Below are 142,510 nucleotides of genomic sequence, written 5' to 3'. Positions count from 1 at the left end.
GACTGGATAGGATTCCTCTATAATAGCTTTTACTCCTAGGGGAATTCTGTGCCAAAAATTAAAAATTCTGAGCACAATATTTTAGAATTCTGCAAAATTCTGCATATTATTTGTCAAAAAAATGCAATATAATCTAGCTAGTTTCAATTATTTTGGTAATTTATTTAAATTACAATACAATGGATGGAGAATGGGAGTCGGGAGCACTGGAGGAAATCACCGAACCCCCTCTGTCTAATAGTAATGTAGCTAGTTTTGACATAAGAACGGCCCTACTAGGTCAGACCAAAGGTCCATCTAGCCCAGTATCCTGTCTTCCAACAGTGGCCAGTGCCAGGTGCCCTTGAGGGAATGAACAGAACAGGTAATGATCAAGTGATCCATCCCCATAGCTCATTCCCAGCTCCTGACAAACAGAGGCTAGGGACACCGTTCCTGCTCATTCTGGCCAATAGCCATTGATGGACCTATCCTCCATGAATTTATCTAGTTCTTTTTGTAACCCTGTTATGGTCTTGGCGTTCACAACATCCTTCCACAGATTGACTATGCGTTGTGTGAAGAAATACTTCCTTTTATTTGTTTTAAACTTGCTGCCTATTAATTTCATTTGGAGACCCCTAGTTCTTGTGTTATGAGAAGTAGTAAACAACACTTCCTTATCTACTTTCTCTACACCAGTCATGATTTTATAGACCTCTATCATATCTCCCCTTAGCTGTCTCTTTTCCAAGCTGAAAAGTCCCAGTCTTATTAATCTCTCCTCATACGGAAGCCATTAGATACCCCTAATCATTTTTGTTGCCCTTTTCTGAACCTTTTCCAATTCCAATATATCTTTTTTGAGATACATCAATATTCAAGATGTGGGTGTACCATGGATTTTTATAAAGGCAACATGATATCTTCTGTCCTATTATCTCTCCCTTTCTTAATTATTCCCAGCATTCTGTTTGCTTTTTTGACTGCCGCTGCACATTGAGTGGATGTTTTCAGAGAATTATCCACAATGACTCCAAGATCTCTTTCTTGAGTGGTAACAGCTAATTTAGACCCCATCATTTTATATATATAGTTGGGATTATGCTTTCCAATGTGCAGTACTTTGCATTTATCAACATTAAACTTCATCTGCCATTTTGTTGCCCAGTCACCCTTTACTTCTAATTATTAGTCAACAAATATATGTAGCCATATGCTCACTGTTACATCATAGGCAACTGAAGAGCTAGTGAGGGCTGGGGACTCAAACTCACAATTTACGCTGGCTACTGAGCATCTCCAAAAAGGTCAGTATCAAACAGTTCATGGAGCACATATTGATAGGAAATTTTTTCAGTCCAAAAATTTAGACCAGATCTAATCACTAAAACATCATAAGCATTTATAAGGCCATACTGTCCTTTACAATAAGGCTCCCTTAAACCACTCTGACAATGTAAAGGAGCCTTAAAATTTTTACACCTGTTTTATATGCTGGAGGAAATTCACTAAGAACAATGGGAACAATTCACTAAGCAGGAAGGCTGCTACATTCTCCTCTGCCTGAGGGAACAGAACCTGCCCCACGCCTACCTCTTCAGAAATACCCCAAAGCCCTGCCCCTCCACACCGAGCATGCTGCAATAGTGAGCGAGAGGGACAGGGTCTCTCTCTCTCTCTCGCTCTCTCGCTCTCTCTCATACACATGACTACCCAGGCCCCACCCCCAGGAAGTTATTTATGTCTCTACCAGCTGCTTTGAGTGTCCAAACTGACTTGTCTGCACTGCCGGGGAGTGGGTGCATGACTGCTCTTGTGGCTTCCCTTTGCTTCCCAGTCAGAAGTCACTTTTCTGTGGGTAAGCAAAGAAATCTGCGAGGGCCATGAATTCTGTATGATGCAGAATTCCCACAGGAGCAAGATTTGCAACTCACACAAACTTTATCCAGGCACCAGGTTTAATGCCCACTTGGCACTAACTTCACAGAGGGGCAACTGTCTACAAATAGGCCAATACGGTGGAGAGTCAGGACATCTCTCTGCAAACATGCCTTAACCTGCATTCACTGTGTAATATCAGCAAACATACCACAACCTGCAGTATGTGTATTGAAATGCATGTGAGCCTTGAACACTAGAATGGAATCGTACTTATCTCCTACTTGGCAGGGGTTTAGGATCAGGAAGGCTCCCTATCCCCTCTTTCCACATCAGCAAATCAGCATAGCAGAGGGCAGGAACTGGCCCTCTCTACCCTGTCCTAGGACTGATCAGTGCTCTTCAACTTAAGGGCAGATTTGCAACGCTACATAGACCTTCCCCATTTGTGCCTTTGCAATTTCACAGAGTCATCATCATAATGTTCCTATTATGCCTCTGGAGGTTAGGGCAATGATGAAGCTCCTCCACTCCTGTCTGTTTCTGGAAAAGTTCACAGAGTAGTGTTTCCATAATTTATGCAGACAATTAACCCTTATATTATTAGAATTCATGAACACTAATTCACGTACAGCAGGCTAGCTTTCCTGCAGGTATAAAGTGGGTAGCTCTGTTTACAGCATGCAATAGGCATGGATCTCAGTATGTTGGCAAAGCAGGGCCTTCTCAGGAAGATGCTCTCCTTGATGGAAGTAGGAGGATGGGGTGAATTAAGGGCATAATGGGCAGTTCTGATTTGCCCCTGCCACAACCCTAAAATTTGTGTTCTGAGAAGGGTTGTGTTGGGGGGGAGTTCCTAACGTTAAAGGGCAGACCCACAACTGAGTGGTGGAGTGGGACATAGTTGACAAGGCTAAATGAAATGGTAGCACACATCCACAAATCCAGCATGGTTTACACTTCCCTGTCAATTGTTTTTCTCCCATGAGCTTAATCTGTGTTTGTAGGTACAGATGGCAGAGGACCTGTGACAAAACTTGGGGAGACACCACTCCCATTCCAGTCTTTGTGTATTAAACCCTTGGAAAGATGTGGGGGACGGATTGTCTCTGTCATGCGGCTTTCCGTGAGCCAGAGTGACAACTTTTTGTGGAAATTCCCATCTGGTACTGCTCACCACTGACCCCTTCCCTCATTCACTGTCCACAACCCTTGCACCAGGGGCAGGGCTGGCTGCTGCACTCAATGACACAGTGTAGTTTTGGAAATTTCCTTGTCTCCTGTCTGAGAGATAACAGGTTTCAGAGTAGCAGCTGTGTTAGTCTATATCTGCAAAAAGAAAAGGAGTACTTGTGGCACCTTAGAGACTAACAAATGTATTTGAGCATAAGCTTTCGTGAGCTACAGCTCACTTCATCGGATGCATTCAGTGGAAAATACAGCGGGGAGATTTATATACATAGAGAACATGAAACAATGGGTGTTACCATACACACTGTAATGAGAGTGATCACTTAAGGTGAGCTATTACCAGCAGGAGAGCAAGGGGTGGGGGGGTAGGCAGAAACCTTTTGTAGTGATAATCAAGGTGGGCCATTTCCAGCAGTTGACAAGAACATCTGAGGAACAGTGGGGGGTGGAAGGGGGGAATAAACATGGGGAAATAGTTTTACTTTATGTAATGACCCATCCACTCCCAGTCTCTATTCAAGCCTAAATTAATTGTATCCAGTTTGCAAATTAATTCCAATTCAGCTGAATTGGAATTAATTTGCAAACTGGATACAATTAATAGCTCACCTTAAGTGATCACTCTTGTTACAGTGTGTATGGTAACACCCATTGTTTCATGTTCTCTATGTATATAAATCTCCCCACTGTATTTTCCACTGAATGCATCCGATGAAGTGAGCTGTAGCTCATGAAAGCTTATGCTCAAATAAATTTGCTAGTCTCTAAGGTGCCACAAGTCCTCCCTTTCTTTTTGAGAGATAATAAACACTCAGCACAAACAGAAAGAGCCTGTGGGGGAGGAGGTGACATTGATTTCTGGAGATCGCTACTTGGTGTCATTGCTAACAAGGCAAGCCACCCACCCCACCCCCACAATTAATATTAATGGAGAGACACCCCCCCCTTCCTCTGCCAAGGAGATTGCAGAATACAAACAGAGACAAGCAGGGTGCAGTGGGGAGTAGAGAAACACACCTCTCCTTCCCTCTCCCGTTACATAAGTACAATATTATATCGGTTTAGTGCAGTTGTATTGAAGTGGTTGTTTCAATAGCAGCCTCTGGGGCTCCTAGCACATTAATGACAGGTTTCAGAGTAGCAGCCATGTTAGTCTGTATTTGCAAAAAGAAAAGGAGCACATTAACTGTCATAATGGACTACTGACTGCAGCAGAAAAGCCATGTGTGACCTCACACCTTAGCTCTGTATAGCGGTGATAAATACTCAGCCTCCCAGGCTCAGGTGGTTTAGTTGGAATACTGAAACCTCTTAAGGACTTCTTAAAACATAAAGGACAGTTTGCAGAGGGTATTAAATGAGCATGCAACAAACCTGTAGATAGGAACACAGGCATGGTTGTTCCCCTCCCCTGCCTTCCGCCCAGCCACTCCTCCACTCCCAATCACGCGATCTCACACACACCATACCTGGCTAAACTCACATAAGTTTACATCCTTCCAGTTTAAAATTGGGGAAAGCATTCTAAATATGATTGTCGGGCTCAATGGGTAGTGATCAATGGTTCAATGTCTAGTTGGCAGCTGGTATCAAGCGGAGTGCCCCAGAGGTCGGTCCTGGGGCCGGTTTTGTTCAACATCTTTATTAATGATCTGGATGATGGGATGAATTGCACCCTCAGCAAGTTTGCAGATGACTCTAAGCTGGGGGGAGAGGTAGATATGCTGGAGGATAGGGATAGGATCCAGACTGACCTAGACAAATTGGAGGATTGGGCCAAAAGAAATCTGATGAGGTTCAACAAGGACAAGTGCAGAGTCCTGCACTTAGGAAGGAAGAATCCCATGCACCGCTACAGGCTGGGGACCGACTGGCTAAGCAGCAGTTCTGCAGGAAAGGACCTGGGGAGTTCAGTGGATGAGAAGCTGGATATGAGTTAGCAGTGTGCCCTTGTTGCCGAGAAGGCCAATGGCATATTGAGCTGTATTAGTAGGAGCATTGCCAGCAGATCGAGGGACGTGATTATTCCCCTCTATTCAGGACTGGTGAGTCCATACCTGGAGTATTGTGTCCAGTTTTGGTCCCCCCACTCCAGAAGGGATGCGGACAAATTGGAGAGAGTCCAGCAGAGGGCAACAAAAATGACTAGGGGGCTGGGGCACAAGACTTACAAGGAGAGGCTGAGGGAACTGGGGTTATTTAGTCTACAGAAGAGAAGAGTGAGGGGGGATTTGATAGCAGCCTTCAACTACCTGAAGGGGGGCTCCAAAGAGGATGGAGCTAGGATGTTCTCAGTGGTGGCAGATGACAGAACAAGAAGCAATGGTCTCAAGTTGCAGTGCGGGAGGTCTAGGTTGGCTATTAGGAAATGCTATTTCACTAGGAGAGTGGTGAAGCACTGGAATGGGTTACCTAGGAAGGTGGTGGAATCTCCATCCTTAGAGGTTTTTAAGGCCTGGCTTGACAAAGCCCTGGCTGGGATGATTTAGTTGGTGTTGGTCCTGCTTTGAACAGGGGACTGGACTAGATGACCTCCTGAGGTCTCTTCCAACCCTAATCTTCTATGATTCTATGATATGAGCTCCTCAAGGGTCTCTGCAGTTATGCAGGGCAGTGTCTACAGTTAATACGCAAAGCCACTGAGATACACAGAGAGGCACAATTCACACAAACACAGAAAAACCTTAAGCAACAGACAAACAGGTTCTTTTCATAACACACAGGGATATAAGGATCCACCCATATGGACACACCTGCTTGCTCTCTCTCTCACACACACACACGTACTGATCCACTAAAATACAGTAACTGATACTCTTACAAAAGCAACACACAAACCTAGTCTCCTCGGATTCTATATGCACACACACATACAGCTGAAGCTGGAAACATACTGTACAAGTATCCACAAACATTTGTGTACATAAAACTGGTGAGTTTGATTCAACAGTATTTGCAAGCCCTTCTTATTTGCTATCTGTGAACACTAAATTGAGCAAGGTTTTGTTCAGCAAATGTTCATGTATTCATACTGGAAAATATAAAAGTTATAGGCATCCAATCGGGGAGATGAAAAATGCTACGGGCCTCATTTTTAGGAAGGCTTAGCACTTAAAATTCTGTTGAACCCAAAGGGAGATATGTGTGTTCACAAGTTATGAAAATCAGGCCCTATGTAATTTCGGTGACCAATCACTCAGCTCAGAGAATGAGCAAGGAACAGTCACAGGATACTTGTAACTAACAGTCTGAAATGTGTTTGCCCAATCTGCTTCTCAAACAATTGTGAATAGTGAACAAACTTCTAAAAATCAGTCTGTCTATGGACAATTCATATGTAGAAAAATTGACTTTGTGAACATTTTCACCATCTCTTTACACAACCATGTGATCCCCACTTTCCCAAAACACATTCACATTTAGACATCAGAATGCAACCACTAATATACTCAGGGATACCCCAAGATGTACATACAGAGAGTTAGACTAGATCAGCAGTTCTCAAACTGTTGGTCGGTACCCCAAAATGGGTCATGCCCCTGTTTTAATGGGGTTACCAGGGCTGGCTTAGACTTGCTGGGGCCTGAAGCCGAAGCCCGAGCCCCACCGCCTGGGGCCAAAGACCAAGCCCCACCACCTGGGGTCGAAGCCAAAGCCTGAGGGCTTCAGCCATGGGTGGTGGGACTCAGGTTACAGGCTCCCTGCCTGGGGCTGAAGCCCTTGGGCTTTGGCTTCAGCCCCCCAGCTCAGGGTGGTGGGGCTTGGGCTTTGTATCCCCCTCCTGGGGTCGTGTAGTAATTTTTTATGTCAGAAGAGGGTTATGGTGCAATGAAGTGTGAGAACCCCTGGACTAGATGACCCTGGCAGTCCTTTCTAACCCTATGGTTCTATGATTCAGCGCGACACAGATTCCCTCCTACAATTACGCATGCACACATGTGCATACAAACTAATGTATCCATCATGCATGCACAGACATAGCTACTAGCATAAACATATGGATGCACACACACACACGGAGAACTCATCACAGCAAAGCAAGCATTAACGTACTCTGAGAAGCAGCCCGTGCCCCAAGCACACGTGCAGACACATAACCAGTACTCCCAGGAGAGTCTGAGACAGCTCATGTGCCTTGAAGCAGCACTGTGGCTGCAGCAGCAGTTCCTCCTAGAAGAAGCAAGCTGGTGGATGTTTTCTCATTGTGTGTCTGAGCAGAAGAATGGAGAGGAAATGGAGAGGAACATGCAGATTACTGAGGAGAACAAACATTACAGGCTGAGGGCAGGTAGTCTTTTTTAAGCTTGTCTTCTTATTGTTGTTTGATCAGTATGGTACGCAATAAAAAGGGAATATGAAGAAGCATGCAGCCAGATCCCCATAATTTCCAACACATATCCAGGCAAATGTAGTGTTGCATCCATCACATATTCACTCCTCCATTTCCTTTGTACTCCTTGAAACCCAAGGAGAAATCCATATACAAGGGGAAACACATAGGAAACCACAGCTCAAATCCCAGTTTTAAAACACAGGAAATACATTAACATACACCCCCCCCTAGCACTGAACATATATCTCTACAACTAAAGTACAAACAAACAAAAATCCTTAAACTAGTTTATTAAAGAGAGCCATGGAGGAGAGAGGTTGGTCTTCTCATTGAAGCACTGGACTGGGGCTCAGAAGAGCTGCACTCAGTTCTTGGCTCTGTTGCAACTTTTCTGTGTGACCCTGCGCAAGTCTCTTCACCTTGGATTTCCAAAGGTGCCTAAGTACTTAGATGCCCAATTCCCATGACATTTCAACTCCCTTAGGCCAGGGTGACCAGATATACTGATATTAGGGGCTTTGTCTTATATATGCAACTATTTCCACCCCCACCCACCCCAAAAAGTGTCCTGATTTTTCACACTTGCTATCTGGTCACCCCACAGGCACCTACTTTCCAAAGTGCCGGGGGATGCTCAACCACTGGCTCTGCCCCAGGACCCATCCCCACTCGACCCCTTCCCCCAAGGCCCCACCCCACCTCTTCCTGCCCCTGCTCCACCTCCACCCTGCCTCTTCCCGCCCACTTCTACCCCCTCCCCTGAGCATGCCCTGTCCTTGCTCCTCCCCCCTTCCCCCCAAAGCTTCCTGTGCGCCGCAAAACAGCTGATTGCAGCAGGTGGGGGGGCGGGGGGAGGGAGGCGCTGATCCACGGGGACCACTGGCAGGCGGGAGGCACTGTGGGGGAGGGAGGGAACGGATGGGGGGCTGCTGATGGGTGCTGAGCACTCCCTATTTTTTCCCCGTGGGTTCTCCAGCTGCAGGGCACCCAGGCGCCTATGGGTCACCCTACCTTAGGCTCTTTCGAAAATCCCAGCATTAAACTCTCTGTGGCTCAGTTCCCCGTCTGTAACATGAGAGTAGCACTACTTCCCTACCTCATCAAGACGCTGCAAGGATAAATTCACTGGTGTTTGTGAGGCACTCGGATACTACAGAGATGGCCATATAAGTACCTAGAAAGCGCTAACCCTATCAAGTTTGCTACACACCTATCCCATTTCAGAATATCTCCAGTGCTTTTAGGAATTAAGGGAGGAGAAAGATCTGAACTTTCCTGTGTGCTCCTATGCTCCAGGGACCCTTTAGTGCCAGCTGACAGAAGGCACAAGGGATGGCATGTGAGGTCTCTACTGAGAGCCAGAAGCCCACTGGTTGTCATAATCATTGTGAAATGTATGCACAGGTAATATTTAGGGAGTTATGAATCAATACTGAAAATTAGGTTCTTAAGGTCTTGGGCTTAAGGCAGGTCACCATGAGTTACCTCAGAGATGTTCTTTGCAGGCAGGAGATAACTGATACTTATCTCCCTGTCTGGCCATTTGTGTATTGTATGCCCAGTTGCATACTGAGCCAGGTGCGAATTGAGAGACTGCAAAATTTAGAGAAGAAATCTACAGGAAGAAACAGACAGCAGAGGACATCCCATTTATGAATGAAGACAAAGGATTGGTCTGGTATATCATAGAATGCGAGAGGAGGCACACTGATTCCTTCACCAAGGAGGGAAATTGATAGCGTGCTTGTCCCACACAAGGAGGGTCATATCCAGCTTGGTTGTAAAGCGCTGCAAGGATTTGGGGTGAGTATTACTTTACAAGACATAAGGGTTTCTTGTTGATTAAATTCTAGGTTCTAGAATGTGTGTTATGATTTTATTTTATATGTAAGCATTTGCGCCCAATACTTCTATTTGCTTCTACTTGAATCTGTGTGTGTTGTTAAATAAACATATGCTTGATTTCACCATAAACATGCCCGAGTGCTGTGTGTTAATCCAAAGTGGAGTTCTAAGGAGTGACTACTAAGCTAGGGTGTTCTTTCTTTGGAAACAGGGGCTCTGAACAGTGAGAATGTCCAGTGGACCAGGGGCTGGATACTCCAGGGAGATGCTCAGAGGGCTTGAGGGGTGGAGTGTGCCTATCGCTAACCTGCAGAGTGACAGTAGGGCCTGCAAGGCCAAGAGGGGGCACTGCTTGTGTAGCCCCTGGCCGGTGGAGTTAGGGAGCTCACCCACAGCAGGCACAAAGTTACCTCATGTTAAGGGCAGGTGGTAGCAAGGTCCTCATAGCCCTGGGTATTCCCAAGAAACATCACGGCCACCGCCCTATCCTGCAATAGACTGAATGCAGTGTTTAGTAAGTGACCGATCTTTACCAGATTCCTGTGCCCCTGTGCAATGGAGTCTAAGATAGTACAAGGTCTATGACAAATATCAAGGGCAAGAGTCACTGGTATGCTCTGGATATTTTCAGCTGTTCCAGTGATCCAAAGCAGCTATAAATCCAGTATAATAGACCAGTTAAGCAACCCATTACTACCAATGAATCTGGCCCCTTATCATTATTTCATTGTATTTATTGTTTCCTGTATACTACTTCAGTTCTACGATTCCATTGCTGGATGGACAGACATAGCTAGGAAGATGAAAACGTGCTTCACAGGTGCTGCTGAAGCAGCTTAAATGAGACGTCCTGAGTTTATTGCAGCAGACAGACTGAAATCTCCATCACGCTGCATTGCCGCCACCACAGATGGTGCAGCTTAGGCAGTCTAACGTGAGCGGCTGTCATGGAAGATGCAGCCCATGGACAGACGCAGAGGAGAGTAGTTAGAGTTTGTGAAAAATGTCCAACCCAGTGGATGGGCTCACAGTGGCCATGGGGCTGGTTGAGAGGCAGGAAGGAAGGAGCAGATGGTTTTAGAATCACGGCTCACAGATTTGTATTTGAAAGATGAGGAACATAAGAGCCGTGATATTATGAACCCTGATGCCCAGAGAATGCAACGAAAACAGGGAACCATAAAGAATTAATGTCCAAAAGCCGTCACGGTGATTGTAGTAATAGAGGGAGCAGGTGTTACTCAGAGAGAGAACTGCATTTCCACAGCAGAGAGCTTTAGACTCTGCTTGTCTGTCTGTCATGTTTGTCCACCACAAGGGTTTTACACCTTCCTCTAGCATCTGATACTAGTCACTGCTTGAAACAGAATGTTGGTATGGCAGTTGCATCCTATCCATCCATCTATCCTCTGCTATATCCCTGTTTCCCATTTATCTCTATCTGCAGGTCTCTCTTGCTTCCCTTTCTCTCTCCGGCACTGCAGCACAATATGACAGAAGCTGTTTTATTACGCATTTGGCTGGTTCAGTGGAGCCCTTGGCGTGGCCTTAGAGGGAGTGACGTTCTGCTTGTTATAACATTGTAGGAATGTGGAGGCAATATCAGGCTTCAGTACAGTCCCCTACCATGATAAATATTCAGAAAATTGACCTTCTTTCTCTACCTCTTTGCCCCATTCTCTTCAGCTCCTCTGCCTTTATCTCGGGCTCCATTCTCTCGTTCCTCTGTTTTATTATCTCTGTTCTTCTGTTCTCTCCTATTCAGGTTCTTACATTGTGCCTATTACCTTGGTGTCTTTTCTCCTCTCCCTTCACCACATGCAGAGCAGAATGAAACTGAGTCTGCAACTATGATCCAGTGTACACTACACATTGAACCACATCAGGGGATCTGGTTACGATAACTAAGGTTGTCCTTCTGCATGGTTTCAAAATATAGGTGACGCCAAACCCTGTTTTAACTAGTGTCTCTGAGTTGTGCCACAATTGGACGTATAGCATGATTTGGAGGCCTGGTTAAAACACCATTTTGCCCTATTGAGTATGTAAGGCAGACACTAGGCCAGTTTCACCTGCATGCTCCGGCTGCTTTGCACTGATCTGGAGATTGTAAACCATTTAAACTGGGTTTATAGTTACTTATGCCAGAATGGTGCAAAATTGCCGGAATGTACCAGTGAATCTGGCCCATTGTTTAAATCCCAGTGAGGACAAGCACATTGTACCTGGTGTTTTCCCAACATGCTCATATCTGTAGTGCAGACAGGACTAAGTGGTCTCCAGCCAGTGGTACTTAGCTGATAACTGCTTTTCATATACTGTATATTAAACAGATTATTTTATTTTAAGAAGAAGAAAAGCTTCCCCTTCTCCAGACACCTGTAACAGCATATCCTCCTTATTTCATGGCAGACAGTCTAGGGGCAGTAATGGCTTCTGATGTTTACATAGCAGATATAGTTTATAGGTGGAAATTAATCTGTTTTTCCTGTTATCTGGGAACAGGTTAGGACTGTGATGTTCAAGGACAGCTCTGATTCTCCCCGCACTTCCTTCTCTTAACACACAAAAGAAACCCACCTAAACCATTATCATCTTTTCTTACTACTGTCAGAGCTTTTGGTTGGCTAGAGGCTGGGCTGTGTGTGGTTAACCCCTCCCACTTCCCATGTGATATAAAGCACAGCTCCCAGGCCCCGCTTCCAGGCTACAGCACAGGACTACTGCAGCTGCTTTCCATTCCAGTGACAAGGACGAAACCTGTTGTCAGCTACCTACCCTCCTGCCTGCCCAGTTCTCAGCATGTGCCGGGGTTTAGCTGCACTTTCCACCTGCTTGGAAAGGTAAGAGGTTTTGAAATACGGGGACTCTGGGAAATAAAGGACTTGTCGATACAGAAATATTAAATTCCGTACCAGCCTTACGGCCCCTTTTGCATGGGCAATGATGCTGTGTTTGTAAAACTGGGACAAAAACTGTGTTTAAATCCTAGCTAACAATGGTTTAAGCAATATAGTTTAGCAATATAGTACCAGGGAGGAGGGGAATGTAGGGGTAAGCAGTATGAAGGGGTAGTGCTGCTTTTATATTTTTTTAATGCTTGAGGTTTGTCTTGCTATCCCCTTCAACTGCAGAACTGCTTTGCCCTGACAGCAGCAAACATATTTAAAATAAACAATGATGTGGATGCAGAGTCTTGTGCTACCTGTTTGGCACTGAATTGATTATTTTTATAACCGTCCTCTGAGACAACTTGTGTAAGCAGCAGTATATGAATAACATTTGATCTGTACCCTTTCTTAGGGATGGTACTCTAGGGAGCAGGGGATATAGCAGGTAGCTGTGTCTGTATTGTTGCAAAGATGCACTGGCAGGGAGGTGGCTTGATACTGTCACAGAGATGCTGTGGCACGGAGCTGTCTCTGTGCGGCATAGAGACGCCACTGCAGGCAGCTGCAACCAGTACTGCAGCAGAGACCAGGTGGCACAGATAGTTCAGTCGTGTTGCAGAGACACTGTGGCATGGGGCTGTCTGCATAGTGTGGCAGAGACAGCAGGACGGGGAGCTGTCTCAATACTGCTGTTGAGAAGAGAGCGGTTTCACTATTTTCCCTGAGACTCCAGAGCAGAAGGGAAAAGTACTGAGGACAAGAGGATCAGGAGATCAGAGCAGAGATTGACCAATGGACAGGGTGAAGAGGAAGCCAGAGGGATAACGAAAGGACCATACAGGGCAGGCAGCTGCCTCTATGCTATACACTAACCAGGCAAACACCTCCACACATGCTCTGTATGTGCATACAGGAGAAGCGTATAGAAGAAACCATCTCCCAAGGAGCTACTGAGAGTTTTCTAGTGGGTTCTGGTGGCAAGGGGTGGGATTGGAGAAGAAAGGTTTTAATTCATAAATAGGAACACAATAACTAATACTAAAGATAACAGTGGGCTAAGCCAATTAGAGGAATAAGGGGCTGAAACTTCACTAGAGTCAGTGGAGCTGTGCCTGCTTCTAGCCGTGTTTAATTTGGTCCTGTGTATCCATGCTGGATTCAGAGAGAGTGCCAGCTAATTGCATCCTGTGGCATTTTTCTGTAAGGATGTAATGTAAAAAGCCTGTCCTGACAACAGGCCTTCCCTTAGTTTGATGAGAATGCACCTCCGCCCCCTAGTGGCCATTCCTTGCCTCTTAGTATCTATTCCATACCCATCTGCTCCTCTTCTGTCTCTCAGAGCCAAACAACTCAAGGCTCGTTTAGGGATCCTGCTTCATAAACCGGAGTTGGGACATGAGGCTGAGAGCTTCAGCACATCTGAGCAGGGCACCAAACTGAGGTAAGCCAAGCCTGCCTTCTCCCCCAACTCAGCACAGGCCCCCTGCTGCTGTACATGGGTGGACATAGGAAAGAGAACACAGCAGTAGAGCACTGTATCATGAGTAGGGTGACCGGACAGCAAATGTGAAAAATCGGGATGGGGGTGGGGGTAATAGGAGCCTATATAAGAAAAAGACCCAAAAATCAGGACTGTCCCTATAAAATCAGGACATCTGGTCACCCTATGAGAGAGTTATACTGGTCCCCAAAGACTGCACTGGGATTGGATCATGTTCGTGCCCCTCTCCATATGAGGAAGAAAGCACAATACATCAGGAGAACTCACAGCTCTCCCCCCATTAAGCCCCACCCCGAAATTTTCAGAGGGGAATGATTATTACCCCGCTTTACCAGTCATAAAACCAGACTGGACAAGAGGAGCCCTAGTGCGTGGCATCTGGAACAGTGTGGTGTTCCAGCTTCAGGCTAGACACCAGAGTGGACTTAACTGATTACTGGAGTCCCCCAACCAGCTGCTGGACTCTGTCTGGGGAATGTAGTCAACCTTAGAACCAGGACCCTCACTATTTGAAGGCAAACTCTTTGCCAGAGCTTGTACCAGCTGGAATTTGCTCTTTTGAATATCTACATAGGAAAAACAACTGGCCATAGCTACACTGTGGAGCTAAGATCTAGCCAGTCATCTGGGAGAGTAAGAGAGGGAGAAAGAAAGAGAGAAAGAAAGGAGGAGAAGACCCCAGAGGTAATGAGATTGCTGGGTCTCTTACTTTAGTTTTCTATGGAGTGATGCAATCCTCTCCTCTTCCCCTAAACGCAGTTGCCTCTGTCACAGAGCTTTTCTATCCCTGAGACTTTGGCCAGATTGAATACTTGTTAGTTTGTTTCCATAAAACAAGGTTAATACTTCACTTTACTTTTCCTCTCCAGAAACTCCTCAGAGGAAGCACTAGAATGGAAGAAGTCCTTTGATCACTTGCTGAAGAGTAAAAGTGAGTATGAGTCTCTTGTATGACAGCCTGAGGGGGAAGTACACAAGACCGAGTGGGAGGGGAGACTAAGGACTAACCATGTGCGTAAGCTCAGCATAATAGGTAATGTTTGCCCATTCTCAGACTAGAATAAAAGAAAGGTCAGTCTTTAAGAACTGCTTCCTTCTCCCTCCTGAGAGTATTGCTTTGATGAAAAGAGGACAGTGGAGCAGATAACTGTCTGAATAAGCTGGGCAAAAACCAAACAGAATTGCTGCATGACCAAGTAGGATTGCCATTTGCCATTTTTCAGGCTTGGTCCTCTTTCTGGCAGAGACGTTGTGTCACAATGCAATGCCATGTTGTTGGGGCATAAACGTTACCATGTTGATGTTGTGTCAGTGGGATGTATCACTTTGTCAAAACCTGGACTGTAAATTGTCCTGCAGGCTAAGGTTATTACCCATCCCAGTTTCAATGCACATTCAGTAGAGACCCGTGAAAATTGATATTGTTCAACAACTTTGGGGTTGAGAGGCAATGCTACCGCTTGTACCATTCAGAATTTTTGTAGAGAGGGAGAATTCAACAGCTTTCCTCCAGAACGGTAGAAAACTAAAGTAAGAGACCCAGCCCAGAGGTACTGATTCGGTGTGGTTTTAGTATATCCATCCTGCCGTCCAGACTGTCTGTACTTGCAATCCGCTGTGCTATGCACTAGTGTCCCAGTAAGAAAATCTCTCTCTCACACAAACACACACACACACATAATTCTTTTCAGGGATACACTTTGGAATCAGGTGAGGGTTATTTCCTTCCTACATGGCCGCAGTGCCCAGGAGTTAGACTATTAAATAAGTGACATTAGAAATAACAAATCTTAAAACTAAAGTGGACTGAAAATGTTACTGACATGATAGAAATGACTCCACGGAGGAGAGGCCCTTCTCTACTGATAGGCTGAAACAAGGAGCACAATCCAAACTTTGTCACCTGCTTGGTTAACAAGTACATTCAGAGGTGTGACTTCATACTCTCTTGAACATGAAGCATGTGTGCTTCTGCACTACTTGTGACTTGTTCCTTGTACAACAGAGCCAAGAAGGAGAGAGTCACCACTCAGATCTGTTCAGATACTCGTGGAGGGCATATATATACCTAGATAGATCTCTGTAGATCTATCTGTCTGTTCCAAAGCCACAGGGATTACACTCTGGAGAACCATTACAGAAGATCAGACATGCAGAATGTGATGGAGACACTGGGTGTGCTCCATTCCATTCTTGTCTGTGGGAAGGTGGTTTATTGGAACCCAGTGGCCAACAAACAATCTGAGAAGAGTGGAATCTGTCCAGGGTGAAGTAGAATCTTATTATGTCATGGTCTTAACTCCCAAAGAAAGACTTTTCAATAATGCTACATTACTCAATAAGCAAAATGTATTTTAAAACCTGGCAGCATTCTTTATCTCCCAAAGCTGTATGAAGCTCCTTCCTTTTCCCCTTCTTCCACCCCTAAATCTAATTTTCCTTGTTCTTCACAGATGGGGTGGCTACATTCCATGCCTTCCTGAAAACAGAGTTCAGTGAGGAGAACCTAGAGTTTTGGTTGGCTTGTGAGGAGTTCAAAAAGTCCCGGTCAAAAACTAAACTGTCATCCAAGGCCCACAGGATCTTTAAGGAGTTTGTTCAAAATGAAGCACCTAAAGAGGTCAGAATTATTTCTAGCTTTGTATTTTATGGTATGGGTGTGGAATTGAGAACTGTTTCACTTATTTAATATAACTTTGTGACAGTAATGTGCTTCCCCCACTCATACCATGGGAAAATTAGTTCCCACACACCAAACGCTGTCTTACTATAGAAGGCACATCATGTGATTTCCCAGAAGACCATAAATAATATTTATAGTCATGCCCCCATTTTATTCATGGAGGGAAATCATTTCCCTTTCCATATGGTAATGTTCCCCCACAAAAAGAATATTGTGTGTCCTGTCCTTCCTCACAGGTGAATATTGACCATGAAACCAGACAAATAACCCAGAAGAACCTGACAGCTGCCACTTCTTCTTGTTTCGATGCTGCACAGGCAAAAACCCGCACTTTGATGGAGAAGGATTCCTATCCCAGGTTCCTGAAATCTACCTCCTACCAGGACTTAACAGAGCAAGCCACCAGCCATAGCACCAGCAAGCGGTTGCATACCTGATCCAAGTCACCTGTACTGCCAGAAACTGGGGGGTGAGGGGAAGAGCCACATAGTGAAGCAAAGGTAGAGGCAGGAGCCTGAGAAACAGTGACTGAGGCGGAAAGAGCTCTGAGCAGTGGGGTTTTGGCTAAAGTCCTGGGATTCTATCCTTATCAGGATCCCCAGGACCTCCAACGCTTCCATGTACCTCCGAGATGTAGTGAAGAGCACCTGTCCTGCACTATGGGGATGGGAGATGGTGAAATGGGAACTGTTGGGAGAGAGATATGGGTGGACAGTTGCTTACATGCAAGCAAGCACTCCAGTGACGGGCAGTAGGGGAAAAGTATGCAAGAAGAGACTTGCACTAAAAGCAGAGAGAGAGAGGGGAGCTGGATGAGAGGCTCCATCGAGTGGAAGTTTCCATTGAAAACAGGGCAGATTTAATTCCCCCCCAAACTGTCCACCATCTGATGCTGAACTTTATGCATGTCTGTCTGCACGAGAGAAAGCCTCAGTCTGCTCTCAAGACCCTGCCTCTATACTGACAAAAATTACAAACTATACATAGAGCTCAGAAGTTTGCAGTTTCTGTAGTGCTGTGGCCGATGAACCCACACTAGTCTGCATGTTCTTGCACCAGCTGGAATTTCCAGCATCTCAGATCATAAAGATGCAAGCACAACTTTGGGTTTTCAGCCACAGGAATCCTGCATCTGCTTTGTTTTGATTGAGAGAGATTTCAGGTTCTATTCTGCCCTCTTCCATGCATGCTCTGGGAGATCCTTTACACCTCCTTCCAATAAGACATCAGCATAGCATGGACATTTCCCCACCCCTCACATAAACTACATGAGCTCATGTTTTGGTCCTGTAGATTGTTGTGTGCAATCTTGGATTGCATGTCCCACTTTTTATTATTATTGTTATTGATAAAATTTCATAGATGAGCACAGAACTTTACAAAGTACATACTTTGGGTACGCCCTTGCCCTGAGGAGCTTACAACTGAAATTGGATTTATTGTAGATACCACAGTCCTTAGATACCATGGTGACAGGCACTACATAAAAACCCAAGAGAGGTAGGTAGAGAGAACGCCAATACAGTCAAAGGATGAGGCACAAGTGTGGCAACAGCTGGAGTCCTAAGTGGTCAGGGCTGGCATTGTTTTTTTTAGAAGACATGGGAAAGGGGAGATTGAGGAGGGTTGACAGATTTATTGTCTGTGTGGAATTGGAGAATGGTGTTTAAAAAGGCCCAAAGAGCCAGACTTTTAAAGGTATTTAGGCTACTAACTCCCAATTTTTTTTTATCATTTGTGTTTTCACCTGCAAAATGTGCCCTTCTGTGATTGACTGTGCAGGGGCTCCTCTTTTTACATGCCTTCTTCAAATAAAGAAGTTCGCTAAGACCATGCCTTCTCCCCTGTGCTTCTGCCTCAGCTGCCATGAAAGGAACCCTGCAAAATATAGATTAGGAGATAGACCCCTTCTCCCCCCAGTAGGTTAATGGAATTTGTGTTTCTCATGCATGTTCCTCCAGAGAAAGGAAAATAGGTCCTTGAAGGAAATGTGGTAAAGGAAATACAGAGATTTCCCTTGGTTTTAAATCTGGGCTTAAGTCCCCTACCTGGTGAAATCAATAGGCAGAATACTGAGCAGGTTACTTGCATTTAGTGATCCACACAAAATAGAGTTCTGTGAGCGTAAAGCTCTGAGACCGTGAAAGAACGAGGAGTACTTGTGGCACCTTAGAGACTAACACATTTATTTGAGCATAAGCTTTTTTTCCCCACTGCATGCATCTGATGAAGTGAGCTTTAGCCCACGAAAACTTATGCTCAAATAAATGTTAGTCTCTAAGGTGCCACAAGTACTCCTCATTCTTTCTGCTGATACAGAGTAACACGGCTACCACTCTGAAACCTGAGACAGTGAAAGAACACATTTAACCAGAAGCTGCTGTCCAGTGCTTTCCTGAGAGGCTTGTAGCACATTTCATTTGCTGAGACTTTTGGCACAAAACTTGATTTTCAGAACCACCCTGATTAGGTATTTACAGATGCGTTAGTTAGATTAGATAATTATTCAGTCACGGAGGGTGCAGCTACACTGGTGCTAGTAACAGTATAAACACTAGTGTAGCTCAGGCTCAGGTGTTTTCAGCACTGTCTCATTGAAAACCTGCCTTGAGCAAACTTTCCTGGTAAGACAGAAGCATAGTGCAATCTTACCTGCAGCAATTTATTCACAAAGGCCAAAGCCTGAGATCCTTACTCAGTTGACACTCATTCTTTGCCCAAACAACCTCCTTGTCACTTCCATGAGCATTTGCCTGAGTAAGTACAGAGAATTTGCCCTGGATCACTAGTGGTGTCCTCCTATTGCAATTTGTCTGGCCAGTGGCTTCAAGAATCTCAAGAACTAGTGGCTGGACTCCCTTCTGCATCCTCCTCTCCTCTTCCTTCCAATTCTACCTCTGAGTCTTCATGGGTTCTAGCTGGGTTCTCAAGAGATTCTAGCTGCTTTAATATTTATTATTTATTTTCACAACTGGAACTAGCTTCATAATGCTATTGAGATACACATTGTTCTGATTGCATGGTTAACACAATATCATTATTTATTATTATTAGGAAATAAAACAAAAAATATTGCGACAGCTTCCCTTATTGTCTTTGTTTTTAAATTACACTCTTTTTGCATTGGTGATCGTGGGACATAAACTGTAGTTTAGGACAACAGCGCACATTGGTTGCATGTCACTCACAATGTTGTTTTAAAACAATTACACTACCAGAAGCAGAGACACTAAAGGAATGGAAGGTGGAGGGGGACAACATTTTTTACAAGATAGCAGTCTTATTTAAGAGAAATTAACCAGTTCCAAAGATGATGAAAGTAATTATTAAGCTTAAGAACATGTTCATTAATAATATTTAGCCCTCTTATAGCAATTTTCATCTTCAAAGTTATTTTACAGTAACTTCTCGCTTAATGTTGTAGTTGTGTTCCTGAAAAATGCAACTTTAAGCAAAACGATGTTAAGCGAATCCAATTTCCCCATAAGAATTAATATAAATGTGGGGGTTGGGTTCCAGGGAAATTTTTTTCACCAGACAAAAGAAAATATTATATACATATATATATACACACAGTATACGTTTTAAACAAACAATTTAATACTGTACACAGCAGTGATGACTGTGAAGCCTTGTTGAGAGGGTGGGATATTTCCCAGGGAATGCCTTACTGCTAAATGATGAACTAGCACTCGGCTGAGCCCTCAAGGGTTAACACATTGTTAATGTAGCCTCACACTGTACAAGGCAGCACGAATGGAGGGAGGGGAGACAGCACGGCAGACAGAGACACACACCCTGTGTGTGAGAGAGAGACACGCATTGCCCCTTTACATATGCTGACCCCACTCTAAGGACACTGCCTTTTTAGATCAGGAAGTTGAGACAGCAGCTGCTACCTGCAAGCTCCCTCCATCCTGAGCCCTGCCGTGTCCCACCCCTGCTCTATGGAGATAGGGTAAGCAGGTGGCAGGAGAGGGGACACCCTGATATTAGCCCCCCTCTTCCTCCTCCCCACCCAGCAAGCAGGAGGCTCCCGGGAGCAGCTCCAAGGCAGAGGGCAGGAGCAGCACATGGCAGTGCAGGGAGGGACAGCTGAACTGCCAGCAATTGATAGCCTGCTGGGCGGCTGCCACACAGGGAACTTAGGGGAGCTGCGGGTCCATGCTAGTTCCAAGCCCCCACCAGCTAGCTGTAAAGGGCTGCTCTTTCTGCAAGCAGTGGACAAAGCAGGCGGCTGCCAAACAATGTTATAAGGGAGCATTGTGCAACTTTAAACGAGCATGTTCACCGAATTGATCAGCAATGGAACAACGTTAACCGGGATGACTTTAAGTGAGTTACTGTACAAACATTTACAATTCACAACTCCTGTATGAGATTGATGAAGAGTACTACTATTCCCATTTAACACAGGGGAAAATAAGTAAACTAGGTTTGCCAGGTGTCCGGTTTTCAACTGGAACACCTGATCGAAAAGGGACCATCTCCAGCCTGGTGAAAATGAATGGAGTGTGGGGGAGAGCAAGCAATGGAGGGACGGAGGATGTAGTGAGCAGGGCAGAGCCTCAAACTCCTCAAGTTCAGAGGGAGTTGGTGTCAGACAGAATTGTAACTCTGGAGTCCCAGCTGCTAATCCTGTGCTAACACCACGAGACCAGACTGCTCCTTCTCATTAAAAATGTCCTTTACCAGCAGCTGTTTCTTTAAATCTTCTATTGCTTTTACCAAAACAAAACACAACTTCTCCCCACAAAAAACCCCCAACCCTTGAAATATTAGTGTACAGAATCCAAAATTCAACTCAGCGATACATTATGAAGTATGACCATTCCTTTCCTATTCTAACTCTCTGCTGCTGCCACCGCCAAGTGCCCATTTGAGGTATAGATTTTTTTTTGATTTCCCATTTTCTATTTCCTTTTTTATTAAATGTAGTTTCCCTTAATGAGTCAGATAAATTAGATTCACTGTACTTGGATACTGGCTTATTTTTGCATAGGAGAGGAAAGACGTTTGAGAGATGTCCAGAACGCTCTTGTTAGGTTACACAGCAAGGAAAGGGTCAGAGAGGATTTTCAATAAAATAGTGTTAAAGGAGAAAAAAAATACTTTGATTTCTTTTTAAACTAAAGCTCCTAACTGAAAAGTAACTGTTTCTTAATACTCATTAAAGGTTAATCTGAAACTGAATTATTGTAGAAAATCTTTAAATAGAGCAAAATATTTAAATTACCATAGAAGAAAAAATATTTAAGAGGCAACTGAAATCTTTTCAAGAGCCTGAAGAATAGTCTCTAAAAATTAAGAGAGTGATATAGGGCCAAATTCTGTTCAATTACTGTCAGTGGAGTTCTTCCAAATTTACACTGGTACAACAGAGGGCAAAATTTAATGCTATATGAGCGATACTCAAGCAAAAACAAAAGGTTGTCAGGTAGCTCTTTTTACATATTAGGTAGTTAGAGACAAATTCGCTACTGGTAAATAGAGTCAATGGAGTTACAGCCCACTCATGCCGGCAGTGAATTTGACTCTCCATTTTTCTTTTTAAAATATGGGGTCTAATCCATCCCTGGTATAATTTCAGTGAAATCACTGGACTGGGCTTAATTTGGTCCTTGGTGAACAATGCTCTGTCCACTATGGCTGAAATCGCATTGTGATGGGTTGGGTCACAGAAACTTCCTCAAGACTCCTGAATTTAACCCTGTAGGTTTCAGGTGTAATCTGAAACTGTTTCAAAACCAGTTCCTTAAATTTACCATAGTTTGAAGCATCATCAAGAGGCATCTTCTTGAATATGTCCAGAGCTTTCCCAGTCAATTTTGCAACCAAAGTGGTCATTTTTTGATCTTCAGGAATCGCATGGAAAGTGCACAGTCTCTCAAAGGTGATGAAATATTCAGCAATATCACTGGATTCATCATACTGCAGACATAACCGCTCCCATTTATGGATTTTTGGGGAAGTGTAGCCAGCAGCTGAAGGGTTTTGTCTTTTCCACTCCATTACACTCAGTTCATGCTTCTGGATCTCAATCTGGGTCTGTATTTCTCTGTCTTTTAACTCCAGCGCTAGCTGCCTCTCTCTCTCCTTCTCCTGCCTTTTTTCGTCAGTTTCCAGCTGTCTGAGTTCCAGGGCTTTCTGCCTCTCTTCTTGAGCAGCTTGTTGGACTAACCTCTGGGCTTCCACGGCTCTTTTGTGAGCAGCTTCCTCTCTGGCTGCCTCTGCCTCCATAGCCCTTCTCTGTGCAGTCTCCCCCCTGGTTGCCTCTGCTTCTTTGAGTCTCATTTGAAACTCACGGTCCTTTGCCTTCTCTTCTGCTTCCAGTCTGGCCAGCTCTAGTTTTGTAGCTGCCTTACTGACAGTCATTTTCCTGATTTCTTGTGCTTATTTCCCCTCACCCAAAATAAACAAACAGAAAATAAACCAGTAACCATTTTGTCTGTTCTCCAGCCACCACACTCAAAACCACCACCAGTATCTCAAAGCAATTGGCTGTGCACAGATCCTGCTCGAATACGTCACTGTGACGGGTTTGGTCACAGACACTCCCTCAAGACTGTCATTAGATGTGCTGGGATACCACTGAGAACAACCCTCCTGCCGGAACAGGCGCCCCTACACTCCTGTCTTGCTGAGTTAGACGCTCCAGTCAGCTTCAGCACAGACTGAGAGGTTGGGCCGCACCTCTCTGCAGTTCACTGAAACTAAGATCCACTCAGCTCAGGGGCTTCTTAGTTAACAGGGACTTTCCCAGCACCCAGTATTCAGTCTTTCTGGGCGCCTAAGCCACAAATGAATTCGTTTTACTCTGTATAAAGCTTATACAGGGTAAACTCATAAATTGTCCACCCTCTATAAGACAGAGATATGCACAGCTGTTTGCTATCCCAGTATTACTTACTTACTCTGGGTTAATTAATAAGCAAAAGTGATTTTGTATAAAGTATAAAAAGTAGGATTTAAGTGGTTCCAAGTAATAACAGACAGAACAAAGTAAGTTACCAAGCAAAATAAAACAAAACATGCAAGTCTAAGCCTAATACAGTAGGAAACTGAATACAGGTAAATCTCACCCTCAGAGAGGTCCCAATAAGCTTATTTCACAGACTAGACTCCTTCCTAGTCTGGGCTCAATCCTTTTCAGACCAATGTTGTAGTTTATGGCCTGGATCCAGCAATCACTCACACCCTCGTAATTACTGTCCTTCGTTCCAGTTTCTTTCAGGCATCTCTTGGGGGTGGAGAGGCCATCTCTTGAGCCAGCTGAAGAAAAAATGGAGAGGACTCCAGGGCCTTTTATATTCTTTTCTTGTAGGCAGAAAACCCTTTGTTCTTCTGTGCAAAATCACAACAACAAGATGGAGTTTGTAGCCACCTGGGCAAGTCACATGTCCATGAATGATTCAGCTTTTTGCAGGCTGATACCATTCATAGAATCATAGACGTTAAGGTCAGAAGGGACCATTATGATAGTCTAGTCTGACTCCTGCACAACGCAGACCACAGAATCTCACCCACACACTCCTGTAACAAAGCCCTAACCTAGGTCTGAGCTATTGAAGTCCTCAAATCGTGGTTTAAAGACTTCAAGGGGCAGAGAATCTTCCAGCAAGTGACCCCTGCCCCACGCTGCAGAGGAAGGCGAAAAATCCCTAGGGCCTCTGCCAATCTGCCCTAGAGGAAAATTCCTTCCCAACCCCAAATTCCCAACCTCAGCTAAACCCTGAGCATGTGGGCAAGACTCACCAGCCAGACACCCAGGAAAGAATTCTCTGTAATAACTCAGATCCCACCCCATCTAACATCCCATTACAGGCCATTGGGCATACATACTGCTAATAGTCAAAGATCAATTAATTGCCAGAATGAGGCTATCCCATCATACCATCTCCTCCATAAACTTATCAAGTTTAGTCTTGAAGCCAGATATGTCTTGGGGGGAGGGATAGCTCAGTGGTTTGAGCATTGGCCTGCTAAACCCGGGGTTGTGAGTTCAATCCTTGAGGGGGCCATTGAGGGATCTGGGGCAAAAATTGGGGATTGGTCCTGCTTTGAGCAGGGGGTTGGACTAGATGACCTCCTGAGGTCCCTTCCAACCCAAATATTCTATGATTCTTTTGCTACCACTGCTCCCCTTGGAAGGCTGTTCCAAAACTTCACTCCTCTGATGGTTAGAAACCTTCGTCTAATTTCAAGTCTAAACTTCCTGGTGGCCAGTTTACATGTTATTACATTATTTACATGTTAGTTTGAACGTTCCCAGGAAAGCTCAGATGTAGATTGGCGTCTCCCAAAGTCCATTGTCAGTTAAGTGTTTCTTGATTGGGAACTTACTAAGAATAGTCCTTTCTCAAGAAGCTGACCAAATGCTTCACTGATGCTACTGAGAATCAAACACATTGAGATACAAGTACATAACCAATATTCATAACTTCAAATACAAAAATGATACACCCCTACAGACAGCATAAACATAACCAGCAAATTACAACCTTTCCATAGACACCTTACTTGACCTCCCTTTTACAAGATTAGGTGCAACCATAGGACTCTGGTTGCAACAATGATCTATACGGTTACAGTTCATGTCAATAACGTCACACACATCATCAAGTTTGCAGTCTGATTTCATATCACAGTTCTAGCAAGATTCTCTGGAATAAAAGCTGACCAGTATATTCATGGAAATCATGCTGGCACTCTGCAAGTGATAATCATGGGCACAGCCTTTGCTAGCAAACTCCAATCTTAATTTGTTTACAGACTTAAAGCTGTGAAAACACTAAAAAGACTTGAGTAATGTAATCAAAACCCTTATATCAGTATTTCATTTGGACATGGTGATTATGTTTGGTTCCAATAAAGTCTGACAGTTTCCCAGGGAAAGGGCTCTGTGAATTTGGAATCAGAAAACAAGATTTGGTTCTGGGTTTTGAAAACTCAGAAACAAACTCAAATCTCAGAATCAGTACCCAGCGGAAAAAAACTCAGCCTTCTGTGCTTGAGATTCCCATAGGAACCTTTACTTGGTGCTTTTCAAAATCACAATTGGGCATGACTGGTCCTGGGAACTGTATTATTATATTGACCTTCTCTAAGACCTGAGAAGAACATTGTGTAATTTTTGCCTTCAGAAAAAAGTCCCTGTAATTCACCCTTTGCTCAAAGTTCTGAATACATCATATTCTTCTGAGCTGACCCATGCACTCTCCGTCCCCTTTGAGAGATGGCTTCTGTGAGTCACACCCATTCCTGTTTCTATTCACCCCTCCCCCTCCTCACTCCCTTTCCCAGAGCTAGCCAATTCACCTCCTCCCATCTCTAGTTCAGAACTTTCTTGACTGGAGAGTACAATTAAATATCTGGGACGGGGAGGGGGGGGGAATCTTGAAAACAGGAGAGCATGGAACCCCGCCCCCAGTCAACATTGCAAAAAACACATATCAAATCAGTGAGGGGAGATCCCCAAAAGTTTAGGATCTGAGAGTGGTTTGGATACACCACCTCAAGTTCAGAAGGTTTTGCAAAACTGCAGAGACCCCCACCAGGCTCTTTGAGCTTTCCAAAACAATCATTCCTCCCAAAAGACCTTGGCTTCTCATACTTTTTGTAGTTTTCTTGAGGGGAGCCAAGTGGCTTGCCACTCCCAGCTGGTGTGATTGAGGGGGTACCATCAGCCCACTCTCCCTTACAGCATTTGGTGAGACATTGTTTGTTGTTCCTCCATCTTCTTTGTGAAGCATGTGTCCCTCTTTCTCTTTCACTCCCCTTCCGAGGGTCCATTCCCCTCTTTCCTTCCATCTGCCCTGTCGGTGACACAACTGGAACCCTCTCTCCTACCTGCCGTGCCCTCTTGTTACTGCCCTGGGAGGCATGTCTGCCTTTCATTATTTCTATTCCAGTAGCGTCCAAACCATGCTAGGCTCCGCACTGACTTATAGGAGGACAAAGTCCATGCCCTATAGTCTGAAAAGACACGGAGCGGGATGAGGGGTAGGGGAAGGGGCACAGCGTACAAGCAGATTGATGGGGCAGTGACAGGTACACTTGCCCTGCTCTCCCAGCGCTCTTGCTGTGGAGTGGGAGAAGCCCCTACACCCCAACCCCGCTCCCCAGCAGGAATGCTGGGAGGGGAGAAGGGCAGGGCAAGCCCCTACACCCCAACCCCATTTCCCCAGCAGGAGCAGGAGTCCCAAGAGGAGGGTGGTCAGGGGACAAGGAGCAGGGGGGTTGGATGGGTCGAGGGTTCTGAGGGGGGCAGTCAGGGAGGCAGTCAGGGGGTGAGAAGTGGGAGGGGATGGATAGGGGACAGGAGCCAGGCTGTTTAGGGAAGCACAGCCTTCCCTACCTGGCCCTCCACACAGTTTTGCAACCCCAATGTGGCCGTCGGGCCAAAACGTTTGCCAACCCCTGATTTAGTTGGAGTATGGGGCCCAAAGTGTAAAAGGTGTTAACATGACCTAGCCATTGTCCTACATAAAATAATTTTCAACAGAGTTCAGTATGCAGAGACCTCAGCCTGCTTAGTACTATGGCAAACAGATCATTAAATATCTCTTTAACCTTTTATTAAAAAGATAGAAAAGAAGAAAAACAGTTAGTGTTTGAATTGTAAAGTATTAAGTAGGCCTTTCATTTTCACAATATCCCGTGTTCCCTTTCCCTGGAGAGAGTTTTGGAGCAATACCTGACGCACACAGCCCCATTTGACAGCCTCTCGATGGTATTAAAGATGGCAATAACTGTCCTTTTTTGGCAAAAAAGAAAATCTTAGTTGAGATGGGCTGGAGTTGTTGTTGCTAGGGAGGCCACTAGTTTGGTTTTGAACCAGCCAGTCCTCTTTTTGGTTCGTGTGTCCCACATCCAGGACTGAGACAAAACCAGATGTGGTTTTGTCCAGTACCGAACAGAGGACGCCATTTTGAAGAGCATGCCATTCCACATGCACCCCGCCCCTGTCCCGCAGCATGACCCTATTTAGCATGCCCCTATTCAGTCATGCCAGCAAGGGCAGGGTGGCGCACACTGCAAAATGGCATCCCCATGCGGCATGACTTTACACACACCGTGTGTGCAAGGTCTCACAAGTGGGTGCAATGCCACACTGATGGGAGCAGCCCCACACCATTTCTGGAAGGACTAGAATGTCCAATATTCCGGGAATGCATAGGTGGTCTCCTTTCACAGGGTTCACTCACCACAGGTGGCACTTCTTCCTGGTCACCCCAGGGATTAGCTCTGGCCAAGCATTGGGCCCTCCTCTGGTAGCAGTTCTCCTGTCATCTTCTCACCCTAGGACCAATCTCACTCCAGGAACCGCAGCCTCCTCTACATGACTCCGCCTTCCAGCAGAGACAGTATGTGGTTCTCCCTTCCAGGGGGTATCAAAATCTTTCCAGAACAAGTTATCCCTGGCAGTCCATTGTTCTTTCCCTCATTTGTGCCATGTCTCCAGTGGCTGGTAGGGGAACCCAGGCCCATTCTCTACTCCAGGTTCCAGTTCAGGGGCCCTCTAGTCAGCAGATAAGGCCTGCATTCCTATTCTTCGCCGCTTTCCCCCGACCCTTCTCCTACCTTCCCCTCTCTTTGGGTTTGCCAGCCTCCCAATTCCATCCTTCCAGGAAGTAACTGTTGTCTACCCTCTATAGTCCCAACCCACCTCCCTTCACCCAGGGAGCGACTGCAAACTACTCTACCTTCTGATGCCAATTCCCAGCCTTTATAGCCCCAACCTAGCTATTCCTCCTCAGCTGGACTCCCTCACTCAGCCAGAGGATTACTTGGCTACCTAATTCCCCTCAGCTGTGGCTTGTTGGGTTAATTAGCCCCCCCCCATCTTTCTGGGCAAGTGTGGGCTGAACACCCCATCACATCATCCTAATCGTCATCGTTATTGTTCCTAAATCCAATCCCATTTCACAGAAGACAAAACCACACACTCAATAGGGGAGAGAAAAGAACAGCAAAGATAGAAAATGCAGCTTCTGACTAAGCATTCTATCTGTACATGTTCCCATTTTGATTCTGATAATTCTCTCTGCATTAAATTCACGCCAGGATAATAGGAAAATATTTTCTAGAACAGTGGTATCCAAAGTTTTCCTGTCATGCCCCCCCCCCCCCCGACTTACCAGTAATGGAACCTGTCCAGGCCCCCTCTATTACTGCGCTACTATATTACTCAGCAGAAGAGTTCAGGCTGAACGTGGAGCTGGGGGGCAGAACTGGGGATGGGGGAGGAGCTGGATCCAGAGGTGGAGCTGACCTGGTGGCAGAGGGGGAATGAGGGCAGAGCTGGGGTGGGGCCAGAGCAGGGGTTGGAGTGGAGGTGGGGCTGGAGGCAGAGCAGAGCTGTGGCTGGAGCTGGGCTGGGGGCAGAGTGGAGCTGCAGCCGGGACAAAGCGGGGCTGGGTGGTGCTCTCTTCCCATCCCTGGGCTGGGGGCTAAGCCAGTCCCCACTGTGCACCCCTCCGAACATTCCTCCATGCCCCGCTAGTGGGCCGTGCCCCACAGTTCAGGGACTATTGTCCTAGAGCAGTGGTTCTCAACCCTTCCAGACTACTATATCCCTTTCTGGAGTCTGATTTGTCTTGCGTATCCTAGGTTTCACCTCACTTAAAAACCTTTGCTGAATCTATGTTGGAGCTAGTGTGGCTGTCTGTCATGTCATCTCTAGATTAGGGAAGGGCTTCAGACATGGCAGAATTGTGTGCAGTTCCACTTGGGTGGTGGAAGGAGAAGTTTCAGAATTCACCCCCCTCCCCGTTGTAACCTTTGATTTATATTGTCCCAATTAGTACTTTAAAGTTAAGGAATAAAACCAATTTGAATCTTTTATGGTTCAAGCCTACAGGGCAACTACAGATCATTTAATTTAGTGGAGGACTGCGAATGACACAATGAGAGAGAAAATCAAAGACTTAATTTAAAATAAAATAATGAATATAAGTATACACTGCATATCATACTTACATTTTAAAATGAAATGATGCATGCAGGGCTGATTAATGACCTGAGGGGGAGAATGGGAATAATTTTTTTTCTAACAGGACCTTGATGGTGGATGGTGCACCAATCTAAAATCGGCATGCTACTTTTTTTCTAATTATAATAACACCTCGTAATTAATTAACATTACCTTATACCATATTTATATTTCCACTAGCATATTGAAATATTTTGTACTTTTTTATTGTCTATTTAACATTAAGTATGGTCTTAATTAGCATCTGCATAAATGCTAAGCTAATAACTATCAGTATAGTGTTTTTCAAAACATTAACATTTTATTTAAAACGCTTGTAAAAACCAGTTAGGACCAAAACATGTTTACAACACGACATAGGCTTATGCCCTAACTTGTTTTACTTTACTTTACTAGGCCTCACTTGACTATTGTCAAGCCTATTTTTAGGAAATAAATTTTTGGGGCTATTTACATTTCAATACATTTCTTTAAGCAATCACCATCTTTATAGATGACACAATCCCTCCTTTGGTGCAGCTGATCCTCTCTTCTTGCACCTGTGAGGCCCAGCTCCTGAGCCCCAGCTTGCAGAGGGATAGGAGCAGATCCACAGGCCATTCCCTGCCAGGGAAAAGGGTGCAAAGTGTCGCAGATACTACTAGAGACCTGAGGCTGCAGTAACTAGTATGGAGAGGCCCCATTGCAGCTCCTTGTCCTCAGGAAGAAATCCATGCCTTTCTATCCACACAAAACCATCCGACACAACGACTTGAAATCTGGATTTAGTGTGTATCTGGTGCTGGAAGAAAATTGCCTCTAGGTGTAGAAACATGTAAATAGTCCATTAGAATTATCTGTTACGTGTCGTAGGAAAAATATCACAGAAAAGTCCTTATGTTCACATTTACCTTCTCCCATCGACCTCCCCCTGCAGTTGTGGTCCTCCCCCAAACCCATTCCTGTTCATGCTGTTTCTCATTCCCCTCATTTACACTTTCATTTTATCCACTTCTTACTGTCTCTCTTCCTCTCTCCCATGCCCAGCCCTCTATTCCTCACCCCTTCTTTGCCCAGTTGAGCTGAGCTGTTTGTCTGGAACTATGGTTGCTAATTGCAGATCTCTGATGTAGTAACAAGGTGAGTGCTTGGCATATGGGTTCAGCGTGCAGGGACACAGCAGACAGGGAGGCAGGTCGGGGCTGTGGAGATGCTGGGCAGCAAGTACCTCCATCCTCAGGAGAAAGGGTGCTGGGGTGGGTTACTAGTTTTGCTTCCTTGCTGCTAATGACAGCAGCTGCTTGTGACGGTGTTGTGCCCATTGTGTTTTGCTCACGGAAATACAAAGGGAAAGGACCTAAGGGGGACTGAGAGCAACTGTGTGAAGTGCGGTAGGATGTCAGAGCTGGCAGCAGGGCTTGTAGCCTTCACAACTTCAACAGCTTAGTCTTACTCGTGATATCGCTTTGTACACCAGCCCCGCTCACAGCTTTTGGCATAGACGGTGTGCTGGGAGAATGCTGTGCCCAAGTGATATGCAGCGGTCTACAGGAGGCAGCTGCGAGTCAGAGTACCACTGAGGCTGCTCTGACTTATGTCAGGCACATTCCTACGGATCAGGGGATCAGAGAAGTGAGGTAAGACGTTTGTACCTCTCCCCTGTGGCTCTGCTCTAAGCACATCTTGGTTGGACAGAGACCATGTCTTCTCCATGTTCTGATCTAAAGGGCCTTGTACACTGCAGGTGGTACTGGAATTAACACAGAGAATCCTCATCATCAGCGTCAGCATCAAGAAGGATAAATAGGGACCAAGGTAGAGCCCTGCAGTGAGAATGGGATCCCACGGGTCTTGCAGAGCCTGCTGCCATAACGTGGGAGTGAGTAAAATGTACTTTGTTGTGGGTGGGATTGTGTGGGCAAAAAAAACAGACTATGGTAATTTGCAGGGAACCAAAATCCAAATTTAGCTACACCTACTGTTTAAGTTGACCTTATTATCGATCACTTAGTTTGAGCCTCTTTTTACAATTTATGTCAAAAACCTAATGCTGTGAGCAATTTTTCCACTAGCTGTCACCTTCAGCCCCCAACTAAAACCTCGCCAGCACATCATCAAAGATTTACAACCTATCCTGAGAAATGATCCCTCACTCTCACAGATCTTGGGAGACAGACCAGTCCTTGCTTACAGACAGTCCCCCAACCTGAAGCAAATACTCACCAGCAACCACACACCACACAACACAAACACTAACCCAGGAAACCTATCCTTGCAACAAAGGCCGATGCGGACTCTGTCCACATATTTATTCAAGTGACACCATCATAGGACCTAATCACATTAGCCACGCCATCAGGGGCTCGTTCACCTGCACATCTACCAATGTGATATATGCCATCATGTGCCAGCAATGCCCCTCTGCCATGCACATTGGCCAAACCGGACAGTCTCTATGCAAAAGAATAAATGGACACAAATCTGACGTCAGGAATCATAACATTCAAAAACTGGTAGGAGAACACTTCAACCTCTCTGGCCACTCCGTAAAAGATTTAAGGGTGGCAATTTTGCAACTGAAAATCTTCAGAAACAGACTCCAACGAGAAACTGCTGAGCTTGAATTAATATGCAAACTAGATACCATTAACTTGGGTTTGAATAGAGACTGGGAGTGGCTGGGTCATTACACATATTGAATCTATTTCCTTAAGTTAAGTATCCTCACACCTTCTTGTCAACTGTCTAAATGGGCCATCTTGATGATCACTACAAAAGTTTTTTTTCTCCTGCTGATAATAGCTCATCTTAACTAATTAGCCTCTCACATTTTGTATGGTAACTTCCAACTTATCTGTATGTGTATATATGTGTGTGTTCCATTCTAAGCATCCGATGAAGTGGGCTGTAACCCATGAAAGCTTATGCTCTAATAAATTTGTTAGTCTCTAAAAGTGCTATGCAAATGCCTGTTCTCACTTTCTGGTGACATTATAAATAAGAAGAGAGCAGGATTGTCTCCTGTAAATGTAAACAAACTTGTTTCTCTTAGCCATTGGCTCACCAAGAAGTAAGACTGTGTGGATGTGCACGCTCTAAAATTTTACATTGTTTTATTTCTGAATGCAGGTTTATTTGTACATAATTCTACATTTGTAAGTTCAACTTCCATGATAAAGAGATTGCACTACAGTACTTGTATTAGGTGAATTGAAAAATATTATTTCTTTTGTTTTTTTACAGTGCAAATATTTGTAATCAAAAATAAAAATAAAGTGAGCACTGTACACTTTGTATTCTGTTGTCACTAAAATCAATATATTTGAAAATGTAGAAAACATTCAAAATATTAAATAAATTTCAATTGGTATTCTATGGTTTAACAGTGTGATTAAAACTGTGATTAATCGCTATTAATTTTTTAATCGCGATTAATTTTTTTTGAATTAATCACATGAGTTAACTGCAATTAATCGACAGCCCTAATTAATATGATCCTGAGAAACACCTTAGGATTACAGTTTCTCTATCACTTGAAAAAGATACAGAAGTGTGTATGCTAACAAATGACTAGTGACTGATGTGTAAATAGAAACATTTTCTGTGATGGGGATGTGGTGTTGGATTATGAACTAAATTCTCTGCCTGCTCTCTTCTGGGTGAGTATTTTATTGTCTTAAAGGTTAAAACAAAATTCAGAACATATTATCTTAATACAGTTGCCTTAATATATCAACATGTCAGTGCCTTGTTTTGTTAATCTTGAGGTAACTGGTATCAAATGTAAATTATACTGTTATAGTTTTCACATCATTTTGTCATGGATTAATAATACTCTACTAAACATGAAAAATGGTGAAAGATGACATCATGTTAAGGTCCTGCAGGGCGGGAACATAGCACCATGGGGGTTTTGGGCTACTAACACCTCCACATCACTCCAGGAGGATTAGGCTAAGCTTCTACAGGAGGACCCTGTGAGGCTGGTGCTGGCAGAACATACTACCAGCAAGACCTGAGTGGCAGCCCCTCACAGCCCCCTGATTTGCCCATACCAGTACTTAAACCAGGAAGCCATGAAGGGGAGCTGTCTGAACAACAACACAGAGTGCCTGTCTGTCTCTGTTCCAGGCCCTGCTTGTGCTAGACTCTGGGTTCCAATCCTGGTTTGTCCTTGACTTTGTACTTCAATTGCTGTCGGTCACTAGTGCCTGACCCAGGCATCACAAAGCCAGATCCTATAAACAAGAGTCAGGGTCAGTCAGGCTGGAGTTAGAGACTGGAGATCAGAGCAGCACTGGGCTAGAATTTAGTGGCAGGAATCAGGGCTGAAGTCAGGCTGGAGTCAAAGGCTGGTGATCAGGAGACAAGGCAAAGTCTGGCACTGTAGCAGACCAAGGTCCGTATGGTTGCCTGAACAATTCCTGGGGTTAAGAAGGGGCACTTGGCCAATCAGAGGGCTGCAGGTTCTGTCACTCCTTGTCTTGTGGGTGGTACATCCTGTGATGCATTCTCTCCACAGTGCTCCCTGGGTGGAGCTTAGCATAGCCTCCTGGTGCCACTGTGGGACTATCAGCTACCCCAGGCTCTGAAGATCTGAGTTCTAGTCCCAGGTCCTTACAGTTAATAGCATACACAGGCCCTTTATGTGTAAGTGACTGAATGCTGGTTTACCAACAGCTAGGAAAAAAACAAATGTCTGTTCACATTTTTAATGACAACATTTCAGCAGCTTCTAAAAACCAAAGAGTAGAGATTAACTATAGAAAGAACCTGACTGTATGGAAACGTAAGGCGCCAGAGCTCTGCCATGACCAGCTCCCACTGGATGTAGTAGGGAGGGGATGATCCGTGTGCTAGCTATGATGCCCTGATTCTCCAGTGAGCCCAGGGTGTAAAATAGAGCAGCCTGTGGGCTACTCTAATGTGTGAGCTGCCAATGGTTCCTAAAGGATGCCTTACCAGCAGATGGCAACCTCATTATTCAGTGAGACCAAACACCAGTTGGAAGTTGCTGGAGCATATTGTGCTTAGTCCATATCCCCTGCATTGGGGGCTGTGAGAAGGGGAGTGTAGCCAGCTCTATGCTCACTGAGGACAGCGAGGGGTTTGTGGCCAGTCTCTTCTCCACGTATGCTCCTGATGTATGAAAAGGGAGCAGAACCAGGTAGAAAATCTGCTCTGATTTTTTTCCATTTTTAATAATAGCTCCAATACTTCTGTTTATAATTACTTAGTGTTTACAGATTACACACTTTTTGGGGGTTATTTTCCTGAGTCTGTTTTGCATGAGTCAGTGAGCAGAGTAGTGACTGAGCATTCTCCCTTTGGGAGCTGACAACTTATATCTGAAAACTATATTGTATTAAATTCACCTCTGAAAATACACAGGACACACACTGGATAAGAGGCAAGCATTTCCTAGAGGACCTTGCCACTTGCCAAGACACCCACAGTTTTTTGGATGGATTTGTCTTTGGTAGGCAATTGGTGCTGTCTCTTGTACTGATAGGCTATACATGTACCAACAGCTAGGAACCCTGATGAAAGTTTTACACTGCAAACATATCCATTCGTTAGAATGATCCATGATGTGTCATAAAGGAAAAGACCATAAGGAAGTCTTTGACTTCCTTCCGAAGACACTGCAGGAGAAATGAAACTAAAATGCCTAGCTGAGCCCTCGGCGCGTCTCTCTCCTCCATTACTCTGTTTGCGCTGTTTTTTCTCTCCTCCTCTCTCTGCTTTTTTCTTCTCCATCCCTTGCAGTCCAACCCTCTGCTCTCCCTTCTCTTTGCTGAGCTGTGCAGCTAGAACTCTGAACAAACAACTAGGCAAACGCTCCTGTGTGGGACCGCAGGTGTCTGAGGAAGAAGGGAGGTGAGTGACTGGTCTGTGGTGCCTTACTAAAGGAAACAAAAGGAGAGAAGGGCTACGGGCAGACATGTCAACCCTGCGGGGGGGGGGGGGATACAGAAACTGGGCTTATTTTTGGCTTAGTTGGCTTGTTGCTTCTTTTTTTGATCGGCTCCGGACACGCAGGGGCAAGAGGGGGAGAGAGTCCGGGGCGCACAGCGGGCCCACCACAGTCCCAGACTGCATGCCGGGGGGATCTAGTCACCGGCGGCAGGGAGTTATATGGGCCCAGGCTCCAGGAATAGTCAGGGCCGGGGGCCCAGCTCCACCAATGTTTGGATCCGGGTCTCCCCTCACCCCAGGTCCTGCCTGCAGCATCAACCGGGCCCCAGCTGCCGCTCCCCGCGCGCCTCCCCCACACCCTGGAGTGTCCCCGCCTGAGCCACAGAGGGCGGCGGCGGCGGCCCTGCTGCCCCGCCCTGTCCGCGCTTCCGCGGGCCGCGCCTGCTGCCTAAGGCGAGAGCAGCAGCGGCAGCCGCCCCTTGCGAAAGGCACTTCCGGCTGGGCGGGGCTCGACCTCACTCGCCTGCACAGCGGCTGGGCTTCGGCCAGTCTCTGACCCTGTGATCCGCGCCCCCAGCTGCCGCTGGGCAAGGGGCAGCCCCATCCCCCACTCCCAATGAGGCTACGGTGAGGGAAGGAGGCCACACGTGATGGCAGCCCCCCTGGCACCCACCACAGGGGAGGCAAGGGGGCTTCCTGGACCGGAGAGGGGCCCAAGGAGCAAGTGCAGTGACAGCGGTGGGTGCAGGGTGAGTGTGGGAAGAGGTGGGGTCCCTCCTCCAGAGCTTGCCGATGGGGAGTCCTCCTCTCTGGCCCTATCCCTGGGGCAGCCTGTCTGCGCCCTAAGCGCCTCATCCCTGGCTCTGCCCTACCCCACCCCAGAGCCTGTCAGACAGAGCCTTCACCCCCTGACCCCCAGCCCTGACCCTGCACCCCCTCCTGCACCCCCACCCCTTCCCCAGACCCTGCACCCCAACTCCCTCCCAGAGCCTGTCCTCTGCACCCCAGCTGCCTGCCCCAGCCCAGATCTCATACCCCAACTCCCTCCCAGAGCCCGCCCCTTCACCTCCTCCTGTGTCCCAGCCCAGACCCTGCACCCAAACTCCCTCCCAGAGCCTGCCCCCTGCATTCCCAACTGCCTGCCCCAGCCCAGATCCCACACCCCAACTCCCTCCCAGAGCCCACCCCCTGCCCCAGCCTGCACCCCAACCCTCAGCCCAGAGCCCACCCCAGCTCCCTGCCCCAGCCTAGAGCCTGCACCCAAATGCCTTCCCCCTCCCACACCAAACTTCCTCCCAGACCCTTAGGGACATGTGTGTGTATGTGTGGGGGGGGGGGGGGCATGACTTGACCCCGTTCTGGGGACCACCAAAAATTATACAAACCTGCTGCCCCTGCTAGTCACATAGAGTGTTGGGGTTCTTGGGGATTGCCTTGTTTTGAAATGGGATTAGCTTGATTTTTGGCTTATTGTGAAAGGCAGGGTGCTTATTTACCATGTGGAAGTTGGCAACTGTGGTTACAGGTGGTTGAAGGGATGGTTCAGTTTTAGTCTGGCTGTATTACAAAGGCAAGGAGTGCAAGATGAGCCATGAGCAGAGGGATGATTAAATCCAGGAAGATAGTGATTCCTCTTTCCAAGGCAGTTAGTTGGGCCACAGTGACAGTATTTCCAGAGAAGATGCACACTGCTTAGGTCAGCCATTGTGCTCCCTCCCTCATCCTCCTGCAGCGGCTTTCGCTGTCCCTTTCTCACTGAAGACCAGTGACATCTGAAAGTGGAGAGGCAAGACTGACACCATCCCACTCAATAAATCAGCATGATGAGTGTTGCCAAAGTGTTAAAAGTAGCCAGCACCTCAGGGATGTCAGAGCTGGGAGCCATCTGCCTGGGACTGGGCTTCCTGATGTGTTTGAGGTCTGATCCCCTATATCCATTAGTCATTACTGCCCATACCTGAGGAGTTGAGAGGGTTCTCTGTCGCATGATGTTGTCTGTACTTTCTCCCCTCTTTCTCCTAGGGTTCAAGGACAGGTTTTTTCCTCATTACTCTTTAGTGATGAGTGCTCTATTGTTGCTGATAGTTGAAGGAGTTCTTCTCACACTCCCTCCTCTTTTGGATACTGTGGAAGCAGGTGTCTCTCTGTTTCAGGATATCCTCTGTCATGCTGGTTGCTCCGTCATTCATCTCTGAGTTTGCACTCTGCTTTAGACCTTCTACCTCCAGGTTACTGCCCATGGATATACGACCTGGGAGCTTGTAGGGTCTTTAGCCCTTCCAAAATGTTAGGGATTGCAGTAATAAATAAAGGAAACACAGGGTTTGGAACAGAAGCTCATCTGTCTCTATTAAAAGTGGACAAATTTAGCTATGGTACAAAACTACTCATTAAAGCAATAGTAAATTTTTTTTTTAACTCTAGCTTCCTCCCCCAATAAAAAACATCGGCTATGCCCCTGCTGCTTCTCTATTTCATAGAATCATAGGACTGGAAAGGACCTCGAGGTCATCTAGTCCAATCCCCTGGACTCATGGCAGGACTAAGTATTATCTAGTCCTGACAGGTGTTTGGAGATTTTTAAGAGCAGGTTAGACAATGACAGAGATTCCACAACCTCCCTAGACAATTTAGTCCAGTGCTTAACTTCCCTGACAGAAAGTTTTTCCTAATGTGCAACCTAAACTGCCCTTGCTGCAATTTAAGCCCATTGCGTCTTGTCCTATCTTTAGAGGTTAACAAGAACAATTTACCTCCCTCCTCCTTGTAACAACCTTTTATGTACTTGGAAAGTGTTATCATGTTCCCCTCTCAGCCTTCTCTTTTCCAGACTAAACAAACCCAATTCTTTCAATCTTCCCTCATGGATCATGTTTTCTAGACTTTTAATAATTTTTGTTGCTCCTATTTGCAATTAAGTCCCAGGTAATTTCAGTTTCTTCCACGGTTCCAGGCCTGTGAGCTGCTGCAATTCCCAGAGATGGCCACAGGGTGTAGGACAGGGGTGGCCAACCTGTGGCTCCGGAGCCACATGCGGCTCTTCAGAAGTTAATATGCGGCTCCTTGTATAGGCACCGACTCCGAGGCTGGAGCTACAGCTGCCAGCTTTCCAATGTGCCGGGGGGTGCTCACTGCTCAACCCGCTGGCTCTGCCACAAGCCCTATCCCCACTCCACCCCTTCCCACCCCCTCCCCTGAGCCTGCCATGCCCTCGATCCTCCCTCTCCCCCCCAGAGCCTCCTGCATATCACAAAACAGCTGATTAGCAGGTGTGGGGAGGCGTTGATTGGCTAGGCTGCTGGTGGGTGAGAGGTGCTGGGAGTGGAGTGGGGGAGCTGCTGACGTATTACTGTGGCTCTTTGGCAATGTACTTTGGTAAATTCTGGCTTCTTCTCAGGCTCAGGTTGGCTACCCCTGGTGTAAGGCAAGTGGCTTGGTGAAGAATCGTTCTAGCAGCTGAGGAGGTGTGATGAGCTCTGAGAATCACCACATGGTCCTGAAGACCTGGGTGCCTCTCAGCTGTGCTCAGCAGGAGCTTGGGGGAAGGGGAGATGATGCCTGTACCTGGTGTGACCATTTAGGCCTCTCTAAGTACAGGCGTCACCTCCTAAGCTCCTGCTGAGCACATCTACACTCAACGCAGGCAAAATAGAGGCCAGTCCAGGCCCTGCCTGGGGGAGATCCTGAACAAGGTGTTTTACCTTGTACTTACACAGTAGGATACTCCTCCAGCATGAGAAGAAGCAGTGAATGGAGATGAGGAGGGAGAGTAGGAGGAAGAGAGAACTGTAAGGTTGGGGAGAGGAACGATTTGCCATAGTCAAGTGACACTTTTTCCAGTCATGCACGTGCTGGGCCCAGGCACTAGACAGTTCGAAGCCTATTTTGCTGAATTTCAGGCACTTTTCTCTGCCTCTTCCTCAAAAAGAAAAAATCACCTCACACTCAGCAGAATATGCACACAACCCTCCAGAGCTTGGGATCTCATCAGCTAGATCTCAGCTTAGTTAGAAAATGTCCATTGAAACCATTTTCAAATGTTGACAACTCTGGCTAGTGTGTATAAAGTGCTTTGATGGTTAAAGGTGTTAGATAGTGTAAGTGCCACATGCTGCCACTAGTGGGCATATCTAAACTAGATGGTAGGACTTCTTGGGCTAGAGTTAGGGTTCCCAAGGTATGGCTTACGGGGTTATGGTTAGGGATAGGGACAGGGTTCCAGATCGTGGGGCTCTTGGGCCTAGGGTTTTGGTTCCAAAACATAACACTCCAGGCGCTAAGTGTATGGTTTCAAAGGGTAGGGCTCCCCAGGCTAGAGTTAAGGTTCCAAAGGTTATGGCTCCACGTGCTAGGGTTAGGCTTCCAGAGGGTAGGGCTCCCTGGGCCAGGGTTAGGGTTCGGAAGGGGAGGGCTCCCCGGGCCAGGGTTAGGGTTTCTGAGACTAGGATGCCCTGGGCTAGAGTTAGGGTTCCTATGGGTATGGTACTTGCAGCTGGGGTTACGGATTCTATGGGTGGAGCTCCCAGCCCTAGAGTTAGGATTCATGGGGTAAGGTACTTAGAGCTAGGGTTTAAGTGGCTATGGGTAGGGCTCCCCGCCCTAGGGTTAGGGTTCCTGTGGGTCAGGCTCTCTGCCCTAAAGTTAGCATCTCTAGGGATTGGGCACTTTGAGCTAGGGTTTGGGTGGCTATGGATAGGGTACTTGGAGCTAGGGTTAGGGTTTCTATGGTAGGGTTCGCACCCTAGCATTTGGGTTGCTATGGGTTGTAGCCTGAACTGTAGCTTATGTATTAATTACATTGATTTCTTAAGACTCCCCAGTTATCACTTTGTGGGTTGACAGGATCTTGTCCCGTGATCAGGCCCAGTATTATTCAAATTATGATATAGTTGGGAACCCTAATGTGCGCAGTTGGAACACTCACACTATAGGAACTCTTCTGTATTTAAAAATAGTTTATTAATACATTTAGCACAGTCACAAACACCCCAACTCAGGAAGATAGAGATACTACAGAATGTACATCTGCACATCCATATACTCCCACAATCCGTTGTGAAACAATCTGAAATGTTAGCCATCATCTTCCTCATCACCAGTGGCCATCATTCTGGCACCTCCCAAGGACTACATCTCTTTCTCCTACGGCCCCTAGGCTGGGATGCAACTTTTATAATATGATATGCTGACACCGCTATGTTTGATGCATATTCAGTAGGGGTATTTCCCTTTTTCCTTATTTGTATAGCCTCACCTTACTAATTTTGGTGTGTCCTTCTTGTATAGGTTAGTATATCAAAGATCTTAACTTATTATCCTATGTCAATCCATTACCATGGGCCTCTTGTGGTTAGGTATCTACAGATGTAGGTCTTGTACCTGTTAAGTACATCAGTTTGTTGCCATGACATTCTTGTAGTTGGGTCCTGTTCCTGTGGTCAGAAATTCCTCTTAAACACTCTATGTTCAGCTCCCCAATAGTTGGGGTTGCCAGTGGGCCGTTTATCTGTGCAAAGTTTATCTATTCAAAGCTCATAGGCCTAAAGCCTTATGCTAACTTGCTGAAGCTAATCTCTTACAGGATACAGGCCTGTAGGTTTCTTGCATTACTGCTGAATATAACGCAAAGCAGAATATAACGCAAAGCAGTGAATGTAATAAAGGCAATCTAGCCCAGTGGGCTACAGGGTAGGGTACTTGGAGCTAGGTTTATGTGGCTGTGGGTAGGGTCTTTAGAGCTATGGTTTGGTTGGCTAAGGTTAGGATACTTGGCATTAGGGTTAGGGTTCCTATGGGTATGGCTCCCCATCCTAGTCTTAATGTTTCTGTTGATAAGGTTAAGGGAGCTAAGGTTACAGTTGATAAGGGTAAGGCTCCCTGCCCTAGTATTAGGATTTTTATGGGTAGGGCTCCCCATCCAAGGGTTAGGGTTCCTATTGATTAGGGCTTCTTTCCCGAGGGTTAGAGTTCCTAAGGGTATGGTACTTGGAGCTAGGGTAAGGGTTCCTATGGATAGGTCTTCCCTCCTCCCCCAGATTTAGGGTTCCTATGAGTGGGTCTCTTCCCCGCCCCCAGGGTTAGGGTTCCTAAGAACACAAGAACGGCCGCACTGGGTCAGACCAAAGGTCTATCTAGCCCAGTATCCTGTCTTTCGACAGTGGTCAATGGCAGGTGCCTCAGAGGGAATGAACAGAACAGAACCGGTAATCATCAAGTGATCCGTCCCCTGTCGCCCATTTCCAGCTTCTGGCAAACAAAGGCGAGGGACATCCTAGCTGGGCAGGAATGGACCTATTCTATGAATTTATCTAGTTCTTTTTTGAATCCTGTTATAGTCTTGACCTTCACAACATCCTCTGGCAAGGAGTTCCTCAGGTTGACTTTGCATTGGGTAGGAGTCCCTTCTCCCCCCCTCCCCAGTGTTAGGGTTCCTATGGGTAGGGCTCCCCCCCCACCCGAGTTAGGGTTCCTATGGATAGAATAAATGGGGCTATGGTTACGGTTGCAATAGGTAGGGCTCCTATGGGTGGGGTACTTGGAGCTAGGTTTGGGGTTCCTATCAGTAGGCCTTCCTGGGCTAGGGTCATAGATTCATAGATACTAAGGTCAGAAGGGACCATTATGATCACCTAGTCTGACCTCCTGCACAATGCAGGCCACAGCATCTCACCCAGCCACTCCTGCAATAAACCTCTCACCTATGTCTGAGCTATTGAAGTCCTCAAATCATGGTTTAAAGACTTCAAGGGGCAGAGAATCCTCCAGCAAGTGACCCATGCCCCATGCTACAGACGAAGGTGAAAAACTCCCAGGGCCTCTTCCAATCTGCCCTGGAGAAAAATTCCTTCCTGACCCCCAATATGGCAATCAGCTGAATTCTGAGCATGTGGGCAAGATTCACCAGCCAGATACCCAGGAAAAAATTCTCTGTAGTAACTCAGATTCCACCCCATCTAACTTCCCATCACAGGCCATTGGGCCTATTTACCATGAATAGTGTTGGATCATATTAAAGAAGTTCTGTATTAAAATCACAAATGAGTTTGATTCCCCAGAGTTTAAATTCCAGGGTATTACTAATTAAGAGGTCTCTTGGTTTTTGGTACTGTTTCTCTCCCTCTATGTGTGAAACTTGCAAGCTGCTAATTGTGTTAGTACATTCTAAGACAGAGTCTATTCTCAAAGCAATTCACAAGAGAGAGAGACTCAAAGCAATACTCTAACAACAGAAACAGCACCCAGAGACTCCCCACCCTTTTGTTGTATTAACAATTGTGATTAAAATAGAGATAGAGGATGGATGTGGATGGATGCTTGGTGTGGATAATAACTGAATGATCAGGGAGGTGCCAGCCTAAGAATCCAGTGTCCATCGGCTGAAGAAGGCGTCAAGTGGAAATAACCAGAGGACCCCCCGGAGGGCAGACTGGAATCCACCCAACAGCCTCAAGGATGGGAGAACCAAAGAACAAGATAACATCTTGGAGCCGTCAGGAATGTGCTATCTGCTGATTGATTCAGCAACAGCATGATGAAGCAATTCCCATAGACTGGCACAGGAAGAAATTCCTATAAAAATAGACTCTAAAAAGAGAGAACTTTGGGGGTCTGATTCTGCAAACCAACTTCCAGGAGCATCAGATGAGCATCTGACAAGGCCCTGCTCCCTCCTCATGTCCAGGCCACCTGGCCAGTGGCTTGGCATGAGCAACTCTAAGGCTGGTAACTATGATAACAACCTTGCAGAACCTGTGTGTGTGTGTATGTTTGTATGAATGAATGTGAGAATAAATTTGAGATTGAATGGAATGTTATAACTATAACTAACTGCTTACTATGATTCTTTCTGTATTCACAGTAAATGTGGTATTTTGCCTTTTTCCCTTTAATAAGATCCTGCTGGTTTTTATTTTATTGGTACAACAATAGTTAAAGATCAATTAATTGCCAGAATGACGCTATCCATCATACCATCTCTTCCATAAACTTATTGAGTTTAATCTTGAAGCCAGATAGGTCTTTTGACCCCACTGCTCCCCTTGGAAGGCTATTCCAGAACTTCATTCCTCTGATGGTTAGAAACCTTCATCTAATTTCAAGTCTAAACTTCCTGATGGCCAGTTTATATCCATTTGTTCTTGTGTCCATATTGGTACCGAGCTTAAATAATTCCTCTCCCTCTCCAGTATTTATCCCTCTGATATATTTATAGAGAGCAATCATATCTCCCCTCAACCTTCTTTTGGTTAGGCTAAACAAGCCAAGCTCCTTGAGTCTCCTTTCATAAGACAGGTTTTCCATTCCTTGGATCATCCTAGTAGCCCTTCTCTGTACCGGTTCCAGTTTGAATTCATCCTTCTTCAACATGGGAGACCAGAACTGCACACAGTATTCCAGGTGAGGTCTCGCCAGTGCCTTGTATAACGATACTAACACCTCCTTATCTCTACTGGAAATACCTCACCTGATGCATCCGAAGACCGCATTAGCTTTTTTCATGGCCATATCACATTGGCGGCTCATAGTCATCCTGTGATCAACCAATACTCCAAGGTCCTTCTCCTCCTCCATTACTTCTAATTGATGTGTCCCCAGCTTATAACTAAAATTCTTGTTATTAATCCCTACATGCATAACCTTACACTTCTCACTATTAAATTTCATCCTATTACTATTACTCCAGTTTACAAGGTCATCCAGATCCTCCTGTATGATATCCCGGTCCTTTTCTAAATTGGCAATACCTCCCAGCTTTGTATCATCCGCAAACTTTATTAGCACACTCCCACTTTTTTTTGGTAAGGTCAGTAATAAAAAGATTAAACAAGATTGGTCCCAAAACCAATCCCTGAGGAACTCCACTGGTAACCTCCCTCCAGCCTGACAGTATGACCTGCTGTAGTCTCCCCTTTAACCAATTCCTTATCCACCTTTCAGTTTTCTTATTGATCCACATCTTTTCCAATTTAACTAATAATTCCCCATGTGACCTCATTAAAGACTGAGGCAAAGTATTTGTTTAGATATTGGGCCATGCCTAGATTATCCTTAACCTCCACTCCATCCTCAGTGTTTAGCGATCCCACTTCTTCTTTCTTTTTCTTCTTATGTATATGGCTATAGAACCTTTTACTATTGGTTTTAATTCCCTTTGCAAGGTCCAACTCTACTTGACTTTTAGCCTGTCTCACTTTATCCCTACATGTTCTGACCTCAATAAGGTAGCTTTCCTTGCTGATCCCTCCCATCTTCCATTCCCTGTATGCTTTCTGCTTTTTCTTAATCACCTCTCTGAGATGCTTGCTCATCCAGCTTGGTCTACAACTCCTGCCTATGAATTTTTTCCCTTGTCTTGGGATGCAGACTTCTGATAGCTTCTGCAGCTTTGACTTGAAGTAATCCCAGGCCTCCTCTGCCTTTAGATCCATAAGTTCTTCAGTCCAATCCACTTCCCTAACTAGTTTCCTTAATTTTTTAAAGTCAACCCTTTTTAAATCAAAAACCCTAGTCGCAGATTTATTTTTGATTATCATTCCGTTCAGTTTGAACTGAATTAGCTCATGATCACTTGAACCAAGATTATCCTCTACAACCATTTCTTCTATGAGGTCCTCACTACTCACCAAAACCAAATCTAAAATGGCATCCCCTCTTATTGGTTCAGCAACTACTTGATGAAGGAATCTATCAGCTATCACATCAGGAAAATTGAGCCCCATTATTACTGGTATCAGAGTAGCAGCTGTGTTAGTCTGTATCCGCAAAAAGAAAAGGAGGATTTGTGGCAGCTTAGTCTCTAAGGTGCCACAAGTCCTCCTTTTCTTTTTATTATTATTACTAGCACTTGTCCTCCAGTCTATGTCTGGGAAGTTAGTCTCCCAAACTAACAAATTTATTTGAGCATAAGCTTTCGTGAGCTACAGCTCACCTTTCGTAGTGATGATCAAGGTGGGCCATTTCCAGCAGTTGACAAGAATGTGTGAGGAACAGTAATGGGGGGGGGGAATAAACATGGGAAATAGTTTTACTACAAAAGGTTTTTTTTCTCTCCTGCTGGTAATAGCTCACCTTGCCTGATCACTCTCATTACAGTGTGTATGGTAACACCCATTGTTTCATGTTCTCTGTGTATAGAAAATCTCCCCACTATATTTTCTACTGCATGCATCCGACGAAGTGAGCTGTAGCTCACGAAAGCTTATGCTCAAATAAATTTGTTAGTCTCTAAGGTGCCACAAGTACTCCTTTTCTTTTTACTTGCTTATAAAATCAGACACAAAAATACAAAAGTGTCACGGCACACTCTTACTGAAAAATTGCTTGCTTTCTGATTTTTACCATATCGTTATAAAATGAATTGATTGTACTTACATTTCAGTGTGATACTTAAGCCTGTTTTTCATTTGTGAGCCTTGTCTGAAGCCAGGGCCCTGGGGGACAGGCCGGAAGCCTGAGGCCTGCCTCCTGGGGCTGAAGCATGTAATTTAGCTTTGCAGAGTCCCTTGTGGCATTAAGCCCCAGACAATTGCCCTGTTTGCACCGCCCCCTGCCCCAATGTCATCCCTAAACCCATCTCATGACCCCCCTGGGCGTTGCAACCCTCAAATTGAGAAACACTGATCTAAATGAGTCGAGTACATCCTAGAAGATCTCTATGTACGTATCCCTGGTTGAGAACCACTGTTCTAGAGTATCTTGCCATTTGTAGTTCTGGCTACATGTTTTTTTAGACAGTCATGACTCTGGCAGGTAATTTTCACTGTTTTGTTTTAACTGACCGGTCTTACATTTACTGATAGTTGGTAACCTTTGCTGAATCTATGTTGGAGCTAGTGTGGCTGTCTGTCATGTCATCTCTAGATTAGGGAAGGGTTTAAGACATGGCAGAATTGTGTGCTGTTCCACTTGGGTGGTGGAAGGAGAAGTTTCAGAATTCACCCCCCTCCCCGTTGTAACCTTTGATTTATATTGTCCCAATTAGTACTTTAAAGATAAGGAATAAAACCAATTTGAATTCTTTATGGTTCAAGCCTCCAGGGCAATTACAGATTATTTAATTTAGTGGAGGACTGCGAATGACACAATGAGAGAGAAAATCAAAGACTTAATTTAAAATAAAATAACGAATATAAGTACACACTGCATATCATGCTTACATTTTAAGATGAAATGATGCATGCAGGGCTGATTAATCCCTGGAGGGGAAGAATGGGAATAATTTTTTTTTCTAATAGGACCTTGATGGTGGATGGGTGCGCCAATCTAAAATTGGCATGCTACATTTTTCCTAACCAATTATAATTAATTAACATTATCCTTTACCATATTTATATTTCCACTACTATAATGAAATATTCTGTAATTTTTTATTGTCTATTTAATATGAAGTATTGTCTTAATTAACATCTGCATAAATGCTAAGCTAACAATCAGTATAGATCGTGTTTTTGAAAACATTTACATTTTATTTAAAACGCTTGTAAAAACCAGTTAGGACCAAAACATGTTTACAGCATGACGTAGGGCCTCTCTTGACTATTGTCAAGCCTATTTTTAGGAAATACATTTTTGGGCTACTTACATTCAGGGGGTGCTCTAGCAATTTTGCCACCCCAAGCAGTCGCCACCGAATTGCCGCCACTCCAAAAGCGGCGGAGCTGCCCCCCAAAAACCGGAGCTGTGGGAAAAGCGGTGGAGCTGCCGCCGAATTGCTGCCGCCGGACACGGACCGCCGACCTATTCTAATTGCAGCCCCAAACACCTGCTTGGAAAGCTGGTGCCTGGAGCCGGCCCTGCTTACATTTCAACACATTTCTTTAAGCAAGCACCATCTTTATAGACGACACAATCCCTCCTTTGGTGCAGCTGATCCTCTCTTCTTGCACCTGTGAGGCCCAGCTCCTGAGCCCCAGCTTGCAGAGGGATAGGAGCAGATCCACAGGCCATTTCCCGCCAGGGAAAAGGGTGCAAAGTGTCGCAGATACTACTGGAGACCTGAGGCTGCAGTAACTAGTATGGAGAGGCCCCATTGCAGCTCCTTGTCTTCAGGAAGGAATCCATGCCTTTCTATCCCCACAAAAACATCCTACACAACGACTTGAAATTTGGATTTAGTGTGTATCTGGTGCCAGAAGAAAATTGCCTCTAGGTGTAGAAACATGTAAATAGTCCATTAGAATTATCTGTTACGTGTCGTAGGAAAAATATCACAGAAAAGTCCTTATGTTCACATTTACCTTCTCCCATCGACCTCCCCCTGCAGTTGTGGTCCTCCCCCAAACCCATTCCTGTTCATGCTGTTTCTCATTCCCCTCATTTACACTTTCATTTTATCCACTTCTTACTGTTTCTCTTCCTCTCTCCCATGCCCAGCCCTTCTTTGCCCAGTTGAGCTGAGCTGTTTGTCTGGAACTATGGTTGCTAATTGCAGATCTCTGATTTTGTAGCAAGGTGAGTGCTTGGCATATGGGTTCAGCGTGCAGGGACACAGCAGACAGGGAGGCAGGTCGGGGCTGTGGAGATGCTGGGCAGCAAGTACCTCCATCCTCAGGAGAAAGGGTGCTGGGGTAAGTTACTAGTTTTGCTTCCTTGCTGCTAATGACAGCAGCTGCTTGTGACGGTGTTGTGCCCATTGTGTTTTGCTCACGGAAATACAAAGGGAAAGGACCTAAGGGGGACTGAGAGCAACTGTGTGAAGTGCGGTAGGATGTCAGAGTTGGCAGCAGGGCTTGTAGCCTTCACAACTTCAACAGCTTAGTCTTACTCGTGATATCGCTTTGTACGCCAGCCTCGCTCACAGCTTTTGGCATACACGATGTGCTGGGAGAATGCTGTGCCCAAGTGATATGCAGCTGTCTACAGGAGGCAGCTGCGAGTCAGAGTACCACTGAGGCTGCTCTGACTTATGTCAGGCACATTCCTACGGATCAGGGGATCAGAGAAGTGAGGTAAGACGTTTGTACCTCTCCCCTGTGGCTCTGCTCTAAGCACATCTTGGTTGGACAGAGACCATGTCCTCTCCATGTTCTGATCTAAAGGGCCTTGTACACTGCAGGTGGTACTGGAATTAACACAGAGAATCCTCATCATCAGCGTCAGCATCAAGAAGGATAAATAGGGACCAAGGTAGAGCCCTGCAGTGAGAATGGGGTCCTGCAGAACCCACTGCCATAAAGTGGGAGTGAGTAAAATGTACTCCTATACCCCGATATAATGTGGTGCGATATAACGCGAATTTGGATAGTACGTGGTAAAGCAGCACTCCAGGGAGTGGGGCTGCTTTACCTTGTTATATCCAAATTCGTGTTACCGCAAGTGGTTCCTCTGCGCCTCCCCCTTTACTTGCTGAAGCCCCCTCACCCCAGTTCTCCTCTGCCTCCTCCCACGAGCGTACCGCAGCTCTGCTTCTCCTCCCTCCCAGACTCACTGATTGGTGCGGCAAGCCTGGGAGGGGGGAGAAGCAGACCTGCAGCGCACTCGCAGAAGGAGGCGGAGCGGAGGTGAGCTGGGGCGGGGGGGGGGGCCGCAGCAAGTAAGGGGGCAGGTGCAGAGTAACCACTCCCCACCCCAGCTCACCTCTGTCTCCTCCTCTGAGCACACCACCACCATTCCGCTTTCCCCCCCAACTCCGTCCAGGCTTTCTGCACCAGACAACTGATTGGCGGCGGCAAGCCTGGAAGGGGTTGGGGGGGGGAAGCGGAGCGGCAGCGGCACACTCAGGGGAGGAGACAGAGGTGAGCTGCGGTGGGGAGCGGTTCCTCTGAGCCCGCCCCCTTACTTGCTGCGGCCCCCCTGCCCCAGCTCACCTCCGCTCCACCTCCTCCCGCGAGTGCACTGCAGGTCTGCTTCTCCCCCCTCCCAGGCTTGCCGCACCAATCAGCGAGCCTGGGAGGGAGGAGAAGCGGAGCTGCGGCATGCTCGTGGGAGGAGGCGGAGGCGAGCTGGGGTGGGGGGGGGGCCTCAGCAAGTAAAGGGGGGGCGCAGAGGAACCACTTGCGGTAACACGAATTACCGTAGTCTTTTGGTTTTTTTTGCCCACACAATCCCAACCTCTACCCCGATATAACGCAGTCTCACCTATAAGACAGTAAGATTTTTTTGGTCCCTGAGGACTGTTATATCAGGGTAGAGATGTACTTTGTTGCGGGTGGGATTGTGTGGGCAAAAAAAAGACTACGGTAATTTGTGGGGAAACAAAATGCAAGTTTAGCTATACCTGCTGTTTAAGTTGACCTTATTATTGATCACTTAGTTTGAGCCTCTTTTTACAATTTATGTCAAAAACCTAGTGCTGTGAGCAATTTTTCCATTAAATATTTTTCAAAACCAACAATAAGCCTGACATATACATAACTTGAATGGTTACAATGGTATATATTTTCATGTGCTATAATATATACTGTTTACTGTATTTTTCACTCCATGCATCTGATGAAGTGGGTTTTAGCCCATGAAAGCTTATGCCCCAATACATTTGTTAGTCTCTAAGGTGCCACAAGGACTCCTCGTTGTTTTTTTCCCCTAAGATATGTAGTAACCCTTTCCCTCATTCTGAGAGAGAGTGGCAGCACCGCCTGAAAAAGCAGCATGTTCGCTAACTCCCACAAACACCTGCCCTCTATGACATGAATCAGGAAAAGAGGGCAGAATAGAAGCATGTTGTCAGTAGGACTGGGGCGGTGCTCAATAAGGAAACTTCTGAATCTTTGTTCTACCCTTTTTCAAGACTCTCTTGTTTTTCCCCCTTTTATATGATAAGACTCTTGGTAATAGTTCCTCTAATAAGGCTGTAGCTTTTTTTGGTGGCTCGGAGAAGAGCCTTTTATTTTTACAGTATGTCTCAAAAGATGTAGAAAATGAATACTGTGAAGCAACTCAAACATATGTAAGCAACTTAATTATACATTTAAAAAACTTTTTTAAACAAAAACTGTGATACGTGATTCGATTCATTTGGTTTTCTCAGAAGACAATCAAGCTTATGTGAATTAAACTTTTCCTGTAATTAAGACTTTGCAGCTTTTCTGCCAGTTTCCCTTTGAAATCATTCTTTTCTGTCAGATCCACAAACAAGCCCAGAAGGAGCTAGTCCTTGGTAAAAATGTTTAACAACTGTCACCTTTGACAGTTAGGCTGAATTTTATTGTTCTGTAACTGTTATAACCTCTCTTTAAAGGGGAAAAGAGGTTATTACTTTTGTTATTCGGTTTCTTTTCCTTCATAAGACAGAACAACAACAAACCTTAACTGAATAATATACCCTTTGATTCTGGAGAGTATTCATTAGACACCTTTTTAATTTCATATTGTACCATTTTTCCATCCTCGCATATAATGCTGTAAACCCTTACTTGCATTTTGATTATGATACGCCTAAATTTTAAACGAATGGCCCATTTTATATCTCGGGGGACAAACAGTCTTAAATGTGCCCACTATTCTTAAAGACTTTCTGACAGTTGCCTGTCAGTGATAGGTGTGCCTCCAGACCCTGAATTCCTTCCTGATTGACCCCAGAAAATGATGAAAGGGTCAAGAAAGTCTAATGGACAAATACGGGCTTCTCACTGGGCAGAAAGGGGGCAGAGGTAAGGTGGGACTTTTTGTCTAATACTGCTTTCTGACTGGTCTCTTCACTGGGCTAAGGGCATAGCCACCTGTCCAAAACTGAATGGTGTAATAGATATGTGTATACTTATATTCTTCAACAAAGAACAGGAAGCATCAGGTATTTGGTGCATATAATGAAGGCCATGTGTATTTTGCAGCAAGTTTAACCTAAATTTCACAGCAAGACCTATGGTTTCTGTGGCACTATAGTGCTAACTTCTGGAGTGAACTGAAAATTCTGCAGCAGCATCTGGAGAATGTAAAAGTTACAGAGAAGCACCATAGCTGGATCTTTCTAATACACTTACTGGGGGTGAATAGTTAAATTTCCTCATTACATTCCAGAGGCACCATCCAATTAAGATCAGCTTCTATTCAGATCATATTTGAAAGGTTATCTTAAGAGTCATGATGACTAGAATCTTATGTTTTGAAAATTTAAGATTGGAATCTCCTGCACTCTTCTGTACAGAGAGTAATTCTGTAGGAACACAAGCAGCTTCAGAACTGAAGAATACAAAGAGCCATATTTATGTAACCCAAGTACCCTCAACATCTAATGACAAACACCCTTCTTGGGGTGTCTTCTCCCCATTGACAAGAACACCCAAGAGTACCGGGTGTGTGCCTAAAGGTACAAACTACTCTTTCCACCCCTACCAATTCATTATGATTGTCAATCTGTATTGATAAGAAACTCAGAACCAAATTAGCAGGGGCTGTTGCATGTGGACCCAGAGAACATCTGTTATAATCCCCCTTCACACACACACACTCTCTCTCACTCACTCACGGCTCTGAAAACCATGTGGTGTAATCTTCACTGTCCTGTCTCTTACTGATCCATAGACTGTCGCTAAAGCTGTGAGTTTGTCATGGAAGTCATGGCTCCGTGACTTTCTATGACTTCTGGAGTGGCTGGTGCGGCTGGCTCCGGGGCTGCCCAAGCAGCTCAGGCAGCCCCTGGGCCTGTCGCACCAGCTGCTGCTGGGGCAGTCTTAGACCACAGTCCCCCAGGCTACCCCCTTCCTCCCCCCATGAGCAGCCCCAGCCCCACCACGAGCACCCGCAGCACTCCTAAGATTTAGTCAGGGGTATAGTACAAGTCATGGACAGGTCACAAGCCATGAATTTTTGTTTACTGCCCATGGCCTGTCCATGACTTTTACTAAAAATACCCGTGACTAAAATGTAGCCTGAACTATCACCTATCAAGCACAACTGTAAAGTCTTAAGAATCAGTAAACAGATTTGTTTTCTCTCTTTGCTAATCAGGTGGAATATGTGAAGCATAGAGCCCTTGGAGCTGGGTACACTTCAGCTACACTTGGTGCACTTCATCAGCAAAACTCCATTCATGTCCTGACAACAAAGGCACTGACCAATCCATGCCTTCCATCTTAAAGGAGAGCCCAGGAAGTATTTTACTGAAGAATCTCCGTCTGAAACGGACACGGAACAAGAGCACAGCCACTTATCTTAACAGTGATGGAGGCCACTAGTAACAGCCAGGAAGAGGTATTGACCTCCGGAAATGAAACAGCAGCAGACAAAGCCTCTCTGCTAAACGATGCTGTCCGAAACTATTCAATAGAGAAAGTCCGGGAGCTGTTGGCGGAAGGAGCAGATGTTAATTTCAAGGTAGGAGGTGGTTGGACACCTCTGCACAGCGCTGTACAGGTTGATCAGGAAGAGATTGTTGATCTTCTGCTGGAGAAGGGTGCTGATCCACATGCCAGAAAGGACAATGGTGCCACTCCCTTTATTATAGCAGGCATAGTGGGGAATGTGAACCTTTTGGAGCTCTTTCTTTCTAAGGGGTCAGAAATCAATGAGTATGATGACAATGGTTTCACAGCCTTTATGGAGGCTGCTCACTATGGGAATGAGGAGGCCTTAAGATTCTTGTACAATAATGGGGCAGATGTGAATTTGCGAAGGGTGGTTAACGAGGAGAAAAGAACACTGAATAAAGGTGGGGCAACAGCCCTGATGGATGCTGCCACGAGGGGCCACCTCTCAGTCGTAAAAATTCTTGTCAGTGAGATGAAGGCTGACATGAACATCTGTGACAACCAGGGCAGGAATGCTTTAATCCATGCCTTCCTTTCAAGTGATAACGAAACAAGGGAGTCTATTGCCCCAGTTGTTCATTTCCTGCTGGATTGTGGTGTTGATGTGAACAGAAGAGATGAGCATGGGAAAACTACCCTCATGCTGGCAGTTGAGATACAAAGTCTGGATTTGGTGAAAGCTTTATTGGAGAAGAATGAAGTTGACATCAATGATGCTGACAGAGAGGGCAAAACAGCACTGGTGATAGCTGTAGAGAAAAACTATTATGAAATAGCAAAGCTACTGTGTGAAAAAGGGGCAAGGACTGACCTTGGGGACCTTATTGGGATTGTCAATAGGAAATACAATAAGAAAATGGCAGCTCTTCTTCGCCAGTACGGCGCCAAGGCTGGTCCAAGTCAACCTCAAGATTGGGAACCCACCAGCAAACGCTGGGGAGAGCAGCTGAAGGTTCTCTACAACATGTATCGTCCTATGATTGGAAAACTTAAAATCCTCCAACATAATGATTTCAGGATTCAGAGAACCTCCCAAGGGGGCATCTACCTGGGACTCTTTGATGGGAAGGAGGTGGCTGTGAAGATATTCTGCATTGGCACAGAAATTGCTAAACAAGAGAAAATGTGCCTTGAACAATGTCTGACCAGCAAGCATTTAGTAAAGCTTTTTGGTGCTGAGGAAAAGAGACCCTGCCTGTACTTGTGCCTCTCGCTCTGTGAGAAGAACCTTGAAGAACACCTGAGTGCATCAGAGAATGAAGTGAATTGCAAGAGTGTTCTTAAGACAGTCTTTGAGGCAGTTCAAGACCTACACATATTTGGATTTGGCCATCAGGATCTACACCCACGTAACATTTTGATAGGTTAGCTTGTATGTTCTTATCATTCTTACTCTATTCTCCTATTGCCCATAGTTGAGAAAGTGAGGCATTATAGAGCTGACCGTATACGTCAGCAGTGTAGAGATCTTTTTGCGCAGAGAGGGTGTGTGTGCATTCGTGCTCATGTAGTATAGCAGCCATAAGTATCACATTAGTTTTGCCTTCCTACTGAGAGATCAGGTCATCCAACTGAATAATCTACCAAAGAATTCTGGGGTCATGCGAATAATTCAACCAGGTACTAGAGAAAAGGAGCGCAACACACACATAAAGACAGACAACAGATTTAACTGTTCCTGTTATTTTGTCAGATGCTGCTGGTAAAGTTCGCTTAGCGGATTTTGATAAGAGCAAAAGATTGAGTGAAGGACAGAAGGATGTTATAATCAAAGACCTGAAGGTAACTTTCCATTAAACCAAAATTATGTTTCAGATTACCCCTCACACCTTTTCTCTCTTTTGCTCACTTCTTTCTGTTCATTTATTTTCTTTGCTTTCTTGGGGTGAATCAGCTGATCTTCCTGCATATTCAGAGGGAAATGTATAACAGCGTGGTTTCTGGAAATTCCCATAGCACAGGAGACCACAGTACAAGGAAGTGACAGTGATTAGGAATGAAGATTTTCTCCAAACCCTAGAAGTCTCTCCCTGATTTTGCTCTATGCTGTCAGTGTGGTGGGCTCTCTAATACAAACACTTCATGACGTGATTGCTGCCATACACATACACACAGTGTACTGATTTTACAATCAGTGTGCTGATTTTAGAAGATAGTTTGTCTGTCTCTGTTTCTTTTTGTTGGGAAGTTGTTTGCCCTGGGGTGAAACAGCCATTTGTTCTCATGCTCAGGCGCTCAGAAGGCTGGTCCTGTATGTTGTTACACTGGGTAAGGTCCCCTTTGAGGAAAATGATAGAGACGTTCTGGATGCAAGTTGTCCAGAGGATGTGCAGGACTACGAGGAGACTGTAGACCTAAGGAAAAGTCTGGTCTCCCCTGATGAAGGAATCCCAGTTGAAAACCTGCTGAGAGACTTGATCCAACATCCCTTTTTCTGGAGCAAGCAGACGTAAGTGCCATGAATGAAAATTACAAACCCTCAAACAGCAGATTTGCTGGCTGCCCCATTCTGTCAAGAATCAGTGGAGCAGGCCATCCCCAATGTGCCTTTGATTCCACAGCAGGTACAGGTTCCTGAGAGATGTTGGGAATGAAAGTGATATCAAAACTCGCAACACCAAACATCACAACAACAAGAGTGAGATTCTGAAAGCTTTGAATTGTGATGAGCACCCTTTTCAGCAGTGGACTGAGCAGGTAAGCTGTTTTTGCTGTGGATGCACAAGGAGCAAGTTTTCTTACAGGACTTACAAGCCCCATTTTAAATCTTAACTGGAAGTGTAACTCCATCCGTATCCTGACAATGTGGGGGCAAAATCTAATCAAATCTAAGAGATTTAAAAATTACTGTCACTGTCTGCTGGAGTGGTGTACACGGAGCTTCCAGAGAGTGGTTTGTAGACATCACCCTAGTGACTTGCTGCTTAAGTTGTGACCAGCCTTTTAAAGGGAGAAGGTGGTTAGAGTAATTTTCCCTGTGTTGGACTGCAGCAGTGAGGGTGTGCAAAGGGAGGAGAAAAGAGGGAACTTGTTAAAAAGCATTTGAGCTTGGAAGGTGCTTGACTGCAATGGCAATGAGTGCAGTACAGAAGAATCTTAGACCTGGTCTACACTTAAAAGTTTTATCTGGGTAAATAACTGTAGGCTAGGGCTGTTATTTTAGCTGATGTGTTTGTACTGGTATGAGCCCTAATGTGGACACAGTTACATCAGTATAAAGGGGCCTTATACAGGTACAGCCTATTTTGCTTCCAGAACCAGAATAAGCTGTACTGATACAAGGCACTTTTCTATGGATATAACTGTCCACAGCAGGGGGTAGGTTGCTGCTTTAATTATACCAATATAGTCAAAATGGCAAAACTTTCTAATATAGACAAACCTCTAGACAGCTTTCACTTATTTAATGAATTAATGTATAAAGACTAACATAGGCATCCATCCTAGGCCCCATGTGCCTCACAGTTTCAACACAGTAAAAAACCATAGCTACACAGTGTACCACCCAGATCCTCTGCCCAAGTTCTGTCCCCTTCAGACATCTTCCATGGTGTACACAGGATGGAGGGCTGCCCTAATGGAGTAACTGAGGATTCCCCTTGGACATAGAAATATCCAGGTATCATAAAAATGTTGTAATCAGCTCTGTGACACCTGTTCCTAGCCTGCATGGTGTAGGGAGCATTCTTGAAGTGGAAATGCAGATGGCCAGGGTACTCTGAGCTCTGGCGATCCTCGGACAGTACTGTAGTCCACATGGACCTTTCCAAATAGTGCCACAACTATGAGGGTGGAAAGGTGATACAAAACCACCTTTGTCCCTCTCACCCAGTAGAACTCAGACACCCCGGAAGATCTAGCACTAAATCATGATGACAGCCATAATAATAATCATGCCTGTCTATCTCTCAGCCCTGCTTTTCCCCAAATGGCTGTGCAAAGAGAAGGGCATTTGGGAAAGAGATGCGTTGTGTCGTGAAGATTAACAAATCCACACTCTGGTGAACCCAGAGGGGAATCAAACAAGATAAACCCATAGAAATTTTGTATGTTGTTAAGCATACATTTTAATATAAGTGCTATAAAATATTGCTCCATCTATGAGAAATGCATGTGTATGATATTTCTGCAGAGTGAGACCACTGCAGCCAGGGGAGGTTGTTGTTTTGTGATGTGTGAATGGGATGGAATAATCCAGAGTGTTTTATTTCAGATTGACAAATTGGTTCTGGACTGCATGCTCGACCCCTTCAACAACAAGAACAAGAACAAGAACCAGAACAAGAAGAAACAATATGAAAACTATGTCACAGACCTACTGAAGTTCATCAGGAACATGGGCGAGCACTTTGATGAGAAGGAAGAAAAGTAAGTGATTGCTTCACAGTCCGTGCCAGGGATGAACAGTCCCTAGGAATCTTTGTCTGTCTGTAAAAGGCTGCAAGTCCCTGTAGGTGTAAGAGCAGGAATCCTTTCTTCAGAAGGACATGCTGCCATTCAAGAAGGGTAAAAATATGCAGGGTGTGGGGAAAAGACCGTTTCCCGGTACTCCAGCATGTTATAGACTAAAGCATGTCCAGGTTATGAAAGATAGGCTCTCCAGCAGCACAGTGCTCTGTAGTTGCAGAGAATAATGTTATGTGGATACAGTGTATCATATTATGAAAGTCCCAATACTAACAATAGATAACCCCAGGCTCACCACCCAAAGGCAGTTTACACGATCAAGATGCTTCTGAACTAGTTTTTGGTTCCAAATCATCCCTGTAGTCACACATTGATCAGCAGCTCTTGTTCCATTGTGTTGTTTACCAGGCATCTCCAGAGAGGTAATGTAACTATTTCCACATCCTCATGCTTTAGGAACAGGAGAAACACATGCTAGAATCATAATATGGAAGAGCTCTGTGGGATAGATGATGATTCGGCTAATGCAATGGTGTGATGCTGCAGCAGGACATCTCTGAATATCAGTTGCCTGACCTTCTGTTTTCACCGGATGCTGGTGCTTCCTTCTATGACAAACAGCCCCAGGATGGGCTGCTTGTACTATAGTTTTTTTCATTATTATATCCAACATTTAAAAAACTCATCTACCTAAGTATTTCTCAAGCACTTATCTTTATAGTACTTAGGTGCGTTATCTATAAATTACGAAGCATCGGTCCTGCTGCTAAGGGATCATAATTCTCTCCTCCTACATGGTCTGTCTTCACTGCAGGGTTAACTCAAGCTCTTACTCAGGTGTTGCCATTAGCCCCTCCTCCCACCCACAGATGAAATTCTGTTGCCCAAGTTCAGTGGTGCTTTCAGCCCATGCTCCTCTGCCCACTTTGCAGTGAGGAGTCAGGCTAAATTACTGCCGTGCTGATAGTCCTCCAAACTTTCCCACGGGGGCCCAGAAGGACAGACAAGTTCTCCCGCAACGCACTGGGGAAGTATCATAGAGCAGCTCTGCTTATTGCAGCACAAAGAGGATATGATTTCAGAAGCCCTAGTAACACACAGAGGGGAGTGCAACACCAGTGAGAACACGGTAACACAAGTGTGCTTTGCCATGTGGCTGCAGTGCTCACACCCTGTCTAGGTTAAGCCAGGTTCCAGTCACCCATGTTATATCTGCAGTGAAGACATGCCCTATTAAAGTGCTTTGATGATTGGTCTGTATGAGGATTTTGAAAATAATGAGATAAATGGCCCCTCATCCATGAAGAGATTAGTCCCGTGGGATGGAGAAATAGAAGGATAGTGGGAGAGATTAGCAAAGGCATAATGTGTTAGATCAGGGGGATAATGGATATTAATCATTTCTAGGAAATTTACTCTTGTTTTCAGAAAGCTGTTGAAATGGCTTTCACTGTATAGGGAAACAAATGGGGAAACCTGACCATTTGTTCTGATCCTTTGACACTTTTTAGCAGGGTAGGGGCTTCCCAAGTTAAAAATCAATTGATGTTCTTCTGTTTCAGGGTCAAGGAAATAATCAAGGAGCCCTCGGAGTATTTCATGCACCTGTTTCCAGAATTGACAGTTTATGTCTACAAGCGTTTACGCGGCATACAGCATCATAAGCATTTCCCAAGCCCTCAGTGTCTTTCTCAGCTGTAGCATGTTCTGTTGCTTCAGGTTATATGGCTGAATCCCATTGACTGACTTCCTTTTCAGGACCATTTCGTTCAGCTGCCAAAAAGTGTCATACAAAGTGGAGAAGGGGCTGGGAGGGCAGAGAGTATTGGAATTTCAGTCAGTGGATCTGGTCTCTGGATTCAGCACTAAAGCACTCAGCGGTAAAGATGCTATGTTTCAGTGGGGTCATGGAGGACAATTACATTGAGGAAAGTGCTAGAACTAAGTGCTAGAAGGGAAATGTAAGCTGGTGAAATGAGCAGAGGGTTGAGAAGTAGGTAGCCCTGAGTTCTAATCACAGCTGTACTACTGACTCACTATGTGGCTTTGGGAAAGTCACCCCAGTCTTCCCCTACTAATAGCCACCCATTGGTGTGCCCCTTGCAGCTAACACCTCAGAAACTTCTGCTTAATGTGTGCTGCTTCATGGCATCTTGCTCCTGGGGGGCTGTTGGTCCGATTCCTACACTGAAGAGCTATCTTTTCTGAGAGATCCATCCATACTGGACAGATACATTGAGAACATACCTGGAATAAGAGTAGATTTAGATCTAGCAAGTCAGATATCAAGGATTGTTTAATCTCCCTCCCAGGCACATAAAAGTGTGCAGGGGGCACACCAATGGGTGGCTATTAGTAGGGGAAGACTGGGTGAATGAAGGACAACTAGAATAGCTGCCATGAAATATACAAGATACTTAGAGAAAGTTTTGTCAATTTCAGCCTCTGTACTCTGCAGGACACAGACACCCACAAAACAAAAAGAGATCTGAGCCCCAATGTCCTAAGGACATTTCAGGTGTTTAATTCAATATATAAAGAGGATGGAATGAAAACTACTATTTCTTTCAAAGGAGGCACAATAATTTAACTGAATATCCAGTTTTCCCCTTCAGTCCCTTTGTGGTTTTGTCTACGGGGCTATTTGCTTTCCCTGTGAATCTTTAGTTGTTTTACCAAAATTGCTTTGCCCAAAATAAACCCTGATCATCAGAACACATCTTCCCACCAAGTTCTCCATGTTTTTTGTTGTTGTTGTTTTTTTTAAACAGTAACATTTCAAAGAGGATCTGCAAGCAGTTTGGACATCACAACCATGATCCTCTGCTGGGGAGGAAATGGGATAGATTTGAACTTGGAAATGGTTCCTGATTTTGATTGTATTTTTTGTGTATTTGCCTCATCCAAGGGGCAGAAAAGAACTGCCCAGGCTTTGGTACTCCCCTCCCCCCCAACAACCTTGAGTGAAATTAACAAGGAAGCCAGAAATAGCACCTAATTCTGTGGTTCAGACCAGGGGGTGAACAACTAAATTTAAACTTGTTCTTATGCAGACAGCAGGCATCCTGGGGAGGCTTCTCCCTCTGCCAGTCCCCCTGCTCCAAGCTAGAGGGGAGCCGCTGCAGCCCCTGCTGAGGGGGCGGGAGCCTAGCCCTCTCAGGCAGTCTGGCTGGAGGAGGAGGGAGGAAAGAAACCAATGTGACAGTGAGTTTTCCCCTTCCACTGGCTTTTATTAGCTCTGGATTTAAGCTGTGCAGTAAAATGACTATTGTATTCTGCCCCTGCCTTGGTCTCACCTTCCCCCGGCCCCACCTCCAACAACTGTGAATGAAATTAACAAGGAAATCAGAAATAGTCCTGAATGGTGGTTCAGCCCCTGGAGCAAACAGCTAAATTTCAATTGTTCTTATGCAGGCAGCAGGCTACCTGGGGAGGCTTCTCCCTCAGCCAGTCCCCCTGCTCCAAGCTAGAGGGGAGCTGCTGCAGCCCCTGCTGAGTGCGGAGGTCCGGGGAACGGGGAGCCTAGCCCTGTGGGCAGCCTGGCTGGAGGAGGAGAGGGAAACAAACAAATGGGACAGAGAGTTTTCAGGCTTATTGCAATAGTAAAGTTTTATTCCAGACAGTACTGGTAGTAGACATACACATTGTAAGGAGAGTGATCACTTTAGATAAGCTATTACCAACAGAAAAGTGGGTTTGTTTGGGGAGGGGTGTGGGGGGGAGAAAACCTGGATTTGTGCTGGAAATGGCCTTGATTATCATACACATTGTAAGGAGAGTGATCACTTTACGTAAGCTATTACCAGCAGGAGAGTGGGGTGGGGGGAGAGAAAACCTTTAGTAGTGATAAACACCCATTTTTTCATGATTTGTGTGTATAAAAACAAACATCTTCTGTATTTTCCACAGTATGCATCCGATGAAGTGAGCTGTAGCTCACGAAAGCTTATGCTCAAATAAATTGGTTAGTCTCTAAAGTGCCACAAGTCCTCCTTTTCTTTTTGGTAGTAGTAATAGTAGCTTTATTTTCTATAGCTAAGTCATGCAATGGGAGGGATCCATGAAGCATTTAGGGGAGGTGGGTTGCTTGTGTTTGGACTGTACCTGTAAGAAATGTAACTTACTTCCACCCCTGGCCCCGCCCCTTCCGGGGGAGGGGGAAGAGTGGGACCGGTACTGGTAAGAGCTGTATTTTACTTTCACCCCTGGATGTGGGAAGGGCTCAGGCAGAGGGTTGGGGTGTGGGCTGGGTCTGGGGATGAGGGGTTCATGGTGATGGGGGCTCAGGTGGGTTGGGGTGAGTTGGGATGAGGGGTTCAAGGGGGGGCTCAGGGCTGGAGCAGAGGGTTGGGGAGAGGGAGGGGTGAGGTCTCTGGTGGGGCGGGGCTGAGGCTGAGGAGTTTGGGGTGGAGGCAGGCTGCCCCCGGCTGGGGCCAGAGAAGAGGACTTTCCCCAGCCCCCCCCTACTGGCAGCAGCAAGCTCTGGGGGAGGCCCCCCCCCCCAGCAGCACACGCACCTTGCACCACTCTCACTGTACTTAGTCCTAGGGCCCCTCTCAGGCCCAGGAAGCCCCCTTGCCTCCCTTTTGGTGGGGTGGGGTGGAACTGCCATCATGTGTGCACCTTCTTCCTTGCTGCTGCCCCTCATTGTAGCCTTGCTGGGGATGGGGCTGCCCCTTGCCCAGCATGGGGCAGGAGCGGTGACTGCTGGTGGAGGGTCCCGCTGGAAAAGGGAAGAGTCCGTCTGTCCGAGGCGGAAGGGCAGGGTCAGGGTCAGGTTGGGTCAGCCTGCCCTGGCACTAGTGTTTGGGGGGCACTAGGACCCTGCGGCAGCAGTTGATGCTGGGAGCCAGCAGGGCAGTGCGCAGGGGAGCTGCAGGGGGCAGCCGTAGGCTGCCTACAGCACAGGTAGGGATGCTTGGGGGAGGCAGGGCGGGGCTGGGGGACAGACCCTGCCCTGAACATTGGTGGAGCTGGGTCCCCGTGCTCTGAATATTGCTGGAGCACGGGCACCATGGGCCCATATAACTCACTGCCCCTGGTAGGTCAGGGTCCCATATTTTAGGGCTTCTCAGGATAGGATCGGGTTCCTGAGGGGAGGGCTCCCCAGGCTAGTGCTAGGGTTCCAAAGGGTAGGGTCCTCTAGATAGGGATAGGGTTGCAGAGGTAGGGCTCCTCGGGCAAAGGTTTCAAAGGGGAGGTCTCCCCATGCCCTACAGTAATGTCAAAAGTCATTGCTGTTCAGTGTACTCCTATATTTGCAACATTCTGCAGGAGAGCCAGGAAAAGGAGAGCCCTGGAGCTCAGTTGCTGCTGAGTCATGGGAGGGAGAGGATGTGGCTTCTAGGGAGCTTTTGCAAGATCCCAGCCCAGCCCCTGAGTGGACCAATGCCGTGCAGTTAGGGGAGGCAGACAAGGGCCCCAAGGAGCTGCCAGTGGGCAAGTACCCCGAGGAGACAAGGATGTTTGGACCACAGGGCCCTACACCCAGACTTCTGCCACAGACTGTGGTAGGAAGTAGCCCGGGGGACCAGACTCCAATCCGGTTCTGCTGCCAGAGAGTGAGTCAGCGTGTTGTGGGTAGACCCCCACTGACCCAGTGGCACACCCATCCACCACTGTTAACCCCCTGGGCTGGGACCCGGTGGACCCCCCTGCTGCCAATGCCACCCCTGGGCCTGTGTGTTGCTTGTGGTCTGTCCCGTTAACCCCACAAGCTCCCCGATTGCTTGCCAGCTACCCGTCCGCTCTGCCTGGAGAGTTAGGTGACCTTATTTCCCTCAACTGAAAATGGGACGCAAGGGGCTGGGGCCGGAGTCATCTGATGTTGCTGCTTACCCTTTGCCCCTCTTGCAGTGTTCCTCCGTGCTCCCAATTGAGCCAAGTAGCAGAGATGGGGTGGGAAGAATGAGGATGGAGGAATGGGTATGGGCAAGGACTTGGGCAGCAAAGCAGGGTGTGAATGCGTGAGTACCTTTGAGCTCATAGCTAGGAGGTGAAGCTGTTGGATTATGATCCAGCCAGCAGTGCAATGCCCCTTTCGGGGCTGGGATAGCAGAGGGGCAGGAAGGAGGCTCTGGGTAGTGGGAGGGACCAAGGAGACTCCAGATAGCAGCCCTGGGGAGATGGCAGGAGGCCAGGATGTGGCAGAAGCAGGTGACTGGAGGCGGACTGTGGAGGGAAAGAGGCCGGTTGGGGCTGGGTGCGTGGGCTGAAGAGCACATGAGGCCAGGGTGGGGGTGCTGCGGGGACCACAGGTGCCGACTTCCCAAAGTGCTGGGCAGTGCTTGACCCTTGGATCTGCCTCAGGCCCTGCCCCCACTCCACCCCTTTCCCCAAGGCCCCACCCTGCCTCTTCCTGCCCCCATCCCTGCTCCACCCCCACCCCACCTCGTCCCATCCAGTTCCTCCCCCTCCCCCTAGTTTGCTGCATCCTTGCTCCTCCCCCTCCCTCCCAGAGCCTCCTGTATGCTGCGGAACAGCTGATCGCAGGAGGCGCTGGCTGGGAAGGAGGGCGAGGCACCCACTGGTGGGCAGAAGGCGCTGGGGGAGGGGGAGGTGCTGATAGGGAGGCTACTGGTGGGTGCTCAGCCCCCACCATTTTTTCCCCGTGGGTGCTTCAGCCCCGGAGCACCCACAGAGTTGGCACCTATGGCAGGGCTGGCTCAGGGGTGTGAGATCAGGGTGGGTGGGCGGGCAGGCTCCAGGAACTGCTCCTGGGTGGGGGGGCACGAGACTGGAGTGGGATGGGTCGACACCAGGGACCACTCAGAACACAAGCATGGATTCGCATGGCTCCAGCCACAGTTCAGCTTCAGCCTGCATGCAGAGGCAGCATGTAGCTGTGGCTAGTGGGATGGGGGGGCACAGATGAAAGGTTCTGGAAGGTCATGTGCCCCCCATCCTCAGCGCAGTGTGACTATATTTCCAAAAGGAAAAAGGGGACACTGCGCATGGGGTTGGTCCATGCCCTGTTCCACCCCCTCTCCTGCTGAGGGGTTGCCCCGTGCCTTGTCCCCACTCCAATCTCTGTGCCTGAGAGTGCCCCCCCTGCCGCCCCCCTCCACGCACGCTGGTCTGGATGTTCTGCGAAGTAGACAGCAGCGCTGGGACTCCAGCTGCAGAGAAGAGGAAGCAGCTCCATGGGGGGGGGGAGCTCAGCCAGCCACCCTGCTCCCTCCCCAGGCTGCAGTGACACACTGAGAGCACGGCTGCCAGAGGTGTCTGGAGAAATGTGAGGGGGGGAGGACATATGACCCTGTGTGTCCTGCCCACACGTCACCTCTGCCCCTGGTGTCCACTGAAAAGCATCTGGCTGTCCAGATTTGGACTGTGGTCCGCCTACTGACTACCCCTGCCTGAGAGACTGTGTTTGCTGGCTGCCTTAGCCAAGAGGGTTAGGCACAAGCATGCTCCCTGCTCTGCCCCACTCAGCAGTGTTCCCCCTAATTTTTTTCCACACTAGTGTGGAATGAATTTTCTTATGTGCACCAATATGGAGGTGATGTGTGACACGTCACCTCCATATTGGTGCACATAACAAAATTCATGTGGTGGGGGTGGGGCCGAGGGGTTCAGAGTGTGGGAGGGGGCTCAGGGCTGGGACAGAGGGTTAGGGTGCAGGAGAGTGAGGGCTCCGGCTGGGGGTGCGAGCTCTGGGGAGGGGCCAGGGATGAGGGGCGCAGGGCTGGGATAGGGGATTGGGGTGTGTGGCAGGTCCAGGGCTGAGTTGGGGCCAGGGGAATGGTGTCCCGGCCGCTGCAGGTCAGGGCCAGGGCTGGGTTCCCTGAGTACCTGCACGGTGCTAAATAGGCTGCTGCGCGGCCGTGCAGTTTACAGAGAATTTAGCCACCCAGCTGCCCAGAGCTCCTTCCTAGACTGTTAATTCCTGTCTGCCTGGGCCAGGAGGTGCTGGGCTAAGGACTGTTTGTGGGTCTGCCCCACCCAGAGGGCCAGAGCTCCTTCTCCCCCCCCAGACTGTTCCTTGCTGTCAGCCCCAGCCAGGCGATTGCAGGCTAAAGACTGGCTGTGGCTCTGCCCTGCCCAGAGATCCGGAGTTTCCCCTATAAACTTGTTGTCTTCCTGTAGTGAGGTGGAGTGGCCTCCCTCCCCACTCGAGGGCAAGGGACAACTCCACGCTCCCTCTGAATGTATTGATCTATCCATTTAGGGGGTTACATAATACAGCATTTATTGCACAGTAGGTTTTTCACCTCTTGGGATTTGGGCACTAATCCAGGATTAAGAAAATGAGTTTAATAGTATTCATCTTAGTCCCTTAGATTAGAAAACATGAGTTCCACTCCGTTCCCATGAATTCATTATAATTATAAGTCTTGAGTACAGGGGAGGGGAGTAGAGTGGGGATGGCTGTAAAGAACACTTATTGTAACTGTAAACTCCGGGATTAAGTTAACAGGAGATGCTACTTTTTCTGTTAACCAGATGAAATAGCTGAAAAAAACTCCTGAGGGAATCTTCAGGACTGCACAGTAAAGTGTTGTGTGCAGCTCTCATCAAAGGCAGATGTAGATCCATGTCCTTCTTCCCAGTTCGATTGTATGGGAAATAAATTTTGTTCTAAAAACTGCTCATGAAAGGGACAAAGAGGAGCAAAGGGCACAGCCACTGATTTATCCTTCATGGAGGCCACAGGCAACAGCCAGCCAGCGGCACCAAACGGCTGCAGAAATGGAACAGCAGCAGCCACAGCCTCTCAGTTAGATGAGGCTATCAAAAAAGGTTCAGTAAAGACAGTCCGGCAGCTGTTGGAGGAAGGTGCAAATGTCAATTCCAAGGTAGAAGGTGGTTGGACACCTCTGCACAGTGCTGTACAGGCTGATCAGGAGGAGATCATTAGCTTTCTGCTGGAGCAGGGTGCTGATCCACATGCCAGAAAGGACAATGGTGCCACTCCCTTTATTATAGCAGGCATAGTGGGGAATGTGAACCTTTTGGAGCTCTTTCTTTCTAAGGGGTCAGAAATCAATGAGAAGGATAACAACGGCTTCACGGCCTTTATGGAGGCTGCTTGGTATGGGAGGGAGAAGGCCTTGAAATTCTTGTATGAGAATTTCTCGGATGAGAAAGAGAGGTATGTGAATTTGGGCCGGATAGTCAGTACACAACAAAGACAAATGTACAAAGGCGGGGAAACAGCCCTGATGGATGCTGCCAGGAAAGGCCACCTCTCAGCTGTGAAAACCCTCGTGAAAGAGATGAGAGCCAGCGTGCATGCCTGTGATAACTTTGGCAGGAACGCTTTGATCCACGCATTATGGCTGCCTCAGAAGAGGAACACCATACTTAGACAAAACAAGAATATAGAACCGATCGTCTCCTTTCTGCTGGACTGTGGCGCTGACGTTACTGGAAGAGATGAAAATGGGAAGACTTCACTCATCCTGGCAGCAGAGAGGCAAAGTCAGGATTTGGTGGAATTGTTACTGAAGACAAGCAAAGTTGATGTTAACGCCATGGGCAATGATGGCGAAACAGCGCTGAAGGTAGCTGTGGAAAACAACCATGAGGAAATAGCCAAGCTGTTATTGGAGAACGGAGCCAGGGCAGATGGTAGTGACGTTTTTGCTGCCAAAGAGAACTACAACAATGAAATGGTGGTGTTGCTGCTCAAATACCGTGCAACGGCTACTAATAGTCAGCCTCCTAAAGAGTGGGCACCCACCAGCAAATGCTGGGGAGAGCAACTACGGCGTCTTCACGGTATAAATTCCCCTCAGATTAGAAAACTCAACATCATATTTGATGAGTATTACGCATTGAGAGCATCTCTGAAGGAGGCATCTACCTAGGGTTCCATGCAGGGAAAGAGGTGGCTGTGAAGAGATTCCTTCTTGGCAGTGATAAGGCTAAACAAGAATCCACGTGTCTCAGTCACTGCCATAGAAACAGACATATGGTAAAACTTCATGGGACTGAGACTCATGGCAACTGCCAGCTCTTCTGCCTCTCCCTCTGTGAGAGCAGCCTTGAGGATCATCTGAGAAAATCTGTACAGGGAGTGAATAATCATGACATCCTCAAGACACTCTTGGGAGCAGTGAGAGATCTGCACTCTTTGGAATTAGGCCATGGAGACCTGCACCCACGTAACATTTTGATAGGTTTGTGTGTTTTACATTCAGTTCCATTTAATCCTGCAGCCTGGCTGGGAGAGAAATTCTAGAAAGCAGGGTATTAGAGAAGATTCAAACCCGTGACTTGCACCGTGTGTGTGTGTGTGTTTTCACAACAAGGATGTTGTAGTATGTATATGTGTGAAAGACAAGGATATTGTGTGTATCCCAGACAGACAGACAGACAAGGGGGAAGGAAACCTGATCGCAGTGGCAACAAAGCCTGCAGTTGAGCAGCTTTACCACTATTTGGAGGGATCAGGGCATCCCTCTGAGTAATCCTGCTCTGGGGAACAAAGGGTTAATTCAGCCACACAATAGAAAGGTGGAACACCGCACAGGAACTGTTCATTTACTATTAACAAATTATGTTGCTTTGCTAGATGCGGATGATAAAGTTTTCCTTGCAGATTTTGATAAGAGTAGCAGTTTTGCTGAAGGTCAAAGGGAACTTATAATCAAAGAAGACTTGGAGGTACTTTTCCTTAATATCAATATTGTGTTTACAGTTTTTCAACTTTCTGCCCTTTCTTTTCTGTTTTTTTCCTAGTCTCTTTCTTTTTTTTAATTTCCTGGGGGGAGAGATCTTAGCCTGCTCTGCTCATACAAAAATAACATGTGGTTATGCCTTTTGAGCCAAGTGATTAGCTAACATTTGGGGTCTTGTGAGTTGATTCTGTTAGGAAAAGAAATAAATTATGGAGCCAGGTATTTCTTTGATGCACGCCTGCTTATTTACAAAGAATGCACATAAAGTCCAGTTTTCCTGAACACAAAAGAAATCAAACAGCTGGCGACAGTTTCTTTGCTCACAGTCCCAAGCCTTTTGCCCAGCCAGCACTCAACCCAAAAGTGCTGTCTCTTAGCTTTTGTCAGCGTCAGGCTGTAAGCGCATCTTTGGCTGTGCCTTGGCTGCCTTCTCTGTCTGCTTCTGTGGGTTTCTGCCCCCTGCCACAAGTCCTACTCCAACAAACAATACACTTCAAAACCTCTCTTCCCATGTAGCTCAGTTTCTGACCTGATCTGCATGGCTGGTGTTTTGAGTGGTGGTCTCTATTGTTTCAGCTATCTATTCCATAAAGGAGCTCGATTATTTCTTACATTTATACAGAAGAAATGGCAGTGGTTAACACAACCCCCAACCTAACAATATAGTTATTGGTCTCTGCAGAATCATACGTAGAAATAGACAATGCAGAAGGTCAGAGTATTGTTGACAGGAAATCAATTTGGCATCAGCCAATCAGATGGCTTGATTTCTTGGACCTTCCAATGCTTCTAAAAAAAAAAATACAAATTGCAGGTGCATGTGATAGAAATAATGGATTGTTCCGTCACTTCTGATAAGGGACCTTCTTGATCCTTTAATTTCAACATGCTAATATAATGATGTGTCAGAAACAGCCAAGAAATCAAAGGGTTGCAGCCATGTTGTGGCACTGCAATCTATTCTTTAGACAGAGACAGCTCTCCCTGGCTAGATCTATGTCTTGTGATTTTTTTTTTCATGCTTTTATACCTATATTGTTTTTATTGCTATACCAGTCCATTGGAGCCATGCAGGCAAGGAGCTTCGGAGGAAGGGGGCTGCCAAGTGCCAGATCTATTGGTAGGAAGTTGCTTTTCCCTGTGGGGGCAGGAGTTGAAACGTAACTCCATCAGTGGAACAACGTATATGAAAATCTTACAACCCAAAGTTCCATCCCTTTGCTTTTCACACAGATGGAGACAATCTGGCCCATAGTCTTTTCTACGTATCTTGTTTTCAGTTTATTTTAAACTTGATATAAAAATACAGTGGCCGTGACACCTACAGCACACTGCAGCATATGGGCAATTTGACCAGGAGCTGGTCAGCTTCTTGCCATAGATCACAAGAAATTGACATAGCTCCTAGGAAAATGGAATTTTTAATAGAAAAGGATATTTTTCCCCATCAGAAGCAAGGCCTTTGGGTATTACAAGAGGTGAACATTAAAGACTTTTTCCTCTGAGCTATTGCAAGTTGCTATTTACAATGTGCACTAATCTGACAAGAGGATCTCTGCTATTCTGGTTGAAATGGCCAGCATGTTCTAAGCTGCAACTGGGCTGACTGCTGTAATGTATTTATTAGTGTTCACTTCAAATGAAACAGACAAAAATTGGCTGCAAAGCTATAGCTAAGTTAATTTTTAGTTTCTTTAAGTGTAGATCAATGTTTCTCCACCTTTTCAGGTTGACAGCTCCCTATGGAAAGTTAAAAAAATGTTGCAACCTCGTTACTTTTATAGTAAATGTAAGGATAAAAAAGTATCAATGATAATGCTAAGCTTATATAAATTTATTTGTGTGTGTGTTTTGAGAGGTTGACAGAGAATACTTGATTTTGAAGGGTAAGGTGAATTGGGAGTGGGGGAGTGAGATTTTCTTTGCTTTAGATTCTAATTAAAAATTTCAATGCCTCATGACACCCCTGGTTACCTTTCAGGACTCCCTGGGGTTGCAACCTACTCATTGAGAAAAGATAAATAAAACTGTTGAAGGACAAGTCATTTCCTTATATTACATGCACAATAAAGGGAGAGTAACAGATACATAAAATAGGCCTTAGGCCACACTCCAATTGACTTCAGTGGCATCACTCACGGTGTGTGAAGTTAAGCACACGTGTTAACCTTTGCAGGATTTAGGCCTATGGGAATACACCAGAGGCAAAGCAGTTCATCCACTGGTTCAATTGTTCATCCAACTCCCAAACAGAAAAAAACAGTGAAGGTTGCTAAGTATCAACAATTTATTTAACTACCACATCATTTACAAAACCCAAACCTTTAACAGCAAGGAAGTGAATAGTTAAAACATCATAACATCTTACACCCATGTAATAAACGTAAGCACGTTATTCTTTCTTAGTCTAAAGAAATGTATATTTCATTACAACACAACAACCTTAACCTTGATCCACGGATTCCATTATTTTACATGCAGCATTTTTTTAAAAAGCCCAACAACCTTGATTTCAGTATCAAAACAGATTCTTTTAAGGGATACTGTAAGTGGGAGATATTATCAATTCATATACCTATTTTTGGTAAAGACCCTTGCTGTTTCTTGTACTTGCTTGTACTTGCTGTTTCTTGAGAATAGCAGAACAAAGAAAATTTGGCCCATAGGATGAACATATAAACTGAATCTACGCGGATTATGAGCTCAGTACTGCTTCTTCTGAACTCAAGGAGAGCAGGATCAAACCCTATATGCTCTCTCTGCTGGAGGTTTTGGCTCTGGAAGTGAAATATTCTGATGCTTGTTCTCCTGCTCAGGCACTCGGAAGGTTGGTCCTATATGTTGTAACAAGGGGTGAGGTCCCTTTTGATGGACCTGATGGAGAGGATGTGGCTGCAAGATGTCCAACGGATTTGCAGGGTCAAATGGAGATTGAAGATCTCATAAGAAGTTTGGTCTCCCCCCATGGAGGAAACTCAGTTCAGTTAGGAGACTTGATCCACCATCCATTTTTCTGGACCCATGAGAGGTAAGTGTCATTAACAATAGTTCTAGGATCTCAAACAATAGATACAATAGCTGCAATGCTCCTGCCATAACCTCCCAGCTCTGGGATAATAAATGTGCCATGACGACCCTGACTTACCTTAGGAGGTACACATTCTTGAAGGCCATCCCTTCCTCTCTTTCAATTCCACAGCAGGTTTGAGTTTCTTGTGGATGTTGGGAATAATCCAGACATTGAAAAACGCAATTCTGAGAGCCAGATTGTGAAAGCTTTGAGTTGCAATAAGGCAACAACTGAGAAGCACTTCTACCAGTGGACTAAGAAGGTAAGCTTTAATCAGCTAATTATATATTAAGAATAATCCTCCAAATAGGCTTCCTGCTGTGTCTTGTATTCGCTCTATCTTTGTTGTATAGTGCAAATGTTCCAGGGCTAGGACCGTTGTCAGTTAGTGTTTTATACAGCACCCAGCACACTGCTGGCATTTAAATCATAAAATAAATAACAATAGGCAGCTTGTACTAGGAAAGGTGTCCCTGAAGACCTCTAGGCCCAAAGGTTTTCTGTATGTGGGCCACAGATGTCTCAGCCCAGATTCCTTACTGTGGATCAAGACTAATTTCCTTTTCTCTTTTTTTGGTAGTGTCATCATAGTCCTTTCTGCTTGATGGTTGGTTGGACTACTGCCTGTATTCAACCTTTTCTCAGTTTGCTCATGTTCTGTGTCCACCGTGTCTTCAAAGACAAGGATACCTGTTGCTGGTGGCAAGGCCGAAGGAATCCATAAATGCTGTTTATTACTCAGCCTGTCCATTGCAAAGTGAAATGGAGGACCTCTGGCCAAAGCCTACTTGATTTAGTGATCAAAAGCAGCTAATGGCCAACCAAGGGATTTGGCAGAATGAAATTGACACATAATCAAGGCATCATCCAATATACATATTCTTCCAGTGCACTGATACTAAATAACTTCATTATCAGTGGATTCCTGTACCAAATGGAATCTGAATTGGTTTGCTAAATTGCTAATATACATTTGATATTTAAAATATACTTTAGATATTTTCTTCTTAGGAAAATGCATTGTGTTTTTCCTATATTGCCATTTCATATTTTAAATATCTGAAAACTTCATCAGTTTTGTACCTTTTCAAGTATATTTTTTTGCCATTTTTTCATTCCAAATCCCTTCCCCCACATACTATCATGCAGGTTGCACACTTGAGCACTCAGATATTAGGAAATGAGAAAATTAAAGTTACATATGTAATGCTAATTATTATTTATTTTTGTATTAAAGTAGTACCTAGCAGCCTGTACCAAGACCAAGGCCCCATCACGTTAGGTGCTGCATGAACATCTAGTGAGAGATAATCCCTGCCCTCAAGAACTCACAATCTAAATAGACAAGAGAGAGAAGGTGGGAGAAAGAAAGTATAATTTTTATTTTACAAATGGAGAATGGAGGCACAGAGAGAGTCAGAGGGAGTCTGTCACACAGGGAGTCTGCTGGAAACTTGAATCCAGAGCCAGATCTCCTGAGTTCCAGTCCAGTGCTTTAACCATAAAACCGTCATTCCTCTAACTCTGCCCCCTTGTGTATGCCTGAAGATATGTAGTGAATGGGCTTCACAGGGCCTAATCCAATGCCCATTGATGTCAATGGAAGCCTTGCCATAGGTGTCAGGGATCAAACCCTCACTGCACACCTTACAAGATGCACCTTTCAAGGTTCTAGGGGGGAAAACAGTGTTGTGTTGTATTATTTGAGAAATAGTATGTAACGTAATTAGAGTCTTTGAGCCAAATTCTGAAATCTGTTACATGAATTTGGTCCTGAATACTATGCATTATGTATAAGGCAGGGGTTGGCAACCTCTGGCACGCGTGCCAAAGATGGCACAAGAGCCGATTTTTAATGGCATGCTGCTGCCTGCCGGGTCCTAGCCGCCGGCCCCGCTCAGCCGGCTGCCGAACCCAGGCCGGCAGCGGGCTGAGCAGGGCCGGCGGCTGGGACCCCGACAGGCAGCAGCGTGCCATTAACAATCCTGCCCGCCCTGGCCTGCTCTTCTCTGCGCCCCCCCGCCCGGGGGGGGGGGGGGGGAGGCAGGATGAAGAAGCTTGGTCCTGCCAGCTGCTGCTGCAGGGCAGGCAAGGTCCCCTCTCCCCCGCCTCTTCCCCCAGCATGCTGGGTTCCTGCCCCTCCTCTTCTCCCTCCCTGCCGCCGATCAGCTGATGGCCCTTGGGGAGAAGTGGAGCCGCAGCGCGCGCGCTGCTCCAGGGAAGAGGTGGAGACGGGGCCTTGAGGAAGGGAGGGGTGGAATCAGGGCATATCCCCTCCAGCCCCCTGCCGTGAGCTGCTCTGGGCAGGGGGCTGGGAGCACCCCCATGACCCTAGCCCACACCCCCATCCCTCTGCCTTGACCCCTGCCCCCCCGACCTCAGCCCTTGGCCCTGACCCCTACACACTCCCAGCCCTCGGCCCTGACCCCTACACCCCCCTCACACATACCCAGCCTCCTGCCCTGACACCTGCACCCTCCCACGACCCCATTCCTGACTCCAGTACCCCCCACACACCATGCCCTGACTCCTGCACCCCCCACACTCCCACCCCCAACCTGAGCACCAAACGGGAGCTCCTGCACCCCCCACACATTCCAACGTGCACCCCTTCCACCAAATGGGAGCTGCCCAGGTAAGCACTCCACACCCAAACCCTGAGCCCCCTCCCTCATTCTAGCTCCTGGCCAGACCCTACACCCCAACCCCCAGCCTGCTCCTTCACCCCCAGCCCTGTGCTCAGTGCACTCCCACCCTCAGCTCAGTGCAGAGAGAGAGAGAGGAAGAGAATGGGCTAGAACCAGGGAGAAGGTAGGTACCCACTCTATGTGGGCAGGGCCAGGATCCCAGACCGGCAGCGGGCTGAGTGGGGTCGGCAGCTGGGACCCTGGCTGGCAGGAGCCGGTGGACAGAACCCCGGACCGGCAGCGGGCTGAGTGGCAGCAGGCTGAGCCGCACAGCCCACTGCTGGTCTGGGGTTCTGGCTGCCAGCCCCTTGCCAGCCGGGGTCCCAGCCGCAGGCCCCACTCAGCCGGCTGCCGGTCTAGGTGAACGGAACCCCAGGCTGGAAGTGGGCAGAGCGGGCCGGCGGCGTAAGATCTGCATTTTAATTTAATTTAAAATGAAGCGTCTTAAACATTTTGAAAACCTTGTTTACTTTACATACGACAATAGTTTAGTTATATAATATAGAGACTTATAGCGAGAGACCTTCTAAAAAACGTTAACATGTATTACTGGCACGCAAAACCTTAAATTACAGTGAATAAGTGAAGATTCGGCACACCACTTCCGAAAGGTTGCCGACCCCTGGTATAAGGCTAGTTAAGGTTGCATATACAGTCTTCACTGTGGCACTTCCTGACATTGAATGGTATTCCTATGGCTTCAAAGGGAAAAAAATTCCATAACTTAGAATGGTTTTGACCCATCAGAATTCTCTATATCAGGTGTGCAGTGACTGTGCACCTTAGTCAGTAATGCAAAAGGTTGTGTGGAGCCCTGCCTGTTGGAACAAACACTTTTGGTGTGCAGTAAATGTACGCTCACTGAGGCCTTTGTGTAAGTTGCTCGGTCTGGGTAGCCCCCTATGACACTTCAGTGAGTCTCTGTACAGATATTGGGGCCTCAATGCATAATATAGCTGTGCATGCTCACAGTGCATCTAGGCTAGCCAAGCCCACATGTAGTGCTGCATGCCTGCATTTAGAACTCTGCTAAGAGTGGCTAAAAAACCCTGTACTTGTACAAAGCACTGTGGGTGTGCAAACTGTGGTTTCAAGACCCTGCAATCTCTGCAGAAACAAAACCACAAGTCACCAGAGGTAGTTCTCTTTGCATAGGTCTATTTTCTCCCAGCTAAATTTCAACTTTCTTTGATCTCGTCCTTTTGGCTCTCAGGGGTTGCAAGGTTGGGCGGTGGTTTTGTTTATAATAGGGAAGGTTCTTAATTATTTTTTTTTACATGTTCTTAACAGTGGGACTGTTTTAGCTCATACTCTGTGAAAAAACAAAAACAGCCCAATTCATCCCCAGACAGACACTGAACCTGGAAAATTTCAGCCTGAGATGTGAAAAGTTTTGGAGAGCTCTGAGTGACTGACATAGGGGGTTACAATGGAAACAATTATGCAGCCTTAACTATCGCTGTAGCTATAAAATAGGTGTGGTCAATTCTGTTGAAAATGTAAGAAATAATGGGATAGTGACTCCGTTTCCAGTGTGGGAGATCGCAGTAGCCAGGGGACAAGAAGGAGGGGGAAGGAAGAGAGTATTTTCTGTGGTATGGGAACCTCATGGAGTGACCGATCTCTTATGGGTCATTTTTCAGATTGATCAAGATGTCCTGAAAAACATGGAAAAGAGACGCCCCTATGAAGATACTGTCACTGACCTGTTGAGGTTAATCAGAAATGTCGGGGCGCACTATGGTGGAAAACCACAATGGTAAGTGGTCGTATCGGGATTGATGTCCCAGATGAAGATTGTTTCGGGGAGGCTGCGAGGGGACTTAGGGTGGAGCAGGTCCTTTTCTCACTTCCAGCATTATAAAGAAACAAAAAACAACTTTAAGTGCATTTTGCAACCAGATTTTGAAAACTAGTGGCCAAATGCTCTTCCCCCCATGAAGTGATTTTTTTTTTTTTAAATTCCAGGGCATGAGAACTAGGGTGAGAATGGAAGAAGCCAGAGACGCAAAGCAGGGAGAGCATGAACCTTAGTTGGTTTTCAGGAAATTCTCTCAAGGCTGGTGAAACTTCACTAGCAGAAGCAAAAAGTGGGAAAACCTACTTCTTTGATACTTCTCAATGAATTGAGATGCCCCATGTAAAATCATCCGTTCTCTATTCTAGGTTCAAGGAAATAATCCAGAACCCATCACAGTATTTTGTTGACCGGTTTCCAGATCTGACATTTTATGTCTATGAGCATTTGCGCCGTGTAGACAGAGGTTGGTGGGATTTAATTATCTATTTGGTAAATATCTCCAGTTTGGGAACTCAAATTAATCAGTTTATTTTCACAAGCACGCTCTGCCAGTGTTAATCAGAATGGAGAGAAGGCCTTCATTGGCCCCGAGGCTGATGTGTCTTTATGAAAGCTCTCAGTTCCCTGCATCATATCTTCTCTCTTCACAGTTCTGGGTGCGCTCCCCTCAAACAACTTGGGAGGCTGAACTGTGGACCTTCAGAGCTAAATGCATGGGCTGCTACAGCTGAGCTAAAGTTCTCTAGCTAGGGTTGTAACGGACTCTTATCCTCTGCAGATCAGGCATAGAACTAGTTGGTGACACCTGCCCCACAGAGGCCGGGGCGACATGAGCAAGCAATCCTGGCCTCGCTATAGAGTAGCTCTCATGTAGCCAGGCCACGGGGTGTTGGGAACTTGTTGTTCACTCCTGTGTGAGGTCTGTTTACAACAAAGGTCTAAGCCAGTGGTTCTCAAACTTCAGCAACCCAAGGATCCCCATTTTGATTTAAAAATTTTCAGGGACCCCCAACCCCCCATGCTCAGCCCTTGCCCCACCCCTTCTCTGAGGCTCCACCCCCACTCACTCCATCCCCCCTTTCCTCCCTTGCTCGCTCTCACCCCACCCTCACTCACTTTCACCAGGCTGGGGCAGGGGTTTGGGGTCCAGGAGGTGGTGTGGGCTCTGGAAGGAAGTTTGGTTGTGGGAGGGGGTGAGCGGTACGGGAAGAAGTTTGGGTGCAGGAGGGGGTGCGGGCTCTGGGAAGGAGTTTGGGTGCAGGAGGGGATGCAGGCTTTCGGAGGGAGTTTGAGTTCTGGCTCCCGGCTGGGGCAGGGGGTTGAGGTGTGGGAGGGAGTGATGGGTGCAGCACTTACCTCGGGCGGCTCCCACCTGGCACATCTCTCTGGCAACGGCTCTAGGCGAGGGCAGGACAGGGGGTCTCCGCACGCTGCCCCTGCCTGCAGGCACCGCCCCCGCAGCTCCCATTGATTCACAGATATTAAGGTTAGAAGGGAACATTATGATCATCTAGTCTGACCTCCTGCACAATGCAGGTGACAGAATCTAACTCACCCACTCCTGCGATAAACCTCTCACCTATGTCTGAGCTATTGAAGTCCTCAAATCATGGTTTAAAGACTTCAAGGGGCAGAGAATCCTCCAGCAAGTGACCCGTGCCCCATGCTACAGAGGAAGGCGAAAACCCCCCAGGGCCTCTTCCAATCTGCCCTGGAGGAAAATTCCTTCCTGACCCCAAATATGAACCCTGAGCATGTGGGCAAGATTCACCAGCCAGATACCCAGGAAAGAATTCTCTGTAGTAACTCAGATCCCACCCCATCTAACATCCCATCACAGGCCATTGGGCCTATTTACCATGAATAGTTAAAGATCAATTAATTGCCAAAATCATGTTATCCCATCATACCATCTCTTCCATAAACTTATTGAGTTTAATCTTGAAGCCAGATAGGTCTTTTGCCCCCACTGCTTCCCTTGGAAGGCTATTCCAGAACTTCACTCCTCTGATGGTTAGAAACCTTGGTCTAATTTCAAGTCTAAACTTCCCGATGGCCAGTTTATATCCATTTGTTCTTGTGTCCATATTGGTACCGAGCTTAAATAATTCCTCTCCCTCTCCAGTATTTATCCCTCTGATATATTTATAGAGAGCAATCATATCTTCCCCTCAACTTTCTTTTGGTTAGGCTAAACAAGCCAAGCTCTTTGAGTCTCCCTTCATAAGACAGGTTTTCTGTTCCTCAGATCATCCTAGTAGCCCTTCTCTGTACCTGTTCCAGTTTAAATTCATCCTTCTTAAACATGGGAGACCAGAACTGCACACAGTATTGCAAGTGAGGTCTTACCAGTGCCTTGTATAACGGTACTAACACCTCCTTGTCTCTACTGGAAATACCTCGCCTGATGCATCCCAAGACCACATTAGCTTTTTTCACGGCCATATCACATTGGCAGCTCATAGTCATCCTGTGGTGACATCCTCCTCGCATTGGTGTACAGATATCTTAATTTTTGCTGTTTGGCCTCGCTTACATTCTTTACCTGATTAGGCACGGTCATTCTACAGCCAGTATGACCTATTAGACTGGTATCCACACTGCCCTTCCTCCTTATGTCCATTCTCCTACCCACGACTGTATCCTTTTTTACTTTGTTTTCTTCCCTCTTAATGCTAAAATCCAGCGTGGAGATTACCTGGATATCTCCCAACCATCTCCCCCAAATTCCTAGTTTAAAGCTCTCTTAATCAGTTGTGCCAGCCTCCATCCTAGAAGTCTATTTCCTTCCCTACTCAGATGAAGTCCATCCCGAGAGAACTGTCCTCTGTCCATGAATGCCTCCCAGTGGCCATACATCCCAAAGCCCTCCTTATAGCACCACTGCCTGAGCCATCTGTTGATAGTCATAATCTTGTCATACCTTTGTTGCCCTTCTCTAGGAACAGGCAGAATCCCACTGAAGATCACCTGAGCCTCTATTTCCTTAAGCGTCTTCCCCAGCCTGGCATAGTCTCCGTTGATACGTTCCAGTGAGAATCTACCGGTATCATTTGTTCCCACATGAAGGATAATTAGTGGATTCTTTCCTGCTCCCTTTAGGATCCTTTTCAACCTCAGGTCTACATCCCGTGTCTTAGTACCTGGAAGACAGCACACCCTTCTATTCTCTGGATCAGCTCTGGTTACAGGCCTGTCTATTCTTCTCAGTAAGGAGTCCCCGGTCATGTAGACCTGCCTTTTCCTGGTGACGGTGCTATTCTCCAGTCTATCCCCTGTTCCCTCTGGCTGCAAGTTCTTTCCATTCCTATTCTCCCTTGTAATCCTTTTCAACACATCCTGTATCCTCCTGAGGCTCATATTTGGTGTAGTCTCCATTGACTCTTCCCCTTTTCCTATAGGACTAGCCGCTCTTCTCTTCTTCCTTGCCCTTCCACCTTCAGTGACCACCTGCTGAGCCCCTTCTTCATTTTCCAACTCTGCAAACCTATTCTTGAACTCTATTTCTCCTTCACTAGCCATCTTTTCCTCTGCCTGGTTTTCTTAGTCACATGCTTCCACTGTCCACTTTCCTCACCCAGCAGTCTCCCCTCAGAATTCTTCAGTTCTGCTTCCATCTGCAAGTCTGAGCTTTTCCCTTCAGCTGCCTTATGTCTTTGCTCCATAATCCACTCAAACTCCCTCCTAAACTCAACCAGAGTCTCCACCTGCATCTCCAATCCTCAGATCTTTTCCTCCATCAGCTCTATCAGATGGCATTTCATGCAGACAAAAAACTCTTACCAGGTACCCCCTCCAGGATCATGTACATACCGCAGCTTCCACATCCAGCCATCTTCATTGTGTCTTCCATGACATGGGTCACTCCCACTGCTGCCTCTGTATCTGTCATAGTCTTCCCTCCTAAATCCTGTTAATCTGGGAAACACAAACCACTCCAAAACCCACCACCCACAGCAAAAACAAACCCCAAACATGCACCACAAGACAAACTCCCCTTTCAAACTCACACTGAAACTCCCCTGTTTACAGCTCTGTTTGCTGGCTCCTGTGCTGCTGGCTGGCTACCTTTATAGGACCCCTAGTCAGAGAAGCCCCGCCCCCTAATCAGGGCTCAGCTTCTCTCCCAGCACAAAGCCCCTACAAGCCTCTACACATACAGATACAAAACCAAATACAAATACCTTCTCCTCCAACAGAACTCCCACTGAAACTCCCCTGTTTACAGCTCTGTTTGCTGGCTCCTGGGAGCTGCGGAGTCAGCGCTCGGCGCGGGGGCAGCATGCGGAGACTCCCTTGGCTCCCCCCAGGGGCCGCAGAGACATTGCCGGCTGCTTCTGGAAGCCAAGGTCTCTGCTCCTCCCCCTCCCTCCCACTGCCACCTTCACGCTGGGGGGGAAACAGTTGTCTGGTCTATGCTAACAGGGTGTAAATGCCCCAGGGCCAGAAGTTCTCTAGCATCTCCAAAGAGGGGATGAGAGTGAGAACAGGAGATGGATTCAGAGGCTCATATGGTGTGTTCAGAGTGTGAAGGGACAGGAATTCATTGTGGAGGTTGCTCTGCTAGTTTTATTTCGACGAAGACAGAAGGGTACTAGGAACAGATCAAGGAAACAGAACCTTTTATTCTCTGCACTTGTTAGCATCTGAGCAGAAAGTTTCTCTGTGCATGTGCATGTTTCTTGAAACTCAGAACTTTTTTCCCATTGCAGCATCCGCTAATAACATCGGAGCACTAGGCTTCCCGCTGTCTCTGTGGAGGGGAAAAACACTTTACATCACACGCTGCAATGACCTCTGGGAAATTAACAAGCGAGAAGGATAGTGGGGGGAACGGATACAGCTCCCTTAGGCCTTGTTTACACTGGGGATTTCGGCCAGCACAGTAGCTGCACTAGGCAGGCAAAGAGGCTTTAAACTACAGTTAGGTTAGCAACGATGAAGCTTGCCCAGGCTTCAAGGAGTCACAAGCTCTCCCAGTGCAAATTGTAGCTTGTAGAGCTTTTGCCTGCCCGCACTAGGGGTTTGCACTGGTGCAGCTACCTTAGTGGCTAGCCACTGGTGGCTGTAACAGGGGCATATCCCCAGGGTAGACAATGACTTACAGAGAAATCAGATTTTCCTGCAATGTTGCTTCAAAGGCACAGAGGCGGCCCGCTTACTTTGTGTGAGTCGTTGGAACAACTCCCTCTGAGAACTGAGACAAGAGCATTGCACCCGGGGAATCAATACACCCAAGCAGCAAACCTACTAATTATTATTTATTGGTGTTACGGAAGTGCCTACTAGCCCCAGTCATGGACCACGGCTCTAGGAGCTGGACAAACAGAACAAAAAGACAGCCCCGGCCCCAAAGAGCTTAGAATCTCAAGATGAGACAACAGGTGGAGACGGACAGACAGGGAGGTACAAGGAAACAATGAGACAACTTGTCTAAATAGACTAGACAGCTCCAGATTGCGGGAAGGGATCTAACACACAAGCGGAGTGATCAGCAGGATGGCAGCAAACGTCATGTTCATTCCACAACTATTTTAGGCCGGGGTGAGGAGTGGCTTTACTTAGTTAGGGGATCAGCCAAATGGAAAGGGAGGTGAAGGGGACAGGGCAGGGGAGGAGAGGCTAAGAGGGGCAGGTGTGGATTGAAGGTGAGGTGAAGATACTGTGAGGAGGGAGAGGGAGGGTTTGAGCAAACAGCCAGCCAGTCAGGGCAGGGCAGAGCAAGTCAGAACCAGCTACAGTTTTCACTGCGATGTCTAGAGGTCCCAGCTTTGGCTGTGCTTGCCCCCCTGGCTGGAGTTTCTGGCTGGCTGCTCTCTGCTATTGTCCCCCAAGTGGAGGGGTAAGCAGGCCCTGCCATCCTAGTGCCTAGGCCTAGCTACCTACCTCCCGGTGACCTTTCTTTCTTTCTTTTTTTTGCTTCCACTTATTTGTTTATGGGGGAAGGGGCCAGTGATTAAAGAACATTATTGAAGGCGGAAGATGCCATCATTGTCCACAGCCAAGGACTATGAGGACAGGGTGTTGTGCAACCCATAGGTCTGCCAAAGCACCTAATGCCTGAACTGTCACAACCCCTGATATTCTAGTCCAGACCTCCCACCACGGCCCTGCTAGTGCACCTCAGTCCTGAGCTGCAGCACTGCTGTGTCTTCAGAGCCAGCCTCCGGGTGGAGAGGGACAGTTGCTCTCACTCAAACAGTGAAAGCGGGGATGGATTAGGATGGCTTTTTAGAAGCATCTTGAAGCTGTTGCCTGAAGGAAAAAGAGCAAGAACGTCAGGCAGTGCCAATTCAAGATGGGTGGGGGACAGGAGGGCACCCACCCTCTATTATACAAATGCACTGGAATTGCAACAAAGCTGAGAAGCCAACAATCCCACCCTAGTGAGTTTTGGTTTGTATGACACAAATGTTGTCATGGATACAGTCATTTCCTCAAAAGCAGAACAAGTTTCAACATATCCCACCACTCCCTCCTGGCCCTGGTCCTTGGTCCATGAGCATGTCTCCATACATGTTATTTGTCAGCCCATCCCAACTCTATCTAGACTTAGTCCTACTTTCTACTTTATCCTCTGGAGTTAGAGTTCAGAATGGTCCAAGGGCTCTTAACCAGAAGCAGTGAAATGAAAAGCCTGACTATCAGAGAAGCTATCCCAATGGCGAGGTCTCTTGGACTGGGTATAATCTCCCAAACTCTCTCCGTTGGACCGTTTGGAACAGAACTGGACAAAGCACTGGAGAGTATACAGTCTATTGGAGTCCCTCTATGCTCCCATCGCTGCAGGATCAGAGTGCCTTCCAAGGATTTAGTCTCACAATGCCTGAGGGAGGGAAGTGTTGTTATCCCCACTTTACAGATGGCAAAATGAGGCACACAGAGAGTAGTTAATTCACTGAGAGTCTGTGGCAGAGCCAGGAACAGAAGCAGGATCCCCTGATTCCCAGTCCAGTGCTTTAATCGCAAGATTATTCTAACAATCCCCTTCTGTTCCCCACATTGATGAATTAGATGGATGCTGTGGTGGGCACCGTTAGACAAATGTTAGGTACTGAAAACCACATCAAATAATCTAATCTAATGCTCATTCTGTGCCATCTGTGCAGGGGCAGAGAGGGGCATAAAGTAAGTTACCCCCTTATTCTGTATTCATCTTCAGCTGGGGTTACTTTCCCCACTCTTAATTGTGCCTGGGGTAGGCTGGGGGGACAGGGCGCTGGTACTGCCCATACAACTTGTACTCAGCTTGGGAAGCAAGTGATTCCCATCTCATGCTGGGCATTCACACTGGGTCTGGATGGAAGGAGATGAGGTTTCCCAGTCATTACCTACCCAATCTGTTGGGTCACGCAGATGCCAGATGGGGGCTTTTTCCAGTTGAGGCTTCCAGACGATGCTGAGACAAAACCCAAGAGAACTTTCCGTCATGTATTGAAAATCACCCTGCAGGTCCCCTCCACACAAGCAACCAGCAGCATTCTAACATCTAAGCATCTTTTTTCCTGGGCAGATAGGAAGGTGAACTCAAGAGAAAGAGCATTCCTAACTTCTCCTCGGGGTAAAGAGATCAGCAGGGGGACATGATGCTCCCAAGGTGGCCTGACAGCATTTACGCAGGTTGGCACAGGAATAACTAGAGACAGGAGAGTCTGATTTCCCAGGCTCCTTCCTCATCACTTGGCACTCGGTTCCCAGGTCAGAGAACCTTAGGGGCAAAGTTACTTACACTTTTGCTCTGTAGAAGAATCCACTTCCTCCCGAGGCTGAGGTAGCAGCAGCTGGATCCCCTTGAGCAGCGTGAACCTAATGATTGGATGGTCCTCTATTGAAAGAGGAGGCAAAACAATACACCACCGTAACTTCTCCAGCATTGGGATCCTCCTCTAATGCATGTCCAACAGATCCCCCTTCCTCTGCTCTATCACCCAGCTGCTCCCACACAAATTCGCAGGCCTCTTCGGCTCCTTTCATCTGGATTGGCAGACAGGGTTGAGGGGGACTGGAGAGAGAGATTGCATCCCTCTCCCTATCCCATATTAAATGACTGGGTTGTGACATAGACACGTATCCTTGGGCAAGAGGGGGAAGGAAGCGGCTCAGGGTAATCCAACAAGCATCTCATTTGATGTTGTTGTAGCCTATTCTCTTTGAACATCAGGCACAGACAATGAAGCCAGATGAGAGGACGAATGAATAACAGAGGGAACCACCTCCTGCCCTAGGTTCTGCTGCAGCAGTGGTGATCAACAGGGGTAGGAGCTACTGACTGTCGCATGCATGGCACAGGTCTTGAAGGACAGAATATGGGGCCTTGTGTTTAGTCGGATGTTGTTCAAGGTGGTTTGTTTGGTTGTGTGAATGGAGAGGGAAAGAGGAAGGTGGTACATGGAGCCACAAAGACATACAGCTTTACACACAGCCACACGGTTTAACACATTGCCACACATGCCCAGCCACATCCATAGTCCGATATATACATGGAGCCAGCCAGCTGGTGTATGTACAAGAACAGCATGTTTATTCTACAAATTGTAGGATGAAGCACTATCTTCATCTTCATGTGGCAGATGTCATTTGAATTTCTCCCTCCCTGAATGAGAGATTTGAAGTTCTGAATTATATATGTTTTTCAAGCTTTCCTAAAGAAGGTCCTTCACCACATCCTCAAAGGCTACAATCCCAGGTGAGACATCACTTTGAGTACCAGAAGCTGCCCAGTCCTCTGCTGATGACAAAATAAGGCACAAGTGGAGCAACAGTGACACCATGTGGCCAGGTGGAAGAAAAACTCAAGTCTCTTCCTTGGGAATATCCCAGAAAGAGAGGCACCCCAGGGGAGTGGGGTTGGGAAGAGAAATGAATTTAAAATATGTACATGCTGTGATGCATTGCTCTGCTCAGCCACTTCTCCGCAGTGATTGTAATCCCAGAAATAAACTAAGGTAAATAAAGGTGCTTTTGTGTGATCAATATATATTTAGGGTTTTTTTCCTAGTAATTTTAGAGTTCTTTTTTTAAAAACTATTTAACCCATCCTGTCAGTAATCTCACTAGGCAAAGCTTTTACTTTAGGGCATGATCATGATCAGCAAGGTATCTTAGCAAAAGTCAGCAGAAACAGTTCAGTTTGCAAGTCGAAACAAGATTTTTCTGACTGCCTAAAATACAGTTTTATCCTGGGTTTGGAAATCCAGCTGGGTACTTTCCCCTCATCATACAATGACACCAGCAATACAGATTCCGCCATCAGAGATTGGCTGGCAAGTGTGTGGATGACATGAAGCAGAAGAGAATCTGCTTTGCTCTCCCACCACTATCTCAGCTTTGCAGTGCGGACACTGGTAATACCTACAGATGATTCTTCTCATTTAATGGGCAGCTCTAGAAACTGACCCAAATACAGCGAATAGCTATAATACGCAGGTCAGAGTTATTTATGCACCATCCTCTGCTGGATCTAGTGAGGATGTTAGCCTGTTAAAGGCCTTAGCTACAGAGTCTGGATTCTGCTAGGGGCCCCAGTCCTGCAAGGAGCTTTGTGCAAGCACAGGGGTCTGGCCAGTTGGCACTCCTTGCTGGATTATGGCCATGATGGGACGGAACAAAGTGCCATTTCAACAGATTCCATTTGCTGTCCAGTCCAGAGCAACACTTGAATACTGGGATAACGACTGGTCATATCTCAAAGCGTCATGGTTTTTAACAGGAACTCTGGTGTCTGGGTGTGGACAGCATGGAACAGAAATAGTTAATGACTGTAATAATTTGCATGTACTGCATATAGCTCTCTCCATAAAGCTCTTTATGAAGATTTGTTTACCCTCCCAAACAGCCCTGTCAGGTAGATACCCTAAGTCTTTTTATGTGCAATTGAAATTTTGACTGATATCTGGCTGAGAATAATCATGTGATGAATCAAATTTTGTCTGACTCCTTGGAAGGTCAATAATCCTGACTTTGGGACTAGAGCCATGATGTGTTAAGGAGCTGGTCTCGGAAGCCTTAAACATTCCACAAACAAATAAGGAAAGGAGATTGTTGTGGTTACACATAGTAACTTCCACTTTGAGTGAAAATAACATTTATTGTTCCTTGGGATAAATATTGAGTTCTGTTTGGCCTTGGTCAATACATCTTGATATGCATCTCAACAGACATCAATGGGCTTGATGCAACACTCAGATCAATAGCGCCACATAAAACTGCTGTAACAAAATAGAGAATCAAGGCTCCAGATCTTAATTTTATATGCAGGGAAACCGAGGCACAGCAGTTACATGACTTGACCAAGGTCATTCAATGATGTAGTAGAGAGAACAGAACCTTAGACTCCTGACTCTCAGTTTTCCATTCTAACTATTAAAGAAAATAAAACTCCCTCTTTTCATAAAAAATTGACTATTTTGATTAAAAGTGGTAAGTCAATTAGAAAATTGCCACATGAATACTCAGTGAGGAATCCAAGCTGTCAGAGGGAGTGACAACCACTTTAGTGCTAATGTCTTAGTATTATTTCATAGCTTGGTTCTTAAAGGAGCTGGTACTAAGTGCCAGGCTGAGAAGTGAAAATTGTCCCTGATCCCTAGGAGAATGTACTCTATACCAGTCACTCCACTTCACACCTGAACTCTAGTGAGTATCACCCCCAAACCCTTACTGCAGTTTCTCTGCATTCTAAGTGATCAGTTCAGCCCTGGTGCAATGCCACTGATGTCAGCGAAGTTACATGAGAGATGAATCACTCCTCAATCTGCTTTCATCTCCGAACCTATCTGGGAGCAAATTCGCAAACCAGAATTAATTTGGTTTAATTTCTGTTTTGAAGGGTTGAATATTTTTTGGGACGTGGTATAAGGAATCTAGTGTGTTTAGTGTGGAGAAAGTGCATCTGATGGATATGACCCTGATTTGACTTTCTGTATTCAGCAGCAGATGTACAGTTACGGGACTTACCACTGAGGGATTTTCATGAGCTATCAGGAGGGAATGAAGGGAGAGGCCTTAGTTGTTTTGAGACCATCATGTTTGAAAAGGATCCCCAACATAAGAAGATAGGAATTGACAGATCAATATTAATCCATGAATTCATATCTTCTGCTTCAGTTACAGTATCTATATCATTACCTGATGTTTCACAAAAAAACTCCCCTAGACAATTGTTCAGCCCTTTACCTGGAGGAAGATTCCTTCCTGACCTGATCCAGTTTACACCATGAAAGCTGCCTGATCTATGCAAATGCTCACCAAATGAAGGTACTTTAATATCAATAATAATACTTTGCCTCTCATACAGAACCCACTGGTGAGCCACTACTTGAGGCATTAGAGGATGGGCAAGGCTGAGAGGACTAATGTGCAGCATACGGGACATGGCGAACACATCAGAGAAAGAGAGAGGATGAGGAAGAGGCAGTCTCAGCTTACCCCCACTGAAGATACTGGATGTCCTAGGTGATGTCTTAGCAGGGAATGGAGAGAGAGATTTTTTTATCTTCGGATACCTGCGGAAGGACTTCATTGACTTCCAGTTACAGTATCTGTAGGGGAAATGCTAACGTTAAGGACAGACAGCAAATCAAGTCTAACACGTTTGAGGAATACGGCCAGCGGTAATGTCCCATTCGGACTCACATTTTCTTTGGAAGGAGGTAAGGCGAGAAAATGCCCGACACCCACCTCTGCACCCCACTCGCCCAGCCCTAAAGAGAGGGATTTTTACCTTTTCCAGAAGTGTATCAGAACTGGGAAGACATTGAGCAAGGCCACGTGATAGAGGCTGCGATCCAGGACCCCTCTGGAAGTTAAATTCCGGATTAAATCTTTCTGGCCGTCAGAAATGTTCACCTGGTCACAGAACAGAGACCACTTCATAAATAGGGCTTGAGACACGGGTGGCATCCCTACTGGATCCCAGAGAGAAACACCCCTAGTAACTCCACCCTGCCCTCACACCTTCCAGGATTCTGCATTCCACTTATAGAGCCCTGGTCACAGTTCAAAGGTCTCCAAGCAGGGTTTCGGTTTATTTCCTGGCTAACTAGCCAAAATCCAAAGAAATCCCCTTTCTGCCCCTTCCCTCACCATGCTTTTAAAAGGGATTTTAAAAGAAAGGTGGTTAAAACAGCAGTGTGCCATGGGGAGGTGCACCGTAACGGGGAGGGAGAGTATGAATGATCTCTAGTGACTACAGACTGAAAGGCTCTTCTCTATTGACTGTAAAGCCAGCCACTGTGTCTCAGCCCTGACCAGAGGGGCCCATGTCTAGATGGTCGTTCAGTTACCATGCCCACTCACTCACACTCTCTGGATTACCAATTAGCGTCAGTTGTGAGAGTGGTTTTGGTAACGATGGACACTCTCCATTAGGACCTGGATTGAAGCTAATAACTTACTTTACACAATGCCAAAGTTATCAGAACTGCAGTATGTTCAGCTGGAACAGATTGAAACCTGGGTCCCATTAGTAATTCCCTGAGCCAGACACCCCTAAGCTCTCAGGCAATGATTTGCAGGCCCCAGGCCTCCCTGGCAGTGAGCATGCAGGGCATGTTACAGCGTCCTACCCGCAGTTTAGGAGGGACTTCGGAATTCAGGAAGAGTTTGGCGATCGTGGCCACTTTGGTCTTAAGAAAGGCGACATCCCTCTCGGTGTACATCCCCCAGGCTGCAAGCACTGCGGCCGAATCAGCCAGGTGACAAAACCTGCCAGGACAAATGGAAAGGGATGTCTAAGAGAGAAGGTATGGGCGTGGCTGTCTACTCAGACTATGATACAACATGTGGCTTTTAGCTGAGATTTTCTAAGCCACGTAGGGGATTTAGATGCCCACTTCCCACTAACATTCACCCCCTGCCCTGTGGCACATGCCTTCCTCCAAAGAGAGTGTGACAGGGTGTATACGCCACACTGGTATAGAAAAGGCTAATTGGACCCAGAGAGTCATGAATACACCCAATTGCACCTGGAGGATGGGCCAGGTCCAATTAAAGATAAAGCCCAGTTGGGGAGGAGCTGGGAGTTACAACGAGGTGAAGAAGCTGCAGTGAGAAGGTAAGAACTCTGCAGTCCCTCTCTGGTCAATAGAGAGGCCTGTGGGCCAAGGGCAGGATTTCAGGGCAGTAGAGGAAAGAGGAAACCCAGGGGTGGAGGTGGGGGAGTAGGCCTTGGGGATCCTCTCCTGACACGGGAACACTGGAACAGGCCAGGAGAGAGACTGGGAAGACAGAGGGGTGGAGCAGTCCCTCCAAGGGGAGCTCTGACAAAGAGGAACAGGACTACCAGGGGGAGAGAAACTGAGAAGTATCGCTCACCACAAGAAATGGAAAGAACTCTACAGAGCCCAGAAACGGGCAGCAGGAAGTCCAAGATAGGAAGCACTCAAATGAGGAGTCTGGGGGAGTAGACCTTGTCTGCTTCCACAGGGTCCCTGGATTGGAACCCAGAGAAGAGGGAGGGCCTGGGTTCCCATCCTGGCCACTGAGGAAGGTGGCATGATACCTCCATACAAAGAGTAAGGACTCTGGGAAACCTGGAGACAAGGGATGTAAAGACCACTGGGCCTAGAGTCAGGACTGGAGACCTGACCTAAGGACATCAGGCTGGTGTTTGCAGGACTTTCTGCTACCCCAGAAGGGGTGGGACTGGATGTGGCCTGGCCAGAGGGTTGAGTCACTGGAAGAGGCAGACCTCCACTAGGCTGGAACAGCTGTCCTGCAGCAGGTGCCAGACCAGAGCCTGCTACACCACACCTGGCCAGTGGTGAGTCACTCAATGACAGAGGTGGGTGGGGGATACTTTCATGGGGCAACTACACCTCAGCAGAGGGATTGTCTTGTGCTTCCCACTCCTCCCATTGGCCATCATGACATCCCTGTGTCAAGCTCCAGCAGGAAAATACCGAATGTCAAACCAGGAGCAGCAACCAGTAGTGTGTAACTAGCCCACTCTCTGCAGGCCACCAGCGGTGCATGGGTCACAGTTAAGCTAACAAAATGCAGACACAGGTAGCATGGCTTGACTTGTCTGCCCCCCCCCCCCCCCCTAACAACCTCCTGCCCTGAAGAAACGCAGCTTGTGTCACTGCCATTCCTGTGGTGGCTGGGAGGTTGAAAGTGAGCATTCTTCAGTGTTCTGTTACTGCCGCTCTCTGATCACCCAACAGGTGTCGCTGCAGAGCACTCAGCAACAGGTACTCGTTCACACCAAGACTCCCTTCTGGCTTGTGGAAAGGGGGCTTCTTTGTGCAAAGGAACAGGCCTTTGGGTCTAGTCTCTTTGCCCAGGGAGCAGAGTACAGTGCCTCCCAGCACCACATCACTGCAGTGTAAGCAACAGATCAGCTGAGTGTCCAGCAGACCAGTGTGCGGTGCCGCTCTGTCTGAGCCAGCCCATCAGGCCAGGGATTTTATCGCTGCAAGGCAGGAAAAATCGAAAGGTATTTGAAACAAACGGACGGGGTGGGCATGCTTACTTCTCAATCTCCAGGTAAAAACTGAGGTCGTTGACCAGGAAGTTGATGGAAATGTGCCGCTGGTTAAAGAGCCGGCGCTTCACCTGTATCACCTCCACATCCTCTCCCACGCTGGCAGCCGGCATGGACTGGCGGGGGCTAGACATGGCGATGTTACTGCGCACGGAGCTACTGGGCAAGTCTGAGTGAGGACAAGGGAAGACCTGAGCAACTCATCTCCCTCAAGCTCCTGCAACCCAGATGTTGGGTAAATTGATAGACAGTGTGAGCATGAGACAAAGACATGACAGGGCCAGCACTAATGGGTTTGAGCCACACCTCATTTCAGGCCCATGTGTGTGTCTCTATCAATTTACCCAGTCCCCCGACAATGTAATCTTGTACCCTCACCCCCACCTAAAGTGCTCTACTCTTCTGTCTACAGTTTGCTGCTGGTGTCTCTGGCCCTGTAATCCTCAAGCTGTACATTTCCCCCGGTACACACAGGGCTCATCCGGAGCCCTTATAGTTCACATTACTCTCTAATCCCCGTACCTCTCCTGCCCCTCAGCACTACTCTAAATCACAGGGAAAGAACTTGCATAGTGCTACACCCTAAACCATCACATGGAGGAAATACTCACAGCTGAAGCCAGGTACTAAGTCACTGCACAGACTTACTGAACATACAAGAAGCAGCTGGTGGGTGCTGTCTTCAGATGAGTTGAAAATGTAAGGTGTAGGGAACTTCCAGGGGGGCTATGCAGTATAATTACTGCTTTAAACATTTTGGACCTGATTTTTCATTATAGTGCCCAATGGGTGCCTAAAGTAGGCTGCCCATCTCCTCACACGGGTGCTCAAATAGCACGAGCTGAATAAAACGCCACTTTGAGTGGCCAGCTGCAGAGCTGCCTGCCCAGGTTAGCAAATGGGATTTCCCCCTCTCCAGTGGCTAACTTCCTGCTGGGTGGAGCAGATTCTTGCTATGGAGAGAACAACACAGCTGCTTCACTCCCTCTGAGCCAGCTGGTATCCTGGCCTCTTATATGCCTCCAACAGAGAACCCTCTGGTAAGAAAATGACAGCAGGGGACAAGCTGCCAGGTTTCTGCTATTGCCTCCCCTAAAGTCTGCTCACCCCAGGAGACAACAATGGTAGGCAGGAGAATGAGCGGGATCTGGACATACTTTCTTTTTGATTTACGAGCTCTCTCCGGAGAAAGTCCTCAAAGTCTTTGCGGGATTTCCAATTGTTCATCTCCCTCCTGAACTTGCAGATGCTCCTGATGAAAGCCTGGAGCACGAACCACACTCTCTTCTGTGGGCAAAGTGCATGGAGAGAGTCAGCCTATGTACAGCACTGGGAGGGGAAGCAAGGCAGGGAACGGAGGCAGTAAATAACTTTGGGCCTGATGGGAATGCCTTCAGTCTAATTATCCTGATTATTCCCTGGGGATCTGTGCCCAGGCAGACCTGCCACTCTGAACTAATGCACCAAAATGCATCCTCACATTAAGTGGAATTACTGACCCCACTGAGCCACAGTCATTGCTTTTGAATGTCACTGGGCTTCAGTCAGAACTCTAGGGGATGCTGACGCTAAATGAATTTCCTGATGAAAGTCAGTAGGGCTCTGCATGGGCACAGGGGTCTGTTTGCACAGATGAGCTTACAGCCCAGGGGCTCTACACATTAACTCTCTCGTTTTGGACAAAGACAGTTTGTTCTGCAGCCTCGCATGACCCCTCAGCCCACTGGCATCAACACATCCACAGAGAAAACAGCCCCTCCCCACTCTCGGGCCTGTGCTATGGGATCTAGCTGGGGTATCAGCAGGCGGAGTGCAGGCCATCCTTACTTACCAGCTTGTCCGTTATGAAGGATCCCCTCCCCTGCCTCGTGACAAAGTGAGTGTCTAAAATATCGCTCCCAGGGTACAAGTCTTGGTACATCTTAAACCTGCCAGGATGGGAGAGTATTAGAGAAAGCAGTGGCAACCAGTCAGTCAGTAAAGCAATGGACTTCAATGCTAAGAGGAGACTGGCGTGAAGGCAGAGACAGGGAGGAGAGAGGTAGTGGGGGGAATGGCGGGCCCAGTCCCAGAATGCTCAGTGACCCTGGATATCACTTCTATTGCTATAGTGAAACCTGATGAGGAGGGTGAAACTGATCATCCTCTGATCCCCTCCTCACCAGCTTCTGCTGCTGCAGGGGGCTGCTATTTATGGGTAACACCAGCAATGCAAGGACCAGCTCAGCCTGCCCCTTATAATATATCACAGACACACTTGTGAATGAAAAGTTATGAGCCACCCTGCTGTCCTTATACAGGTAAAACCCTTGTCGGCCTCAATGAGAGCTGTGCCAGAATACGGACTCAGCACTCTGGCCACTGCTTAGGTGTATCCTCCTACGGAGTATGTGTGTGTGTAACCTCCAGCAAGCTTAGCAACAATGCCACTGGCCTCTCAGGAAGTGTGATGGGGCGTCCACCCCTCACAAGGCTGAAACAAGCTAAAAGGGGCCAATTAACCTTACAGGCTGCACCTGGAGGAGAGCCAGGGATGGAAAAAGCCTAATGGAAGATGAAGCCCAGCTAGGCATGGGAAGGCTGGGCTTGAGTAAAGCCAGGAAGCTGAGAGCAAGGGGGGGCTGCAGGGAGGGGCTCTGCAGTCACTCCCTAGAGAGAAAGGAAGTTGCCTAGGGACAAGGAGGAGTTCGAGGGGGAGTGTAAACTCTGGGATCCTGTCCTGGACTACAGACTCTGGCAAGAAGCTCAGAGGGGGCAATAGGCGCTGGGAGCAGAGGAAGCTTGGGCTGGTAAACCCAGAGGTGGGCCAGGAGATAGAGAAGTGAATTAGGAAGGAGCCCAAGGAAACAGCAACAGAGTCAGAGACTGCATAGACTGTGGTTGTTAGGCACAGGGTCCCTGGGCTGGAACTCGTAGTATTGGGCAGGCCTGGGTTCCCCTACCAGCCATTGGGGAAGTGGCACTGGACCTGGACTTGGCCTGAAAGACTGACTGACATGGCATATGGACAGCTTGTCCAGTGGGACTTTAAGACCCCAGAAGGGGAGGACCAAATAGTGACCTGGCTGTAAGGCTGAGTCACGAAGAGGAAGCACCCCAAGTCCCAGAGAGATAGAGAGGCCATGGTGCAGGCAACTGCGGAAAAGGGGCACCAGACCAGGCGAGAGAGAATCCCCAGACGCAGCCACAAAGAGGCACCCCAGGGGTAAGTGTACCCCGTTAAAGTGAAATGAGCCAGGACTACTTACCATTTCTCTTCCATTGCTTTCAGGACAAAGCTCTGTGCTCTGAATAGCATGGAGCTGGTGACCAGGCTGGCCTTGGGTATATCTCTGATGATGGAAGCTTGGCACTGCAGTAGTTCCTCTAGAAAAGTCACACAGTCACCTCCTCTCATCTGCACCAGACATTCTTATCATTGTAAGGACCTCCTGAGCCCTCCATGAATTTGCATCCCTAGTGTTCACAAGGTCCAGGAGCTCCATCACCATCACTATCCCCTCCACCACATTTGCCCAATACATTTTCCCTCCTTCCTTGGCATTTTCCCCTTTTATAATATCACTTTTTAATCCATGAAGAAGTCTGCAGGCCACGTAAGTACCAAGGCACCTCACACACTTTGCAAGTGACACTACTGAGCTCAAAACATCTAAAGAAGATACAGTAGGGAAGAATAATTTCCTCCACTGCTAGAATCACAGGGTGAAATTCTATGCAGGAGGTCAAACTAGCTGATCATAGTGGTCTCTTCTAGAAATCTGTGTGGCAGTAAGAGTAGGAACCTCAGGAAACAGTGAGATGAAAATTAGAGTCCCCGAAGAGCAGATGCCCCACTGGTTTGGGCAGTGAGAGCTGGCAAGGTCCTGTGCACTCTGCTACAAGCTGGATCCAAATCTTGCTGCAAGGTCCCTGGATTTAGCAGCATTGTGGTACAGCAGACTGGAAATGCCTACTGACAGCTCAGACCTTCTGCCTCCACTAAAGTCCCATTGTGGTGCTGGAGTGATACAACAGCATCGTAAGCCAGCCCTAGGTAGGGCAGCTGAGGATGCTCCCTGTGGTCAAGAATCCTCACCGATTTGCGTACAATTGTATCAGGGAGAGTAGCAGCTCCGCCACAGCCTTGCTGTGTGCCCACATATTCCCCATGCTGGAGTAAGTGGGCAATGCGCCGGCTTCCCCTCCCCTACCAATGCACCAACCAGTTGAGGTGGTGCAGGGGATTGTCCTACCTTGCTGTGGGCAGGCCCAGCCACAAAATTACTATTTCCCTCCCACCCTGGAGCAATAGGGAAGTCGGGAGTGAGTTGTACCCCACGGGTGTCTGTGGCACAATGCATGTCCGAGCCACTCCTGGGATGGTGAGCTTAGGCGCTACCCTGTGCCCAGAGAAATCACTCTAGGATGGGGCATCCCTTTCCCTAGTAACCTTAGTGGGTAGCCTAGATCACATTTGCCTTCCTGGGTAGCTGAGATCTGTGGAGTAGGGAGTCTGCGTACCAGCAGGCACTTTGTTGTGGAAGAAATTCTTGAGGATACTGTTGATCAAAGCCCTCTGAGCCTTGGGGTTGGACTCGGCGCTGAGCTTCTCCACCGCCTGCCAGAAGAGCAGTGGGGCTTCAGCATTATGTTGTTTGAGGAATTGCCTGAAAAACTCCAGGTGGCCGGGGTTGTGCAGCACTTCCATGAGATACCTGGTGGGGAGGAGGCACTGGGTGAGGATGCAGCACTATGGCAGGGCACTGGACCCTGATCAAGAGCTGGAGCCCTGCACCCACATCTCCATTGGCACAGGGAGTTTTTGTCAGACTCCCAATGATGGTGAGAGTGTAGAAAGCTTGGGGACCTCAGCGCATGGGATCTGATGAAGGCACTGGCAGAGTACGTCTTCTCTGTAACAAGGGAAAACAGATGTGTGCCTCCTATCCAGCTACTGATTCATTGAGAACCACGTGACCAGATGAATCCACCCATCACTCAACAGCATCAGTGGAATTTACCACACCTGGCTGCCACCAAAGGGAGCAACTGAGCCAAATACTGACCTGGGTTACACCAGTGTAAATCCTGAAGCCTGTGGAGTCATTCTGGATTTACACTGGTGTACCAGACAGCAGAATTTGACCCAATGGCTCTGGGCCTTCCATGCTTAACAGAAGATCCCAACCAGAGAACTAAGGTGGGAGCAAGGTTAATTTCACTAGACTTCAGCTGTGCACTTGAAGGCATCTGCCCTGACTGCCTTGGAACCCACAAGTGATCAGCAGCACCCAGGCCATATACTGGCCCTTATGCTGAAGGAGTATCAGCTCAGCAGGGAATCAAACTAGACAGGTACGAGAAATAAATGAATGAGGGGAGGAGGAAGCTTTATTAATGATGCTCAACAGTTCCACCTGATGGGTAACTAGTAGTGATTCAGCCCTCCAGGCTGAATTGGATGTTTCCTGTACAAGTAGATGAGATGTGAGATTGCATATGAGGGTGTGTGGGGGGAGTGGGGGATACAGAGTTTCTTCCCCTCCTCCCCACATTCCACGGCCCAGATCCCAGCTATATCAATGTCTCTGTCTGAGACAGCCCTACTCTGAGGCAGGTGGGACTGCTTCCACAGGAAGATGAATCAGATGGCAGGTGTTTGGGGGGTTAGAAAATGTGACGCCAGAGAGAGTGGAGGTGGTAAAAAGGAGAAAAGCTCCATGACGCATGGTGCTGTACCTGGGTCTTAGAGAGGGCTTTTTTAATATGGGGATCCCCTTCTTCATGAGGGACAGACTTGTCTTGCTCGAGCGAACAGTCTTCCTCACTTCGCATTCAAGATCGAACGCTGTTACAGAGAGAAGAGATGTGGGCCCATGGTTACTGGGAGCCATGTTGCAGAGAGCACAGACTTACTCAGCCTCCAGGTGGAGGAACCCAGAGGGCTCTGGGCAATCTCCAAACCCACCATGATGACATTCATGTCACGAGGCCAGCCCAGAAGAGCCTGTGCTGTGGGAGCTTGTCACCTGAATATGGTCAGGTCCCTTTGGGGTTGGCTGCTGGGAAGTGTTCCTTGTCCCTGAACTCTGGGAAAGGGTGCTGGAGTGCAGGCCTTTCTGGGGGGCCAGGACTCTCCTCTCCCACTTCCTTCTGGAGATGATCACCTGAACCACAGGAAGCAAGTAGGTGGGCCTCTCCTCAGCCTAATCCTCTCAGGGTGCCTTCTGGGCTCAGTCCTTCAAGGTTGTGTCTGCTGTTCTCTGCCCATGAGTTTGTTTTAAGTCTGCCCTGGTTCTAGCCCCTCATAAGCACTCACCAAGGGAGGGAAACATGCGGCAGAAGAGCTCATAGTCCTCGCTTAACAGCTCTACAGCCATCGAAGGATTCCTGAGGGTCAGCTCCTCGAACGTCATGCTCCTGTAGTCTGATGGGGCAGAGAGAAAAGGGGTTGGACTAATCACTCGTTCCGCCTGTGGTTACCAATCAGCCTTGGGAAGGTGCTTGAGGAAATAATTCATGGTGTTATATCCACAGGAGTGCTCGTCTTCCCACCCGCCCCCCTGATTCCTTCTCTATCCTGCTCCTTTGACTCACCACTGTGATGAGCAATGACCAAGACAGGTGGTCCACAGAAACTCAGGCTTCACCAAAACTGCTTAATAATGACAGGTTTAGTAACACTTGGCACTTTCCAGACATTACTGAAGTCTCCCAGCCTCCCTTCAAGACGTGTGTTGCTGTTCCCAGTGTACAGATGCAGTCGATGAACCACAGGGAGATTAAATGGCTTTCTTCAGGTCACACAGTGAGCTAAATTAATCCAAGGGTCTACAACAGCTTTCGCCAGCGTCGAATCTTGTGCATGGCTCTAGGCAGCAGAAGTCCGCTGGGCGAGAGCATGTGGCACTGTTACAACCTCCCCTCTACTGGGGGCCAAGGCAGTCCAAGACGTGGGATGAAGCCAAGGCAACTGGCCACGGGTCTCCGTGCGTTCCTGCTGTGGCCTCCACCCGGTGCAATGTCCCAGGATGGTGCAAAGAGGCACAGTTTGCTCCTCCTGTCCCAGCATGAGGGGATCTGATCCAGTGAGTCATTGTCAAAGCTGGAATTACAACGCAGGCATCCCTGACCTCAAAGCCCTGCCCCTATTCCATACTCTCCTGGGCATATCATATGGGCTCCCACTCCATATGTACCTTCAGACACCCTACACAATGGGAGACGTGTATCGTCAAAATCACCTTTCACCAGATCACCATAGTGGGCTGATATCTCAGCCAAGTTTGAATTGTCTGCCATCTCCCTCTGAGCTGTGTTCAAATAAAGGGTCACAAAACATGGCCCGCATGTATTTTTCGCCACTCTTTGTAGAGAAAAGCTGAACAAAGAAAGACTGCAAAAAAGGTTTGCTGTGAGGCTGACGCCAGGCATGGAAAATTTCAGCCCCAAGTATCAAAGTTCAAGGTGGCTGCAAGCAACAGAGCTTGTCCAAAAAATGCAGAAAAAATGTTGCTGAAAGTTTTAAGACCCTTTTTTGGAACACTTTAACTCTAGAAGCTGGTTGGAAGAACAGCCACCATTTTTGCAAAATAATGTTGTCAACTATTTAACGTTTTTTCCAACCAATAAGCAGCTGAAGAAGGTCTGCTAGAGGGAAACCACTTTTTCCAGGTTTCCTATAGGGATCACTGTAACCCTGCCTACACTGTGTATTTCAGTCTTACTCTAGCTTGACATGAGTGCCTCCCACTCAAATGACTGTGTCCAAGCCCGCAGAAGAGACTCCCTTTACCTGTCTTGCGCACAACAGGCTCCAGTTCAACCTGGATCGATCCCCCTTTTGTGAGATCCTGAGTGGCTATGAATCGCCAGTGCTCCTCTGAGAGTGTCTCGAAGTCCCTCACTCCACATAAGGCTTGGCTCAGAGTCAGGGATTCGTTTATCCTCTTAGCCAGCAGAAGGTGTTCATCTTTTCCATAAGTCTCCTCTTCTCCCACAGGCTTCTGGACCTTGCTCCTCTGAGACTACAGCCAAAAGAGTGGAGAATTATTGCTGGAGCCCAGATGACATTCTCGAAATTGCTACGCGAGAACACACCGGCAGCTTCTCCGCTGGCGTGAGCACCAGCTGCATTGCACAGCTAGTCATGCTGTAAGATGGTCACAGTCATACTGCGCTTAAACGCAAGTGGTTGTTTTTAGTATAGGCAAGGCTCGGACAGTTGCTGGTGCTGGATGCTTATATTGCAGTAGCACACAGAGGCCCCATTGTGCTAGGTGCTGCACAAAGCAACAGTCCTTGAACCGAAATGCTTATGATGTAAATATGCAAAAGAAACAAAGAGTGGGAGAAAGGGTGTGCTATAATCCCCATGTCTTACATGGGAAACTGAGGCACAGAGCAACCACATGATTTGCCCCAGGTCACACATGGAGTCTGCGGCAGAGCCAGGAAATTAACCTAGGTCTATTGAGTCTGGTGCCTTAACCACAAGACCACCCTTCCTCTCCATTATGTAGGGGAAACCCTCATAATGCACCTAGTTGTATAATAATGTGGAGGACAAGGTAGAGGATGTGTCTTCCTGACAGCAATTGATGATCCGGATGTGCCCTGAAGCATGAGAATTGTTAGCCCTTGAAGTGTAGTCTAATTTAGAGTATCCAGTAAGTAACATAAAAAATGCTCATATCATTCAGACACTGGCACACTCATGGCATTTTATTTAACTCATGGAACAAAAAGTGCTATTGGGAGAGAAACAGCCCATCCCTGTGACTGGCTGAAACTGCTGATGCACTGCATGACACCATGAGCCCAATTCTGCCCTCCTTTACGCCTGTGTGACCTCATTGGCTTCAGCAGAGTCTCTCCCCTTCCCCATGCAGCCAAACTATATCCTTCAGGGCCTGCTGCTGGCTTCAGGTTTGGGCCCTTAACCATTAAGTGAGCAATTTGGATGCTTCACAAGGCAACAGGACTAGAATGTCCTTTACCTGAAAATTTTAAGATATGCCCACAAGCTGCCTGACCTATCCCTGGTGCTACTCCACCAAATTCCATAGCATGACACCAAGGACGAACTTAGCCCAGTTGCTTCATACCCTGCAGACCTCAGGGTTTTAGCACCGGCTGAAGTGCTAATTGCATTCATGGGCCAATTCTGTGATCTGAAAGATAATTTCCCTGTCAAGGGATACTTAAGTACCTGGCTAATTAATTTACAACCATTAGAATTAATAAGGGCCAGATTTTTAAAGGTATTCAAGCATTGCTTTGCTGAGTGTTGCAAGGTCTAACAGAGTTAGGATGCTAAATGTCATTTTTAAAGGGACTTAGGAACATTGGAGCCTAAATCCCATTGACTTTGATGCTTACATGCTCTGTATATCCCACCTGGTGCCTGGCTGCATCTTTAGGTACCCAAATACCTTTGTAAAACTGGCCCAAGATCAATATTTTCAGAAGTGGCCATTGGTTTGGGGTACCCGGCTTAAGAAAACGAAGGTCTGATTTGCAGCCAGACACGCTAAGCACCCAAGGAAAGGGCGGCTGCAGGTGCTCAGCACCTTTTAAAGCCAAGGCCCAGGTATCTCAGGTTGGAACCCAAAACCGAGACACTCGAAAGGAAACATCAGTTTGCAAATGTTGGCCTCCGTTAGCAGGGTGGCCCATGTGGGTTCTGCAGGAATCCAAATAAACCTGGATATTTTAGCACTTCTGTTTGAAAGTATGTTTTTCAGAGGCATTCTTGCCTCAAGGTGCCATTTACGGGGCTGGTATTCCATGAGATCTGGTCTTCTTGTGGAATTTCAACCACCAGTTCAGAGCAATGCCACGGGAAGAGGAGAACTCATGTAATTTGGTTCCTTAAGGCAGTGAAAAAACATGTGAAAACCATAAACACAAGTAAAGCACAGTTAAAACTGCTAGCTGCCCCTCCCATAATGAAGGCCTTTACTGGCTGCAGGGTCACCTGTCTGTGTGTGCAGACTTTTTTCTCTTTGTGTAATAATGGCAGCACCTGCTATAAGCAAGGGAAAAGAGGTGGGTCCTTAAAGAATGTATCAGTTACTCACTGTATTTCCTACCCCTGGTTTGTGTATGTGATTGGTACCTTGTTGTGTTTCCTGCCCAGACAGGTTATTTTTTTTGCTAATCTTGGGTAGTTTTTGGTCAGGCAATTCTCCGGACAGCTCTTGCAAGGCCTCTTTCAAGACACCACCAATAGGCTGCTAAATTTCAGAGGTTAGTGGCTAAGGAATTCGGGAACGCTGCTCCAAAGAGCTGGAGAGAGTGTCTGTTACACACACACCTACATGCACACACAGAAATATTCACACAAACCCTTCCCCAGGTGTGCACAGTCATTGTATGCTCAGAACACATGGGTATGCAGTGCACAAAGGGACACAAACATCCTCAGGCACACCGGCCAGGGGCCATCCTTCCAGTCCCTCAGCCGCATCACAACCTCCTCTTACCACAAAATGAAGAAACGTTTCATCATCATCAGCAAGAAAGTCATCGTAGAAGAAGCTCAGTATCTGATAAGGCAACAAGAACATGCTTTGTAAGCACATGCTTTGAAAGCTCTCAGCTTTCAGTTTGCCAGGGAGTGCTTTGAAAAACCAGTGTAGTGCTGGACTAATACCCTCCATGGATGCAGGAGTCTATTGCAGAGCCATAAAGGACAGCCCAGGTGGCCCAAGAGTGGGCTTGCCCCACACTACCCTGTCCATATGCCTCAATGCTGACCTGGAAGGGCCATGGCTAGGGGGAAAAGGGAATTCATTCTCGGTCCTTGGCTAAAGGGCCAGCTGAAGGGTGTTTTCAGTGACGTAGACTGAGTTAAGCCCATCAAGTCATTTTGCATAGGCTACCCAATAGCTATGGTTATAATGGCATTCAGTCACAGATTACATCACACTGAGAACACCAGCCTCAGTGTGACAGGATCCCTAGCACAGTTGCCCACACCATCCAGCCCCCTGGCTCACGTGTCTTTATTGGCTGGGCAGACTGACTAGTGAGCTCCCCACTCACCTCTACCTGGTCCACAGAGCATGAGCTAAGGTCTTGGAATCAGACCATGTGGAAGGTCATTTTTAACTTGAGGCAGCACTACCTCTGCCAAACAGAGAATAACATCTGCTGCGTCCTTGGGGAATTCGGATTCCTGACCAGACAGTGTGCAGCATGGTGTGCTCTTGCACCTCTACTCTCCTTTCTCTGCCTCACTTCTGAACTGAAGCACCATCCTCATTAAGTAGGCATTAAGCTGCTTTTGCAAAATCTACATTTGGGCTCGCAAATGGGTAGCTGCTCATCTAAGTACCCATGTTGCATGCCCCAGTTTCTGTTTGCAGGTGTAAATCAGGCACAACAGCTGCCTACGCAAGTTTTGTGAGCAAAATGTAGGTGCTAACCTTTGAAAGTTTAGCCTTTTGTGTTTCTGGGAATAATCCCTCCTGGAGTGTCTGGTTCAGAGTTTGACCTCGTACAATGGGACCTTAGAAGTCAGAAGCTCCAGGTACTGTGTTTGCATGTGTCCCGTGCACATTGTAAAGGGATCGTCAGGCACCAAAGTACTCAGTTTTGCAATGTTACAAATGACTTCCATTCATGCATAGCAGCAGCCCAACACTCTGAGAATGTCAATCACACTTCCCAACATTAGCATCATGGCAGCATTTCCTACCTTGCAAATCTCTTCCTGTGCTTTTAATATCCAAGGAATGACCTCTCCAGAAGGCAGAAGATCTTGCAAGTTCCTGAGAGTGTTCGGCTTTAGGGGAAGGTGCTGGCGGTTGCTTTCTGTTAAGTAGATCTCACATATCCTTTCACCCATCAAATGGCGCAGGAGGAAGCTGCCTTCTTTGCTGGAGCTCAGCAACATGTGCAGAAAATCCTCCAGATCGTGCCACAGATCCAAAAGATGAGTCTCCACAGCATAGTTGTTGCTCTTCAAGAACTTCCCGAAGGGACGGCCAGCGCAGCTGTCGGCATTAAGTGCCCAAGGAAGGAAATCCAAAGAAGAAGAGGATTTGACGATCTTTTTCAGGGCTAGCAGTGAAGGCAGCTGGGCAATGGGTGTAGAAGTGCGTACATCAGAGAGGCTTCTCCTTTTGCCAGTCTCCTCCAGTTGAAGAGGCAGCTGGGCATTAAGGCTGGGTGTTTTGAAAGAAGTGGCCTCTTCCATATCTTTAACAGCCCTTTCTGGATCTTGTGCCCACATAGAAGTCTTTCCCAGGGCATCCTCTTTTGGAGGTGGTTGCTTCGTGTCTGTCAGACTAGTTGTACTCCAGTCTGAGCTTGGCTGCCCCTCAGGCTGCAGCCCATGTCTTCCGTGTTTCTCTGTTTCTTGAGGTTGTCTTCCACCAGTTACGAGATCCCAGATCTTCTTCTTGGCTTTTTTACTGGAGTATGGCTCTGACATAGCCCGGCTGTTCCTAATACTCATTGTGTGTGCAGGAGACACTGCCTTCTCCTTTGAGCCCACCTGTAATAAACGCTCTTGGTATTCCCACAACAGAGGCTGGCAGGCCTCCTCCTTCTCCATGTTCAGCTTGCAATGAATGAAGAAGTTAGGGAGCCAATAACTTTGGATCTTAAACAGGGCTACTTTCTGCATCTCGTTCAGGATCTCCCTCCTGGTGCTGATGTACTGAGGGTGCCAGCCTGAGATCTTCAACAGCGACTCTGAAAAGGGCATGGAGAATTGTAAAAAGTAAGGGCTTAATACAGAGCCCACTGAAGTCAATGGCAGTCTTTCCGCTAACTCAGTAGGCTTTGGATCAGACCCTGCAAGAGTAGGTTCTTGAGAAGTGATGAGTAAATACGGCAGGGGAGAGAGGAGTCCTACAGCCTGCACAGTGCTCCTCATTCCATTATTTCGTATTGCAAGCTGCACATACACAAAGCTATTGCAAGGATGTCTAATTTTAATGACTTTTTTAAAACTTGGATTTTTGATTGTGGTTTATCTGTTCCATGACAAAGCAACACATACGCTGTGGCCGTTTTTGTATACGTGCACAATCCCGGCATACAGCATGGCAGTCAGCAAGCAAAATAGCTCACTGCTTCCAGCCACAAGACAATGGTTTAAAGCAAGGGGAAATAACAGCAATAATAATACTTTGCATTGTAGAGTGTTTTGTAATCCACAGAACTCAAAGCACTTTATACAGGAAGGTAGAAGTGCATTACTGCCCACTGTTTTCCAGATAGGTTAATGCAGGCACAGGGACTAGCAGTTAAGTGACTTGACCTAGGTCACACAGTGACTCAGTGGCAGAGTCAGCAGCTGAATGCAAGCTGACTGCTTTTCAGCCCTCTGCTCGGTACATCAGACTCCGGCTGCTCCACATACACCTTCATCTAGAAAGGGCCCAGTGGCAGGGTCATAACCCCACCAGGGCTTTCTGTGAGTTAACGTCTTAGATTAGCTTGACTACTGTACCAGTTTGATGATGGGCCGCACAAGCCCTCACCCTGGCTGAGGTGGAATAACACTCTCAAAAGGATGCCAGGACCAGTCAGTCTCCAGTTTTTCTCACTCCTGTGTTTGCCCTCTCTGCTCCACCACTTTCCTTCAGTTCTGCTCTGGAACAACTCCCCTCCCTTGGGTAAGAGAATGGATTTCATTTCCATCTCCCGTCAGTTCCAGTCTCCACCACTGCTCCTCAAGCCTGAGCAGGTGGAGGAATGGCCCTCTCTGGGGTGAAAGAGGTATTTGGTCTATGGGGGGTGCGTGAGCCCCCTGTTTGGGGAGGCTAGTTCCTGGCCCGCCCCCTTTGTCCCACCCAAGCCCCCAACCGTGGCCGCAGGATCCCCACCTCAGCCACCCTGAGTCCTGGCCCGCCATCCGGCCAACCTGCCCCAGCCGCCTCAAGTCCAAGGCTGCAGGCCAGCTGGCCCCAGCTGCCATGGCTGGCCTGAGCCCTGGGCCGCTGGCCCACCTGCCCCAGCCATTGAGAGTCCCAACCCACCAGCCTGCCCACCCTAGCCCCAGCCCCAGTGCCTGCTGGCTTTGGGGGAGAGGCTGGGCAAGGGTGGGAAAAGGAGCAGCGTGGGTGAGGCCATGGGGGAAGAGCGGGATGGGGGAGGGTGCTTCAGGGTGGAGCATGGACGGGGCCACGCCTGGCAGTTTGGGGATGCTTAGCCTCCCCTAGCCTATGATACCAGCCGCCCATGATTTGGTCACATTGTTCATTGAGTGCTGGTATCTCTGGAACTATGAGATCTCTAACCAGATACTGATGTCCATTCTGCAAGGTGGAGCTGTACGAACTGACTCCATGCTCATCAACTCCCTAGTTGTAAATACAACCCCATGTTTCTATCCCCAGCTCTTCAAGCCAAGCGTAGGGTGCTGGACATGACCAGAAAGTGAACAGATGCACTGAAGTCTTGTTGCTCCTGGAAGTTCGGATTCTCAGTCTCAAATTCTCCTTACCAATGGTCATGCTGCAGAGGCTGACCACTGTGGAGCCCTCCTGCAAATGCGTGGCCCTCAGCACTTGGAGCAGAGACAAGTAGAGATCTCGCTGGGCAACATCTGACTCGTCAATCTCCAAGATCCTTTCTGCAGCAAGCCAGAACTTTGTCAGCTCTTCCCCTGTGGGTCAGACACACAGCACAATGGTTAATGGCAGGGAAGGAATGAGAAAGTGGGGAGAGCGTGCAGGAGAGACATCCCCTGAAAGCATTGCTGATGAGACAGGCAGGTGCTATTCTAAAGTAGAAGAGTTCTACTTTAGTAGAACTACTTTAGTGGCCCCGCCTTAAAGTTACATATCCCAATGTCCAGATGCAGGGATTGCCACTCTGCACAAATGTATGGCTACATAAGGAAGTAGGGGGCAGTACGAAGGAAGCTCTCTATGGTCACCTGCCATTCCTTGGATGAAAGAACGAAAGCGCCACATTCCCCTGCTACCGCTAATGCACTTTTCAAGCAGCCATTGATCTGCACTCTTCCATTTCAGCATCTCTGCTGCAAGAGAAAGTGAAAGACATCACATCAGAAAGGACTCGAGCATGTGCATGTGCAAACACATCCCTATGCTCGAATACTTTCTGATGTGATGTGAAATTCCAGTAGACCCCTCTAGAATCCTTCAAGTGATCTTTGTTAGTTTCTGCTGGAGGACCCGCAGTGCCAGGAGCCAGCAGGCCAATGGACCCTGGCCCTGTTCCAAAACTTAGTTGCCCCCTGGAACAAATAAGAGCCAGTTGCAAATGCTCAGCTGGAATTCCCACTAGTGATACCCAGCACATGAACATATGGACATGTAAAACCACACACATGCCCTCCACACCCTGCCATCTCCTTCTCTGAGTTAGCCCGTCCCTGCTCCCATTTTTTATCTTAACTGGGGCTTCCCTTCAAATCTTCCTGGTGTTGAACATTAAACCTAGGTTGCAAGAAGAAGCCTGAGATGCAGAGGAAAGATCAAACTGGTGTGAACTTTGCTCCTGTTGACTTTATAATACGAGATGAACATGGCTCAGCTATCTTTGCAGCTCTTCTGATAATGACATTCTGATTCTGAGCTTTTGTTGAACCACATGGACCAAGTTAATCCATGGTATAACCCAAGTTTATCCAGGATGTCTGGACCTTGTGCTGCAATAGCCACCCAGGCAGAGCAGCTACTTCCCCACCTGCAGGGAATTATGTGACTAGCACCAGTTGGGATAAAAGGCTGGAGTTCAGCCAGAGAGTGACTGCTGCCTGGGAACCTGGGGAGGACTGCACCAGCTGCAAAGTGGGAGGAAGCAGTGCAAGGAGCCAGAACCTCCAAGGACAAAATGCTAGAACCAGCTGCTCTTTGAGAGGGGCCTGGAGGTCAATGAAGGTAGGAAGTGGCCCAGGGAAGCAGATCTTACCTGCTTAGTACAGGGTCCCTGGGTTGGAACCCAGAGGAGAGGGAGGCCCTGGGTTCCCCTCCCTGCCTCCAAGGAAGGGGATGTGAAAGCCTGTCTGATGCAAGAAAACAAGAACTAGTGATCCCGGTATGGGGCTAAAGACTTGGCATAAGGTCATTGTACTGTTTGTTTGTTAGGCTTTCTATTACCCCAGAAGGGGTGGGATGACACACCATGTGGCTGGAGGGCTGAGTTATGAGAATGGACAACCACTACAGGCTCAGAGTGGCCATCAACAAGGGCCACCAGAGTCCAAGAGGCTTCTACACTGTGCCCAGTCATTAAAGGTGCACTGGCTGGTGGGTGACCTTTCTACACCCAATGACTGCTTTAAATATTGGCTTCCCTGGAGTTACACCAGATTAATCTGGCCCTATGCGTTTGTGCCCCATGAAACACCAAGAGGATCCTGTTTGCCTTTCTCCCATTTGTCTTCACTTTCAACAGCTTTCCATTTCCCTGGTAAATGGGCTGTTGCCCTCGTGTTTTGGGGTAACACTATGGCCCAGATTCAGACCTGCTGCAACTATGACACAGACTGGCTGGTTCACAGGCTAGGACACTATTTTAGAAGCATAGGACACAGCAGACAAGAAATAACGCACCAATAAGCCTAAATCAGGGCTATCTCCTGACCCACCAAACCTACTATACGTCACTGGAACAGTGGGACTCCCAAGGGCATATACCATTTGTTTCTATCCAGAATCGTTCAAAAGATGTCATTTTTAAATGGTTGCTGCTCCTTCAGATGAGGAAAAAAACAGGTCATCTCAGGACATTTATAACAGAGGATTATTTCAGCATCTCAAGCATCATGGTGGACAGTCCACTTTTGGGTGCAATTCCCATCAAGATTTTAGGGAGAAATTGACTGGCTGGTGACTTTAATGGGAGTGTGCAAGTTAGACTTGGGTACAAGTGGTAAATGATTTTAAATGCCAAAACAAGGTGTAAGTGGTGAAGTGGGCAACTTGCAGCAATTTAACCCTCAGTCATGGGCGTGCAAAAGGAATGTAACTTATGGAGAGGGGGAAAGGAGGACTGGAGCAGAACAACCAACTACAGCAAGTCCCTTCACTTTGTTCTGTGCTCTTCTGATATTTGCTTTTTCTGCTCCATGTTTCAGGGTATCATTTGTTGCACCCCTTCTGCATGCTCATACTGTCAGAGTCCCCTTCCTGTAACCACGGTTTATAGACCAAAATAGCCTCCTCAGCACAGAGTGACCTCGCAGGCATCGTAGGTGTGGGGCCACGCTAGTAGAGGTGGAGTAACTGCACATAAAAAATCACGATTGCACCACTGCTCATGCCCGTAGTAGCTGAGTGACTCCTAGAGGAACTGCCAGCAAATTCTCTCTCTCTCTCCAATATCTGCCTGTTTCAAGCCTGAGAGGAGCTTGAAAAGTAAAAGGAATACGATCTTTTTATGTGTGAATTGAGCACATTTGACCTGGAATCACTGAGACAGAATAGAGTCCTCAGGTGTTAAGGCCAGAAGGGACCAGTCTGACTTCCTGCATAACACAGGCCATAGAATTTCACCCAGTGAGTCCTACATCCCGTCCACCACTTCTGGTTGAGCCAGAGCCTTGCTTTTAGAAAGACATCCAGTCTTGATTAAAGACCCCAAGACTGAGAAGTCACTGGGTTCCAGTGTAAGTTGCTACAATAAACAATGCCCCTTTTGAGCCTTTTTCCCGTTTACAAATATTTTCCCCTACACAAATGAAACCATTTACAAAAAATGCAACCATTTTATAAGCACGATGACCTAGTTCAGAATGCGTCTCCAACTCTCCAAACCTCAGTCAGCATGCACCAGAGGTGAGCACCTTAACTGAACGGAGTCAGGGTACAGCACTGCTGACGTGTGAAATCCTGCCCTGCATTAAAATGTTTGTGCTTAAGGTCACCTCTGCTTACCTGCCTCCTTGGATCTAATGAAACTGAGAAGCTCCTGACAGAGAATGTAATGAAGACACAAGTTGGTTTTACAGAAGTGCGGCAGCCGGTACTTTTCCATCCAGGTCAATAAGCCTTTGTACTTTGGCACCTGTATTCCCCCCAAAGATTGATTAGACTGTGAGGAATGATCTATCCCTGGTGTAGCTCCATTGACCTCATTAAATGAGAACCCATTAGGGCTTGGGGCCTGTAAGACTCCCAGGGCTCAAAGCCTGGTAGGACTTGTTTTTCATGACCTTTTCAGGGTAATGAACATTTTGTGGGACGTAAACCCCATTGATCCCAATGGGGTTACACCTAGGGGGACAGGGATTTGCTTCCTGTCAGTGAAACCAATGGGAGGAAGAGGTGGTGATGATGCAGCTGGAGCATCGGGGAAGCAGGGTCCCCAGTGAGAACAGCAGGGATCAATAGTGTCAAAGCACAGGCAAATCCTGCTTGTAGCAGTGTAGAGGAGAGACCCTGCAGGAGGTGGCTTAGGGTGAAGGCTCCTGGTTTTGCCCTATCCTGTTTAAGGATGGAATGTTCTGCTCCACACTGTTCTATCGAATTCAACGAAACTTCTGCAGATGGGGCCTGATCCTACTCCCCCTCCCCGCCCCTAAGTCAATGGGAGTCTTTCCACTGACTTCAAGGGAATTTGGATCAAGCCCCATGGAACTTCCTCAGGATCAGGGCCTTGATCACTTGTGCTCCTGATTGTCCCCAGGATTCACAAAGAACATGATTCCCTATGTTAAAATAAATCAATTAATGGAATAAACATGAGGAGGGGACAAAAGGGAAGGAGAGTCAGCCTTGGAAATCTTAAACTCTAGTTGTTCTGCCCATCCCTGTTGTAGAAGGTAACAGCCCTCCACTGCATGCTAAGAAGGTTATTGCCTCACCAGGTAGCATGGTAACTCTGGCCACAGGAACCACTGGCAAATGTTGGCCATGTAAATGGGTGTCTGGCCAAAGACCTGTGAAGAAAGAACAGGAAAGAAGTGAGAGAGATTGGGGTGTGGGGGAGGGGCTGATTAGTGGAGTCAATAACTCCTCCTGGAAAAGCCATCTTTCCTATAGACAATCCTCACCACTTATTCTTCCAAGTCATGCAGAGTTCTTCCAACCTTTCTTGGTAAGCAGCAACACTCCTCAGACACAATTATTAATAATAAATTAAATAGCTGTTTAAAACCAAAGTGATGCACCCCTCCCTATAGTCACTGTTCTCAGTGTGTGGTCTGTGATGTATTTGTATTACAGCGGGGCCTAGGTACCCTAGTGTTTTAGTGTTGTATGTACAGGGAGTAAAGCCCCTCCCCTACAGGGCTTACAGTCTAAACAGACAAAGAGTGGGAGAAAGGAATGATTGCTCCCACTTTGCAGATTAAGTGACTTACTTAAGGTCACCCAGGAAGTGTGTGGCAGAGCCGGGACTTGAAGCCAGTCTTTGGGAGACTTAACTCACAAGCTCATTCCTTCTCTTCCATGAGCTCTGTCCTACTAGGCCCAAAAGTAGCCATTTTAGGAACAAGCTCTGGAGAAATTTGTAAGGCAGAAGGGATTCCTAATTCCCACCAGCAGTCACAATTTCTGTTTGACATCTCTAAAGACATCACCTCCAGCAGTTCAACACCCGTCCAAGCCCGAACATCTACACTACTATCTTTTAGCCCCATGGGACCCAGTCAGTTGACCTAGGCTCTGAAACTCAGTACCGGGGGGGTCTTTTATTGCAGTGTAGACATACTCAGGGAAACTGATGGTGCTGGAAGTGGTGGAGTTGAGTCTATATTTTCACTCTTTCTGATCAGTATTGAATCATTGTCCAAACAGGCTGTGATGCTGGCAGGCCAGGCACCAGCTCTTGCCAAGGCTTCAGGCATTAGCTAAGAACAGACAAACTCATAGCTGGAGACCACACCAATTCACTTATGTGTTAGTGTTGTTCAAAATAGGTATTAGTGTTATAAGTATGTATGTATGTTTAGACTCTACAGGATGCTTACAAGTTGTTGCATGCGTTAATCTCATTTGTAATGTCTGTATTCTATGCTATAAGGAAATAGGTAAGGTTTGCTTTATGGCTTTGAAAATGTTTGCTCTAAACTTGTGAACTCATATGAAAAGAGTGTTTCTCCTTCACCCTCCACCGCTTGTCCAGAAGGACCATCAAAATCAGATGGGCCATCAAGGAACATCACAATACAAAGGATTGGTAAATGGCCCTATTGCACCTGGGAACTGCCATGTGCAAGACCTGTCCTATGGACTTGGAGGCTGAATGAAGGAAATAAAAAACACAAACACAGGAAAACTTGTCATTTCTTTGCTATTCTAAGTCTCACTGGGAGACTCCCAACTGAGGCAGAAATCCCTGGGTCCACCCTGGAAGACATCTTGAATTGACAAACTACCACATCTCTGTCATCTTTGGGATTTAGATTGCAACTCATTTGTGCATATATGGTTGCTTGCTTTATCCCTTAAATAACTTTCTTATTTTGTTTTTCCTTGTTAATCAACCTTGAAATTCGTTTATTACAGGATTGGCTATAGGCATTGTCTTCGGTGTGAGATCTAAGACACAAATTGATCTGGGGTAAGTGACTGGTCTCTTGGGACTGGGAGCAACCTGAATATTTTGTGATTTTTGGTGTAAGTGACCATTTATCATTAAGTCCAGCTTGTCGGAGTGGCAAGATAGACTGGAGAGTCTAAGGGGACTGTCTGTGACTCCATGGTAAGACTGGTGTAGTGATCCAGGAGTTCACATCTGTTACTGGCTTGGTGAAATCTTACTTGTAGAACACACCACCAGTTTGGGGGCATCTGCCCTGTTTTTGACAGTCTGCCCTGAGGTAGGCAGTCCCTGTTGTGAGCGACTCCAGACAGCACGACACAGGCACTATGTGCAAAAATAAGGTGTTATTCCTTCTGTGCTGCCCAAAGTCCTGCTTGGATAACTACATTCTGCCCATCTAACCCCCTCCCCCCCGTACATAGCTTGCAACAGCTGACAAAATTACATCCAAAGATGCATGCCCATGGAGCAGGGGTAGGGATAGCTACCAGAGCAGTACTGGCCTGAAATTCACAGGGTTCCCTAAGACCTGCAAACTCACGGAGGGTAGAATCCAGAAAGAGAGTGAGCTAAACTGTAAGATGGAAACTTACGGGGAGATTCAGGAATGTGTTGAAAAAATCTACAAAGACTTCATCTTCCAGCAGAACCACCAGCTCCTTGGAGGCTATCGTTGCTAGGGTTGGAGAAGAGAAACGGTTACCCAACTTTTGTTACAGAGAGGGAGAGAAACTGAACCAAAAAATGAATTTTAAAACACTAGGGTAGCCCACTGGGGAGTGTTATAGGGCCCCCTCTGTGCTAATTACAGGAGGTATGGATGTGTTAGAGCCACAATTTGCAAGCTTACGCTCAAGCTGCAGCTCACACCTTTAGCTCTGGAAGTTCCCAGTTCAATCCCTGGTAGTCTTCATACTAGGAAAGAGAATTGTTTAAAACGGTTCTTAAATAATTCCTTCTAAACCCAGTTTAAGGAACACAAAAGGAGGAGAATGTTTAATAGATTGGGTTCCTGTAACACTGAAAAATCTAAGAACACCTCCACAAGAGGCTTGGGAAGGGTGGACAAGTTCTCTCACAGTACACTGTGGAACAATTCCTACAGCTGCTCAAGTTAGTGAGGTGCTAAGAATCCTGGGCTATGCCCCAAAATTATCATTGTGCCTGACCTGGGTTACTGCAATGCCAATGTGGACACAGCTGTGACTTTAAGCACCCCCTTGTTCTCACACTACTGCAAAGATGCTTGTACAAAATATGCCTTGTAAGGTATCATTTGAAAACTAATAGCAGGTCTATAGAGGTGTAAAAATCATGAATGGTATGGAGAAAGTGAATAAGGAAGTGTTATTTACCCCGTCACATAATACCAGAACCAGGGGTCATGCAATGAAATTAATAAACAGTAGGCTTAAACAAACAAGGAAGTACTTCTTCACACAATGCACAGTTAACTTGTGAAATTTGTTGCCTGGGGATGATGTGAAGGCTAAAAATATAACTGGGTTAAAAAAATTAGATAAATTCATGGAGGATAGGTGTATCAGTGGCTATTGGCTAAGATGGTCAGGAATGTAACACCATGTTCTTGGTGTCCCTAAACCTCTGACTGTCGGAAGCTGGGACTGGATGACCGGGGATGATCACTCGATAAATTGCCCTGTTTGGTTCATTCCCTCTGAAGCATCTGGCACCAGCTACTATTGGAAGACAGGATACTAGCTAGATTGGCCATTGGTCTGACCCAGTATGGCCACTCATGCTCTTATGTTCTAGCACAATGGTCCTCATTGTAAAATGCATGTATTAATCTAATATGTGAAGTTATGAGTTCCCTCTCTATAAGTTTACTAGAAGATGCGTAAGAAGACAGCCTAGATAAGCAGGTCCGTCCTAGACAAAGAAATGAGGGTTTACCTGAGTTTACCTATTAGTCATTAACAAAGCTATAAAGCAAACCATCCTGGGTTGTCTTGAGCCTGAACCCGAGACACATAGAATTAACATGGCTCCTACACACCAGAGAGACCAAATCCCCAGGAGGCCTTTCTAACCTTGAGAACAAAAACTATTATTTAGGAATATAAGGAACAGAGAGAGATTCCATTTTTAGCTTTCACCTAAGACAAGAGAAACCAGTACCTTGTACATCTGAGGAAGGGTCCTGACTGAGAGACAGCCAGCCATGCCGGAACAAGAGCAATTGGTGAGCGAAACCTTGCGAGGTAGAGTATTAGACTTCTAGATGCATGTTTTCACTTTTGTTTGCTTGTAACCATCTCTACCTTTATTTCTTTTGCTTGGCTTCACTTAACCTATGTCCTGTTTGTAACAGGGTTTACCAACCCTGCACTGGGCCAATGGGGTGGGACCAATCACTGTGGGCCCAGGAAGCCACACCCCCTTACCCCTGCTACACATGCTCCAGGTAGATGGGACAGATAAAAGGAGACATCCCAGCTCAGTCTGGGCTGGCTGAGGAGAAGGAAGGATGTGTGTTGCAAGCTCCTGCAGAAACACCTGAAACTCCAAGAGGCAAAAACTGTGGACCAGGATTAGGCTGCAGACAACCAGACGACCACAGAGATTTATGGGGACACCGAGCCGCTGCCAGCCAGGAAGAAGCCTGAGGTGCACCTTGCGGTAGGAAGTGACCCAGGGAATGTAGTAGAAGTGGATGCTTAAACCCTTAACAGGGAATTTCCCAGCTTCATAGGGCCCTGAGTTGGAACCTGGTGGAGCAGGATGGGCCTGGGTTCCCCTACCTCTCCGCACTTTCCACTACATGTGACTACTGTTTGTTTGCGCTACCCCGCCCAGGGGCTACAAACTGACTGTTTGTTCTGCCCTGCCCAGAGGGTCAGAACCCCCAATTGCTATTGCCTGTCCCAACCAGGAGGCTCAGGGGCCATACACTGTTTGTTTGCCCTGCCCACCCAGGGGCTACAGACTGCTTGTTCTGCCCTGCCCAGGGGCTGCAGGTTGATTGTTTGCTTGACCTCGCCAAAGGTCCTGAGCCTGCCTTGTAGCAATATCTGATCCCACAGGGAGTCCTGATGACTGTGTGATGGGGTGTACCAACCCTGCACTGGGCCAACAAGGATGGCCCCTTTTGACAAGCAGGATTCCCCCATCACATTGCTAATAAAGTTGTTTGTTTTAATCTAAATCAGCCCAGTGCTGTGTTGAATTTAAGTGACTATTAACTTCAGTTAACATGGCAAGCTGCTGGGTATTGTCTCTCTGAAGGAGCAAACAAACCTCATTTCTCTGAGTAGTCCAGGAGAGGGCTGGACCTTTCAGGGCAGATCGTTTTGTACAAATTCAGGATTGGAAGTGCATTGGGGTCATCTTGCCAGGAGTAACCAAACCTGGGTGGGGCTGTTGTGTTGTAGGCAGGCTGTTGCAGTCAGAAGCACTGACCCAGAGCTGTGCAGCACACAGACACTCAGGATATTGCATTCTTGTCTGGTGGCTGTTGGTGTCCAGGCTATGACCCACAGCAGCAGAGCATTTAAGCTATCCAGGGTTACAGGGCAGGCAGTGACATAATCCCTTACTGGTCTGGATTGCACCCCAAAACATGACAGTGGCTACATGGGTATGAGTTGAGTGTGGCTGCATAGCGTGGACACTTGCGGGTGGGCGTGGCTAACCAGGGTGCCCATTCCTGGGTCCCCGGACCTGTGTAAACTCTGCAATGAACATATCCTGAAGAAGGTTTTACGTAGCCAGAGTTTGTCCCAGTGTGGGATCCCAGTTTCTGAAAGGTCAAAGGGCAACGCTCGAAACAATTAAAGAGCCTAGCTCAGGCACAAATAGCATTAGTACTGTGAAATCAATGAGTCAGTGCAGGACAAAATAAAAAAGAGACACTGTGGCTGACTGCAGGAGAGGACCAATCCCAAAATAGATTTTAAGACTAAAACATCATGTGCCAGAACTCCAGCTGGTGTGGATAGGAATCACTCCTTTGACCCCCGAAGCTACTCCAGCTTACACCAGCTGAGGAACTGGCTCTGTAAATTGTTACCCTTTAACTACTTTTCTGCAGAGCACGCTAATAAATTCCCAGAAACCAACACAGGTCAAGGGACAAGAGAGACAAAGTGACTCAGGTTACACTGACAGTGATTAACTTCAGAAACTCCATCCATCCAAGGATCGAAAGGTACTATACGAACATTATTAATGAAGGTATTATTATCCCTGTTTCACAGATATGGAAGTGAGGGACAGAGGCAAGATGGGCACCTAGAAAATGTGCACTCCAAATTAATGGATACTTCTGAAAGCTTACACTTAAGTGACCAAGATCACACAGCACCTCTGTGTCAGGCAGGAATGGAACCTAGATTTCCTGAGTCCCTGGCCTGTGCTCCCACTTTTCCCTCTTTAATTGCTTGCTAAGGCCTCCAGCAAGAGTGTGTTGCAGGTAACTCACCTGTCTTGTTCATGTTTCCCCTGTCCTTGAGATCTTTGTTGTCACTGCCAAGCAAGACCATTCTAGAGGGAGTTGTTCCTTTGTGATGCGTTAAGGATTGCTGCTCTGCAGAGTTCCACGTGGTACCAGCTGGTGAAAGTGCAATGCTACTCTGAAAATGGCACTGCGGAAGTCCCTGTGTATCATCCGCTCATTGATCTCTGATCAAATCTGGGATCATTACTTTTCTAACTGCAAACCCTACAAATGTACCTTGGGAAGCTCAGCATCAAGCTGGGGACTTTCTCTCTCAAGCATCATCCCCTGTAAGAAAGATTCTGAAGGCCCAGAGTAGGCCCTTAGTGACCTCTGTAACCCTTTTGTCTTCAGATTAGGCCATCACCTGTCCTCCGGCTTCTTAAATGGTGTAAAGACCTTCCAGTCCTGTCCTGTAGCAAAATCAGCTTCCAACAAAAAACATTTGCTGTGGAAGCCACAGAGGAAATACTGGATCCTAAAATACAGCCAGTCACTTCTCTTGATTATGGTCACAACCCTCCAATGAGCTTTGTCCTCACTTCAGGAGCTCACAGTGCAGGAGCCCTGTTGAAGTCAGACTCAGCACAGAATCACCTTCTACCCACATGTGCCAGGGAAGAGAAGAGCTTGTAGGGAGTGTGATGGGTTTGATCACAGAAACCCCCTTGGGACTGTCACCTGATGTGCTGAGACTACCTCTGAGCCCGTTTTCCCTGCTAGTTTGGGCCTCCAGAACCCTCCCTTGTTGAGCCAGATACACCAGACTGCTCCAACACAGACCCAGGGTCTGAACCACATGCCCCAAAGCTGCAGACTTAACTGAAAACAGCTTAAGAAGTGCTCCTGTCTCCAGCACCCAGACACCCAGCTCCCAATGGGATTCAAACCCCAAATGAATCTGTTTTACTCTGTATAAAACTTATACAGGGTAAACTCATAAATTGTCCACTCTCTATAACACCAATAGAGAGATATGCACAGCTGTTTGCTTACCCAGATATTACTTACTTACTTACTCTGTGTTAATTAATAAGCAAAAGTGATTTTATTAAATATAAAAAGTAGGATTTAAGTGGTTCCAAGTAATAACAGACAGAACAAAGTAAGTTACCAAGCAAAATAAAACAAAACGCGCAAGTCTAAGCCTAATACATTAAGAAACTGATTTATAGATAAAATCTCACCCTCAGAGATGTTCCAATAAGCTTCTTTCACAGACTGGACTTCTTCCTAGTCTGGGCCCAATCCTTTCCCCTGGTACAGTTCTTGTTAGCTCCAGCTCAGGTGGTAACTATGGGATTTCTCATGACTGGAGCCTCCTTTGTTCTGTTCCACACCCTTATTATATAGCTTTGGCACAAGACAAGAATCTTTTGTCTCTCTGGGTCCCTAACCCTCCTTCTAAATGGAAAAGCACCAGGTTTAAGATGGATTCCAGTACCAGGTGACATGGTCACATATCCTGTGAGACCCCAAGCTTTCATTCTTCTTGGCCTGACTCACAGGAAGGCTTGCATGTAAACAGAGCCATTTACAACCAATTGTCCTAGTTGATGGGAGCCATCAAGATTCCAAACCCCCATTAATGGCCCACACGTTGCATAATTACAATAGGACCTCAGAGCTATATTTCATATTTCTAGTTTCAGATACAAGAATGATGCATTCATACAAATAGGATGACCACACTCAGTAGATTATAAGCTTTGTAATGATACCTTACAAGAGACCTTTTGCATGAAGCATATTCTAGTTACACTATATTCACACTCATTAGCATATTTTCATAAAATCATATGGAGTGCAACATCACAGGCAGCATCAGCAATTCACCACCCTGGCTTCTGAATCTCCGCTACTGCTCTATTCTTTAGGTAGCCTGGCTTGCCAGCTTATACTTCAGGCTTCGCCCACTCTCGGGCTGCAAGCTGGACTCCAGTTCAGGCTCCAAGACCCCTTGCTGCCCATGCAATGCAGGGAGTTTGCACTGTAATCCAGTTAGCTCTCCTTTATGGGGAAAGGTGGAGAGGCAGCTGAAGGCAGGTCCCAGAAGGGCAGGGAGACTAAAAATGATATGTTGAGTGCCAGGCAGCTGCAGAATGGTGAATTCCACTGCAAAAATGCAGAATCCTGTGGCATCTTGGAGAAATGCCATATGCCATGGTCATCTAATTGTGGAATCCACAGGGGCTAGTCTGAGATGAGTGAGGCAGATCACACCTCTCTGAACTACTGGTTCAGGCTGCCTGCAAACTCAGAAAGGTGCTGCTACGACGCTTTACATTAAGGGCATGTCTACATGTACAGCACTGCAGTGACGAGTGAAGACGCTCTATGCGGACAGGAGTGAGCTCTCCCATCGGCATAATAAAACCATCTCTGTGAACAGCAGCAGCTATGTTGGCTGGAGAAGTTAGCTCAGTGCACACGGACACTTATGGTGGTGTAACTTCTGTGTCTTCAGGGTGGTCTGTGTATTCACACCCATGAGCGACATAAATTATGCTGACATAGGCTATATATCTATACATTTTATTTCTAATTTACAACGTCTTGTCTGAGCTTTGAAGCACAGCAAGGATTTGAGTAAACAAATCTTTCTATTCTTTGAAACAGAGCACATACCTACTGAGAATCTATGACATCATGTTAAAATGCAGGCCTGGATTACCCTGACAATGTTAGTGTCTAATAAAAACAACAAGGAGTCCAGTGGCACTTTAAAGACGAACAGATTTATTTGGGCATAAGCTTTCATTGGTAAAAAACCCACTTCTTCAGATGCATGGAGTGAAAATTATAGATACAGGCATAAATATATACACAGGCACATGAAGAGAAAGAAATTTCCTTACAAGTGGAAAACCAGTGTTGACAAGGCCAACTCAGTCAGGGTGGATGTGGTCCACTCCTAATAATTGATGAGGAGGTATCAATACCAAGAGAGGGAAAATTGAGAGAGCCAGCCACTCCCAGTCCCTGTTCAAGCCCAAATTAATGGTGTTAAGTTTGCAAATGAATTGTAAGCTCTGCAGTTTCTCTGTTTTTGAAGGTTTTCTTTGTTGAAGGATGGCTACTTTAAAATCTGTTATTGAATGTCCAGGGAGATTGAAGTTTTCTCCTACTGGCTTTTGTATGTTACCATTCCTGATGTCTGATTTGTGTCCATTTATTATTTTACGTAGAGACTGTCTGGTTTGGCCAATGTACATGGCAGAGGGGCATTGCTGGCACATGATGGCATCTATCACATTGGTGGATGTGCAGGTGAATGAGCCCCTGATGATGTGGCTGATGTAGTTGGGTCCTCTGATGGTGTTGCTAGCTACACCATGGCTGCCCCTCTGATACTTAGTTTCTAATGGCTAAGAGTAATTTGTGTTCCATGACAGCAGATGGCACCATCAGATTAGAAATACTAAACTCAACATTTATCCCAACTGTGTTTTGATTCTTGGTATCACATTACACTGGATGCATCAGCAGAAAGACAGGTTTCAGAGTAACAGCCGTGTTAGTCTGTATTCGCAAAAAGAAAAGGAGTACTTGTGGCACCTTAGAGACTAACCAATTTATTTGAGCATGAGCTTTCGTGAGCTACAGCTCACTTCATCGGATGCATCCGATGAAGTGAGCTGTAGCTCACGAAAGCTCATGCTCAAATAAATTGGTTAGTCTCTAAGGTGCCACAAGTACTCCTTTTCTTTTAGCAGAAAGACAGGAATCATTAACACAAGGTCACTCCTTTCACGTCTCCCTGAGTTAGTTTTAGCAGTAGCCTCCAGGTTTGCACACACAGAGTCAATGCCTCTGGAGACAGTGCCTAGTGGATTGAGCATGCGGCTGGGAGTCCGGACTCTTAATCCTGATTCCAGTGACACCGACTTATTCTGTGGCCTTCAGCAAGTGATTTCATCTCCCTGGATCTTCTCAGGCCACGTCTACTCTACAAACTTTGGTTGATGTAAGTTATGTTGGCCTCAAGTCACCGCCTCCTTGACTTCTTGAGCTGGTGCTGCAGCGGGGGAGTGTTTGCAATGGTGCACAGTGCAGTGCTCCATGTGTACGTATCCTAGTGTGGGTAGTTTTGGTAACATGTGATGGGGCTGAAATGAGCCACGCAGGGTGACTAGGAGCAAGGGGTCAACTTCCCAGTGTGCATCTGTCTCCGTCCTATAATGTCATGTATATCCCATAATTTTGTGCCTTTTACAAAAAATCCCACAAACCTACGTGGCCCTCCTCGCTGTCCATCTCTGACAGAAGCATGGAGCCTGCACAGCTCTGCATTATTGTCAGGAGTGTCGCAAGCACAGGACGCACAATCCTCTGGTGTTTGTGGAGCGGGAAGAAAAACTGAATCTGTGGGGAACGTGACGATTTCTTGGAGGCCAGATTGCTGTGGGACACAGCGAGAATCAATTCAAGGTTATTGGAGGCATTCACGGAGCAGCTGCAGATGGGGGAGTGCTGCTTCTGGGCCCGAGAAACAATCATTGACAGGTGGGATGGCATCGTAATGCAGGCTTGGGATGGTGATCAGCGGCTGCAGAACTTTTGGATGCATAAGGCCACATTTTTGGATCTGTGTGCGCAGGGCTGTCCCTAGCTATTCTGGGGCCCTATGCAGCCCCTCTGTGGCAGGGAGGAACCACCTTGGGGGGCAGGGAGGAACCACCCCCCAGCACTCACTGGCAGCGCAGCTGGGGCCAGGCCGCTGCACTTCCCGCTGCCAGTGAGTGCAGGACCAGCCTTGCTGCAGTCCTCAGGGGAGTGGGGGTGGGGCTGCGATGGAGCAGGGACGGGAAGAGTGGGGGCTGGGGCAGGGAAGGGGTGGGGCGGAGCATGGGTGGAAGAGGTGGGACGGGGCTGGAACAGCACACAGCTGCGCAGGGCACCAGGAAATTTGGTGCCCCAAATTTCCTGGTGCCCTACACAGCTGCGTACTTTGCGTATGGGTAGGGACAGCCCTGTGTGTGCTGAACTCACCCCAATCCTCCAGCACAGGGACATCAAAATGAGAGCTGCGCTGACAGTGGGGAAGTGAGTGGCAATGGCGCTGCAGAAACTTGCAATACCAAATTGCTACCGGTCAGTGGGAAGCCATTTTGGAGTTGGAAAATCCACTGCAGGAGCCATCTTTTTGCAGGTGTACAGAGCCATTAATCGTCTCCTGCTATGCAGGCCTGTGACTCTCAGCAATATGCAGGACACAGGCGATGGCTTTGCAACAAGGGGATTCCCAAGCTGCAGCAATAGATGGCACGCATATCCCTACTGTGGCACCAGACACCCCTGCCAAAGAGTACATCAGCCGAAAGCGCTATTTTTCTATGGTTCTGCAAGCATTGGTGGATCACTGGGAACATTTCATGAACATCAGTGTTGGCTGGTCAGGGAAGGTTCATGATGTGCGCATCTTTAAGAACACAGGACTGTTCAGAAAGCACAAGCAAGGAGATTCTTTCCCAACTGGCAGATTACCATTGACGATGTTGAAATGCCAGTAGTGATCCTGGGTGACCCAGCCTTCCCCCTGGCTCATGAAACTGTACACTGGCCACCTCGACAGCACCAACGAAAGATTCTACCACTTCTGAGCAGGTGCAGCATTACTGCTGAATATGCTTTTGGTAGACTGAAGGGACACTGGCGTTGTTTGCTCACAAGATTGGATGTCACTGAAAAAAACATCTTAATGGTTATAGCTGCCTGCTGTGTCCAGCATAACACATTCTGGGCCAGATTCTCTGGTCCATTAGGTCCACTTTGTGCATGTGACAGAGTGGACTTGAACTGGCTAGTGGAGAATTCCCTGTGCAAAGGAGCTATCCACTGGCATAGAATTGGTAAAGCCAGTGGAGTCAGCAGGAGCATTTCTAGGGTGGGTTGGTGGCAGGAATGAGCATGGCAGACTGGAGCTATGCTACCGCCAATCATCCACTGGGGTAACATCCCAGAGGGACCATGCGCCACTGATATCAATGAGAGCTGCCTTTGCCGATTTATGCTAATCCCACATGACATGGAATCTAGGCTCTGCAACCAGCTCCCTGCACTGTGCCCATCTCACGATGGCTGAACAGAGTTGGGTGGGGTGGAGAGTTGGGCCCGCTGTGTTATACTGATACTCTATACAAGCCATTCCTTGTGGTGGTGCATTGATATTTGGTGTGATGGGGTTCAGTAATGAGAAGTAGCTCCAACCAGTGTTCTTGTGCCAGGCTACCACCAAGGCTACTGACCAGCTAGAATCTAGGGTTTTTGAAGGTGATTTTGTACTGGTGGGCTGTTGAAGGAGGGGCAATGGGACCTACTCCTGCTCCCATTGAAGTCAATGAGAGCTTTGCCATGGATTTCAGTGGAAATAAAATTGGACACATTTACTGTTTTATACTCAAGTTCTCCTGTGAAACTTATGTAGAAACCAGACTCCCATCTTGGCTAATGGTGTCACTTCACTTTTCCAAAGCAGCATGGTGGTGGCAACCAACAGGAGGCTCAGAAATCCCCATTTCAGTTAACAAGCCCATTCCTAGCCAATACGTTTGAGGAGAGCAGCAGGTGCTGTCATCAGAACGCTGCTTTCTTTCTTCAGCATCGCCCAGCTAGAAAGCCTCCCCTCAGTGCCAACACTCCTGTCAGTCCAGGTGAGGGACATGTAGGCTGAAAGATCAGTTTTGGAACCTCTGCCTTGGTCTCATGGTTTTCAAAGCCTTCTTATAGGGCCTGATCAAGTGTCCACTGATTCAGAAGGAGTCTTTCCGTTGACTTCAACAATGGGCATTGGATCCAGCCCCTTGCATTGGTGAGCTATGCCTGTCTTGTGCACTATAATGTCATTGTCACAGTTGCCAACACTCACATGATGCATCATGATTGGGGTTCTTGGTTTGTCGCAGCAAATGTTGCAAAACCACAGATGACTCCTGGCACGTTTTGATTCAGTCACGGACAAGTGACTCACCCGGGTTTCTGCATTCTTCTCACCACCCATGCAAGGAACAGGAACCGAGTTCTCCTCATGTCCCTGGAAGGTGCTGGGAGCAAGGGCATCATGTCTTTTTACTTCCTCAGCAGGGAGGCCCAAGGGAGGCGGGGTGATTCATATCACTCTGCAGTCAGGAGACTCAGGAAGGGATTGGCAGGTCCCTTCAGCCAGAGCTAGATTAAACAATGCTTCGGAACTGCAGCTGCTGGCTCCCTGTCCCAATTGTGATGGGACCACCAGTGCCTGCATGAGGCATGGTGCTAATGATCTGTTGCCATGTGAGGTGGGGAATGCCAGCAGTTTAGGGTGAATGATCTCCAGCGTGATAAGAATCAGAATCCCCCATAAGAATCAGGATGTTCTTCTTCAGTCATGGTCCAGGCTGGAGTACATCACAAGTTCCCCCCTCACTATTCCTCTGTCTCCCCAAACACTACACATCATCTGGCCACATTACTTCCATTCCAATCTGATCTATCACAGGAGTCTGAGGCAGGTATGGAGCAGCAAAACACAGCTAATTCTAATTAATTAGCAGAGAGGACGGAGGTGCTACACACTGTGCCCCATGAAATGCTGGAAACAGAGCTATACATTACAGTTTGGACACACGGTAAAAAGTATTTCTGATTACAAATCAACCCAGGAGCTCTCCGTTAATCTCAGCCCCAGGGGGGGCCAGGTAACCTCTGCGTGACACTGCATTTTTGCCATGATTGTCACATGCATGACTCTCAGATCATGACTCCGTTAGGAAGAAATCCATCATCCTTTCTGTTGGTAAATGACCAAACTGAGGGCCAGATCCTCAGCAATCGGTGTATGCCTGCTGACTTCAGCTGAGGTACCAATCTGGCTCTAAGTTGCCAATTTACAACAGAAGAGGATATGGACCTGGAAGTCAGTGGCAAGCAATAACCAGTGCTTATGTTGCCTAAGACAAAGGGAGCAAGTGTGGTGTTCTCAGCCTGGTCCAATATAAATTGGCCCAACTCACAGCTGCTGCTAAATCCAAGGCTAACCTGCCAAGGGTTAGAGGTGCATTGGCAAAACTAGCTGCATGTGCACAGTACCTGGCTGAGCTATGCCTGGCTCCCTCTAAGGCTGCTGGCTGCACATGTTGAGAAGCTGTACAATTTACCCATGCTTTTGTTACAGGAGAGGGGTGGGGAGGTTATTTCTCATCGGAATCCATTCCCTACAACCAGCGCCTATTCCAGAATCCCTGACTGAAACCTGACAGTCACTTGGTAGAGATCCAAAACACATCCCATCACTTCTGCATGCAGCTGGTTCCAGACAGCAGTAACTGGCTTCCACTTGCTGGGGACCTCTAGAGGTAGTGGAAGTCACACACTAGACCAGGTTGTTACACAGAGGAAATGGTGCTGTATTCTCACTTGCCACACGCACAATCCCATGCTTCCCCCCACATCATACCCAACACTCCCTATCACTCCACCCCCCCCAACCCCCAGCCTTGTTATACCAATAAAATAAAAACCAGCAGGACCTTATTAAAGGGGATAAGACAAAATGTCGCATTTATTGTGAATACAAAAAGAATCATAGTAGGCAGTCAGTTATAGCTGTAACATTTCATTCAGTTTCACATTCATTCACACGTTCCTTCATACACACACAAAGGTTCTGCAGCTGCTGTATAGTTACCAGTCCTGAATGTAGCTTGAGTTCGTGGCTTGGGTTCGTAGCTCATGGCGGCTAACTGGCCAGGTAAGCCAGGCACAAGGAAGAGCTGGGTCTCTGTTGGGCATGCACCAATGCCCTTCCATGTTGGCAGCAGAATGTTACCCTTCAAAGTCTTCCATCTCACCCATCCTTTTTGTAGGCTTTAGTTTGAATCCAGAGTCTATAGGTCTTGCTGTGTCACGCTGCCTCTGTGTTCAGTGTGATTGATCACCCGTCAATTGCAGACATGACTTTCAGCCTAGGACCTGGCACGGTTCTTCAATTGTACTTTTGTTCTTTTCTTTTGAGGGTGGACTCCTCTTACTCTGTCAGGGCTGTTGTCTGCATCTTCAGCCCTTGGGTGTTTACACTTAATTTCATCAGGACAGGCTGGGGCTGGAGATTGATTCCATCATCCCTACATACCTCATTCACACATCTAAACTAATAAGATGACAGCAGGGTTTTGCAAAAATGAAGGTTGCAGCAAGCTTTTACAAAATGGAGTGAGCATTTTAAAATGGCGTTTGGGACACGTTAAAATGGGGTTTGAGTTACAATATGGAAAAGTGTAAGGAATGGCAAACAGTGAACAGAAGTTACAATGTTGAAACAGTGTAAGTTTCAGTGATTTAAGCAAAAATTGGATTGAAAGTGAAACTCAATTAGCCAGTTATTGGGGTAACCGGTTTTATGAATGAATGTTGTTTCATTCATAAAACTTTGCTTATGAAGTTATATTAATAAAGTGAACAATTAAAAACAATTTCATTGATCAGTTCTACAGCCTACCTGCCTCTGGACCAGTGAGAGAGTCCCTCTTTGTTGGCAGTGAGTGTGTGCCGGTATTGCGGGTCACATTGCACCCCCACTCTTATCCAGAGTTTGGAGGCGGGAAAAAGAGGCAACACATCACTTCCTCTTTCTTCCTCCTCAAAAACTGTCTAAGTAAAATCACTGAAAGATTAGTCTGCTTCTCACTGTTTGTGCTTGTGCATTTCTCTCCACACATACATGAAATTAGACCAGTCCCTTTCATTTTTGCTTCTAGTTCTCATGCACAAGCCATGGCTGCCATGTTTGGGTTGCATGAAACTTGTTTTCACTGGAATTAAAAAGACAACAACAGTAAAGTCTGATTTTTACACAGCCAAAAGCCTGGTCCTGTAATACCAATAATTAAGGACATAAGTGAGGTCACAAGGAATTTAAAACATATGGAAAAAAGTGAATGTGTCCTTAAAAATCAGTTTAATTTAATCTGGGACCACAAGCACTGAAACGTCTTAATCACAAGGTTACTGCATGGTGTTACTTCAGGGCAGAGTTAAGGTTGTTTGGGTGTGTGACGGTGCGGCCCGTGGGAGCCAGCTGAGGTCACTCAATCAGGGTGAACTACAAACAGAATGGGGCAAACAAACCCCAAACACTGGTGGATATTCCAATATTTAGATTACCAAGCCAGCACAACACAGCTTCTATGCCATGTACATTGGCCAAACTGGACAGTCTCTATGTAAAAGAATAAATGGACACAAATCAGACGTCAAGAATTATCACATTCAAAAACCAGTCAGAGAACACTTCAATCTCCCTAGTCACTCGATTACAGACCTAAAAGTGGCAATTCTTCAACAAAAAAACTTCAAAACCAGACTCCAACGAGAGACTGCTGAATTGGAATTAATTTGCAAACTGGACACGATTACATTAGGCTTGAATAAAGACCAGGAGTGGATGTGTCATTGCACAAAGTAAAACTATTTCCCCATGTTTATTTCCCCCCCCCCCTGCTGTTCCTCACATGTTCTTGTCAACTGCTGGAAATAGCCCACCTTGATTATCACTACAAAAGGTTTTTTTGTTGTTTTTCTCTCCTGCTGGTAATAGCTCACCTTACCTGATCACTCTCCTTACAGTGTGTATGGTAACACCCATTGTTTCATGTTCTCTGTGTATATAAAATCTCCCCACTGTATTTTCCACTGCATGCATCCGATGAAGTGAGCTGTAGCTCATGAAAGCTTATGCTCAAATAAATTTGTTAGTCTCTCAGGTGCCACAAGTACTCCTTTTCCTTTTGCGGATATAGACTAACATGGCTGCTGCTCTGAAACCTGTCTTACTCTTAAGTTACTGATAGAAACTTCCATCTTAATGGAGATATTTTTGTGTGGGACTAGAACACAGGTCTCTTGAGTCTCAGTCTAAGCATGCTAAGGTGTTAGCCACTACATCATATACCCTGTCAAATAAGAGGCTACTTATGTGGATTACATTACACATGTGCTTAAGGCTCTGATCCTGCAAAGACTGGCTTATGTATGCAACTTTATGTACCTGGGTAGTTCCATTGACTATAAAGGGACTATTCATAAGCCTAAAGTTAAGCATGTGTTTGAGGGCTTGCAGGATCAGGGCCTTAGTGTTTGCAGCATGCGGGCCTAATTCAGTCATATTATAGATAGACACAACAGAATGCTGCTAATTCTCTCTTTGTTAATCTACAACTCAAGGTCCTACAAGATGCTACAGTTGGATCCATTCAGGCCAGCCTTTGGGTTTTCTCTTACTTGCCAATCTACAAGGTGTGTTAGTCTTACAGCCACTAGTAGTGAGGTTCTGCTGCAATGAGGAATACATTTAGCAACATGAACAGTAATGGAAGAAATACAAGATACGCAGTGTGACCAAGTTAACGCTGCTAGGCAAACCCTTCAGCATTTACAAACTGTCTGTTTAATTTCTCAGCCTTAATGCTACACTAACATGGAATGTTTTGCACTTGCACACGTACCAAAGAAATCAAAGTTGAGTCCTCAACCCTTAGAGCTAGATCTTTATCTTCCTGCCATGCCCCACCTTCCTAAGAACCATGTGCTTCTTGTCAGCAGTGACTCTAGCTCACCGCTGATGTTCTGCCTCTTTTAAAGGCCTGCATTCAGGCCAGCCTGAGCCTTAGAAACCTGGGTCTCCCATAGGCAGGAGTGCTTCAGGGGCGTAGGAGGTTTATGTTGTAATTCCCTTTTTTTGCAAAGCGTAGAGAAGGGAGTTTCAAACTCTGAGGCCTGGGAAGAGATGCCAACCTGGAAGAAGAGACTTTGTGCTGAGGCTTTGCTGGCCTACAGAACTGGGTCAAGATAGAGTAGCTGTGATCCTTCCTGTTTGCCCCATTGAACTTTGGGGAACCTAAGTGAGTGGGCAGAAAACCAACCTCACAGGCTGATGCACCAGCAAAAGGAGTTGCAACTGGGCTGTCAAGATGAAGAGTTAAGAGTGAGGGGATGTGCAGGAAACATACATTTTTCCTGGCCCCATCTGGCCCCACATTCCCCTCTCTGCTCTCAAAGATCACCAGTTCCCCACTATCCTAAATGCATCATTCACAACATAGCAACTAAGCCAACAGTTCTCAAACTGTGGGTCACAAACCCATTTTAATAGGGTTGTCAGGGCCAGCGTTAAACTTGCTGCGACCCGGGCTGAAGCCAAAGCCCAAGGGCTTCAGCCTAGCGTGGCAGGGCTCGGGCTCTGCCCCCACCCGGGGCGGTGAAGCTGCAGGGCTCGGGCTTGGGCTCTGGCCCCAGCCCCATCCTGGGCTGAGTCATGTAGGATTTGTTGTCAGAAGGGGGTGGCGGGGCAATGAAGTTTGAGAACCACTGATTAAGCCTTTCAGTGCCAGGTGAGGGTTTTAAAAAACCCAACCCCCCAAGAACCTGCCTTGCAGTGCAACCCAGAGATAACTGCTAGCCTTCGCTGCTTTTGAAAACCACTTCAAAACCAGCAGTCATGTACCCTTGACCTGGCAGCTTCTTCAAAGCAAGCCCGGCACCTCTCTTTCAATATTTATTCATTATAAAGTAAATTGGGTGCATAGGAATCAAAAACCTGCTTCTGGGAATGTCATCAGCCTGATACGGAAATCAAAGGGATAAAAATCTGCTGCAAGATATGCAAGGTCAGTGCCTGCTGCACCTGTTTAAGCCACTGAGAGCAACCAGTGACCTTCCACCTCCCTGGATTACTTCATCAAATGCACAGGGCAGCCATGGCCCTGGTGGTGTGGGATTTACAGCGTGACTAGCTGAATAATCCAAAGGCTGGTTAAGAGACAAATGGGTGCTGCAGGTAGAGGGTATGCTTATGTGGGTTTGTGTTATATCTACAGCAGCCCCAAATGCTTCCTGGCTAAGTTTTTTGTGTATTAAGAATTGCATCTGCAGTTACATTGGTGAGGATTGCAAATTAGAAGAACTATCAATCTTCGTGCTTCAGGATGTAACCTAATGTAATCAGCTGGGTCAGGAAGAAAGTTCTCACCTCCCTCCACTATGGTATTGAACAGGTAGGTGCATTATGGATGTGTTCTGCCTTCTTCTGAAGCATCTGGGATTGGTCACAGGCTGAGACATGACACTGAGCTAGGTGGGCCATTTTTTCCTCTAATGCAGTATCTCCATTTAAAAATATATCTTTTTATTAAAAGTGACCTTAGAGCTGGTGAAAGATACCAGAGATTGTCCTTATTTCTTTGTATTGTATTAGTGCCTAGAGGCTCCAGCCAGGATTGGGGCCCCATTGTGCTAGGTGCTGTACAAACAGAATAAATGGACAAACCCCTGCCCTGCCATACAGAGTTTACAGTCTAAATAGTCCTGGAGCCTGAAGTTCTCTGTTTAACCAGTGAATAGTTACAGCATGAGCAGTAGCTGTGCAAGCTGCCCTGCCAATGAGCCTTAACTATGGCCACTAGTAAAGAAAAGAATGTTCTTTTCATGCTGTTTTGATCCTTGACTTCTCAGCTAGAACTACCAAGCAGGCTGCTGAGTGGTGCTGAAGGAGGGGATGACTTCTGAGATATGGCCATTTATGTATTAAAAGAACTAGGGGGAGTACACCATTTCATAGGGCACCAAACCAGCATTAGATGGTAACAAAGGCCCCAGTACTACATGCAGACACTTAATCCTGCCCAGGGTCCTGCTATAGTCAATGGGGTTTGGCCCAGGTGCTGATGGATTCAGCTTTAGCATCAGGACTACCTTTGTACACTTGCCACTCTGGGCTAGATTTGAATTCATTGCTGTGTTGCCAACTCTCGTGATTTCATTGTGGAGCTTGTGATTTTGAGGTTTTTTTTCGTAAAGCCCCCAACTTCTGGAGTCACGTTATTACCTACGAAACTCAGTTTTCATTGCAAAAACAGTAAGTTTCTAACTTGGCTGCAGAGAAAAGCCTGGAAACATGAACAGTGAAGTTTCTAATACGGGAAGACATACACAAAGAACCCAACACTTATTATCTTTAAACTCTTGTGATTTTTAGGCCAATCTCATGATGGGGCCTGACTTGTCATTTTTTGAATGCTTGGGATTGTCAGTACTGGAATTGCTGTCCTAGAGATGAAAGGCTCCATGTACCAGCCATTACCAGTCCTTTCCAGTCTCATCCCTGCCATGGCAAAGCCTCTGTTCTGAAAATATTTTAAGATGCCCAAAGTAACAGCTTGGGTAAGTGAGGGGATAGAGGCAGGAGATAAAGACAAACATTCCCCCAAAGATTACAAATGGGTAGGAAGAAAGAATAAAAATGTGCATGTTTTTCCCACCCCCTAAATGCTACATTGTCTTTCAAAGGCATTACATAAACATAACATGGGGAGCTATGCTGATATATACCCCTTCTAAGTGGGGCATGGCGGTTGTCCTCATCTTCTCAGTTCTTGGACAGGCTTTTTCTCTAAAATTAAACTCTGACTAGAATGAGGGTCAGTGGAGCACACAAGAGGGAATGAGGAATGAGTGATCTGTGCACCCACAAAAATAAACTGTAACTGAGGAGGGGAACGCAAGCATGTAAACAAGTGAAATGGAGCTGGCTAAGGAAATGTGTAATTCCCCCTGAGGTCTCACTAGAGGCACTGTCCTTACACCTGCCAGGCTAGGCCTTTCTCTCTATTCCTTGTAAACAATTCCTGAATAAGAGAAGAGTGCCTGGGAGGTGTAATGAATACTGAACAGAACAGAATGTGCAGAATACAGCATAGCACAGGGCTATTTGCACTGAAAATGTCTCTGTTCCAATGTGAAACAACAGGCGTTGAATAACAGAGAGAGTCTTGGAAACAAAGAAATGGGGGAAAATCTCTTCTGGAATTTCCCCAGGGGGAAGAAATCAACTGACAAATGCCAGGTAATGCATGAAGAGGTTTTTAATACCCTGGAATCTTCCGATCACTCTAATCAAACACCAGGACTCTTGAACTAAAATCTAGAAAACAATGAGATTTAAAATAGATTGAAGTGTGTGTGTGTGGGGGGGGGGGAGGGTTAATTGCATCAATAAACTGAGCTCATTTGCAACTTACTACTTGTCTATTTCAGAGAAGCTTTAGCCATCCAAGCTAGTATTTTTCTGATGCACCTTCACTGCAGAGCTGAGAAAAACAGACTTGAATATAACCCAGGTCCAATGTACCTTTAATTACAAAATTTGCTGGGTTGATCTTTCTGCTGCAGTCTCCAGAGTCCAGTTATGCAGCAGGAATGCTGGCTCAGGCGTGGACTGACCTGGTCTCTACACAACAACTGATACTTAGTCTGTTTTCTCAAATGACCAAATCTGACCTGGCCTCTAGTTCAGTACAACGTGCCAGTTTATCTGTCCACGGTTTGGGTCAGGAATAAAAGAGGTCACTCAGCATCAACTTCTGAGTAGTGGATGTGAAGAGCAACAATGCATGCGCAGGATGAGGAGTGAAATGGACCCGTCAGAAAGGAGGAGGAAACAAAAACCAAAGGAGAATTGAGGCAATGCAAGTCATAGCCTCACTACCTCTCTCATATGTCTGGTAGCAGGTATTAATTAGTACCTGCTTAACCCATAATAGAAGGGGGGTGGGATCTTTCTTCTATAATGACTGCACTGTGTCAGAGCTTTGATTGGCTGCAGCGGGCTATTGTGCTATAGCTAAGCAGTACAGGCTAGTGCTGAAAGGTCTGGGTTCAAATCCTGTTATCAAGCCAGTTGGTTACAGGTATGCTGGATTTAATGCATCCCTTTGCTTTTGTGTCTACATTTAAACCTGGGCTTTCTAGGCTGCAGGAAATTGCATGTTGGGGGACAGGAGAGGAGGTCAGGTCTGGGGGCATGTCCCTTTACTCTTCCTCCAAAATGCTAAAGAAACATGATGTGTACCTATTTCTTACTCAGCTGATGGGGAGGGTATATAGACATCAGCCTTGGGACTAACCCTGGGGAAGTAACATGCTTGTATTGCCCTCCGTGTGAGCTGATATGCAAAATAATTGGTTCCCTGTGTAAATGCTGCCGCCCCTTTTCCAAGGAGGAATTTGGGCTGTTAAGGGGGACACACTACCTGTGAATTGACGCAGCTCCATAAACTTCAGTGATACTATCTCACTTCGTACCCACCAAGGATCTGGTCGCCTCTGACTACAACAAGCACTAGGGATGTGCAGTGCCATCTTACCTGCCACCACCTTGCTGAGAGTGCCCCCTGGATGCCCAGAGAGCAGGGAGCAGTGGCAATCAGATTTCCTCTTTGAAATAGGTAGGAGCTGAGAGAAGTGAGAGCAGTGTTTGTGCTGAAAAGCTCATTTCCGGGGACGGTTGGAGGCGAGAATCTTGGTGAAGTTCAGGTCTCTGAGCCTTTGTACTTGCAGGGTTTGGATTTCTAAGGAAATTCATTCTTCTCTCCCCCCACATTCTGAGATTATTCTAAAGCAATCCAGGGAGCAGCCCCAGTGCCTCTTGTGATGGGGAAGGATAGGCAAATTGAATGCAAATGGTGCACTGCAGTGGCCTCTGAATCCTGATTCTTATGAATGTGCTGGAAAGTGAGGAGGGCAGAGCAGAAGTGGGAGAAGAGACCATTCGCAGGATGGAAAAATACTGGCCAGCCCTTCTAGCAGGCCATACCGACCACTGTGTGCTTCCCTGCCATCCCAGTCCTAGGATGTCAGCCTCCCTGAATTCCTGGTCGCTGCTGACTCCATTTCCCCTCCTCCCTGCCTAGCCAGGATATGAAATTAAATTAAATGTGCTCAAAGCTCCGTTGTTTTTGTATAGCCAGGGGGGAAAGCTGGGTACTCAGCTGGCACCCCCTACCCCTGCCAACTATGGGTGCCCTAGTTCGGCAGCTTTCCCCTCTCTGCCCTGCTTAACGAGCAGGGCTTGTTTTTGTGCATGCAGTTATATAAAGAAAGGGCAGCTGTTAACATAAACGCTTTGGAAAGAAGGGAGAGTTGATCCTGTCCCCACTTTCCAAGAACCGTCAGAGGGAAAAAATAACCCCCTCCCCCTGCTTTCTAAACCCGGCTTGGCCTTTCCCTCCCCAGGGGCACCAAGTGACTGGGGAGAGTTCTTGCTTGCCAGAAAAGAGCGGCACAGGGTGTGTAAACAGACAACCAGAGATTTGCAATGCTGGGAATCCAGTGGGAGAAGGGGGGGGGGGGTTACTTCACCCTAAACAGAGTTTTATTGTTACCACAATTACAATGCAAATCCCGAGCCGCACCTTCCTTGGGCGGCAGCGCCAGCAGAGGCCCAGGGCCGCTGACTCTGGGGTGCCTCCTTCGTTTTGAAACTGGGCACAGGGAGGCCCGGCCCACACCGCTCCCGGGATCGCCCCGCGGGGCTCCAGCAGGCGCTGCCGGGGGAGCAGGCTCCGGCAGAGGGGCCAAGGCTTGCACAAAGGAGCCAGTGTGCGGCTGCAGGAGCAGGCGGCTCATTCTCCGCCCGCTGCCGCCCTGAGCTTGTTTTCCTCTCCCCGCTGGAGAAGGCGGAGTCCCCAGCCCCGCAGGAGCTCGCTCTTGTTTTCCTCTCTGCCGGCCCAGCCCAGCCCGGCCCGGCCCGCCTCTCTCCCTCCCGCCCCCTTCGCCCTGTCTTCGCCGGCCCAATGGCTGGGATCCAGGGGCCGCCCATCAGCTGATCGTGTCGTGCTCATGTCTGGAGGAAGCCAATCGGACAGCCCGGGGGCCGGCACGGGCAGCCGATAAATGGGCCGGCAGGGAGCCGGCGCCGCCAGAGCCGAGCATGGGAGCGCCTCGGGGGAAGTGAGCACTCGCCCGTCTGCCCGCCCAGCCATCCGGCCGGCCTCTCCTCCGCATCGCCGCCCCCTGCTCGGTAGGCAAGGTAGCACGGGCGGGGGTGGATGTCGGCCCGCGCTCTCCCATGGATTGGGTTGGGTTTGCGGGGGAGGTGGACTGGGAATGCGCTGTCGCCCCGCGCCTGGGGGGTGCTGTTCGCAGGCAGTGGGGTGGGCTAGGAGGACGCTTTGCTTAATGTGGGGTTTTGCTGCTTTCCCTTAGAGGATGGCCCCGCTCCTCTTAAACCCGTGCACCCTGCGTCTGCCAGGCCGCTCGTACAGCGGCAGAGATATGCCGCAGGGCTGGGTCCCCCACGGGGCTCGGGTCTGCAATGCTGTATTAAAAGGATGGATCTTGTGTTTCATTTTCTGAAATGCCTCTCAGTGTCTGTCCCTATTTCATTGTCTTGCTTCCAGTCAGTCTCCGATTCCTCGAGCAGGGCGATTCCTGCCCTGACGACAAAGGGACGGCTGGGTGTGTGGTACCTGTATTTCTGATGGTGTCTGGGGCAGGTACACCGGCATAGCTCCCCTTTCCAGGCTGCTGTGTTTAGCTGCTTTATGCCCCAGAAGCAGCCACTCCAGGGGGCAGCTCCGATTTAGCTCTGTAAAGGGGAGGAGGAAACTAGGTCGTTCTAGATCTTCTAAGGGGCTTCTCTTTGCTCTGAGCTTCCTGGGGCAGAAGATCTTCTCCCAGTTGCTCTGCACAAGGCTCCTTAGCAGTTTCCTTAAAAAACTGGGAGTGCAGGCTCCGAAAGAAGGAGAACTGGAGAGGAGGGATTTGCGTGAAGAGAGGAAAAAGCCATAGACTAAATTTCTTGCTGACCATAAAGAGAAGCCGTGGGGGGCAGCAGTGGGTCCTTCAGTTGGAAGCTTTTACAGGGCCAAACCTGGACTGCCACGGTAGAGGCATGCAATCAAATGGCCAGTAAATGAAGTGACAGCGAGGGGGAAGGAGACTCCAGAGAGGTTTGTATCTTGGGGGGTGGTCTGTCTTCTGGCCAGTTGTAGGGGACAGGCAGGCTGGTTCTGAGACCCTAGCTGTTTCCAGGCTGGAGTCAAAGCAGTGCTGCTTTTATTGCCAAGAAATAAATAAAGGCAGGGAAGGGGCTGAACAAAATCCTTGTCTGTGCCGGTCAGAGGGGTGGCTGCTTCTGAGAGTACCAGAGAGGGCTCGACTTGGTGGCCTGCTGGGAAGGCTGGAATAGCATTGGCGAGGGCCGGCAGGGCTCCATGACCCCCAGCACAGCTGCTGGTGTGACAGAGGCAAATCTGCATTCCTCATATGGGACAAGGGAGTACAGTGTCTTCTGCCAAAGCAGCTACTTCTCAGAGTTAGGGGCTTTTTCCCCGAATATGCAGAGCCAGGGGGCTGTAAAAGATCCCCAGTGACCTCAGCTTGCATCCTCTGAATCTGCTACAGCTCTCCCTGCCTCCAGATGCTCCATGGCTGAGGGGCCTCTTGAGTCTCTGCTGTTCAAAGGTTACTTACTTTGCCTTGGGCTGTAGTTAGGGGCCCCTCATCTTCCTTAGATAACAGTATTGTATATCTTCAGATCACATGGTCTGGAAATGGGCTGTCTCTGGCAAATGGTCCTTACTGGAATGGGAAGGACTGCAGAAGGCCCTGTCTAAGCTAAAGTGGGCAAAACCTCTGTGCAGTGATGGAAAATGTATGTTCTGAAATTGCATTTTGTGAGTGCAGAGTTCACGGTGGAGTCAAGGAGCCCTTCTGAGGGGCTGTTGATCTTTTAATGCTCATAGAGCTAGAGAGGGAAAAGAACAAGTCCATCAGCTGCCAGGGCAGGACCCAACCCCTCAGTAGATGAGTTCTCGGATATCCTGAGATCACAGGAAATCTTTGAAGCCAAATGATTATTGTAGCTGGTCCCAAACCATGTTGTTGAACTGCTGTATTGATCCACTGTCTGTTTCCTGTAGTGTAATCTACTGTATTCAGATTCACAACTGGTGTAATCAGCTATGACACTGTCTGGGATATTCTAGCATAAGTGTCTAGGGGACACTCAGTACACACATCTCTCTCCTGTTGCTGAGCTGTGAAGATCTCCCAGGTGGTCCTTTTCTTGTACATGGGTGTGAGAACCCACTTGGAGCACAGAAATATTCATGGTTGGCTTTTCCCTCCCCTTCTGGCAGGACCCCAGTAACGCACCCCGCAGCCATGGCCACCTCCGCAAGTTCCCACCTGAGCAAAGCTATAAAGCAGATGTACATGAAGCTGCCTCAGGGTGAAAAGGTGCAAGCTATGTACATCTGGATTGATGGGACTGGGGAGCACCTGCGCTGTAAAACCCGGACACTGGACCAAGAGCCCAAGAGCATTGAAGGTAAGAGGGCAGGTGTGTGACTGACGCAAAGCGAATGCTGGGACTACAAGCAGTTGCACCCAGTGGGTTTGCAGCAATATAGGGCTTGGCTTGGGGTCGAGCATCTGACCACAGAGCTGCAAAACACTGCTGTGCAGTTGGAAGGCAAAGCTCCTTTTTGAGTTAGGGTGCCTCTCCCACGTGGGGGAAATCTGGACCAGAGACAGTCAGTGCATTCCACCCCTCGAGTTCTTTGTATTGAGTGCATAGCTCCCATCTCACTCCAGCGTGTGTTTGGGAAAGGGGACAGGCTGAGCAAGATGCACTTCATAATCTCCTGATGCGGAAGGAGATCTGGGAGACCACTCCTTTCCTTGTGGGGCAGAGTGTAAGTAGAGCTGGGAATCGGTGACGTGTCCCCGTCTGCTAAAAAGGGGTGTCTGTCTGCAGGGTATTACCAGCCTGCTGGCTCTTTACCTGTAAATCTCCTCTTCTGGCCCTGGGGAGATAATCTATCCAGTGTAATTAAGAGCTTGTGTGTCTCAGAACAAACAGCCCCGACTGACATAATAGCATTTGGATTTCTTCACTTGTTGCCATGGCACTGGCCAGGACAGTTATAAAACCAAAGCACTGTGCATGAGCAATCAGAATTATCTCCCCGCCCACCGAGGAAGTGGCTGGCACAGCTTGTTTGGCACCCACAGCACATGGAAGGGGATAACAATGGGGGCAGAGTTGAAGCAGCTGTGAAGGAATTAAATGTGGTCACCCTGCAAAAGCAGTATTCAATGGTGGGGCCTAAGCCATGCTCAACTGGAGGGGCATAAGTAGTGTGAAAGGGATGTTCACTCCCCACAAAAACTGAAGATATTCCCCCTTCAGGCAGTTCTAGGCCTTGTGCATTCTCCCAAGGTTCCCTTCACCAGCTCTGTGCAGTTGCATCAATGTGGAGGAGCATGTTTCAGGGCCGTCCAGGACTCTGGAGACAACTGAGGACACCGGATTCCCTCTTTCTCATTGCTTTTGTCTTATAGCATCTCCCTGACTTCCTTTGTTTTGGCTAGGGAAACCCATCTGGGTCTTCATCTTACCATAGCGTGTTGGGTACAAGATAGGAAGTGTTCGTCAAGGACGTCTGCAGTGCAGTTAGCTGAATTGGACTTTGCTGATGTCCCAGCTTTTTGTTTTTCCACAGGGTGTCAAAGAGCAATTTCCTCACCCATCTTTCAGTGGGAGCAAAATCAGCAAAAAGTACAGTGTGTGTGCACCAGTGTCCTTTAACGAGCAATCTTTTTTTGCACAATGGTTGTGCTGAATCTGCTGGTGAACTCCTCTCGGTTTTGGAAAGCTGTTAACATAAAGGGGTGAATTTTTTTTTCTCCTGCTCTAGATCTGCCTGAGTGGAACTTTGATGGCTCGAGCACCTTCCAGTCTGAGGGTTCAAACAGTGACATGTACCTTCTCCCTGCTGCCATGTTCCGGGACCCTTTCCGCAAGGACCCCAACAAGCTGGTTCTTTGTGAGGTCTTAAAATACAACCGCAAGTCAGCAGGTGTGGTGCAGTGCCTCCCCCAAGAGTGGCTGCAATAGTTCTGGGAGGGGTGAGAAGGTCTGCTGCCTCTTGGAGTAGAGGAGGGTGGAGGGCTAACTGTAAAAAAGTAGTTAATGGAAGACTTTACCAAGCACCATTAAGGCATTAACACTGTACAAGACCTACAAATAATCCTGCCATGAAGAGCTTAAATATAAAGAAAACAAGATGCAGTAGGCAATACCAAGGGAGAAACTTAGATGTTTACTGTTCTGGTCTAGCCCCTCTTGTCACTGGCAACACGTAGATGGGAGTATGACATGGGTCAGTGCTTGGAAATACTGAAGGACTCTTCAAGAGGAACTCCAATGCTGGGAGAGATCTGGGGACTGGGAAATCATTTCATGGGGCAGCATGGAAGGGAGTGGGGAAAGAAGTGAATTGAGTGGTATCACTGATTGGAGCGGATAATGTGAACCTGAGGGAACAAAAACCTCTGACGTGTGAGATGCAGGCCTGGTCATGGATGAGTAGCTTCTGGGCACATGATTGCCAGCATATGGTTCAGGAGACTAAGAACATTTTGGAACAGTACAAGGAAGTCCATAAGATGGCACCACCAACCAATAGGAGCACCCAATATTTAAGGCCAGCGGTCCTACCTACCACTTAGATTTTACATTGGCTAATGATGGTGGGGACAGAGCAGTCTCTTTGGGTCTGAATTTCTGGGCTTCCCTAGAGGTATGGGTGGGGAAATGATTTCCCCCAGACAGCCTGTATGGTAGTGGCTTTGTCCGGAATACATTGGCAAGTCATAGCTTCCATAGTGGGATAAGGATCTGGGCTGTTCCACCAGAGCAGCTCACCAGACTTTTTTTTTTTAAAACCAGTGGGATGCCCAGTGGCGAGAACATTGCTGAGCTAATAAGCTTTGTGCTTCTCTCTCATTCTAGAGACAAACCTAAGGCACACCTGTAAACGGATTATGGATATGGTGTCTAACCAGATCCCCTGGTTTGGAATGGAGCAGGAATACACTCTTCTTGGGACAGATGGACATCCATTTGGCTGGCCTTCCAATGGCTTCCCTGGGCCCCAGGGTAAGCTTTCAAGAGCTAATGTCTGAACTAGTAATGAGAGCTCTCATGAATATTTAACCCCAAATCATAATGTTATAGATCAGTAATGAATGGGATTAAGTGGAAATGTTTAAAGTGAGACGAAAGATTCAAGGAGTTGCTAAAACTGGATCACCAAAAGCTATGCTGACAATGACCAAAACTAAGCAACAAAAGTAATCTTTTTAGAGACTGTATGGTAATCTTATGACATATAGACCAGATTCATATCCAGTGTTAGTTCCATTAGTCTGCAATTCATTTAAATATGACCAGTTGGGCAGGGTTTTCAGAAGCAGGAGCCCAAAACCTACCGACTCTGAATGGAGTCACACTCTGAAGGCATTTTGTTCTTCCGCTACCCCAAACAAAAGTGGTATAGAGACTTTCTTGTGACCTGTGCCTTCTGACAATCCTTTCCTAACTATACTCTGTGCTCTTCAAATAGCTTGTGATTGAGTTCACTGAAGACTATGTTCACCTTTCTTGTGCTCTCTGCCACTGCAGGTCCATATTACTGCGGCGTAGGAGCAGACAAAGCCTATGGCAGAGACATTGTGGAAGCGCATTATCGTGCATGTCTCTATGCTGGTGTTAAAATTGGAGGAACAAATGCAGAAGTGATGCCCGCACAGGTAACTCTTTTGGTTTTACCAGCCATTGCAGTCAGCTGGCCCTGGCCAACAATGCAATGCAGAAGCTCATGATGCTAAATCCTGCTGCTACAGTCAGTATGTACCCTGGGGCTTTGCAAACGTTGAGTGTGCAGGAGGGTGCAGAGGGGGTGAATGGCACCTTGCAGCAAATGGTTCCTCACCAAACTGAGCCAATGATTTCTGTGTTTTTTTTCTCTGCTCTCTAGTGGGAATTCCAGGTGGGCCCATGTGAAGGGATTGAGATGGGGGATCACCTCTGGATTGCACGCTTCATCCTACATCGGGTGTGTGAAGACTTTGGGGTAATCGTGTCCTTCGATCCCAAACCCATCTCTGGGAATTGGAATGGAGCCGGTTGCCACACCAACTTCAGCACCAAATCCATGAGGGAGGAAGGAGGCCTCAAGTAAGTTTCTCTGCAGCTGGGCTAGTTGCATTTAGGGGAGAGGGATAGCTCAGTGGTTTGAGCATTGACCTGTTAAACCCAGGGTTGTGAGTTCAATCCTTGAGGGGGCCATTTAGGGATCGGGGGCAAAAATTGGGGATCGGTCCTGCGTTGAGCAAGAGGGTTGGACTAGATGACCTCCTGAGGTCCCTTCCAGCCCTGAGATTCTAGGATTCTATGCTCCGTCTGGCAAGCTCATCGGGGGAAAGTGGGCTTTACCAACAGCAGCAAGATTTCTACAGAGCTGAGACTGCACTTGAGGCACTAGTTGGCTTCCAGAGGAATAGCAACATCTCTTGCTCCATGCAAGAGATTTTTTGGCTTGAATACCCCAGAGATTATAGATTTTTTTTTTACAGGTACTGAACTCCCTTCCCACTGTAGCTGTTGCACTCAGAGGTTGTCTGCACTGAAGACTTGAGGAAATTCCCCCCAGTAGTGGTCTAACACTGGTACAGTTCCATCAACACTAACAATGGTGGAAGTGCTAATAAACAAGGGGCAGCCATGCTTACCACTGTCTAGCACTGGATTACTCACCTCTGTAAAAAGGCCTGTATTCCGTCTATAGTAAGCATTCCTGGTGCTAGTCCAAAGGAGGGAGAATTTCTGCCTCACTGTAAACAAGGCCGAATATTGAAAGTAGATTCTGATTGGACTATTCTTAGACCACTGGCTTACAGATTCCACTGTACTTGAGAGTCTGGGACTTTCAGGGACCAGATTGTACTCTTCAAGTACAATGGAATTCTGTTAAGGATCAATTTGGGCATTTCTCTGCCCACTCCTCTCCCATAACTTCAGTTGGTGCATTCAGATTATCACAACACCTGCAGAACTCATAAGTTCCTGAAATAATAAAACGTGTCAAAGCACAACCTCTCTTCCCAAGAATAAAGGAAGCTGTACCAGGCATATTTAATGGAAATGCAACTCAGCCAAATTATTGGTTCTAACTGGCACCCCCACAAGCTGTAATGTTCTTTGACTTCAGTCAGTGAGTCTTGCCTGCCTTTGGGATCTCCTCTCACCCCCCCCCCCAAAAAAAAAAATTCTGAGAGCCTCACTGGCCAGAATAGGCAAGGAGGGGGCAAAACCCAACTCCACATGCAGGGGAACTGGCTGTAGGGAAGTAAGATTTGAACCATGTAACGAAGTGATACTTTAGGAACCTAAATCCACTGTAGCTCACTAGCAATGAGAGGAAGGGGCCCATGGCTGGTACTAGCATGAATGGGAATGCTTGCAGATAAGGGACTGAAACATGAGGTTTGTGTGGTTTTGGGTGGGTCGTGGGAGAAGGCAGGAACTCTCCCACTTGGCTAATGTTATCCATGGCCAAGTGAAGAGCAGCACAGCCCGTGTTCTTGCCAAAGGCTCACAACCTCCCACCTGTCTCCAGGCATATAGAAGAGGCCATTGAGAAGCTCGGCAAGCGGCACCAGTACCACATCCGTGCTTACGACCCAAAAGGGGGGCTGGACAACGCCAGGCGCCTGACTGGCTTCCACGAGACATCCAGCATCCATGAATTCTCTGCTGGCGTGGCCAACCGTGGGGCCAGTATACGTATCCCCAGAAACGTGGGCCAAGAAAAGAGAGGCTACTTCGAGGACCGCCGTCCCTCAGCCAACTGCGACCCTTATGCTGTGACAGAGGCACTAATCCGTACGTGTCTTCTCAGCGAGACCGGGGATGAGCCCTTTGAGTACAAGAACTAAGTGAACTGCCCCCTGACAGACACTGCCTACCCCCCAAACGTCCCTTCTAGATGTAATTCTGAGGGCACAAGTTACCACTTTCTTTGTGTCCCAGTAACTCGTGTTGTGTTGGGGGGGAGGGAGCATTTAGTTCTTGTCGATGTCTCTTTATTGTTGATGCTTGAGAGGAGGAGTGTGCTTTAGAGAAGAATTTTAACCACTGTTTTGTCTAATTCATCTGTATGTCTGACAGGACCCAGTGGCTTCCATGGACACAGGGTGATAGGCTGAAGGAAGGTGAATGGACAAGAGGCTGTAATGGGTTTTGCCCAAGAGAGTAACTCCCATGATAACATACATAACTAAGCTCTCCATAGACCAATTGCCCTTGGATTAGGGTTATTAGGGGAGAAAGGAGTAAAGCCGCTATGATAGATTCTCACCCCTTTGCACACTTACATGTGGTGGGAAATTTCCTTTCTCTGGCTTTGAGAAGACTTTTGGGCGTCTTCTTGCCTTCTACTGTCACAGCTAAATGTGGGAGCTGGTAGCAAAATTCCTCCCTGCTCTGTCATTGGAAGCCACTCTATCTCCTGTGTATAACACAGAGTGAGTAGTATTTTTTTATATTTAAATGTAAAAACAAAAGCTATATATATAAATTTTTAAAAAAAAAAAAAAATGACGTTCCAATAACTCAGCCAGCTAGAGCAGGCGGGGTTCCTGAAGGTACTGTTGGAGGTGGAACTCCAGCCTGGGCTAGAGCAGAGGGTAGAATGGGGGGCGGGGTGTCCAGGAGGGGAGGGTTTGAAGTGTGGCTTTGCCATTCCTGGCAGGACATCGTTTCAGCACTTGGAAGCTAGCGGTAACGATCGTAAATTAAACTCCAGCTGATGTGAGCGCGTAGCGGGGCTGAAACACAAGGAGGATGTTCTAAATTATGAGTTGGCTGGTCAACTTAATTGTGTTAGCAATGGGGTCATGAGTGTTTTATTTTCCAGTGGGATTAGCATATCACTAAAGCCGAGCTTTTGATAAAAAGAAACAAGTTTTAGATTTTAATAATGTTTTAGGGTTTCTAAAGTTGTGCAGTTTACAGAGACCATTAGTGTTAACTGTTGGTATGTCCTGGCACACAAACTGCCTGCCACCTAGCCAGGACTACTCTAAGGAAGGGGCTCTGTTCCCCTGCTGTCCCCAGGCTGCCCCTAAGTTCTCTCAGGGGAATGCCTAGTGGGTTCAAATGTTCCGGGATTTTGGATGGTGCCAATATATGCCGTTGCATTTGGATTTACGAATAGTTTCTTTTATAATAACAAAAAACCTTAATTCTGACTTCCTCTCTGTGGTTTTATTCCTCTGAAATGTCACGTCATGGGCTTTTAACTATCTGGAGGGATTTCAGCCTGGATTTATTCTCTCCTGGGATGAGATGGGGAATCCTGGACACATGCTCGTTCTCCGGGCAAAACGCCATAGCTGGCCTGGAGGAACTCCTGGGATTAGGATTGCCAATTTTGGTCAGATGTGTGTTTCATTGCATGACATAATTTTTAATTAAAGATTAACTTTAATCCAAGTAGGGGTGCTATCCCACCCCAGATGAGCTGGGGAACTCAGATGTGGGATTTTCATTTAAAAAGCCTCCCAAAATCTGAAGCCATTCAATTATGTAAGAACACATTTTTACAAAGCCGTTTGGCCAAATTCAGCTCATTATGTCTGCATCTGTGTACCTGAAATGGGGCTGTGACCTGCTATTGTTCACATTAGTTTTCCTCTAATTGTCTGCCCCTGAAAGAATCCACCAAATCAAACCCCCTTCTCAGAAGAGGTTAATGCAGGAACCTGGGACTAGTAGCAATGCCTTGCCTCAAAGTTATCCAAACAGAAGGCCAGTTGGTGCTGACTACCTGCAAATCCTGCCTGTTTCACTTGGGATCAGGGTCACTGTGATAAAGAATTGCACATTTCCCAGATTCCTAAGGTGGGATTTTCAAAAATGCTCCATGTTAGTCTTCCTCTGTTCCTATCTTGGGCATTTTACTGTTGACTTTAGTGGAAGCCACTAAGCCAAGGGTGAGCACTTTTGGGCATCTCACATGTAATCTTTCTAGACAAATATTTATCATTCTTAACTTCCCATGCTACTTGAGATGGGCCTCACTTCCTAAAACCATAGAGTCCATGTATTGAAAGTGACCTCTAGCTTCCCCCTCCAGGAAGACTCCATGCAGCATCCCCTTTCCTAGTTGTGCCAGGTAGCCTCTAGTAGGGATGCTCTCACAGAATTCACATAACGTTACTGGAGAAACCTTGGTGCTCCGTGCATGGGGCAAGTCTGTATCCAGGGTTCTGTGGTAGTCTTGATGCCACCTGGTTCCTAAAAGTGACGTCTAGTAATATAAGAGCAGGCTATCCGGGTCTGACCACCCAGGTCCCTCAATAGATGAGTGGATGGGAAAATAAGTGTTTGCCCCATACAGCTTGGATGGCAGTAAGGACTTTCATAACCACAGCCAGCAAAAAAAACCCCAACCCTATTCCTAGAAGGCATGC

General features: G+C 47.1%; 5 protein-coding genes across 10 annotated transcripts; 4 read left to right on the top strand and 1 right to left on the bottom strand.

Annotated features, from left to right (window-relative positions):
- The first annotated feature begins 11,947 nt into the window (after window positions 1-11,947).
- RGS16 (regulator of G protein signaling 16) lies at window positions 11,948-19,359 on the top strand. Its single transcript, XM_084637150.1, has 5 exons — window positions 11,948-12,072; window positions 13,460-13,561; window positions 14,491-14,552; window positions 16,075-16,241; window positions 16,541-19,359. Exons 1-5 carry the CDS (start codon window positions 12,032-12,034, stop codon window positions 16,739-16,741), a joined length of 573 nt encoding a protein of 190 aa, XP_084493276.1. The 5' UTR covers window positions 11,948-12,031; the 3' UTR covers window positions 16,742-19,359.
- A 15,581-nt stretch (window positions 19,360-34,940) lies between these two features.
- LOC311524917 (2-5A-dependent ribonuclease-like) lies at window positions 34,941-60,766 on the top strand. Of its 5 annotated transcripts, XR_014712646.1 has the most exons (8): window positions 35,650-35,945; window positions 52,081-53,743; window positions 54,073-54,161; window positions 54,611-54,828; window positions 54,941-55,076; window positions 56,593-56,747; window positions 58,349-58,840; window positions 59,152-60,766. XR_014712646.1 is itself a non-coding variant. In XM_084636566.1 (7 exons), exons 2-7 carry the CDS (start codon window positions 52,294-52,296, stop codon window positions 58,485-58,487), a joined length of 2,187 nt encoding a protein of 728 aa, XP_084492692.1. In that variant the 5' UTR covers window positions 34,941-35,157; window positions 52,081-52,293; the 3' UTR covers window positions 58,488-60,766. The 5 variants fall into 5 exon arrangements, 4 of the variants coding, with proteins under 4 accessions (XP_084492692.1, XP_084492693.1, XP_084492691.1 ...); XM_084636566.1 differs by lacking the exon at window positions 35,650-35,945 and adding an exon at window positions 34,941-35,157 and having other exon boundaries at window positions 58,349-60,766; XM_084636567.1 differs by having other exon boundaries at window positions 35,650-35,934; window positions 58,349-60,766.
- Window positions 60,767-65,428: 4,662 nt separating this feature from the next.
- On the top strand, window positions 65,429-82,556 carry LOC311525391 (2-5A-dependent ribonuclease-like; the record flags this gene model as incomplete). The annotated part of the gene is given in 9 exon segments (XM_084637500.1): window positions 65,429-66,560; window positions 66,563-66,910; window positions 67,306-67,397; window positions 70,228-70,439; window positions 70,611-70,743; window positions 71,062-71,088; window positions 74,812-74,927; window positions 75,335-75,436; window positions 82,487-82,556. Coding segments are annotated over 9 exon segments (2,232 nt in total).
- A 134-nt stretch (window positions 82,557-82,690) lies between these two features.
- Window positions 82,691-114,419, bottom strand: RGSL1 (regulator of G protein signaling like 1; the record flags this gene model as incomplete). Its single annotated transcript, XM_084637993.1, has 20 exons — window positions 82,691-82,794; window positions 86,397-86,509; window positions 86,692-86,816; window positions 87,536-87,674; window positions 89,443-89,623; window positions 90,612-90,741; window positions 91,286-91,382; window positions 92,703-92,820; window positions 93,958-94,151; window positions 95,176-95,284; window positions 95,756-95,863; window positions 97,232-97,463; window positions 99,924-99,986; window positions 101,141-102,141; window positions 103,901-104,062; window positions 104,336-104,440; window positions 107,304-107,433; window positions 108,233-108,307; window positions 110,508-110,590; window positions 114,359-114,419. 20 exons carry the CDS (start codon window positions 114,417-114,419, stop codon window positions 82,691-82,693), a joined length of 3,330 nt encoding a protein of 1,109 aa, XP_084494119.1.
- Window positions 114,420-132,058: 17,639 nt separating this feature from the next.
- GLUL (glutamate-ammonia ligase) lies at window positions 132,059-141,286 on the top strand. Of its 2 annotated transcripts, none has more exons than XM_084637546.1 (7): window positions 132,059-132,203; window positions 134,326-134,516; window positions 135,889-136,050; window positions 136,986-137,132; window positions 137,658-137,785; window positions 138,013-138,212; window positions 139,654-141,286. In XM_084637546.1, exons 2-7 carry the CDS (start codon window positions 134,351-134,353, stop codon window positions 139,970-139,972), a joined length of 1,122 nt encoding a protein of 373 aa, XP_084493672.1. In that variant the 5' UTR covers window positions 132,059-132,203; window positions 134,326-134,350; the 3' UTR covers window positions 139,973-141,286. The 2 variants fall into 2 exon arrangements, with proteins under 2 accessions (XP_084493672.1, XP_084493673.1); XM_084637547.1 differs by having other exon boundaries at window positions 132,091-132,212.
- The last annotated feature ends 1,224 nt before the right edge of the window (window positions 141,287-142,510 follow it).

Source organism: Lepidochelys olivacea, assembly GCF_965140295.1.
Source record: "Lepidochelys olivacea isolate rLepOli2 genome assembly, chromosome: 8".
In the NCBI taxonomy this organism is placed as follows: domain Eukaryota; kingdom Metazoa; phylum Chordata; order Testudines; family Cheloniidae; genus Lepidochelys; species Lepidochelys olivacea.
Note: the sequence above shows the minus strand (reverse complement) of the source record. Positions and strands in the feature narration are given on the sequence as shown.

What these genes read in the sequence shown, in the direction of transcription:
- RGS16 (XM_084637150.1), top strand. Translation starts at nt 12,032, where the DNA reads ATGTGCCGGGGTTTAGCTGCACTTTCCACCTGCTTGGAAAG. An exon ending in CTTTCCACCTGCTTGGAAAG is followed by an intron (nt 12,073 to 13,459) that starts GTAAGAGGTTTT and finishes TCTGTCTCTCAG; the next exon opens with AGCCAAACAACTCAAGGCTC. An exon ending in GAGCAGGGCACCAAACTGAG is followed by an intron (nt 13,562 to 14,490) that starts GTAAGCCAAGCC and finishes TTTCCTCTCCAG; the next exon opens with AAACTCCTCAGAGGAAGCAC.
- LOC311524917 (XM_084636566.1), top strand. Translation starts at nt 52,294, where the DNA reads ATGGAGGCCACTAGTAACAGCCAGGAAGAGGTATTGACCTCCGGAAAT. An exon ending in TTATAATCAAAGACCTGAAG is followed by an intron (nt 54,162 to 54,610) that starts GTAACTTTCCAT and finishes TCTCATGCTCAG; the next exon opens with GCGCTCAGAAGGCTGGTCCT. An exon ending in TTCAGCAGTGGACTGAGCAG is followed by an intron (nt 55,077 to 56,592) that starts GTAAGCTGTTTT and finishes GTTTTATTTCAG; the next exon opens with ATTGACAAATTGGTTCTGGA.
- GLUL (XM_084637546.1), top strand. Translation starts at nt 134,351, where the DNA reads ATGGCCACCTCCGCAAGTTCCCACCTGAGCAAAGCTATAAAGCAGATG. An exon ending in CAGAAGTGATGCCCGCACAG is followed by an intron (nt 137,786 to 138,012) that starts GTAACTCTTTTG and finishes TCTGCTCTCTAG; the next exon opens with TGGGAATTCCAGGTGGGCCC. An exon ending in AGGGAGGAAGGAGGCCTCAA is followed by an intron (nt 138,213 to 139,653) that starts GTAAGTTTCTCT and finishes ACCTGTCTCCAG; the next exon opens with GCATATAGAAGAGGCCATTG.